Source organism: Ixodes scapularis, unplaced genomic scaffold (genome assembly GCF_016920785.2).
Source record: "Ixodes scapularis isolate PalLabHiFi unplaced genomic scaffold, ASM1692078v2 PGA_scaffold4__175_contigs__length_147842914, whole genome shotgun sequence".
Lineage (NCBI taxonomy): Eukaryota > Metazoa > Arthropoda > Arachnida > Ixodida > Ixodidae > Ixodes > Ixodes scapularis.
Window position 1 is genome coordinate 118,094,788 of NW_024609879.1, and position 144,179 is coordinate 118,238,966.

Here is a 144,179-nt window from a genome sequence, read left to right on the forward strand (position 1 = left end):
GCAGCAAGTTGGGAGCCTGTGACACCAAGACATCAACACTGTGAACGCTGCTCTTACGGAACTTGACGCGGTCACCATGCGCAGCTCACTTTTAAGAGCACTAATGGCCATGCAGGCAAAGCTCAAACACCACCATACCCTCGTCACCCCAAAAAAATATTTTGCCAAAAACAGTGACGTGGCCGGTGACCAAAAAGCACTCGCCTTGAACAAAGCTTCGCAAGGTGAAGTTTTCGCACATTTCAAATATCAACATGCCTGTTCTCCTAACGCGCATCAATATCTACGTCACGTGTGGTATTCTGCTGCCCTGAGAGCTTCGCATTTGTAGAGTAACAAATTATTTTTAACCCACTGGCCAGCGTCCGCAAGCAGGCACATGAGAAATCCTGGAGAATCTGTACCCGTCACCTGCGCCATTCTGGAACTACCGCCCCGCCATTTATAGGGCGTTGGAGTTGCGAATAGCCAATCCCACTCTGTGGGCGTAGCCCGTGAAACGCTTTCCGCGCGTCGCCCCCTCTTCAAGGTCACGTGACACGCACACGGCCTTGGATTGGCTCCGATGGCTCGTAGCACCTGCTGCGCTTGGACATAAGGTGAAACGGATTCTAGCAACTTATTTCATTGTTGTTGCAGCACCGCTATGGGTAGGCCACACATAGTTAGGACTCCCGAGGAGCAACATACATGCGAGGAGCGGCAAAGGGAAAAGAAACGGCAATACGACCATTGGCTTCGTTCTGTGACCAGCGGGGGCATTTGGTATACTGCAGTGGGCAACCGTTGCAGGTGATACCACAGCTGCGCTGACCAACCACGTTCACAGCATTTTCCTAACCCCCCCCCCCCCCCCCCCCCCCCCGATGTATTAGGTTAAACAAACGTTTTTGAGGGGACTAAACTTAAACTTGAACTTGACACCACGGCTCTTGGAGTCCTGATTGCGCTACGTGATTCGTACTGACAGCTAAGTGTGTAGAGTGAACAACACTACAATTTTAGAGGCTCCTCTTATCAGAAAAACTGGGGACAGATGCAGACCATGGGATTTATCTCATCTCAAGGTCGCACAAAGAGAGCAAGTGGCGCGACAAATAAAGTAATTATAGAGGCGTTTTTTGTTATCAGGAGAGCGGGTCAGGCGAGCAGCATGCATTGCATGCAACACATCTGCCACTGCAGTTACCAGATTCCGATACTATAAGTATTTGGGATTCGTCAACGATTATTTGTTGATTATTTTCTTTTTTATTCTCAAGAACGACCAACTTAAAAGAACACATAACCACAAAACACACGGTGGTGTAGAATAGCGTACTGACAATTAAAAACAATATGTTATTCTTTTCCTCCGAAATAATTCTTCAATGTCTTCCGAACAAATTTATACCATCGATTTGTCAGTGACCCTTAAATATTGTACCAGCCACACTAGGCGCAAGGGTAGTTGACATACAAAGATAAAGTGATATTTTGTCGAGCTTGGCGACACTGATCGATATTGCGGCAACGCGTTAGTAGTAACGGCCTTACCGTTTTTTTCCTTCGGCAAGGTAGCAACATTCTCGGGACAGTTTTTTTAAAACGGTAATGTGTGAAGTAGTTACGCTACTTACGTTGCAAAATTTTTCGAAGGACGTTGGCGCCGGAAATACTAAGACCTCGCCCTTTGGTTTAGTGCCGCAAAACGCTGTCCTTAGAAAAATATAAAATAACGCAAAGGTATCGCAAATGTAAAATAACGCAAAAGTGTAAAATAACGCCAAAGTGTGTATCTTATCGTTAATGGTCACTTTAACCCTGATGAATTAACCTGAGACTGAGGTAGAGAAGAAACATCAAAACGCAGAAAAGACAGAACATAGACAGGACGACGTCTAAAGCTTAGCTAACTCGTTACTTTAGTTTACCTTCTTATATGGTCTCAATCTCAAGGTCCTCGCCGCCAACACAAAAAGTCCGACGTCTATACAGTTCAAGCGCAACAGTCCAGATTACACAATGAAAGAAAGCGGACAATCTTACATGTCAAACTTGGACAATAGGATATATCTCTCAAACGTGAACAATAGGATCACCACCAACATGATGAACGAAGTGTATACAGTTCAAACGCCACAGTCTGAATCACACAGTGTAAGAATGTGGACAACCTCACAGGTCGACGCAAAAAGGCAATATTCATCCCTCTTCCAACATAAACAATGGGATATGTCTCAAACTTGAACAGTAGGATCACCAACAACACACTGGACGAAGTCTATACGGTTCAAGCGCCACAGTCTGAATCACACAATGTAAGAACGTAGACAACCTTACAGTTCTTAGCGATAACGCAACATCTATCCTTCATCAAACTTGAACAATAGGATATCTCTCAAACGTGAACAATAGTATCACAACCAACGACAAAGTCTATACAGTTAGAGCGCTACAATCCACATCACACAATGCACAAACGTGGACAACCTTACCGGTCCACGCGATAAGGGAACATCCATCCTCCTTCAAATTTGAACAATAGGATATCTCTCAAACTTGAACAACCGGACCACCACCAACACAAAGGACGAAGTCTATGCAGTTCAAGCACCACACTCTAAATCACACAATGTAATAATGTGGACAACCTTACAGGTCGGCTCGCTAAGGCAACATCCATTCTTCTTCAAACTTAAGCAATAGGATATCACTCAAACATGAACAATAGGATCACCACCAACACAAAGGACGAAGTCTATACAGTTCAAGCGCAACAGTCTACATCACTCAATGTACGAGCGTAAACAACCTACAGGTTCACGCGATAGGGCAAATTCCTTCCTCCTTCGAGTTTGAACAATAGGATGTCTTTCAAACTTAAAAAACAGGGTCACCACCAACCCAAAGGACGAAGTCTATACATTTCAACCGTCACAGTCTAAATCACACAATGTAAAAATATGGACAACCTTACAAGTCGACACGATAAGGTAACATCCATCCTCCTTCTAATATGAGCAATAGGATCTCTTTCCCCTCCTACTCTAAACACAGTCATCACTTCGGATTCAAAAGATCTGCCTACTACCCGCAAAAAACACCCGAATGGCCTTTGGGCCAACACACGTCAGAAACCAAAAAAACAGAAACCAAAAATGCTTTACAGTAGATTTTGACAATCAAAATCGCAGGTTCCCATTTCACATTTAAAAACATAAAAAGAAGTTTACATTATATTTTCAAAAATATTTTTGAATTGCTTCCGAACTGTATAAGTCTGATTTATACAACTGTCCCGGCTTTTTATTCGCACGGCCTTCCTTAGTGATCTCTTTACATCGTTCCTGTCTATGTGTACGGTTTCAGTCTCCGACAATTGTACCGTGCAGTTGGTAGACCCATAGGTATGTTTCCCGATTTTCGGGATTTGTTCATTGTTATACCTCTGTCTTTTACGTTCGTTTAACCTTTCATTGAGGCGGCGTGTACCACACGTACTTAAACCCACACTCCAATGGCATTTCATGCACAACACCATTCTCGCAACATACCGATTTTTCTCGTCCGGACTTCTTGCACTCACTCACACCTGTTTGAAATGACATCAATTTGCATATCCTAAAATCTGAACTAACGACCGTGTCCACCCCGAACTGCCTCGCACATGCCTTCAAGTTGTGAAAAATCTCATGAAAATATGGGAATACAGTAAAGCGGTACCTAGATTTCTGTTCCATTTCTCTCTTGCCTTTGATAAGCGATTCTAATTACCGCTGGATAAAAGTCATTATATCCTACACTAATCCTTTTCTACTTTTTTCTACCGATTCAGTGATATGATGGACACGCCACCTTTATAACGTTTTCCTGTGCAATGACTTTACAATCGCAGCCTTAACGGTCTTCGAATGACAGCTCATTTGTAGGAAAACCGGCTTCGAATTTCCCATATAAGGAGGGGGACTAAATAAATGAGTTAGCTGAGGTTGGGACATCGTCCTGTCTATTCTCTCTCTTCTACGTTTAAGGTTTTTTTTTTTTTTCTCTAATACTGCCTCAGGTTATTCAACATGCTTGATATTCACCGGCTCGCCTGCCCATATTTTCTCCAACTGTAACTTGTTATTTTTATTTTGATGTAACATAAGTCTCTAACGCGTTCATTTTATTTACAAATACGTGTAACGTAAATCGCTACATTTTGTGTAGCACCTACAACTCTGGCATATAACTGGCCCTTAATATCCCATTTATTCTGCTATATCAAAAGATATTCCAGAATTAATCGCATTCAAACTTCAATTCATAGATACTCTAGCTTAAGGAAAAAACAGCTTGGTTTATATTTTGTATTGTTTCATAAATAAACGATTTTAGCTGAATATGAATGAAGAAACATAATTTTTCTTGTCCAATAGCCCTCACGTTCTCTTCTTTAGTTTTCCTTAATTTTCCTCTGATGTCGACACCCTCCCCAACTTTCGATCGTTCCCCCGTTCTTCCACGTTTGTAACTGTTTTGACCCTCTTCCCGACCTTCGTCTCCCCATCTTGTTGTCGCTTGCTGCTTCGCCCTTCTCGTTTTGTTATGTTTTCTTCTTTTTTTATCTCTTGACGTCATGCTGCGACCGCCTTAGCATCCTTTTTCTTTACTTCCCTTAATTCCCCCATAGTTAGTCTGACAAAGGGCGTGGGCTCGAAACGTCGCTTGTTTCCTTTCCCGTTCTTTTTGCACGTCTTATCTCCCACACTTTTAGTTTTGTGCCCACCTTCACCGTGCCGGTGGCACGCTACTCTCGGACATTAAGAATAGACCGATCTCACGAGGAGTTGCGCGACGCCACCGCTGCCGCGGTGCATTCTGGTACCTGTAGTTCTCCCCAGTTTTCCGGCCGCGTCGGCCAGCGTTGTACGCCCGGCGTTTGGAAATTTTCGGGTGAGCACGAGACTTTTAGCCAGGTGTTGACTCATGGTTTTCAATCGGTGGCTTCACATGTTGTATGCCACCGAGCTGTAATAGCAGCACCAGGCAAAAAGGCCTCGGATATTATGTCTCCCCCAAGAAAGACGCATGGCAAAAAAAGGTCGACAGAGCCGGACAGAGCGGCAGGGAAAATAGCGTTTTGCGGTTCGTTCCGCGATTTGCTTCATAATTTATATCCAATTATGCACGTCAGCTAAAATATGTAAGATTACTGGGCACGAGACATAGAGCGTGCCGAAGTGTTCCGTAAGCTGGAATCTCTCTGACCATTTGCTCCATAGCGGCCTATTCGTTGGTCTATCTCAAAGAGGACCTCCGCACTGCTTCGCAGAGGCAGTTATTCATACACTTCTTACTCGGTGCATTTTGGTGGTTATAAGTGCCATTGCGACAACATGTTTCAAGCTCAACTGTGCTTCAAAAGATCAGGACAATCACTAAAAACGAGCAGCAATTCCCGATATGCACCACTTGATATAAAACAACTCTTTTTCGGAAGCAGCATTCATTTTTTTTCATACCAACGCGAAAAGATTACATAATGCAATTTAGAAGTGCAACACGTACTTACCGCCAAAAATGTAACAAACGAACCTCATCCATTTTGTGGTGGTCTTTTAGGCTGGTGTTACTGATCCATTCTGCACTAGCACCAGTCGTGACCGCAGAACAAAAGCTTCCCCCGTCGGACGACTGTTAGCGTTCGGATCTTGCGCAAACAAAATAAAACTGAAGAGAAACTGTGCACGAAAAATCATCTCCACCCCAAGCTTTCAGGTATCTGACATGGTTGCTTCGTTTTGATAGATGCCAATTATTACGGCGCGTCAGGCATGGCCTTTCTGTAGATCAGTTCTTTGTGTGCAGGATTCTCCCGCTGTTCATCTGTACTCTGTCGCACAGACTGTCAACCAGAATGAAACAACTTTTAGAAAGCTATCGCTGACCGAGAAAGTCTATTTAGCTCCTCTTACTTGATAGCTGATTAAACGCTATGCACAAGACTGAGCACAACCAAGCTCAGTTTTTCATCACATTTAATGCAGTTCCGTGGTGCAAGACCGAGCCGATGGTCCCTCGAATTTTCTTGTTCTTTGCTATTGCACTAGATGTTCACTTGTTTGCAAGGTAATTGAGGCGTCTGAGGAGTCGGAATGTTCGAGTAGTGGCGTCGTTGTTTTTTTTTTTTTTTTTTTTTTTTCCGCGGCCGCAGTGGGATTACTCTGTGAACGGCAGGGGGCTCACGCGTTCACGAAGACGAAGAAGCAGACGACGATGAAGCAGACGACAAAGCGATTCTAAAGCGATAAGACGACCGAAACTGCTTTTCTGCACTTGCTGAGGAAAGTGAGGCGTCGCAAACAACACAATCTTAGGAAGTAAAAACATGGAAGAGAATCAAGGTGATACCGGGGCGTGCAAAATGGTAATCTATGATGATGTACGTACGCGCAGCCGTATGTAGCCGGGAAGCCGGGAAGGAATGACTACAAGTAGCATGGCGGCGGCGCGACTTCCGGAATGCGCGCGCCTGCGCAGTTCGTTTGGTGACATCGGTCTATTAGGCTTTTTATAATCGGAAAAAAGAATTCAGGTTTTATACTTGAGGAGGTGTTGAATCACAAATGCCGTCCTTTTTCGGTAACAGTTCTTGCATGTAACAGTTCCTGTGAACCGCACGCAAGCACTTTGCCTAAGGAAGGAAATTAAGGTCGGGAGTGCTCGTTCTCGGAACACAACAGGAATTGTTCCCGTACTGCGTGCGCACGCAACATTGGGCAGTTTGCCTTGCGAGTCTCGCGGGCATGGCGGCCATTTGCGGGAAGTTATCGACAGAGCTTTAGTCCAGCGAGAACACCGATGTTAGCGGTGACCGCAGCACGCAGCATAGACGAGGCGTTTTTTGCGTTGGCTTCGTAATCACCCATAATTTGGTCCTCATGCGTAGGTTCAGCTCGTTAGCTTTTTCCCGGGGCTCAACGCAGACGAGGCAGATGGCCGTACAGCTGCAGGAAAGCTAAGATAACAAATTCGTTGTCCGCGCAGTGCGTCATAGTTCCGTTTTGCTCATCCCGCATTTTGTCACCGACGACCAAACTACTTTTCAAGAAACCGTCGAAAATATCGCGCTGTACTGGACACCAGTAGGTAAGAGTGTTCTTCCTACGATTAAGATAGAAGATGAACAATCGCACGTGATGATTGACTAAGTCATCATCGATGTATTTCGCTGCGCCTTCGCACTTTGTATTCGTGCTCCTGAGGGTGTACGGAGTAGACCCTATATAGACCTCAAAAAGGAGCGGCTGACTTGGCAGCTCTCGTTTGGCTAGGTTACAACCGAAATATTGGCTGTAATTTTTTTCAGTCATTTCTGGAGCTTGATAGATCTGGAAGCCCGTGAAATTAAAGTAGCCGCAACATGCCAGGGGGGTACTTGGCAACGTTCACAGAACGGACAACTAAAATCGGACTGAGGTTTTTTTGCGACGAACGCCGTACATTGGCATACCGCTTGAGCATGGGTCATGGACGCTCTTCTAAGGCTCATTGCTGCCGTGAGTATTTTTCTGCTTATTAAAATATTGCACGCTATTGTTGTGTAGTGTTTTTTTAGCTATCTTTTTCTTTTTTTATTTGTTCTTTCATCTTTTTTCCCCTTTTTTTCTTGCTCTCGCTGCTGAACTCACGAGCAGGGGCACGCCGGACGACGGACGGACATACGGACATGGCTAGCCCCTAAGGAGGCTCCTTAGGGGCTAGCCATGTCCGTATGTCCGTCCGTCGTCCGGCGTGCTCCTGCTCGTGAGTTCAGCAGCGACATACGGACATACGGACATGGCTAGCCCCTAAGGGGGCTCCTTAGGGGCTAGCCATGTCCGTATGTCCGTCCGTCGTCCGGCGTGCTCCTGCTCGTGAGTTCAGCAGCGACATACGGACATACGGACATGGCTAGCCCCTAAGGGGGCTCCTTAGGGGCTAGCCATGTCCGTATGTCCGTCCGTCGTCCGGCGTGCTCCTGCTCGTGAGTTCAGCAGCGACATACGGACATACGGACATGGCTAGCCCCTAAGGGGGCTCCTTAGGGGCTAGCCATGTCCGTATGTCCGTCCGTCGTCCGGCGTGCTCCTGCTCGTGAGTTCAGCAGCGACATACGGACATACGGACATGGCTAGCCCCTAAGGGGTCTCCTTAGGGGCTAGCCATGTCCGTATGTCCGTCCGTCGTCCGGCGTGCTCCTGCTCGTGAGTTCAGCAGCGACATACGGACATACGGACATGGCTAGCCCCTAAGGGGGCTCCTTAGGGGCTAGCCATGTCCGTATGTCCGTCCGTCATCCGGCGTGCTCCTGCTCGTGAGTTCAGCAGCGAGATACGGACATACGGACATGGCTAGCCCCTAAGGGGGCTCCTTAGGGGCTAGCCATGTCCGTATGTCCGTCCGTCGTCCGGCGTGCTCCTGCTCGTGAGTTCAGCAGCGACATACGGACATACGGACATGGCTAGCCCCTAAGGGGGCTCCTTAGGGGCTAGCCATGTCCGTATGTCCGTCCGTCGTCCGGCGTGCTCCTGCTCGTGAGTTCAGCAGCGACATACCGACATACGGACATGGCTAGCCCCTAAGGGGGCTCCTTAGGGGCTAGCCATGTCCGTCCGTCGTCCGGCGTGCTCCTGCTCGTGAGTTCAGCAGCGAGATACGGACATACGGACATGGCTAGCCCCTAAGGCCGTCCGTCGTCCGGCGTGCTCCTGCTCGTGAGTTCAGCAGCGACATACGGACATACGTGCATGGCTAGCCCCTAAGGGATCTCCTTAGGGGCTAGCCATGTCCGTATGTCCGTCCGTCGTCCGGCGTGCTCCTGCTCGTGAGCTCAGCAGCGAGAGCAAGAAAAAAAATGAAAAAAAGATGAAAGAACAAATAAAAAAAGAAAAAGAAGAAAAAAAAAGTAGGGGGCTCTGAGATGCCATCCCATCTGTCTTCTTAAAAAAAGAAAAAGAAGAAAACCACACATTCTTTTACTGACATGAATCAAAATTTCACCATCAGCACTACCTATGATCAAAATCAGTATCAAGAAAAAGAAAAAAAAAAGAGTAGGGGGTTCTGAGTTGCCATCCCGTCTGTCTTCTTACAAAAATAAAAAGAAGAATATGACACATTCTTCTACTGACATGAATGAAAACGGCACCATCAGCACTACCTATGACCAAAATCAGTATCAGGAAAAAGAAGAAAAAAAATAGTAGGGGGTTCTGAGTTGCCGTCCCATTTGTCTTCTTAAAAAAAAAAGAAAAAGAAGAAAACCACACATTCTCCTACTGACATTAATGAAAACGGCACCATCAGCACTACCTATGACCAGAATCAGTATCATCAGCACCACCCGAGCTTCGCCCCAATCAACATGATTCACCCCGTGGAGATCCGGTAATTTTTACTTGCAGTTTTGACATAGTTCGTTTTGTGAATCATGTGGCCTAAAAAATAAATGTATAACTACGTTCTCCACTCACCGTTGAAGAATATACTTCCCCAAAAGATTTAGACTCTATTACCAGTACTCAAAGCGGCTTTCTGCTTTTTTTTATTTTTTTTTTTATTTGGGGGGGGGGGGGGGGGGGGTAAGATTGTTCTTCATTGATACATTTGCAATTCTGCCAGTCTGCTTTTATTTGAATGCTAGTCCTGATATCGGTTTAAATTTTCCTGCTTCCAACTCTGTGACACATCCACACCAAATTTGAACTAATATTTTAATATACGGAAAGTAAGTTCTAGTGTATTCGCCCGATGCTTGAACGCAATTTCACCATATGTGCTTTCCTCAATCATTCATTTTTCTTTTGAGAATTTCACGAAAAAAACAATTGCCCAAGCGATATGATGATGTAATCAGACAGTGCACCCGTGAGCGATATAAAGGTGAACAGCCCTCTTCTTGTTTTTGACGCTCCTGCAAGTTTTGGAACAAGCTCTGTTCCAGAAGATGGCTAGAATGCAAAGTTTAGACCGCAAGCCACGTACCATTTGAGATGTTGAGAGTTAATATAGTGTTAGGGAGCCGTAAAACAGGCTAGAAACCAGGTAAGGTGTTCACCTTCACATTGCCGCCGGGTGTACCCGCTGGCTAGGCAAGCAGATATCAGTGTATCGACGTAAATGCCGTGTACTGCATGCCTCACAAGGAAGTGCAGCGTGAAGACCCAGCGACGAAGTTAAGGATTGTTTTAATGTGAGAAGAGCGTGCTGGTGCCGGTAAACATTGCATAAAAGAACACATCTGTAGAACGAAGACGACAGAGCCACATGGAAGGTTTTGCTTGATGCATCTTCCCTTGTCATTTGGTGCACGTCTTTGAATGAGTGCTTGTAAACAACACTTAGTTTGAACTCTGATCTTCTACAGGTCCTCATGCAATTCAGATGCTACCCGATCGCAATGACTGGCGAGATTGAGATATTCATTTCACAAATTGGTATACGTCAAGACCGTGATTTGTTTTAAGATTAATTTCATTGGCAGGAGAACCAAGCTTCAACTTTGAACAAGAGGGAAATTAAAGGGTGGAGAGTGTCACAGGCTTCGGTACCAACTATTGAGGAATATAAGAATACGGAGGCAAAGAACATGAAAATACGGAGTCCAGCTCGCTTGCACCATTGCATTGAATTGCATTATAAGCATAATCCTAGACGAGTGGGTCTCTGTGACCTTTTCTTAATATCCATATGTTGACTGCCCGTCCCATGCTTTCTTACCTCTTTTTCGTCTTTGCGTTACAACAGCTATGTCAACGCGGGCGAGCAATGCCAAATAGATTCGTTTTGAAGGGTAAAAGAGAATGGCTCGTGTCTGAAATGATTTGGTTAGCTTTATTACTATTTTTTAAATCACACGATTTACCTCTAAATTTTCGAGTTTATCCAGCAGCCAATAGAACCCGTAAGATATGAAAGCTTTGTGTTCCTTCGTATTGTTTCAGTGCCACAAATTGTGAAGCATTCAGAGGTGCAGCGCTTCTATCAAGATGAAGTCATCTTTATCACAGGTGCGACTGGTTTCCTTGGAAAGGTGCGTACTTATACTCTTGTAAATCACACATATACTTGAAACAAAATAAAAGATATCTGCTCAAGCGCAATATCGGAATAGTCTGGAAGGTGTACTTGTAAGAACAATTTTTATGTGGTGTTTCTGCCTAGTGCAGACTAGTTTGTTTCCAGTCATAAAATGTTTGCTTATGAATTGAAGACTCTTCGGCGACTGCTTAAAACTAGGTTATTTACTCATGTCGTTTTGGAGACTCAATATTCGAATGAATGTATGGTTGAATGAAACGTTATTTACACCTTACCAATTAAAATATTATATCTTACTTCCAAAACAATCAATATTCTGGAAGAATTTTATATGTTGTTAGAAACCAAAGTATAAGCTACAAGACACATTTTGGAGTGAGTTCGGTGTCAAAACATGCTTAAGGGGTTACTCGAGGCGTGTGGGAAATACGTTTGATGCAATCGTGGGAATATTGATTATTACAGTCGGGAGTCTTGTTAATAGAAACATTTTTCTCAGAGATCTTTAGTGGTAAAAGTTTTTAAGATGCCTGCCAAGGTTTTGTGGTAAAATGTCTTTCTGTACCTTCTAATATTCTGCTTTACTTAGGTAATGTATGGAGAAATATAAGTATTAATATAGACAGTCCATTGTGTATATGAAAGTCTAATGGATAGAAAATCTTAAAGAATGAAATAAGTGTAAAAAACAGGGGATCCCTTTAATTCCTTATTCTCCAATTATAACGAAACGGTCGTTAATATATTGGAAATGAATATAAACGCAGTGATAATATGTCGTTACTGTTCATTCCTTGTGTCTGGCTAGCCGCCAAGAACACCTTTACCCCGTAAAAAAATATATATAAACTTTATGCTGGCGAGATTTACGCAGTTTCTTTCAGATTAACTTGCATTCACTGTAGCATGTAAAGTATCAAAACAAGCTCTATTCTGCATGGTAATTTTCTCTGAATGGTTCCTTCCAGGTTCTTGTTGAAAAACTGCTGCGTTCATGCCCAGGAATCGAGCGGATTTACCTGTTGATCCGCCCAAAAAGGGATTTGAGTCCACGAAGAAGGTTCGAACTTTTCTTAAGACCAGCGGTAAGAAATCTGACTAATTTATTTCCACCATCCTTTTCAAGCAAGAAGGAGCAAAATACGGCACTGCAAATAGTGTGAATCTTATATTCATTTTAATTTCATAAATATCTTTAATATCTAAAAGCTCGTAGGGTCCCATAGATTTCCACATTACGTTCGCAGCAGTTTGTCTTTCAAGACATATCGGCGTTGTATATAGGTCGCAGATTTTCCGCTGTTTATAAAACAAAATTTCGGATGTTTTACGGTGATCATTTTTTTCAAAATTTTGTGCATTTCACTGATCTGTCTTCTACGGACGCCAAAAATGGTAATTAAAGGTGAAAAGTTTTTTTATGAAAAACTATTAGTTCTAGTCTAAAAGAACAGAGCTTCGACAAGAATAGTCCTAACTGAACCTAATATTTTAAACATCTGGGTGTATTTTTTTCGGTTTTACCCAATTTATATGTTTGACACCAACAAGTGTATGTTTGTGTTCATTTTTGTTAATACCTAAAAGTGGCCGGCCTATATATATGTGAATATGGGAGGTAAATTTCATAGAATGGTGTAAACTACGGAGTTAGTGGGTTATTGAATATCAATAAATAGACATTTTATTTGCTGCAAAGTTGCGAGACATGTAAAATTTGCTCGTATACCATATGTTGACATACCCTCAAATATGGTACATTTAAAATTCTATGCATTCCTCTTGTGCACATTACCGTGAGAAACAAAAATGCTCTCTGTGGATTTCACCTCGTTGCATTTTAGGCCCTCTCAAATGGTATACAGGTTGTCATCCTTCTATACGGCATTTGCAGACTTTCAATAAACTGCACAGCCACTTGATAATATGCACCCATTGCTCACAAGTAGACAAGCAGAGGAAAGAGACAATATACGGTGTTGAGATTGAGGGAATACTGCAGACATCGGCGAAAAAAAAACAACACAAACTTTGAAATGAGGCAAAATCAATATTGTTTTTATATACAAATAAAAACCAAAATAATACGTAGAATTAAGAAAATAAAAGTTATCAATGGCGGTACCTAGATGTAACACGTATTGTTTGGATCGCTGAGAGCAAGACCTTCCCGAGTATATAATGTCGCTAGCATTGATGCGCAGAGGACCTATTGAATGTTTTAATGTAGCAAATTGGGCAGGAACGTAAACGTTATACATAATGTAAACAGCTCAAAGGACGAATGCAAAGTGAAGCTGTATTCCCAAGTAAAATTTTACTAGTCACAAAAATAGAAAGAAAACAATGTAACCAAAAACGATTACATCAACAAACACCTGGTCATCCACCATACACCACATTAATAATGTTGTGTTTTGTAGATAATTAGGTGCTTGTTGATATTTTTTTTTTGGCTATGTTCTCTTCTTTTTATACCGTTCACTTATAAAATGCTTAGTTAAGAATACAGCGTCGTCCTGTCTTTTTTTCTTTCTTCACTTAGTGTTTGTCGTTTAAGCGGTTTGCGCCCTGTACAATAAAATGTTCTTAAAAAAAAAGTTGTGACGTAACACGAATCAATACTTTATGCGTTGCTCCCTCGTCCAGTGCTTCCAGCGGTTGCGCCAAGAATGCCCATCTAGCTTAAACAAGCTAGTGGTCGTCGATGGCGACATCAGAGAAGAGAAACTGGGCTTGAAATCCGGTGACTACGAGCGCTTGGCTTCAGACGTGTCCATGGTATTTCACTCTGCGGCAACTGTCCGGTTCAACGAACCCTTAAGGTTCGTACCTTGGTCAGTGCCTCCCATTACAGTCAACGACAACTCAAACGCGCAGGGTGTGACGAGGCCCCAGAATCTCGTCATTGCTCATCAGCCAATCAGATTGCTCAGTCAGCAGATAAGAATGCCAATGAGCCAATCACGGAGCAAGAAGCGTGAACAGAATAAGCCACACCCTTCGTTTCTTAGACTGGCAGTGACTAGGAAAAACGCTTTTGGAGGTCAGCAACCTGAGTTCCCAATTACAGCGTCTGACACACTCTGCACACATTTCTCGCTTACCCTCGTCTTCGGCCACGTATTGTTTCATATCTCGTAAGGGCGTAAATAAATCGCAATCGCGCGTAGCCATTCCCTTGACTTTATCGCCCCAGAAACTTGTCCATGCATAGATCTTTCTGCTCCATAAAAAAAAAATCAGCACAGACGTACTAAATCATGGACCAGTCATTGCACACTCCCTAGAGCTGCCAGCAATAAAGCGCTGGTGCGAAACGCAGAACCGCGGCAATAAACTCGCCCTGAGGCGTTTTTATGCAAATTGCATTTAAGTGTATTGCCTTAAAGGTCTAGACACTTTAATTCCCTCCCTTCCCTCCCTTTCTGATTTACCCAAACTAACTGTATTTGCTGGCTAGTTGCATTCACCTTTCTGGCATGCGATTTAGCATCTCTAAATTCACTATAGCGATTATAAAATAAACCAATGAGGGCGATGTCAAAACCAACATGCAAATATTCCTGCTCTTTTCAGTACCGCGACGCCACTGATAGACAAGCTTGCGGGTGAAACACGCATCCTATAAAACACAATATGGAGCGCATTTGGTTCGTGCTGCTTCGCGACTGCTAGGTCGAGCTTCCGAAGTCTTTATTTGACACCGTCAAATGTCGTCTATTTGGTCGGGAACAAATTCTACCTCCTGGTATGGGAACCCTTGCCTGCCGCCCACGTCACATTTTATTGTTGTCACTAGACTTCCATTTAAAAAACCGGGGACTAAAATTAAACGTTATTTAATTTCGCAAGAAATAATATTTCGCTTAATATTTGGGTTGCTAGTTACGTTGTGTTTGTTCGGTGTGTTCAGACAATTTTAAAAAAACTCGGGGACCATAAAAAAACTATTCTTCAGAAACCTCGCGCACAAAAATTGACGCCAATTACAGCCTAAACGTCCTCAATTTCATTCGGACTGAGGTGTACACCAATGATGGTGTGCCTTGCACGTGTTCGCACTAGAGGCTTTGCCGAGCAACTTGAAATTTCCAAGGTTCATATGCTTAACATATGATGAAATGAGTCGTTTTTATGCAGAACATGGAACTATAGTAAACTAAAGTTTCCGGCGTGTGCATACTTGTTTGTTCTCAGCAATGCCTATTTTTTATATTTATCCTTACTGCCTTGAAATGGATCAAGTGCGAATTAAATGACGAGAGCCCTTTAAAAGCCCAATCGGTCTTTTGTTTTTGCATTTTATTTACTACCAATCTCATTCCCGAAACGTGATGCACCTACCTGTCCCCGTTGACTTCATGGCACCTTTTCTGCGTTTTTATTAGATGAGTCACGCAAGACAAAATGTTCAACGAGACGGATTATCAAACCGAGATGTAACGTCTAACGAACCTGAGTTTACAAAAAAAAAGGATGTTCAAATCGAGACGGAATGTCCGACGAGCCTAAATGACCAACGCTAGGGATGATCAAATCGAGACGGAATTTCCAACGTGCCTGAATATCCGACATGACTGAATGTCCACTATTGGATCTCTAACCCGTGAAATATACAGATTCCTTGTACACTCAACTCATAATCCCGCCAACGCACCGACATACCGAATTCGCCAAGGCAGCAGAGACTGCTGTATCGTCCGTCTCAAAGGCTGCCAACGACGATAGATTGTGGCAGTAATCGTTCCAAAATCAAAGGGGAAAACCTTGAGGCTGCTCGCGTCCAGCGGTTCCAACTACGCAAAAACTGTCGGTTTCAAGGTCATTGTATTTTAGAGGAGTAAGATGTAGCCCCTAGCAGAGTATTTGATAAAAGCTTAGGTTGCTCCTAATAAAAAAATGAGCGAATCTATTTTAATTAGTCTTAAACAGAAACAGATGTGTCCTAAAACTATACATTTATTTATTACTTACTGTGATCTCACGGCCAGCGGAGGCCGCTTTCTCACCGTTTTTAATTATTGGGAATATAAAATTCATGGTAGCAATTGAACAATTTTAGAAAAACACAGTCACACTCCAAGCTTATGGCCAGCATTTATTAGCGTCCAGGAGTTTTACACCGAGAAGCGTTCAGCTACTGTGTGATGGACTCAGTTTTGTGCATGCGCGAGCCCCGATAGAAAATTGAAGGGGTTCTCTTGGCAGACATTCTAACAAGCACGCGAGGTCATAAACCTTTTTGGTTCATCATGCCTTGTTGAGAATGTTCGTGTTGAAAAACAAATTGGGTTGTGTCTATGTTTATACAGTCTAGAAGTTGGTCTGCCTCAACGGGTGACGAGACTCCCAGCTGTAGATGAGAAATTTAACCACTGCAGTAGAACCGCTAGCTTGGGGTCTTTAACGTGCACCACACAGTATAGTGATACATGACCGCACGCCGGTACGATGCTCATCCAGATCGAAACGGGCAGGGGATTGGGATTGAGCCCAGGATCCCCTTTTTCTGCAGCGCGAGCTTTCGCTCCACGTGCTCCGAGCTGGTGTACGCTAACCTACTCGGCCACCCATCCCCCTCTCCGTGTTGATTATCCAGCTAAGTCTGTTGGTTTCAGAAACGCTGTGAAAATTAACATGGAAGGCACCAAAAATGTGCTGGATCTTTGCCATAATATCAAGAAGATTAAGGTAAGTGCAGTTTAAATCGTGTTTAGGTACATAGTATTGGCGTGAATAATGTGCATCTGTGTGTGGAGCTGGCCTGATCATGTTGAGCTATGAAGCAAGGCAATGCAATTGAAGGAGTCATAAAACGATTTTTCAAATTGCGCTGAGTACTACTAAGAACACTCCCTAGTTAACGTTTTAACTAAATAAACTTGGCTTAGCTTTTTTTTTTCTTTGTTTTGTTTTTAGGTAGTGTTTGTTATAAGCGAAAAATCGCTAAATATGAGAATCGCTTATTCCCTCGATTTGGAGCCAGAACAAGTGGTCGCGTGGCCTAGTGCGTATCCTACGCCGCCAATGTTCATCGTACTCACGCGCTGGGGTTGGCAAAGTAGAAAACGCGCGCGCTGATTTCCAGGTATTCTTAGAGTTTGGCTATTCTCATCACCGCAGTGGTTGGACACAAGCCACTCCCCGGGTGTCCACCGAGGCATTGATTGATTGTTACGAGCCGAAGTCGAGTGCTCACGCAGTTCTTATGTCCAATTCATGAGCCCCAGAGGCGGGTGATCTCATAATTACGTCATCAAGCTTTGCGAAGGCAAGAATGAAAGAAATAGTTCCCCTTTATTTTAGCAATTTATCCACGACCAAGACGCTTCTGAATCAGTGGCGATTTGTGCGACTACACTTGGGCCTGATTAGGACCAGTATGCCTCTGCGAACTCATGAACATTCCAGCCCGATGTCGTTTCATGTGCCCTTTGAGATATTTATCTGCGTATGTTTTGTGCCATATTTTCGAGTATTCTGTCAATACTTTTAGTTTAGTGATTGCATCATTAATATTATAAGAAAAATCACTGACACACACAACAAATGTGCTCAAAATGAAAAGTGTTTTATTTCAGCAGAGTTTTTAAACATTGGTATGTACGATTTGCATTTACGCCCCATATGATGTGCGTAGATAACGATTCTACATTCTCGGCGTAAAACTTGACAAACAAATGTTGAATGAAGTTATACCCTTGTCACGAATCTCAGGTGATGGGGCAATAATACACCGAAAAAACGAAAGGTTGAGTGTTGTGACCTTACGGCAAGACATAATGCAATACGTCAATGTTGGCGCAAGAGCAACATCAAACACTAGCGATAAACGCGCTACTAGTGCGTCCTTTATGCAGGCATTGCGATCAATATATGATTTTAGACTTAAGAAATGACAGACTTTTACAAATCTCTGTAATGCAAAACTAGAGCGCAGCTCTTCATGAGGATGAGGGGAGGGTATGCCCCCTTCTCCTCCGATCTTCCTCCTCCTGCCCTCCTCCTCCCCTTTCCTCCTCCTTCTCTTTTCCTCCTCCTCTCGTTTTGCCGCTGAATTGGGGGCGTGACACTAAGTCGTGACGGCCTTTTGCCCGCTCAACTTCCTGGGGAGATTGGATTGGTGTTGAGGTCACGTGACATCAATTTCCCCGCTAAAATCAGCGGGGCAAACTAGCCCGCTAAAGTTAGCCGGAAAATTTCTCTGCTAATTTTAGCGGAAAAGTTTCTCCCGAAAATTCAGCAGAAACATTTCCCCGCTAAATTTAGCGGGGAAACGTCCCATATTGCAACGCGCGCGGTTACGCTAACTGCGACGCCGACGCCGCTCAACCCGAAAACGGGCGCCTTAGAGCAGCGCTTTAGAAATAGAACTTGCGCGATTGAACTGGGAAGTTCCAGCAGAGCACAATTACGCTTTCAATGGCCACTGGTGCACGGAGCATTGTCCCTCTTCGAAGCTCATTTTTCCTCTACGCTCAAAAAAAGAGCGGTGGGAGCTACGCGCTCGCCGGACCAATCAACGGCTTCACTTTCATAGCCTGACCCCTCTCTCTGCGTGTGGTTCTGGGTGGGAGCCCGATCACGTGACAGAAAAAAGACGTACGGCTGGTCGAAAGAGCATATAGCTTCCACCGCTCTGTCAACTTAGCGGCGAATAGAGCTCGAATTCCGAGGACACCTAAGCACTTATGAGTTGTGAATGCGAACGCATCCGTGGTTCGCTGGTGGCTGCTGCGCCACTGGGTGAGGCAGCGGCAGGAGTGCGAAATTCGGCGCGGCGCCGAGAGTGCGAAGCTCGGCGAGGCGCGTACTGGAATCACGTCTCCTCTCATCATCGTCGTCCTAGTTGCGTGTACCGGTTGGCGACGTTAGACCTCAGAGCGTAACGCTAGGCCTAACATTAGGTATAACGTCAGGCCAGGGCATACCCGCGTCCCCCCCCCCCCCCCCCCCCCTACGCCGCCAGCAGCTCGGCTCGCTCCTTAGCAACGGTGACGGCGTTGCTATTGAGTCACATGACGCGTCGCAGCCGATTGGAGTATAGGTCCCGTTTCGCTCAGGGGAATTTAGGTGCCGTTTATCGCCGCTACAGACAACGATAACGCCGGCTTCACTCTCAGATAACGCCAGTTCGCTCCATGGGACCAGTTATAGCTGTCGCATTAAAAGGACTAGTCGTCCTAATACAAAACAACCAAAAATTATAACGCATCGTCGCTGTACTTGACGAACTGTGCAATCCACGCGATTGTTTAGCTTGTATTTCTGTCGAACATTGCACTGTGAAAGCTTCAATGGCGGTTATCTGGATAGAAGCCTCATGTCTGCATTAAAAATAAACTAAAGTGGTTATATATTTGAGGAGAAAACACTTAACTAGCCTCCATTTAGCTTCCAGGATAACGAATATCATAGTTGCATTTCAAATTGATGCGCCAAGAAGCCACAACAGCGCTTTCGATGTAGCGCTGATGCCCATCCTTCCTGCGCGTTTTGTAAGAGGATCGAATCGTTTTATATTATTCAGAGACCTCAACATCTCGAGCCTTTCGGAAGCTTTGTCCAAGCACTCAAGGGCGATTCACACACTTGCATGAAGTCAGACCGAGCGCGACAGCAGCAACAAGTGATGTAACTCCTTTTACGGATTGCTATGAAAACGGTGGCGTCGGCTGCGAACAAACCGGTTTTTTACCCCGCTTTTTTTTGTAGCCGAAGCAGCTCTTGCTATAGCAACCCGTAAAAAGGATTAAAGTCGCAAGCCGTAGCAGTGGCTCTCAGTCGATCCCACGCAAGTGTGTGAAGCAACGTTCAGAAACGCTGAATGCGTTCCCTCACAAGTGGCACGCGCAAGGCGTTTGAAACATTCGGGTATTACGTCGCACCCAGCGGTTTACCCGGATGTATCATATATTATCATCGAAAGTCTTAAGTGTATTACTACAACTTTTGCAAATTACCGACTCTATATTTTTCTAGGCTGTTGTGCATGTTTCGACAGCATCCGTCCACTGCGATCTGGACGCACTGGAGGAGCGAGTTTACCCATCCACGGTAAAGCCGGATGACATCATTTCGCTCACAAAGTAAAGCTATTTGTCTTGTATACAGCAATAATAAACCCTTTCAAAAGTGCGCGTCATCTATACTCCGCCTCATCGTGACTTGGCAAACTGGCGAAGGCTGCGGTCCCAGGAAGCCAATCAGGGAGTCGAAGGGAGACACGTGACTGCATCTCTCCATTTCCGTGCAGTGCTGTGAAAGCCACGGGCGGGAGAGAGAGAAAGTCTGCCCTTATGTAGACATAAACTATAACGTGTGGGACACGAAGAAGAGTGTATGGGCCAGAGGGGAGTTCCTCTTTTCTCTCTCCTCTTACATCTTGGGTTACTCTGTCTCCCATATGTGACAGCCCTTGGTAAAGGCTGTCACGTACGCTTATTTCCGATTGCCTGGACGCCCAACGCAGCGCGAAAAACAAAGAGGGAGAGGGGGACAACCTAGCAACGATAGACACCCTAGCCACGTCGCTCAAGCCGGATTTGCTGCTCGCCAACGCGCGGGAACTTGGATGTCGGATTCGGGCGCCGCGTATATCATTTGGGAGCTCTATAACCCAACCCCCCGCCTGCGTTTAAGGCGCTTCGCGCCGACAGTGTGCGGCTGATAATGACATAACTATTAACCCACTTGGCCCCCCCGTACACGGCGCTTCGCGGCGTCCAGCCAGCAACCCAAGACCCGCTGTCCCCTATGCACCTCCGGAAAGGGACTCTCATACCTTTAGTTGAACGATATCACGTCGACAACGTTCGTTTTCTTTTTTTTTTTTTCGTTTCAGTGTTAATGGTAAAAAGGAATTGTCGTAAATAACGTACAATACCTCAAGAAAACAAAATGTCTAAGTTAAAAAAAAAAAAAAGTAAGCCCACACTGGGTATCAAACCGGGGTCCGCTGCGTATAAAGCAGATGTGTTACCACTAAGCTACGTTACCGCTTCGGAAACTCGTTTTAACTGCTGCCAATGTTGAGGGTGGCAGCGTCTATCTCTACGAGCCAGCCAATCCGGCATGAGCACCGTTGCCAGGGGTGTCTACAGGGTGTCCTCCTCTCACTCTTGTTTCGCTAGCCCCGTTAGGGGTCAGGCAATCGGATTCACGCGTCACGTGCGTGCTTCGGATCCTTCGCTTAGATTGGCTCAAAGGAGTGGTGGCGGCATGGCGTCTGCTTTTTGCCATGTCACGGTGAAACGAAGTATAGCAGGTGTTGGGCCAGTAATCCCAGTCCGCCATTGTTTGGGCACATACTCAGACCTGTTATCCTATCAGAGGGCTTCGTCGGCGTTCGGCGAAGACTCGTATCCAATCACCGGCTTTGTGCCCAAGCAATGGCGACCCCCAGTGTTGTTTGAGGGTGTTTTGAGAACGGCCTGTTTCTAGACAAATGCTCGTAAATTGTGGTTCCAAATTTGTATCCACCTCGTGTCACAGGATTACGTTATTATTCGTAGTGTCTTCCCTGTATACGAAAGTTGTCACCCGGACCGCAGCATATATATCTTATGGGAGGTTCCATAATAAGGCTAGCCCAGCTCCAACTTTAGAAGTTGATTTAGGCTGGTGTTTTTGCACTTTATGGCTTATATAGATTATATACAAAATATAACTTTTGTTTTAACCGTATTATTTTATTTGTGTTACAAAATTATCTACGCAGCCCTACTTTTTATGTTGATTTGTGGGTGTATGAATTTGGTACATATACGAAATGACCAGGAAGAAAGTTTTCACTGTATCTAAGAATATCTTAAACAACACATGAGTAACACTGAGGGACACTTAGAGTACTAATCATCGTCTACTCACCCTGATAAAAAAAAAGTCTGGCAAGAACCAAGTATATTTATTAAAACATATAAAATAGCGCAACAGAAACAAAGACAAGAAGTAAACAGGACAGGCGCTAGCGCCTGTCCTGTTTACTTCTTGTCTTTGTCTCACCCTGATAAAAAAAAAGTCTGGCAAGAACCAAGTATATTTATTAAAACATATAAAATAGCGCAACAGAAACAAAGACCAGAAGTAAACAGGACAGGCGCTAGCGCCTGTCCTGTTTACTTCTTGTCCTTGTTTCTGTTGCGTGTCTGTTTCTGTTTACGTAATAATCAGTACAAGTTTAAATATACTCAGGCTTCGTGACGCCGTCAGATCACGTGAGAGGCCATGATTCGTCATTTGTAAGTAAGCCCCGCGCACCGACAGTCGTCTACAATCGCGGGTTTTCTTGAGTCATACTTGATGAAGCTGCTTGAGGTCCCGCCCGCCTTCCCCTCGTGTTTACCGAGCAAACATGTGGAGATGAGGGTCGTATAGTCGTTTTGTTTTTTGTTGTTTCCTGTCATTCTCAGTCACGTGGGTTCCGTATCTGGTATGCGGCACGAAAAAAATAATAAAAAGTTTTAACCTGGAATTTGCGAAAAAATATAGGTGAGGCAAAAAAAGAATGTATGACGATCACGCATATTTCGTAAACACCTTCCAGCGGCGTGGAGGGATCACAACGATGTTTTACCGCACACCAGAAGTGACGCCATTCAAGATGGCTGAACCCTTAAAGAAAAGGTGGATACGGTTGGGGGCTCGGTTTCACATCGCCACTCGCTAAATGTCTCTGTTTCTGCTTAAATATGATTAATTACGACGAAGTATGCTTCTACATGCTTTGCATGATCATGCTTGGCCTGAAATGGGCAATGTGCGTTTGATGATACGTAGCCCTGCGTGCAACTGCTCTTCGTTAAAATCGAGCGTCACCCTTTCCACATAAAATTGAGCCCATGGACACATCCTGCGTTAAAAAGATTCGATATCGTGTTCGTGTTAACAGCGACACGCAGTGTAAACCAAGTGCACAGACTTCCTTAGTATACACCGGAGCGTTCTGAAGCTAAGGCTAAAAGGACTGACCCGTAACTTGCTGTTCGAAAAAGTAGACCTTTGTCTCGTTTAACCTAAAGTTAAGGTTGTCAATTGTTGTTGTGGAGTGTGCCTTCGTAACCTCAGTTTTGTGGACAAAGTTATAAAACTTAGTGCTTAACAAAATGTTAACGTCAATTGCTTTTATCTTTTCGCATGCTGATGCAATACGAGCAGAACACTGAGCGAGGTGGATCTCGTTAAAGCGACACCAGAGCTGCTCGGAGCCAAACCCAACACCTACACCTTTACCAAGACTCTGGCTGAGTCTATCGTTGCAGAACAAGGACGGGGCCTTCCACTGGTCATCGTCCGGCCTTCGGGTGTGTCCGCGTCCTGGAAAGAGCCATTTCCGGTGCGTCGCAACGAGATCGTTGTTGTGCTGTTATTGAACACTTGGAATCGCGTCTTTTTTTTTTACGGCTAAGTCTCTAATTTTCGACACGTACGTCTGTTTGTTTTTAAATTGTATTTTACGAAAATTCAACGCAGCAATTCCGTCAAAAGTTTAATGCCAGCTTTTTCAATTTTTGATATTAACATTGAAGACATACCGGTTGGAGATAACAACCTTTATATATTTCCCAGCGATAACATAGTTTAACTGTAGAAAATATTTGAAGCCTCATTTCGAACTATTCCTTTCTTTAATGTTTAATGTATTTGAGAACAATTAAGTTATTTTTCAAGATAAACACGAAGTCGATTTGGCAACTCATCAGTGAAGATTACATCGCCTTTCGTAATTCTTCCCAGATCCTGGTATAAGGTAAAGTCGGACGTCAGCTTGGTTGAATAATCAACTATAATACGCCAAGTGTTTTTTTTTTCTTTCTTTGAATATTATATTAATATCGCCTAGGAAAAAAAAACAAAAAAAACTACGGCGATGAAGGGGTGAACACCGGAGCACAATGCTTTAAAGGAATATTTTTATGCGTATTTCTAGATATTTTATATTTCTAATTGCTTGGATGGGTCGTTCTACATTAATGCTGCAAAATGTCAGTAACAGTATTTAAACTTTATGCAGGCGACCGGTTAGAATTTTTACCAGAGGCTATTTACAATACGTTCCTCAGCTGATTCTTTTTTTATGAACCTGAAAGTAGAGTTTGCCAGGTGACGGGGACAACTACAGCAGTGCCACTTCAATGCCTAACACAAAACTAATAAAATACACCTGAATTCCAGTGCACTCTCAATAAGCTCTTGCTAACAGAAAAAAGTCTCTCCAATGCCTGAAGACTGAAGGGCAATCGGACCTCAACTGTACAGTAATTCCCGCCTTAGTTAACAATTACCTGCAGGCGGTAATCAAGCTTTTACTGACCGATGTCGGCACCACTGATTGGAGAGACAAAACTCTTTGTACGCTCAATATAAATTGCAATCTGTGACTTCTTGTGCACTCGAAAAAAGGAGGTAAAAGTTCAAGATGGTGCCCTTCCGCACCACGCAATTCCGTCGTCGAAGCCTATTGGACTCATTGGGGTTCTCTCCTCCTAAAAAAGGCTCCCTGTTTTATTTTTGGAGAAGCAACGATGGAGCGCATGTGTTTCTTCAAGTCGTCATGCCACAATTGCTGATCAAAATTGTACTTCGGTTTCAATTCGGAGGCACCACGAGAGTCCTACCAGCTGACAGTTTGGGGTTCACAAAACTCTAGAACAAGTGCGAGACGGATTCTACTAGTTTGGAGCCATCCGTGACATGCGCGAGTTGCTCAAAAGTTAACTGCTGAATGCGCCAAGAACCTCCCTCTATTTATCTGCAAAAGGTAATAAACTACAACATTCGTGTCCCATTTGAGCGAGTCGCTGTTGACGTAATAGAGTTGCAACCAGAAACAACAGGGGTTAATAGGTGTCTGAAAACGTTTGCGCACTACTTCCCAAATAAACCAGAAGCTCTCCTAGTTCGGACATACGATGCAGAGACCGTCACTCGAAGTTTACTTGGCAACATTGTATTGAGGAACGGAGTGCCCCTAGAAAAACATAAAAAGAGACGCACCTTGAAGTCGCAAACTTTTTAGGATCTGTGCGCATCGCCACCCGAAAGAAAGACAAGTACAACACTGCTACATTCAAAGCCGAACAGAATGAGATTAATTCAACCTATTTCTCAAGCAATACCTCGACTTGTCACCGAGCATCACGACACCCGAGACTAACGTTGTGCCTCTCTTTATAATTTCAACTTTTCGGCTGTCGACTCAAATAAAAGAAGTACACACTATCAGTGTTGCTAACGGACAGGGGTCTACGGCTGCCCACGGCCTGTATATTCGGTACTCCAGTGGTACTGTTGCTGAAGGACAGATATTGAAAATGTTCACTTCGATTGCGCAAAAATTAGAATGGTATCATGACTGTGCACGAAGGAGTTTGAATCTCATCAGCAATAACGCAAGGAATGCCTCCGGTCACCAATTGAAACCAGGAGATTTCGTGTGGCTGCATAGTGCACGTTAGACCAAAGGTCGCAAGGTTATAATCCAGAACTACTATAGATGGCACCTAGGAAATCATAAAGAAGCTGAATGACGTCAGCAACCGGATTCGTCATGCCCACCACCGTAAACCTCAGATAGTTAATTTTGAACGGTGCAAGCCGTACCACCATAAGTCAGTATTTAAGCACTCCTCGGGACGAGGTATTCTTGACGGGGAAGTTTTGCAGCATTCTGAAAAAGGACGGCCCGCACTGTACAAGAAAGAGGACCAGAAAGAGTATGTAAAAAAAATGACCTTGTTACGGGCTTAAGCTGAGCACGTTGGTTCATTGCGTGTGAATAAGGCCAGCTGAACATGAAAAACAGACGGAGAAAAAAATTTAACATTCGCACCGCTGGACTAGCAACTTTTAATATTGCCTCTTTTTATTTTTCTGCTAATCCTTGGTTCTGGTTTTCTTTTTTTTTTCTTTTTTACGTTCAATTAGATTTTTTTTATTCTTTACACTTAATGTAGGTTTCCTTTTAATTTGTATTTATTTCGGGATTTCTTTTCCTTTCACGCATTGTCATTTCTGCTGTCGGAATGGTCTCATTTCTTCTCTTCTGTCTTCTATAAGCAATCTTCCACTTCTTTTCTTCTATCTATGCCTGAGACCGGAATCATGCACTAGCAGAAAATGAAGAAGAGGCATTATTAAAAGTTGCTAGTTCAGCGGTGCGAATGTTATAATATATTTTTTGTGTGTTTTTCACGTTCAGCTGTACCCTTCTAGTACTCTGAGCACTCCCTTCGTTCCTTTTAACCTCCTTGAACCGCATGACCTCTCTCTCTTAATCGCAACGCAAGACTGCCGAGGAAGGATGCTTTCACGTAGTATCAAAATAAGATTATCCTGGATGACGTGCGGATTTTTTGGGGGGCTTATGTGAGCCGTCTGAAGGACATTCCCAGCGGGTTTAAAAAATGTTTCAATCCGAAACCTGGCGCCAAGTCCGCTTACTCACTAATTTCCTGCGAGTAAAATGTCTCAGCCACAACTTCTTTCTAGATCAACTGAAAATGACAAGAATCGCAATCGAATGCATGTGGACGCAACATTTCCTCCCAGCATGGAAACACCACCTAACAAGAAGAGTCACAGCAAGTACCAAAAGGTCTTCGCTTGGGGTCATTGGTGTCGTCAATCTTACAGAAAAAGTCAAGAGGGTACTGGAGCAGGGTCCGAAGCTTGCAGTACCACCAAAGCTTAAGGCCGTTGACAAGGTTGCACTAGTAAGAAACATCGCGGCCAAAGCTACAGGAGAAAAAACATTGTAGATCATAAATGAAGGAATTTCTTTCCTTTGCAAGCCTAAGGAATCCCCTACATCAGAAAATGAGTTTTGGCTTTACAGTGAAAGAATTGCGGAGCAAAGTTCTAAAACGATGCGTATCCCACAAGGAGTGAGAGTTCGTCCTCCTTGATACAGGAATGTACGGAGAAAAAGCCGATCATGTCATCGCTGAGAATTTCATTTCAGCGGATAAAAGAACTACATCAACAAAAAAGAGCCATTTTGAAGATACTAGAAAACAACCAGCTAGGCAGTCTCGTCACAAAAGTCAAAGTCCTCGAAGTGACCAATTCTTGGTCTTTTTCTCAGCCAAGACACATAAAGAGGGAACTCCGTTCCGGAAAATTCTATCAGAAAGAAATACTTGGCAAACACAAGTGTCAACTTTTCTGGCCAAACAACTGTCCCAAATGAGGGTAAAAGACCCCATCAAGATTCCAAACTCAGGAAGTGTGACCTCCTTTCTTCAGGAAAAGGGGCCTAACATTGCCTCTGGATTATTCCCTGACGTTAAAGAAATGTACTATTCCACCCCCCATGCATGCCTCCTAAACATACTTCGAGAAACAATTCAATAGCAAGGTCTCACATCATTCCAAAGTACGGCTGGATTGTCCCTTGACAGCTTTTTGGAATTGCTACGTGTTTACCTGACGGCGACGGTGGCATCTCATGAAGATCAGCAGTTTGTGCAGAAAAAAGGGTGCATGAATCGGGTCTCAAGTGGCTCCTTACCTCAGCGATGTGTTCCTCGCAACATGCACACTTACTATCCAACAAAGCAATAAATATCCCCGGATTGAAGTCATCTGCCGGTGCAATGATGATTTCTTAATACTTTCTAACACGAAGGTAGAAGGACAAGACAATGGTTGCCTCGAGTATGTCATAAAATGCTTCGAACAGAGCTGCTGAAGCTTGGGTTCACTCTTGAACTACCCGTAAACAAATCTATCAGATTCCTTCATCTTGCCTTAGACTTTAACGATGGCCACGTCTGCTGGAGATACCAAGCTCGGTCCCGCAAAGGGTTTCTTCCATTCGAACCTGGACACTCAAAGAAGGTGAAACGTGGGGTCACCACCACAGCACCAACATCTGCTTTAAAGAAGTCATCTGAACACCAGATCCAGAGTAGCTTTGACACTCAAATATCTAGGCTACTTGATGCTAGGTATCCGGAAACAGTACTGGTATCGATATGTGAAAAGATCTCCCAGAATTTCGTGCGCTTACAGGAAGGCATCGAGGGAGCGACAGAGAAAAAGACTGGAAATCTCATATTGGTAGCGCCATATCTTCATGGCATAACTCACCGGCTAAAAAAGATCGCAGGCCGGCAAAGAGTCCAAGTGATATTGCCACGCTCGTCAGCGAGTGACCGCGCGCGTGGCCGAGCGGTTACCGTGCTTGACTGTCGTGCAGAAAGTCTGAGTTCGATTCCAGTCAGTGGAATGCTCTTTTATTTGTTCTTTCATTGCGTTCTCGTGAGTTCGAGAACATTCTCGTCAGATCGAGTTCTGAATGTTCCAGTCGCCGAACAATCTAGGCCGATTGTTCCAGAACCCAACGCGCGTACATAAAGTACTCTGCGTGCTGATCTGCAGTCAGTTTTTCGCCCAGCGTTCGACTCTGCTGCTACGCCGACTTCGACGCCCACGACGCTCCGTTATTATCTTTTGTACCCTTTTATTTTTGGCACAAGTTCACCACATTAAAGGTTTATTTCTTTCTGTTTATTTATTGTTTATTGGTCACCACCCGTGACATTTTGGTGGAGGTGCGGGGTACCGCATGCCCGTGCAGCGTTCCCCTCCCAGGACCCGCTGTGCAAGCCCGACTTCAAGCTCGCTGAGAAGACCACTCAGCGCGGAACCTGAAACTCGGACCAGCCGCCGCACCAAGGGAGAGGATCCGGAGTACGGTTTGCTCCTGGACAAACCCAAGCCGAAGAAGAAGACGATGGACAACCAGTCGCAGGCCCCCGCCGCTCCTGCCGTCGTCTACCTACCCGTCGCTTCTCGGACACCGGCTCCCTTCCACGGCGAAAGCCACGAAGACATCGACGACTGGGTCCAACAGTACGAAAGAGTGGCCCGTCATAACGGGTGGACACCGGAACAGTGTCTGCAAAACGCTTACTTCGCCTTGGAAGCCACCGCCCGGAACTGGTTCGAGAACCACGAAGCTTCGATCACTTCTTGGGAGCAACTCAAGGCTGAGTTGCGAGGAACGTTCACGAACCAACAACGAAGAGAACGCGCGGAAGAGCTTCTTCAAGCGAGGATTCAAGGCCCTAACGAGAGCGTCGTTAGCTTCGTGGAAGATGTCCTGCGACTGAGCAACCGCGCCGATCCCGAAGCATCCGAAGCAAAGAAGCTCAGAGTCTTGATGCGTGGCGTCAAGGAAAACATTTTCGGTGGTCTTGTGCGGAGCCCGCCTACCACCGTCGAAGGCTTCATGACGGAGGCCACCAACATCGAACGTGCCCTTCACGCACGAGCCACCCACTATCACCGAGTTCCGGGCGTCGGTTCCTTTTCGCCTTCCGGCTGCAACACCACGGACATCCGCGAGATGATCCGAGTCGTCGTCCGGGAAGAGATCAAGAAACTTCTACCTGCCGACGCAAGCCCAGCTTCGCCCTCAATCGCCGAGATTGTCAGGGAAGAAGTCCAGCAAGCGCTGCAGCCTGAGGTTCTCGTCAGCACCGCTCCGGAACCACCGACGTTGAGTGACGCCGCAGTGGCCCGACGGCCACCGCCTCCTCGTCGCACCTATGTCACGCCGTCCCGACGTCAGTCTCCTGCGCCGCAGCACGACCGACGCCACGACGACCAGGTCCAGTACGCCTGCCCGGAGCCTCGCGCACCCCGCAAGACCGACGTGTGGCGAACGCCCGACCGACGCCCTCTGTGCTTTCACTGCGGGGAAGCAGACCACACCTACCGCCGATGCCCATACCGACGACTCGGGCTGCGCGGGTTCCACCCGAACGACCCGCGCCCTCGTTATGGTGAACGACCTCGGGAGATCGACGAGTACCTGCGGCGACCTCAGCACCCCGAGCCCGCGTCCCGCCGAGAATTCCGGTCGCCGTCGCCACGACGTCCAGCTTCGCCGATGCACCGACCCCGACGTGAAAGCCTGTCACCCCTCGGTCCTCGCCGGGAAAACTAGGCGCGGCAACCCCTGGAGGTGGAGTTGCCGAAGGCGACCGACGCCAAGATCCTCCACAAACGTCGGAGGGCCCCTACTCGAACGCTACCAGAGACCAAAACGACGCCGCTGCAGTGGTGTCCAATAACCTAAACGTCGTCATCGACGGCCACGACGCATCTGCACTCGTGGACACCGGAGCAGACTACTCAGTCTTGAGTGGGAGGCTCTCCCGCCGCCTTCGAAAAGTCACGACGCCGTGGGATGGACCTCAAATACGAACTGCCGGGAGGCACCTTATCACACCCATCGGGAGATGCACTGCTCGCGTCGAGATCCGCGGTGAAACGTGCCCTGTGAAGTTCATCGTTCTACAAGAATGTTCCAGAGACGTTATTCTTGGCATGGACTTTCTGTGTGAATACGGCGCCGTCATCGACCTCGGTGAGAACAGATTGACGCTGCGCAAGCCCGCTCCGTCTTCAGAGAAACCTCAAACAGCGTCAGCCGCCGTCCGAGTCGCTGCCGACCACGTGAACCTGCCGCCGCGATCAAGTGTTGTCGTACCCGTAGTGGCCGAAGTAGCTACCTGCGGCGAAGTTGTTCTTGAAGGCAACCTTCAATTACTCCTAGAAAGAGGAATAGGCGTCGCAAGAGGAGTGGCTGAACTTCAGGATGGGCGCACCGTGGTCTTCGTGACAAACTTTCGACAAGAAGCGCAACACCTCACGAAAGGTGCCGCTGTAGGCCCCGTCGAGGAAATTCGGAACTCCGCCGAAATCGCCGCGATTGCTGAAGAATCATTCCCACCTCAGCAACGCATTACGGCGCCACCACAGCTCGACATTGACCGCAAGCTTCCAGGCCCGAAACGACGGCAGCTAAGTGACCTTCTCGCCGAATACAGTGACTGCTTCGCGACGTCGTCGAGGGTGCGCCAAACAACCATTGCGAAACACCGCATCGTTACCGAGGACGACGCGCGCCCTGTGCATCGATCGCCGTACAGAGTCTCCGTTAAAGAAAGTTAGGTGATCCAGGAGCAAGTGCAAAAGATGCTGAATGACGACATAATCCAACCCTCAAGCAGTCCGTGGGCCTCTCCAGTTGTACTGGTTAAGAAGGACGGAACGCTTAGGTTCTGCGAGGACTACCGGCAGCTGAGCGCAGTGACGAAGAAAGACGTCTATCCACTCCCCCGCATCGACGACACGTTAGACCGGCTGCGCCACTCCCGATACTTTTCATCCATGGACCTGAAGAGCGGCTACTGGCAGATCGAAGTCGACGAACGGGACCGAGAGAAAACAGCTTTTGTCACACCAGATGGGCTGTACGAGTTCAAGGTGATGCCCTTCGGACTGTGCACGGCTCCAGCAACTTTCCAGCGTGTCATGGACACCGTACTGGCAGGACTGAAGTGGCAGAGCTGTCTCGTCTACCTCGATGACGTCGTAGTGTTTTCCAGCGACTTCGACGAGCACTTGCGACGACTCCGAGCAGTTCTCCAAGCCATACGGACCGCCGGACTCACCCTGAAGCCGTCAAAGTGTCGGTTTGCCTATGACGAACTGAAGTTTCTAGGTCACGTGGTTAGTCGTTCGCCCCGACCCAGAGAAGACTCGCGCCGTCGCAGCATTTCCAGTACCGGCAGACAAGAAGGCCGTGCGAAGGTTTCTTGGACTATGTGCCTACTATCGGCGCTTCATCCGGGAGTTTGCAAGGATTTCCGCACCACTCACAAACCTCACAAAGGACGCCGAGAAGTTCGAATGGGCCGAGAAGCAGCAGCAGGCATTCGACGAGCTGAAGCGACGACTGCAGACTCCTCCTGTTCTAGGACATTTCGATCAAGATGCGGAAACCGAAATTCACACGGACGCAAGTAACGCTGGACTTGGCGCGGTACTGGTTCAAGTGCAAGACGGCACCGAGCGAGTTATCGCCTACGCAAGTCGGACACTGTCCAAGGCGGAGAAAAATTACTCCACGACTGAGAAAGAATGCCTTGCTGTCGTCTGGGCAATCACGAAGTTTCGTCCGTATTTGTACGGGAGCCCGTTCCGTGTAGTCACGGACCATCACTCGCTCTGCTGGCTTGCGAACCTCAAGGACCCGTCAGGACGAATCGCTCGATGGAGTCTACGACTACAAGAGTTCAACATGACTGTGGTCTACAAGTCAGGCCGCAAGCACAGCGACGCCGACTGCCTGTCCAGGGCCCCCATCGAAACACCTTCCGCCAGCAGCGACGACGAAGACGACGAGTGCTTCCTAGGTGCAGTGAACACCGACGACATGTCACGACGTCAAACAGACGATCCTGAGTTGCGCGCGCTAATCGAGCACCTCGAAGGACGAGGGGGTACTGTCCCCCGTGTCTTCTCGAGAGCCCTGCCGACTTTCGTCCTCCGACAAGGTGTACTTTACAAGGAGAACTTTGGAGACAACAGCACACCATGGCTGCTGGTAATCCCCACCGACCTTAGAGCGGAGATTTTCCAAGCCTGTCACGACGACCCGACGTCCGGACACCTTGGTTACAGCCGTACGCAGGCCCGAATTCGTGAAAGGTATTACTGGCCCAAACTGCCGCAGACCGTTCACTTCTACACACGGTCCTGCCACGAGTGCCAGCGACGTAAGAAACCGCCGACGAAGCCGGCAGGTCTCCTGCATCCGATTGATCCCCCGACCGTACCGTTCCAGCAGATCGGGATGGATCTACTTGGTCCTTTTCCCCCATCGACGCAAGGAAACAGATGGATTATTGTCACCACAGATTATCTCACACGGTATGCCGAAACGAAAGCCCTTCGTGTAGGGACTGCTGTGTAAGTCGCCAAGTTCTTTATCGAATCCATCGTCCTCCGGCACGGCGCTCCCGAAGTTTTAATCTCTGACCGTGGATCATCGTTCATGGCCCAGCTGACGCAAGAAATCCTTCGTGTCAGCCACACCAGCCATCGGCGCACAACGGCGTACCACCCGCAGACCAACGGGCTGACGGAGAGACTCAACAAGACCATCGCCGACATGATCTCCATGTACGTCGACGTGGAGCACAAGACATGGGACGAGGTGTTGCCGTACGTCACATTTGCCTACAACACGGCCGTGCAAGAGACCACCGGGGTGACAATCTTCCAACTGGTTCATGGTCGTAAAGTAACGACAATGCTGAACGCGATGTTACCCCACAAACCGGCTCTCGACGGAAGCGACGACGCCTTGGTGGTTGCCCAACGGGCAGAAGAAGTCCGCCAGCTCGCCAGACACCGTATTCGAGCCCAACAACGTGTCGACACTGGCCGCTACAACCTTCGTCGTCGGGACGTCCACTTCCAGCCCGGAGACAGGGTGTGGGTATGGACACCGATCCGCCGCCGTGGTCTCAGTGAGAAACTCCTAAAGCGTTACTTCGGACCCTACAAAGTACTTCGTCGACTCGGGGATCTGAACTACGAGGTGATGCCCGACGGAACACGGACTTCATCACGCCGCGCTCCACGACCGGAAGTCGTCCACGTCGTGCGCCTCAAGCCGTACTACGCGCGATAAGACTGCGAACTGTGATCTTGTGCACCGCTTGATAGGATTGTGTTTTGCGAGCCTTCGTATGTTCCCATTTTTTGTTTGTTTCGCTCTGTTTTGTTGCCTTTTACGTGGCATCGAGACGATGCCTTTTTAAAGGGGGGAGTAATGCCACGCTCGTCAGCGAGTGACCGCGCGCGTGGCCGAGTGGTTACCGTGCTTGACTGTCGTGCAGAAAGTCTGAGTGCGATTCCAGTCAGTGGAATGCTCTTTTATTTGTTCTTTCATTGCGTTCTCGTGAGTTCGAGAACATTCTCGTCAGATCGAGTTCTGAATGTTCCAGTCGCCGAACAATCTAGGCCGATTGTTCCAGAACCCAACGCGCGTACATAAGGGACTCTGCGTGCTGATCTGCAGTCAGTTTTTCGCCCAGCGTTCGACTCTGCTGCTACGCCGACTTCGACGCCCGCGACGCTCCGTTATTATCTTTTGTACCCTTTTATTTTTGGCCCAAGTTCGCCACATTAAACGTTTATTTATTTCTGTTTATTTATTGTTTATTGGTCACCACCCGTGACAATATGCTCCGCGCTGAACAAGGGGTATTCAGTGTGAGGCAGGGTAAATGAAAACCAACGTAGGAACCAAGAGGCATGTAACGGCATGTAACAGACAGGGCACTGTATTAACGATAAAACCAGGGAACATGCCATATCTCTACAAAACTTGAGAGCAGCAGGACACGTTGCAGCCCATTGTCGCGCTTGCCAATGCGAGGCAACATTGTGCAACGTAAAGATCGTGAAGCGACATAGAAATTAACTCGCCCGTAAACTGCAGGAAGTTCTAGCGATCGAAAAAAAAAGGCGAGGACTGTGTTAGCACCCCTTCCTTTGCACCGCACAACTCGAAGAAGATTTTCATGCAGAGTGACATGAGTTCCAGGCAAACGTAGAAGAAAAGAAGAGGAAGAATCGCTTAAAGATGACAGAAAATGAGGAATCAATGCGTTAAAGAAAAAGAAATCCCAAATTAAGTGTAAAGAAAAAGAAAACCTAAATTAACCGTAAAGAATTAAAAAATCTAATTTAGTGTAAAGAAAAAAAAACGGAATCAAGGATTAACAGAAAATGAGGACGAGGCATTATTAAAAGTTGCTAGTCCAGCGCTGCGAATGGTATAATGTTTTCTATGTGTGTTTTTTTTTTATGTTCAGCTGGCCCCATTCACAAAGAAAAATGACGTTATTAAAGCTTGAGAGCGGAATATATCATTTCAGAAGAAAACATATTCTGTTATTCCTGGTTTGTAATCAGGAAGGGTACATAGTTACAAACTTTAAATGGTCATAAACATTCATTATTATATAGAACATGTTGTTTCATCATATTTATTCGGCAAGCTGACTTAGTTTAAGTGGACTAGAACGGGACAGTTTAACGTATAATTAGTCCAAGCTTGCCAGTGGGAATCAAGATTAAAATATCAAAAACAACTTTTCAACATTTTTTTCTGTGCAGCCTGACTCACCTATACCCGTATATAAACTAAAATAGGGGTTGTCTTCTGTAAAATTATATCATATTTGTATGTGAAAGGAATAATAAATATTGGGTAGAACTTGACGCTTAAACATACTTCCTCCTACACTTGACACAGCTAAAGGGATAAATTAATCTAAACCGGGCAATTTACGTTTTAATTAGTCAATGATTGTTACTGGGACTGCAATCAAACTTGGGTAGGACTTAACGTATCATTGCTCTATGGCCTCACCCATCTTAAACTGTATATACATTCGAGCGGAGCAATTTACATTATAATTCATCCATGCATGCTAATGCACCTGACAATAAAATTGGGTAACACTCGAGGCTTTAAGATATATGCTCTGTAGTCTGTCTCAGTTTGAATGGTATAGGAACCTAAACGGGACAGTTTAGTTTTTATTAATGCTTTTGACGGGGAATGACTGTAAAACTCTATAGAACTTGACGTTTTGCATTATTTTCTATTCAGTCTGTATTAACTTGAATGGTATAAGAACTCAAACGGAACAGATTAGATTTTAATAATCTATGTTTTAACTGGGAATGGTTGTAACTATTAGCAGTTTACATTTTAAAATATTTTCCATGCAAACTGTCCCAGCTCAAACGCTATATAGCAACTCAAACGGGACAGTTTAGATTTTAATATTCAAGCCAGTGAAAACCCTTACCTGTATAAGAAATATTTCAGCCCAATAAACGCATAAAATCAAATATCATATAAAGAGCATATTCTCACCAATAAAAAACATAAGCTTGATTTATAAAACTTGAAATGAACGTTTAATGCCGCAAACTTGTGCGGCGAGACGTAAAGCAAAAAGACCGTGCACAGTCGGCCACAAAAGTTTACGGACCATGCGAGCCGTGGCCGAGCCGCATCACTGCGCCACCTTGCGGCCTGGCGCCGGATGTCGAGACCCTTAATCATACCTCGGCAAACCTCACTCATTAGGGCCCTCGCTCACCCTCACTCACCCTCATCTTCACAGGTGAGGTGAGGGTGAGTGAGTTTGTCAACCAGGAAAATTTATGAGTGTGAGGGTGAGTGAGGGCCGTGAGGGCTGTGAGGGCTGTGAGGACCGTGAGGGCCGTGAGGGCGGTGAGTGCGTGAGGGGCGTGAGCGCGGTGAGTGGCGTGAGGGCTATGAGTACGTGAGGGGTATGAGGGCCGTGAAGGGCGGTGAGTGCGTGAGGGGTGTGAGGGCCATGAGTGCGTGAGGGGCGTGAGGGCGGTGAGTGCGTAAGGCCCCCTCAGACGGAGCATCTTTCTCAGCCATTTTGGTGTTGCTGGCGGGTTGTTCCCTAGCTTTCCCTAGATCGACACGAATCGCTGAGATCGGGTCCGGCTCGAAACAAGAGAGCAACTCGGAGCAATTCGAGGACGTTTGAAGCGGCTGCATCCAATCAGGGACGCGATATTTTCGCGTGATAACTCGTGCCGATGATGACGACAACAAAAGACTTGGTTCTGGTTCGAAATTGATCGTTATTGGAAATAAATTGTTTCAGAAAGATGCTTTAGTATTCTCAACGAGATTTAAATGCATAAAAACACATTTATAACGCGTTATCGTGTGTCTAAATAGTGCAAGAACAACAAAGTTTCATGATGATGACGGCAACTTGCAGCAATTCGTTGCTGCGTGTGAACGCGGGCGGCCAGTGTTGCTGGTGTTGCAACGTCAAGTTTCTGGGTGAAATTGCCTCGTCCGGAGCGGTCCTGGGTGACTTGAGGGCCCTGAGTGCGTGAGGGGCGTGAGGGGCAGCGGCGTAGATCTTCCATTATCCCGGGAAAGGGGGGGGGGGGGGGGGGGGAGGGCCAGGCTGAGAGGTTCTCTGGGGTGCTGCGCGTTACCTTCACGCCAGAACTGGAAATTACAGCTAACGAAAGCACGCTGGGATTCAATTTCCCTTGTGTTTTGTCAATGAAGGCAACGTGGGCGTTATTTTGTTCACATGCCACTACTAGAAGCTTGTTACATGGCACGTAAACAGCGTCTCGGTAAGGATCATGGCCCGCCCCGATGCCCCCCCCCCCCCCCCGTAGTCTACGCCTATGGTGAGGGGTATGAGTGCGTGAGGGCCGTGAGGGCGGTGAGTGCGGGAGAGGCGTGAGGGCTATGAGTACGTGAGGGCCGTGAGGCCGGTGAGGGGCGTGAGGGCCATGAGTGAGTGAGTGGCGTGAGGGCGGTAAGTGGCGTGAGGGCCATGAATGCGTGAGGGGCGTGAGAGGTATAAGTGCGTGAGGGCCGTGATGGCGGTGAGGGGCGTGAGGGCTATGAGTACGTGAGGGCCGTGAGGCCGGTGAGGGGCGTGAGGGCCATGAGTGAGTGAGTGGCGTGAGGGCGGTAAGTGGCGTGAGGGCCATGAATGCGTGAGGGGCGTGAGAGGTATAAGTGCGTGAGGGCCGTGATGGTGGTGAGGGGCGTGGGGGTCATGAGTGAGTGAAGGCATGAGAGCAGTGAGTGGCCCGAGGGGCATGAGTGCGCGAGGGGCGTGAGGGGTATGAGTGTGTGAGGGCCGTGAGGGCGGTGAGTGCGTGAGAGGCGTGAGGGCTATGAGTACATAAGGGCCGTGAGGCCGGTGAGGGGCGTGAGGGCCATGAGTGAGTGAGTGGCGTGAGGGCGGTAAGTGGCGTGAGGGCCATGAACGCGTAAGGGGCGTGAGAGGTATAAGTGCGTGAGGGCCGTGATGGCGGTGAGGGGCGTGAGGGCCATGAGTGAGTGAGGGCGTGAGGGCGGTGAGTGGCCTGAGGGGCATGAGTGCGCGAGGGGCGTGAGGGGTATGAGCGTGCGAGGGCCGTGAGGGCCATGAGTGAGTGAGGGGCGTGAGGGCGGTGAGTGGCGTGAGGGGTATGAGTGCGTGAGGGCCGTAAGGGCGGTGAGGGGCGTCAGGGCCATGAGTGAGTGAGGGGCGTGACTGCGGTGAGTGGCGTGAGGAGTATGAGTGCGTGAGGGCGGTGAGTGGCGTGAGGGCCATGAGTGCATGAGGGGCGTGAGGGGTGTGAGTGCGTGAGGGCCGTGAAGGCGGTCAGAGCCATGAGTGCGTGATAACCGTGCGGGCGGTGAGTGCGTGAGGGGCGTGAGGGCCATGAGTGCGTGAGGGGCGTGAGGGCCGTGAGGTTCAGTGAGGGTGAGTGAAGGGCAGAAGGTGAGTGTGACTGTGAGGATAAGGGTGAGTGAGGGGCTGAAGGTGAGTGTACTTGTGAGGGTGAGGGTGACTAAGGGGATTAAGTTAGTGTGGCTGTGAGGGTGAGGGTGAGTAAGGGCGACCTAAAATGCCGGCCTCTGCACGTAATAAGCGGATGCGCGTCCTTTGGAAGCGGCGCCCGGGGTCGTATTCGTGAAAATAAAGGCCTGACCACACTAGCGACAACGGCGCCGCCGGTCGGCACCACTGTGGCATCGCCGTCTGGCGTTGCAACACGAGGAGGCCACATTGGCTTCATTAGAATGCAATTGAATGCAAAGTTGCAAACGAGCTGGACAAAAATGACGATAAAAAAGCTCGAGGTACACCTAAGCATTTCTTATGAGTTGTAGATGCGAAAGCATGCAAGCCGCTCGTCCGCTCCCTTTGACGTCTTCTCGTCCGCTCCCATTCTCGTCTGCTGTGTACTAGCGCGCGCGCGCGCGCTTCGGGACCTCGGAGGCCATTGCGCAGCGGATCATGGGAGCCCTTTTGACACGTGCCAGCCAATCAAACCGAAGGCGAATCGCTCCTACAGGGATCGCAGAAACTAGGAGCCGTTTTCGCGCTTCAAACTGATGACGTCAGCTCGCTCCATGAGACAGTTAATGCGTTCGCATTAATAATTTCTGGAGAAGGGGAACAAGAGGGACATAAAACAAACACAAATCTCTAAACACACCCTGGGTGACTGATGTGCGACCGAAAAAATCCGTCTAAACCGGGTTCGAACCTGGTACCTCTCCATTTTCAGTGGAGCGCTCTATCAACTGAGCTGGTTAGATATGAGTAGAGGAAACAGGTTTTATCAGCTGTAACCAAAACGCCAACAAGGGCGAAGGGCTTGCATTTTAATGTTATGATTATAAGGCAATTAAATGCAAAGGTACAAGCGAGCTGGACAGGAATGACGAAAATAATCCCTGGAGAAGGGGAACAAGGGGGACAAAGGACAAACAGAAATCTCCAGACACAGCCAGGTGACTGGTGTGCGACCGAAAAAGAATTGTCTGGTCTGGGTTCGAACCCGGGACCTCTCCATTTCCAGTGGAGCGCTCTACCAACTCCACTGGAGTGCTCTGTCAACTCCACTGGAAATGGAAAGGTCCCCGGTTCGAACCCAGACCAGGCTGATTATTTCGCTCGCGCTCCAGTCACTTAGCTGTGCTTGGAGATTTGTGTTTTTCCTTCGTCCCCCTTATTCCTCTTTTTCAGGGATTATTTTCGCTACATTGGGCCTCCGTTTTGGGGGCGGATTAGTCACCTGACAGCACTGGCTTTCGCGGTCGTGCGTGCGCCTGCCGCCGGATTTCCTGCTCTTTCGTCGTCCGCTCTTCGTTAGATTCTTTCGTTTCGGCTCTCATCTTTCGCATATATCAGCTTCGAAACCGCACTCGCTACTTGCTGCCTAAATGGTAGGTGTCCATGATGACCTGCAGGCCTCCAGCATGAATGTGATACACCCAGCCTGCTCGTTAATCTTGCGACGTCGCCGCACTCTCAAGAGAAGAAGGTGCAGGTTTTGGGTGTGGCCGAGTGGATGCTACCAAAACACCGAGGGTCAGGTCAGTGCTTTGCCGCCCCGGCTGCGCGCTAGAGATGAAGGCTACTTTCGAGGGTGTCACCATATCAACACGACATCCGTCACTACACAGGTGTTTTCGCAGTGGTTGCTCTTATCGCCCTTTTTAGGTATTCTGGTTGCGTCTTGTCATATAAAAAGGGAAACAGTTGCACAGCTTCGAGGAACCGTTCTGTTGGGAAAGGCATTGGAGGAAATAGGGATAGCAGGCGAAACAAAACAGCGCTTCGCTCCTTTGCAACGTAATAGACGCGCGGAGAAGCGTCTTGCGTGTTGCCATGGCAGCGCAACGTCACTATCTACACAACCTCCTATTGGCTTATTTCGCCTGCGGCAAGGAGTGACGAGCTCTCAACCGGGCACGGACAGGTTGCCTTGGCGGCGCCGAGCAGCGCTCAGCTGAGGGCGAAAACTGGTTTTGGTCGGCAGCCCGCGGTGGCCAGCGGCGCGTGGCAAGCCTCCGCGACGCTAATGTGGTCGGGCCTTAAAGCATCCAGGAAATTAAAAAAAAAAAACATTTTAAAAGTTTGGTTGGGACACGCGCATCAAAAAAATTCATCTTACGCGAAAAAAAAAGGTCACCAATATTGATGGTACGAGAGGCGATTCGGACGGCAGTCACATTCTTTCCACTTGTTTTTACTGTCGCTATTTAGGGCGCGTGGAGGAGAGGTGGATCGGCTTCTCCTTCACGCCCTAGATGGTCATTCCGGAATGACCCGTGACGTCATGGACTTCGCGCGCAGAATTTCAAATAAATCTCTCGCCGTCAAAATCCCTCCCAAACTGGTGAATTAATTTTTTTTTCGGCGGTTTTTTGAAGTGTGGTTTAAACCGAAAACTTTTTTTGGGTCCACCAACCGATTTCGGCAAGAATACCGGTCCAGAGAAAAGGAAACATCACATGTCATTTCGACGCCTTCCAATTTTCGGCGGACTTTTGCGGGAAGAGAGTGGAGAGGGTGAAAGGCTTTTTGAGCGCTCGGGGAGAAGGTAGGGGGGGGGGGGGGGGGGGGATTCCGTCAAGCTTGGGCTTGTGGATGTGTGCAAACCAAACTCGGCTCTCAAAGTGCACACCTCACCTTTCTTCTTTTTTTTTTTTTTTGCCGAAATTAGTTGTTAATTTCTGCTGCCGATTTCGGTGTGCACAGGCCTTTGGAAAGTGTCGGCCGGAAGCAAGCAAGCATGTCTACGAGTACCAAAGAACGTTTGCGGGCGCACTACGGGTCTCGACCACTGGCGCCGCACCGCAAGTAGCGCGGTAAAGCGCGATCCAAACCAACGCGTTTTTGTGTGCGCGTACATCCTGCGCTTCCCGGAAATTGCGTATATCGTGACGTGTTTGCTGTTTCCGGTGCACTTTCTGAGTCACAAGCGTACGCGTTGATTAGGACGGTGCGCTTTCGAGCGAGCGGAGAGCATCTGCTCCAGACGGCGAACAAACGCGGAGCCCGAACTGGTGCCTTTCACCGATTGGCCGGGAGAGGATATGGGAGAGGAGCGCCCTACTACGTCACAGCGCATACAAAAGTTGAAATCATTCAACTTTCTTATGCGCGCCCGGAAGGTGCAAGGAATCAGCGCGACGTCACGAAATACGCAATTTCCGGGAAGCGAACAACCTACGCGCGCACAAAAACGCGTTGCTTTGGATCGGGCTTAAGGCCGACGACCAGTTCGCACTTTCCACTTTTCCCTCGCTTCCTCCTCTCCCCCTTTTACCTTGTCCGCCGTTGCCCGTTTCCTCCATCCCCATGGTGAGGAGGATCTTCTGCCTTGCAGAATCTCGAACCTGGTCGTCGGCCTTTAAAGGCATGACCACATTGGCGTCGCGGAGGCTTGCCACGCGACGCTGGCCGCCGCGGGCTGCCGACCAAAACCAGTTTTCGCCTTCAGCGGCGCGACGGACGGCGCCGCCAAGCCAACCGGTTCTTGCGCGGTCCAGAGCTCGTCACTCCTTGCCGCAGGAGAAATGAGCCAATAGGAGGTGGTGTAGATAGTGACGTTGCGCTGCCATGGCAACACGCAAGACGCTTCTCCGCGCGTCTTTCAAGTTTCGAAGAAGCGTAGCGTTGTTTCGTTTCGTCTGCTATCCCTATTTCCCCCAATGCCTTTCCCAACGGAGTGGCTCCTCGAAACTGTACGGCTGTTTCCTTTTCTATATGATAAGACGCAGCCAGATTACTTAGATAAGAACAACCGCTGGGAGATTATAGGAGAGGAATTCGGAATTATATGTGAGTTTCTCCCTGGCACTTATTGCGTGTCGTCCAGGGATCTCCCTACGCACACACGCCTTGTTTTTCTGAAGGCGCCCGCTTAATTCGCAACGACTCCTCTATTCTCAATGCGCCCCTTACCCCCCCCCCCCCCCCCTCCTCTAAAAATGTAGGTACCCCCCTAATTTCAATTCCTGGAAAAACCACTGATCTCGTTTATTTTTGGACGGATATCGTGTTGATTTGGTGTCACTCTCGCGTGCCGACGGGGCAGCAAAGCACTGACCTGTCCCTCGGTGTTTCGGTAGCACCAACTCGTCCGGACCCAAAACCTGCGCCTCCTTCCATTCAGAGCACGGTGACGTCGAATGATCAACGAGCAGTCTAGGATGATCACATTCACGCTGATCACCAGGTCATCATGGACACCTACCATGTAGGCAGCGAGTGCGGATTCGATGCTGACATATTCGAAAGATGAGAACAGAAACGGAAGAATCTAACGAAAAGCAGACAACGAAAGAACAAACAATCTGACGGGAGGAGCGCGCGCGCGATCGCGAGAACAAGTGTTGTTACGTGACGCCCGCAAAACTTAGGACAATAGGGAGTTTTCGTAGATCGTTTTCGCCGTCCCGCAAGGCCCTCCGCAATCCGCTACGATAGCGGGAACTCCACAGTCAAGGCTATCGGCGCGCAGGCGCAGTAGCGACTTCTTCGTTGCGGAACGCTTAGCGGAGGGTGTAGCGCGGTCTACGAAAACTCCCTAATGGGCGCGTTAAGTTAACACGCTCGAGCGCGCTCCAGCGGTCAGAGTGCACTCGAGCCAACGTTATTAGATTAGCTCAGTTACGGAACTGCTCATAGGCGCCGCATGCACGAACAGAACCCCCCCCCCCCCCCCCCCTCACTCACCACGACGCGCCGCCAGACGGCTGCTTTGGTAACTGAATCAGGATACGTACGTTTCAATGGTACCAGAAGCGTAAAAACCAACGGGAAAAACCTCTTTTTGTAGTAACTTTTATTGGAGTTTAGTACAAAATGAGGGGCGCGTGATGTTTTCTAAAATCTTTAGTTTGCAAGGTTTTGCGGTACAATTACTATTGTTTTCATACAACCATGCCTCAGAGGCGACTTCACGTAGCGCGTCCCGACCTAGGCTCATCTTAACTTCGAGGCAAGTTCGCGGCGCGTCCGCTGGGGAGACGGAGATGGCAACCCTGTGACCATTTCCGCTGTATCTGTTTCGGCTCCGAAAGGCCGATTAAAGCCAAAATAGATGTTACGTGCAGTTTCTTGTGTGACCAGTACAGGATAAATGGCGGCGTTGTGATCGACATTTGGCGGAAAATGTAGTTAGCGCTTCGAACGACGCTAGGCGGACTGAAGTGAGTGAGGGGGGGTACCCCCCTCTGCGGGAGTTCCACAACTGAGGTAATCTAATAATGTTGACTCGAGCTAAACTAAACGACATCGCCTCACTTCCGGTGCACGATGGCGGAGCGCGCTCCGCGAGCTCCGTCGTCGGCGATGGTGCGCGAGAGCTCGAACAGGTCGGTTCCCGGTGAGATGACGGCGTTTCCGCTCTCGCGGCCAGTCACACGGTTACTCGCGGTGGTTTGTGGCGGTGGTTTCACACGAGAAGGAAGAGACATCAAAACCCAAGTGTTTTGGGCTCCGGACCGGGCTGCCGGGCCATTCTAGACCAATGGCGTCGGGTGTGCGCAATCCCTGGCGAGGGAGTTCGTTTCCGAACGCTCCGAGGGTGTCACCGCGCTCGCCTCGCCAACCCTCGCCGACCGCGACCGCACCAACCGAACCCCGCGGCCGAAAGGCTCAACGGCACCGTGGTAGGCCGGTCGTGGGTAGGAGCTGCTCGTTCTGCGCTATCATGCGGTGCTCGGAGCGCTCTCGGCGTCGTTCGTGCTTGCGCCGAGGCCTTTAGGGACTCCCTCGGACGCGCCAGTCGCGCCTGCTTGGATGCGTGGATACTTCGACGGCGATCGCTTGGCAGCTCGTGCAATCGTTCCGTCATCGTGGAAAAAAAAAATAAAAATATGGTTCTGGTGTAGAAAGGCATGCATACATTCTTCAAATGCTTGTCGAAGTTCTTCATATACCTTACCGCAACGAGCCAATGAACTGTAGAAGGGTGTGTACTTGGGCTAGTTGGTTATTCATGAATAGGAGGTAAAAGCGCTAAAAAACGACGGACAAGTTGAAGAATGACGAACACCACAGAGCGCCAATGAATTCGGCCATTCAGCCGTCATTCTTTAAGGCTTTTGGGAATTCAGAAGGCATTCGGCGTACATTTAATCGCCGCACCAACAGCGTGCAGCACAAATACAAGCTCTTGCTGTTGCCGCCGTCTACGCCCACTTATTTCATCGAAGTCGTCGTCGAACAAACACTTTTTTGACGTTTCGACGAGACGGGAGTCGTGTTTAACCGTACGCCGGAAAGCCGGAACTGGAAACGTTAAAAAAATTGGCGTCAGATGGCGCAGATGTCCAGAGCACCGATCTCTATTGTAGTAGGCTGGATCGCGGATCAGGAGCCGGTCGGTGTCGCCACCGACGGCCATTGCTTGACAACAGGCAATACACGCAAGTCTATGAGAGAAACGCAGAAAAGTAAGCATATTGCAACGAGGTAGAGGGGCTTAGAGTGATAAACCGGAAGTTCGGAAGTGGCACCCCCCCGGTTGCCGCCATATTTTACGCAAATGTGACCACTCGTCACGTGACCTCCCAAGAGCCGTGACGTCAAGGGTAAGATGGCAGCGCCCAGAGCTGGCGGATGCGAGTTTGTTCGGTGCGCGGTAGCCGTGATGTGCAGCTGTTTTCCAACGACTTCGGGCTTCTTCGTGCTCGCTGACGCAGGTATAATGTGAAAATATGAAGGAATGAGACTTTATACCGTTTTTGCGCAAGATCGCTCTGGATCATCTGGATATTAACGCTTGTGAGACAGCATCAGCTCTGCATCGCCGTGCCGGTGCTCGGATTCCGGGATGTGTCCGAGGACCGATAGAACTTTGAGTGCTTTTAACATGAAATTTTCGCATTCTCATAGCTTTGTTTGAACGTTGAAATATCTGAGAATCTACGCGAAATGTATACGTCGCGTTAGGGCCTAAGGGAAGTTGTTTCAGCCTTCCGTAACCGAACAACCATAGCAACTTTTAGCGAGGAAGCTCCTGCGATTCTTTTGTTCTAATCCACGATTCTACATTCGATCGCTTTTCTTCCTTTTTTTTTTTGTGTGTGTGTGTGAGTGCGAAGTGCACCCTTATTTTCAGCTACGAGGATGGCGTTTTATTGAGTATTTGGAAGAATAAATCGTTGCAGGCACCTGCTTCAAAGCTATTCGACTTGGTGCATGCATAGATTAACTGCGCATTTTTTTCTGTTTTGTAGGATTTATTGCAGCTATACTCTTTTCCATCAAGAGTGCATTGTATTAGTCGGTCAATTATTTAATTGTTCTAATTACCTGGATAAGATGATTCATATTTGTGTTCATTCCTTGCCTGGAGAGCAGTCTTGTTGAAAAATGTTGACTACCATTCCTTTCGGTCTCTTCAATAGACTCTTTTTAAAAGTGTGGGCTGTCTATACTTCGCATCACCGTAACTTGGAAAAGGCCAACCGCCACAGCCCCCTCGAGCCAATCAGAGAGACGGAGCGAAGGTGTGTGACAAATCTGTGCAGACGAGCACTCTGGTGATATGTTGTCATGTGCCTCTCTCCAATGTGTGTATTGACTCACCGAGACCGTAGCCTTTGCCGTCTGCCAAATTCTGATGAAACAAATTACAGTAGCTACTACTGTAATTACCCCAAGCTTTCAGACTTTGGGCATTTGTTCGACAAGAATGTTATGTCCGCCATCCCTGTGAATTCGGCTCAGCACGTACTGGACTCGAATGCTGCATTAGCATTCGACGTGAACTGGGGCCCATTCGTGTGCTTTACGCCGAGAAAAATGGTGACAGTTGTGTTGCTTGATAAGGTTCTGCAAAGGGTCTATTGTGTCATACATATAGGAAGTGTCATGCTATATCACAATGCATCAACACATACTATTAAACTATATGCTCAGATGTGTGTTTGTTTTTCCAATTAACAAGTTACAGCAGTGTGCTTTAATGCTATTATCATATGTGTAGTTTTAATTATCCTCTCTGCAATGCCTACGAAGGCCCCTGGAGGGAATAAGTTAATAAATAACATTTTCACATCACTGGAGTTGGTTTTCGGATGTGCCACATGTTCAGGAGAAGTGGAATGAGTGCAGCCCAATGCAACAAGTCTGCCAGTCTGGTATGTCCCATTAATTATTATTGAAGGGTCAGAGATGCGAGTGCTCTCAAAAGGACCTGCGCGTGCGGTGAACACAATTCTTGGTGTATAAACTCTCGAGGTGTAAAGGCAAGCGGAAATATGTTTATCTGGTTAGTGTGTCAAATATGTTTATTTCCACTTGATTACATAATTATTGATTCTTAGGAAATGGTTCCATAACGAGTTCTTTCTGCGACAGTCTCGTGTCAGGCGTTCAGTCGTAGTACCTGTGGACCTTGTTGTCGGATGACGCTCCTGGCACGTCGGTGTTCATTTTGGGCGAGTGGCAACTTTGACCGACTGATGCTGTCTTGTAATCATACGTCATGTGCGGCCACTGACGTCTGATTCACTGAAGCTGCAGGGCTGGCTTCTAATCCGAAAATTTTCTTGGTAGTTTTCGGCATCAATGCAGCAAGCTCGGGCATGTATTGCTTACGTGGCTGTGCCTTTTGCTGTACCGTTGACTTGATAGCTGGCAACAATTTTTGTTTGCTATCCAAGTCTGGTGATGCTTGCAGTTCACTTTTGAGAGCAACCAACCATTCTATTCCCTCAAGTCACTCAGGGGCATTCTCCCTCAATGTTGGAAATTGTGTGCTTCGTGGAGTGGACACAGAAAATTGATGTCAGCAAATTTTAGGTATTGTCCCTGGACGACAACCGACACCAAATCCACTGTCACTGCATCGCCGCTCACCTGCTTTGTCGTGCTTACCTCTTGTTGAGGTGATGGACATGAGGAGCTTCGGGGTAATCAGGGATTCAGAATCTTCGATTCAGCACCTTCGGCATCAGGGACAAAGGTGGCCGAAGGTAATCCTTAATCTCCCGTGGTCGCTCCTCGAGACGTAATCGAGGGTCGTTTGGCACGAACCCTCGCAGACCAGTTCATTGGTACGGGCTGCTTTGGTAGACATGGTCGGCTTCATGCAGTGGTAGCAAAGTGATTTTCGGTCGCACATTCACATCACCTACGTTTTCCTCGGTGTACTCTGTTGAGCACAGACCCACACACGATGTTGGGAATGCTTCGGGAATGCGGTCGTCGTGCCATTGTGGCGTAAGTTGCCCTTGGTTTGTCAGATGCCGCTTCGCTCGCAGAAGTCTCGGTTGAAATACCTGTCAAACTTGTTCCGAAACAATCTCGGCAAACAAAATAAAAGCCGGGCAACTGATGGCAGGAAGTAGCTTCCTGATCTCCTCCCAGACAACGTCGTGGATGATGTCGTGGATGCCTGGGAGGCTGGCGTCGAAGTAGTAGCTGGACAACTCGAGTGTCGAGACGCCGGGAAGTTGTTCATAGTGGCAGGCTCGGGCATGCAGTGCACATTCCATGTTGGAAGCCTCGGTGATATGAACACTTCGACTGTTGTTGGGGGTTGCGGACAAGACTGCCGAAGGTGTTGTCCCTCACGTGAGGGGCATGGGATTCTTAGGTTCTTGTCTTCTGTAGCATCAAGGTCGGCGTGGGCGTGGGCGCTCGATCAAGCGCAAAACATCCTCCATGAGTGCGGTGGCGCTCTCGTTGGGGCAGTGTCCTGGACAGAATCAAGAATGCGGCTCTCTCTCGTTGATGGTGGCTGACGAATGCGCGCTTCAGCTCGATCTTGCAAACTTCCCATGACGTTAAGGAGGATCCATGGTTCTCAGACCAGTGCCGGCAGTTTCTTCCACGAGAAGTATAGGTTCTGCAGGAGCTGGTTGTCTGTCCACCCAATGTGGCGGGCGACACTGACATATTGTTCAATCCAGTCCTTGACGTCTTCATACAGCTTGCGTGAAAAAGCGTCAAAGTGTGATTTGCGACGGGCATGCAAACAATGGTGGGAGGGGACACGGTTTGCTGCTACAGGTTTGTCATTGTTGGCTTAGTCAGCTTCGGATTTTCTGACAGGAGACTGAATTCCGGTGGTTTTTCCTGGTAGCAGCAACTGGCTCGGATTTCAGGTGCTTCGTGGTGTATTTCCGAGGTTACTCCTTGTGGTATTCGGTCGTCTTGCGGTTGTTCTGCCAGGCTCGGGTCAGGACTTTGCTTACGGCTCGACAGGGGTATAAGACGCAGGATAGTCCGCCAGCCGTGTTCCATTATCGAGTAACTCGGCTGAAGAGCCGCCGGGTTCACACAGAGTGAAGGGCTATGGGTGCCCAGCACCTCCACCAGAACATACGATTACAGCTGAGCATGACCTGCAGTGTCCCAGAATAGTGAATATTGATAAAAGATAGGACTGGAACAACGATCCGTGACAGTATAACAAAACTCGCAGAAGAGAATCTATCCTGACCACTGAAGAAGCTGCATTGCTTTAGTGGCATTCTGTCCGAATAAATCCTCTCCTTTGGGGTTTGGCGACTGCCGTGGACAAACTGAACTGAAATGGATGTGGGACCACTTTTCTGGTAATGAGCCACTGCAGACTGTTGCCACAAAGCGGCGTGAGCTGGGTACGTAACACGCTCGATGAAACGTCCGGACAGCTTGCAATTCGCGTAACGAGTGTGGATGAAACGTTTGTGTCGACGAAACGTGCGACAGACCAGCGGGATCAATACCAACTGCAACACCTGTGCTCCGTGAAAGTGCACGTCTACGCCGGAACAATTTCGGAAGCAGCACAGCATCACCTAAAGCATGGAACAGGAACTACCACCTTGAAGGCAGCTCTTCGGTGCGCCGCACACCTGTGCTCTGTGAAAGTGCACTTCTACGCCGGAACAATTTGTAAGCAGCACAGCACCATTCAGCACGGCACGGGAACTACTAGCTTCAAGGCAGCCTTCCGGTGCGCCGCGCAACCGAAGTGAGCCCTCGGTTATTTGATCGAAGCTGCACCACGATTGCACACCGCCAAGCACGACTCACGCAATTTCCGTCGCTAAACTGTGTATCCAAATATATTGCACACGTTTCACTGCAAACCTCGAAGATTCCGATGGTCAACGAGAGCACAGAAACGTTGCCTTAAATTTTATCCTAGCGGTATCCGAATCAATCCGAGGTCCGAGCAACGTAGGTCAGATTGTCTCTTCCGTGGCAATATCCCGGTCGGTCATCGGCGAAATGCACACCGTTCCTCCGTATTTTCACGTTGTACCTACGTTAAACGCCACGCTGAACTCTGGACTCGCTTTCGACCGGCTTCATATGAAGGCTTCCGCGTCTGAAATCAACTCGCCGAGACGAACGACAACCAACAAAGCATCCGACAAGCTCCGGCCCAGCCACCATACCAGCTGGGGCCAGCCGCTGCCTGGGCGCTGCCATCTTTCCTGTGACGTCACGTATGTGGTTTGGTCATGTGACGTGTGGTCAAATTTGCGTACAATGGCAGCCGCCTTATGGGGGTCACTTTCGAGTGCAGACCGGAACCCCGGTTTATCGCTCTAAGCCCCTCTACCTCGTTGGCATATTGAAGCATGTACGCTGTGCTCGGAGGCGAGTATTTTATGGTGCGCTGCGGTCCTTATCTCGGTGTTTGGAGATCGAATCGGTATTTGTCAAACGACCGGTTGCCGAATAAAAAAATCAAACGTACGGGAGCACCTACGGCTGAGCTGGCAAGCTTGCTCTCGTAGTGGAGTAAAAAAAATAACTTGCCGTCAATATGACCGTCCATAGGGAAGCCCAGAAGTTGATGAATGACAAAGACGTTCCATCTCGAGAGCGGCTTTCCGGGAGTGAGCGAATTCCGCGTAGCAAAGCTTTCGAGATTGTCGTCTGCTAAACCCAACTCAACAAAACCGCCACCAACTCCGCGGTTACTCTAGGTAACTCTCGCCTCATTGAGCTTGTGGGAATCCGTCTGGCCGCGCCACCCTGGAGTCCCGTCTTTCCCGCATCTCCCTGCCGCTTCGCCCGTTCTTCCCGCGCCCTGCCAAGGCCGAGCCGCCCGCCCCCTGCTCACCGGGATCCCTGGATGGGGGCGCGTCACCCTGCGGCGCGTAATCCCCACTCGGGGATCGTGCGCGGCTCGTGGCAGGTGCGTGGGTGTTCACGTAGACGGGTCGTGGGGGGGGGGCACCTGATTGGTGGGGGCGAGGATGCAAAAAGGGAAGCGGGACAAGGGGGGTCTTCTAGGGAGGAAGTGGCCGAGTGGGCTAACGCGTCTCAGCTCGGCGCGTGGAGCGAAAGCTTGCGCTGGGAACCTCCTGGGTTCGATCCCCGCCGCCCCCGCCCGTTTCGATCTATATGAGTTTCGTACCGGTACGCGTTCGTGTGATCACTACTGCGTGATGCACGTTAAAAATCCCAGGTTAGCGGTTGTACCGCACTGGCTAAATTTCTCATCTACAGCTAAGAGACCGATTACCCGTTGAGGCCCATCTCCATCAAGGCTGTATAAACATAAAGAGCAAGCCAATTTTTAGGGGGCCCTCTTCAAAACCTGCGGACCGGACAGTGACGACGACGAGGATGACGACGAGGAGGACGAGGACAGGACGCCGACCACCGACGCGTGAGTTTCAGTAAAGTGTTCTCAAAACGCACACTGCGTGAGTGACTTCTTGGGGAGCGAGCGAGGCACGTCCCGATCGGGCGTCAATTAGGTAGCGACCCACAAGCTGCACTACAGCGGAGTCACTCTCGACCACAAAATATTTATTTATAAGAACGGCGAGGGCTCTCAGTTTTAATGTTTGTATGCAAGCTATCTGATAGTTATCGAAAAGCATATAAAAAGTTTCAGTGCCGACAACAGCTTAGAAACAGGGGAAAATGTCACTTTTTCTCGTTCTTCCCATAGAGTCCCATGCATTGGCTGGTGTCAATCAATGGCCGCCGGTGGCGGCACTCGGCCCCAGCTGCCGAGGCCGCGGTCCGCAATCCAGCCTACTACAATAGAGATCAGTGGTCCAGAGTCTGGACCGCACTAACTTAACGCACCCAATGCGACCTCCTCGTGCTGGGACGCCGGACGGCGATGCCGCCCAGCGGCGCCGACCGGCGGCGCCGTTCACGCTCTAGTGTGTTCAGGCCTTAAAGGGGTACGGAAATGAAATTTTAGCGCCGATCTTTCTGCATAAATATGGGCTAGGGACAGGCACCACCTCGGAAATATCAATATCGCGCTGTAAAACACTGGGGAACTAATTTTAAACTTAATTAAAGGATTTCAAATTCACATCTGGTGGATGGTGGGAAAGTTCTCGTGACATCACGTGTGGCATAGGAGCAGCGCCGTTCTGCGGCAATACGGCGTGCCGGCAGGATTAGCCTAGGCCTGAACGCATTTGCAAAGCCTTGGTGGAGAGAGCCAAAGCGTAGTTGGCCACAGTGAGCTCGTTCTCGTTGCGACTCTTTGCACGACACGACCCGAGCATGCTTCTGGCACGGCCGGTAATAGTTACTGCGAGTCGCGAGTCGACGCTATAAAAACGATGTTTGAACTACCAGAGTGTCAGCAAGAGCCACGCAAATACCTGTTCACACTCGGAGCGGACACGCGCGTTCGATCGAAATGCTGGATTCGCTCTGTTCGACCGCGTTTCGGTACGCGCTTCTGGAGCGATCTTTCACGATTGCAACTCGATACTGACATGACACTCGGCAAAGAAAGGTTGGACTGACATCGCGTAGCGTTGTGTCAGAATAAAAATGGCACACAAAGTGTACATATCGTGTTGCGAAAGTAATCCGTATGGCGTTATTTGAGCTCTATATCACACAAAACAAGGAGATAGAATCAATGAGAGTCCCTTTTCACCGACAGCGTTCGTCATCGCTGCCTCGGAAAACAAGGAGATCGAGATGACAAGGGGAAAAGATTGACCTCTGAAATTTAGTTCGGGGATCAAACTATTCATCCGGGAAGGGTCCACAAGGGTCGCGCGGGCATATTCCATTCAACAGGCCAGCCGGTCATGGGCAGACACGGTCTTGGCCAAGAACCGCCGGAGCAACGGTGCGCCGAGTCGGTGTTGCTGATAGGCCTACTATATTTTGCCGAGCTCGCTTGGTCGGTAGATTCGTGGCCGCTGTAGATCTTCTCGGGTGTTTGTGGATCCTGCGTTCTTGATCGTCGTGGTCTGTTTCAAGTACTCCTTCCTTTTTTCTTGCTGGTTGAAGTCGGGACGCACGAGAGGAGCACGTAGAAAAATAATTGTTCGTTGGTCGTGGCTACCAAGTAACTGAGCGACGCTGTCGGCCATGTTGATTTGATCGTAAAAAGTGCGTAGGACAGCTTCGAAGCTGTCGTAGGATTCTGTCGTAACCTGCGCAAAAGTTACGACAATTTCGTTTCGAGAATACGGGTTTTCTCTCAAATTTGTCGTACGCACTTTTTTCGTCCTGAGTTCGCTTTGAGAATCCGGCCTCAGAGCTGCTTCTGAGCTGGTTTTGTCAGTGGTGCCGTGGTTGCCGTCTTGCCGTGATGCTGCGTGCGTGCAGCCCTTGCACATCTCAAACGGCCACGTTGTCACAGCTCGTAAATCGTCGACGCGCCACCAAGTGGCTACGCTCGTAACCACAACATTCACGCCGTAGCCTTTCCCGTCTGGCACAAGTGACGTCACGAATGCGGCCAATATCCCAAGACGCATCGCGCTCTCTGATGGCTGATTTTTGAGCACGCGCCCAATCAGGCCCGTCAGGGTGAAAAATATAGCCATCCGTTCAAAATACAAACGCACGATTATTATTTACGGATATCATTGATCATATTGAACCTATTTCTGACAATAATAGGTGTACTTCAAGTTTCGCTTCAGTATCCCTTTAAAGGGGCCCTGCAATCATTGTTAAGCGTCTAGCTTTTTTGCGGTTTACATATATTTTAGGGTTCGGGAAAGTCAGAGGGCACGGAGAGAATAACAAAATATCAGTGCGTCATATTTAACTGGAAAACGTGGAAACCTTCTCCACCTACGGGGGCGACCAGCGGTGCCGAAAGCGCGCGATACGTGAAGTCTTTGGTCCTGGCCTTACTAATATTCAGAGCCGCTAAAAGCTTCTTTTGAGTCGAAGCACAAAATATAAGTGGCGCAAACCGTTTCCATTGTTTATTAAATAGTTTTTCTTCAGTATTTTAGATAAAAAAATAAACAAGTCAAGTTTATAAAGTGCGTAAACAAGAAATGACCCTTTGACGTACCCGCCACCAAGCGGTGGAAAAGGCGGCGCATACTAGAAAGGGGGATCAGGCACCGACGAGCGGCGGGCGTAAATAGGTCCTGGATCTACGCGACGGCGCTGCGGTCGTATACGGGCTCGAGGATACGAATGTTCCCGAGCATTCCGAAAGCCTTTGGCGAGCAGGTTTGGATTGTGGTCTGGCCGTTTGGGCGGTACTGCAGCGCGAGAGGCTTCCGTTCTGAACTGATCTTTACTTCTGCTTGCTGTCGTTTGTGGCCAGTGTAGTGTCATGCCGAATTAGTGTTTAATCGCGCAGTAAATGCAATGCGAGCCGCCCTGGCTGCCCCCTTCATACAGCCTATCCCTGCACATGCTTTAGTGTCGCCCTCTCGACCGTCGACACGGACTGCAGTAGCCGTGAGCGCTCGCTGAGCTCACTACTGCTCCTCTAGGTCACGGTCACTCAAGCGACCAAGGACGCCATTAAGGAGGTTATTGCGCTTGTTTTTGTCATTTTAATTCGCCTATAACTTTTAAAATAAATCAAAATTTGAGAAAAGTTTTATTATTACTACGTTCACTGTACTCAAGTTTGGTGCAAATTAAAAACCAGCAAAAAATCCCTTGCAGGGCCCTTTAATGCAGCTCGGCCACGCTTAGAGTGGTGCGTAAACTTATGTGGCTGACTGCACATACTTCGAAGGCGACGGAAGGACGACTGCCTCAAGCAGCCATACGAAGCTCCTTTTGAAAGCGCGTGGGTATCTAGAAGTTTCCGAGCTCGAACAAACAAGAAGATTCTTGAGTCACCTGAAACATTCCAGTCATACCAACAAAAGAAAGATAAAAAGGACTAGCGCTAGCGGCGATCAAACCCCACCCAGCGGCGTGGGAGTCGAGCAAGCTGCTTACTCAGTTATTTGCAGCGGCAATTTAAGAACCTTTTAAGAACATACAAGATTATATAAGAAACTTCTTATCACTTTCTCACAACTTATATACTGTTTTATGGTTATCATATGTTCTTATGTGACCTTATCTGATCATATGCGTTTTTCGGACCAAGATATTTTTTATACGTATAAGGCTTTTCACTAGCGCCATGCCTTTAACTCTGAATGGCTTTAAAATTGGATAGAAATTCACTCTTCAGTATATTTTACCTGCAATTTGTCTCGGCTAAAATGGTTTACATATATTAAATTTGGAAGAAGAGGGCGAGCGACGCCCCCCCCCCCCCCTTGTTCTCCTCTCCCAGATTTAAGATATCGTCTATGCACCCTGTGTTGACTCAAATATAGGAACTCAAAAGGTGCAGTTCATATTTTAATAAGCCATGCTTTTAACTGATAATGACTATAAAATTATGATAGAACTTGATGTTTTAGGATTTTGACTCCGTAGTATAGCTCACTTTATGTTGCATATAAATGTCTACTAGGAAGTGTACATTATAATAAGCTATGCTTGTCAGTGAAAATGACGATTTAAATTAATCACATTGTTATTTTTCATCTGGACTTCATGCTCACTGAAAATTTGCGTGTGGCTGCGCTTGTCCAGCGCAGATATCCCATTGTGAAAATATTTTTGTCTGACTCTCATTTACACGCTTGTAATTCCTGTCTTTAGAATACGAATGTTGTATTTATACTATTCTACACAATTTGTTTTTCTACAAGAACCACCTTGTTAGTGTTTATTTCATTGCATGCATAATTGAGTGAACCCTATTTTTGTATTCATTTTATTTTGTATGCTTTGTATTAACGAATAGATGTGATTTCATATCGTGTTGTGGCGATAGCATATTGTTAAATACCATACCATTATAGAAGAGTGTTTTTATAATATTTTAAAATATTCACAAATAACTTCTTTTACGTAGCTATTAAACTAAAAAGGCTGCGTATTTTTAGTGTTTTCCTTTTGTTTTCTTCATCCGGCCCAATTGCTGCGTTTGAATAAAATTAAATTTCTTGCGAATTGCCGGCTCACATCATGCGAGCTTTACAGGCCTTGTCGGACTCAATCATTTAACTTAAAAATATACAAGAATACAAACTATATTGCATGTCACCTGAAGTTTCAACATACCTATTGCGCAAACCTGACCCCAGCTCAAGTGGCGTATGATGTCAAGCGAGAGAAAGTTTTCGTTATATTTTGTTTATGCTTGTCACTAAGACTGGCCATGAATATAACATTCGACGTTTTTTTTCTAAAATTGCAGGGCTGGGTGGAAGGACTAGATGGACCAAACGGCATTCTTGCCTCAGTGAGTATAATTTCGCGGCTCAACCTGAGCACGTTCGCATACAACACGTCTACTATTCTATTGTACCTTTATTAATGTTCTCGGTTAAATAACTCGCAAGTGATCCGTGTAGTGCCTCTGAGAACTGAAGAGGTCACAGTGACCTTCCTCGGGCATTGCGACTCTAAATTCTATCTCCCTCGCGACTGGCATACAAGAATAAGCGTTGAATTATATTTAATTAAATAGAGCCATGTGTCTCTGACGTCTACTTCCCGGTTTTTTTCCCCGACGTTTTGTTCTCACAAAATAAAAAGAAGCTTACCCCGTTGCTAGAGTTTAATTTGGGATACGCGGGCGCCTTGAAACCAACGTTACTAAAACTCTCAGTTGGGAAACACGAACTTGAAAATGACCGCTCGTATCCACCGAGGCCAAACTAAATACGATAGCAGCCCCACCGTTTAGCGACTAGTCAAAACATGAAAGTTGCTTTATATTGCTACTGCGAAACGGCAATGCGAGATGGCGCCACCGGCCCTCGCGTGACTCGACCTGAACCGATACATGAAGAAGTGCAGTTCCCAGAGTGGCCGCTGCGGGAGAAATGACGGCGTTGCGATCGCCAGTAGTTCGGTTCTCGAGTACGGATCGAAGCCGCGTTTTCAAAGCCGGCTCGATGGCGATTTCCAAGCTGAGTTGTTCTAGTAGCGTTGCTTGAAACACATGTGGCGATTTCTTTTGCCCATCTATAGTCGCTCAAAATCTACCCTCTTCGAAAGTCCATCAAGCAACATTGGCAGCCGCATTTTGAGGGGCACGAAGCGTATGATTGGTTCCGAGTGCACGCCGAACACTGACGCAACCTTCGTGTCCGATACATGACCAGAGTACGGTCCCAACAATGGCGGACCCTGATAATTTGTGCAGAAACCACTGGACGGATTGAACTTTTAAAAATCTTCTAATCAGGAAGTGATAGGTATATAGGTCGTAGCGAAGCGAAAATGAACTAAGAGGAAGAAAATATTACGGTTACTAAACAATTTTTTTACTCGTTTTGCGTGTATTCGAACTCGTGGAAACAATATCTTCTGAAGTTCAGCCTTCCTTCAAAGATTGAACGATGATCGCACGACTTTATGTGTTTAGGCAACATCAGCTGTGCTGCTTATTTGACGATATGACGATGGCGATCGATTGACATTGCGCCGATCATGCGTCATACGGTGATCTGATATTGAAAAGACGTTGAATTGTCTGATCGTCGATAGGTTGTTCATTAATAAATTCTTTTAAAATCGTGATGGGGCTTCCCGTTAAATTTAGTGGGCAAACTGAATGAATGCATAAGCTGTGTGACGTAAATTTTTCCGCCAGGCTCAGCGGGGGACATAAATTTGCTTACGCTCCCGCCGTCAAAAATCAAGGCAACGGCAACCTAGCCAGCTGACGCTGAAATAATTTAAAACTTTCAATACACAAAAAATTTCCAAAGTGGATTGCCCCCCACAGCAAGAAGACTTCGCCTCCTTCGCGTCGTGTACGCTCGCTGTATGCACCCTTTTTCTATCAAACACAGGCGCTGTCAGGTATTGTGACAACCATTATTGCGGACAAAACTGCAGCCATGGACATCGTTCCAGTGGACGTCGTGGCCAATGTGCTCATTGTGGCAGCTTGCCAAGCATCACATGACGAGAGGTAAGACCGCTTTGAAGTTGCCCGGACCCAAATACCATAGGCATTGATTCTGCTTGCCATATATTGCCATTGGTATTTAAGAAAAATGCCATGACTCGTATAATGGAAGATTCGGCGGTCTGTGCGACAATGGCGCTTCATAGCTATTATTGAACACTGGTTTGTTTCCGTGCACCATTTCATGATAGTCAATCTGCGAAGGTTGACCGCGTCCCGCAGGCTACGTAGCTTTCAACATTCTGCGTCAGGTCTCAATTTTTGTCAGATAACTGCATCTTTAGCGCACTGCGAAGTTAATTGATGTGAAAACAGAACACAGTTTCTGCTGTGCAATTCTAAAAAAAAAACGTGTTTTTTTTTAAGTGCAATGTTTAGCGCGTTAAGGTTTTCAGTGAGGGCATTAACCACGCAAATAGCCCAACTTTCCTCCTTCCTTCCTCGTTTTCGTCTCGTCTCCTTCATTATTTCCGCACTCCCCCTCCTCCGTGCCGGTGACACGAGCACTTCCCCAAAAAGAGAAGCGGAAAGCGTTTTAAACCGAAAGGCAGGTTGCGGCTTGGTAGTCCTGTGCAGCTGCTACCTTACGTACAGTTGGACCGCTTTTGAACCGGATAGATCGAAGGTAGTTCGAGTTTCGTTTATTGCTCGGGGCGAAAGTCCCCCCCCCCCCCCCCCCTCCCCCCGCAGAAAACGTCCAAGTGCAAACCGGAAGGGTAGAGAAACCTTATCTTGCGTGATGAAGCGCCCTACAAATATATGTCCTGTGTGCAAAGCCCTTCCCAGTGCTCATTGGAAGATGTGCAGAGCGACGGTTGGGCGGCGCTCGTACTTCATACAAAACACAGCCTGCCAACACGAGTAACCGCAATGTCCGCGGTTCGAACGCCGCGTGCCACGTTTTCTCCTTGAACTCATCGCCAGGCGGCATTCAACGCACGAACCTCGCGGCGACTCGTGTTTGAATCTGTACGCAGACGGCCTTTTGTACGATGTGTAGGCAGTGTGACACCGGCTTGAGACTGACTTGAGGCAGTCGGAGGAGTGCTGACGCGACTTCGACGCTGCACCGCCTCTGCTCAACGCCGGTAATAATAAACGACGGATTTTAAAATCGCGGTACTCGGGAGGAACCAAGTCCCCAACAATACGAAAACTCTCATTCAAAGGCACAAACGAACAATGTACCTTCCGGGATATTAAATGCATTTAACAGCTCGCCGCACACGAAAAGAAGGAAAAAGTATTTGGGAGGGAACTTGCGGACACTAGCCACTTACACTCTCGGTCCTTAGCAAACAAACCTCGGCGCCTCGGACCCCTCGCCAGTGAGTCCTTTGACTTCTCTGCTTGATGCGCGTCTACTAGTTGTTAAACAAAAACAACGTTCCGCTCGAGTTTTTTCGTCTGCCCTCTCTGAAAGGCGTAGTCGAGCTCGCTCGTAAAGACCTGCACTTCCGAAAGTCGCAGGAAAGGTAAGACAGACGCAGACGACGTTACGAGCAGACGATGTTGCAAAGGAGCAGACGACGCTCAGATAGGGGGTCGCGATCAGCCAATCAGGGCTCGGCGTTCTGACGTCACCGCTACTTCCTTTCTCATGCGCAGAAGACGAAAATGAGCCCACTTGCGAGGCGTATAAGACAGAAGCAGACGACGTTGCGAGCAGACGACGTTGCAAAGGAGCAGACGACGCTCAGATAGGGGGTCGCGATCAGCCAATCAGGGCTCGGAGTTCTGACGTCACCGCTACCCGCTGCGCAAGAAGCAGACGTATTTGCCCTCCGCATATGTTGCACCAGAAACGTAGTTTGGCTCCAGAAAAAACAAACAAAAAACGTCTCACACTATTTACCGTTATTTTTTTTTTTTAGAGCACAGCTTTTAGGTGCACGTTTTCAGGTTGAGCGGCGTCGCCGTCGCCTTCGGCGTAACCGCGCGTTGCGTTATGGGACGTTTCCCATAATGACATCACACGTGACGTCACGTATGACGTAATGAGGGTTACGCTCATGAGGACTACGAGCGTTACCCTCACGAGGGTCACGAGTGTAACGTCACGACGTTACTCTCATGACGTCACACGTAACATCACGTGTGACGTCATTATAAAGCACACGTGACGTATGACGTCACGTGTAACGTCACATACGTCACATGTGTCTAATATTGCCAATATTTGCGATAAATTTAGCAGGAAAATTTTTCAGCTAAATTTGTTGGAAAATATTTATGCTAAATCTACCCTTGTGACGTCATGTGTGACGTTACGAGGGTAAATTTTTCCCGCCAAATTTCGGGGGAAAAGATTCAAGTCGTTTAGAATTCTCTATAACGCCGATTTAGAGCATAGCTCTCGAGGAGGAGGAGGGGAGGCTACGAAGGGGAGAGTATGCCGCTTTTCCTTCCCCTCTAAATTTAGCGGGGACATTTTTCCCCTAGATTTAGCGGGAAAAATGGCCCCGCAAAATTTAGAGGGGAAGGAAAAGCGGTATACCCTCCCCTCTTCCTCCTCGAGAACTGCGCTCTAATTTGGCGTTACAGGGATTTGTAAACGGCTTTCATTTTTTTTCCCGTATTTAGATGGTTCTCTAGCCGTGCAGTCGAGTAGTCTTGCATGACAACCAAGAATCACACGTAGCATGTTAGAAAGATACATAAAAGAACTAAGTGAATAAAATTGGGTGATTACACTACTCAAAGTACCGTGCGCACCCATACAAACTACGTATGTCCTATAAGATACGAGAGACCCACACTAAGAAAAATCTGAAAATTGAGTGGTTTTACGTGCGAACCTTTAAGTTTTCACTGGTTCCAGACAATCTCCTGTATCTTATATGCCTACCATTGCTATACATATAAAATAAACAAAATATTCTCAGGGTTGCACGCCACAGCAATTTATTTAAGATGTCGAAAATTATAAAGTTGTTCAAGCGAAATGTAAGAAAACGCAATTCGTATATTTTCTGACAGGAACAAAAGTATGGTAAACAACGTTCATGGCCAAACTCCAAATTTCAATTCAATTCAATGTTTTATTCAGACAACATACATCAGATAGTTGTCTAGGGGGCCGTCGCAAAAGGCAACTAAATGCCTGACGAGGCGTAGACGGAGAGAGTAACTAAATATCAGTGCGTCATATTTTAACCGGACGACGCGGAAACCTCCTCCACCGACGAGGGCGACCCGCGTTGCCGAAAGCGCGCGATATGTGACGTCTTTGGTCCTGAACTTACTACTGGTCAGAACCGCTAAAATCTTTTTTTTTAGTCAAGATACAAAATATAAGTGTCGCGAACCGTTTCAATTATGTATGAAAGTAGTTTTTGTTCATTATTTTAGATCAGAAAAGAAAGAAATGCAGTTTATAAAGTACGGAAACAAGAAATGACCCATCGACATACCCGCCACCAAGCGGCGGGAAAAGCGGCGCATACTAGAAGGGGCTAGTGGGATGAGGCGCGGACGAACACCGAGCGTAGAAAGGTCCCGGATGTACGCGGCGGTGCTGCGGTCGTACACCGGCTCGAGGATCCGACCGGTTCCGAAGGCTTTCGGCGCGGGCTTGGCTGGCGATTTTGTCATTTGGCGGTATGGCAGCGCGAAGTGGCTCCCGTTCTGAACTGATCTTTACCCCGTGTTTGCTGTCATTTCTGGCCAATGAAGTGTTATGCCGAATTAGTCTTTAAGCGCGAAACACATGTACGCACGACGAAACCTTCCGATCCGACGTGCGGACTGCCGGAATGACCTTGGGGGGCGAGGGTTTTCGTAGCATCGGAGAGCGTTGAAAACCCTCGCCTCCGACCGTCGTATTGCGTGGTCGGACGTCCGATCGGACGGTTACGTCGTACATGTGTTTCGCGCTTTAATTGTGCAGCAAATGCAATGCCGAGCCGCCCTGGCCTCCCACTTCATAGAGCCTATCCAACACGTGCTTTAGTGGCGCCCTCTCGCTCCGTCGACACGGAGTGCGGCAGCCGTGAGCGCTCGATGAGCTCACTATCCCTCCTCTAGTTCACGGCCACTCAAGCCAGGACCTACGACGTCATGAAGGTTATTTTTTGCTTGTTTTTGTAATTCTAATTTGCCTATAACTTTTAACATAAAGGGAAATTTGAGAAAAGAAAAGTTTTATTAAGTTACTACGTTCAGTGCGCTCCGGATCGGTGCAAATTAAAAACCAGTCAAAAAGTTGTTGCAGGGCCCCTTTAAAATATACATTCTGCTCTTTGCCACTGAGTATGTGGTTCCACCAAGCTAAGTCCCACAGCGCAGGCTGTTTGTTTTGCTAGGTCTAAGCATAACTTTAGCCTCGTGAGTCACCGTGCTTCTGTCGTAAATTGTAGTGATTGGCTTTATCGAGTGCTTTGCAGGAAATTAGACGCATTACATATCTTAAAGGGTATGGGCATCATGCATTCGCCAGGCGACAGCCCACCCCTTTTTGCGTAACAGCGCCGTGTCAGGCATGCGTAAAAGATTAAAACAGCGCAAAAAAACAGGGACTGAATGACGGAGGACTCATTCAGAGCGCTGTTTTATGTCGTAACAACTTGCCCAAGCTTCAACTTTAGTGCCGTCTCCACCACTTTTCTGCACTCTTTCTGTCGTTACAAACTTAGCACTCCGTACACTCTAAACCCAGTAGCGGATGTATCCGCTATTTATCCACCACTTTTTTGCAAATTCGTGGTGGATATATTTGTGACGAATATATCTGGGTCCGCTTGAAAATGTTTTATCTGGGTTACCTTGGAGAACTTTTATCTGGGTCACCTTGGAGAACTTTTATCTGGGTCACCTCGAAAATGTTTTACCTGGGTCACCTTGAAAATCTTTTATATGGGTCACCCCAGATATGTTTTTACCTGGGTCACCTCGAAGACTTTTTATTTGGGTCACATTAGATACTTTTTTTATCTGGGTTGATTACAGAATAATTCACCGCTACGAACCTTATTCGATACAAATTAAACCCTTCTTTTAGGGTTACTAACGTCATTCACAAAGCGTTGAACATATGTTTCCAATATAGTGATGCAGTCGGCAGCAAGGATAGTATGCATTTAAGTGTTGAGGACGGCGCTAGTGACGCTAAAAATAAATGGAGCTGAATTATGTCTACAGCTAGAACTTTTCTTGCGCCTATAGCGCGGGGTTACCTAAAGCTTCAAGAATACGTGACAAGCAAGAAATAAATAGTACGGTTTTTCACATACGATGCTATATTTTTGCATCTAACATCATGAGAGAACATGCCTCGAATTAGGTCATTTAACAGGCGGCTGTTGGCAGTGAGCGCATTGGATCGTTCTATATCACCTCAGACACAATATGTTGCTCTATGTAAACTCCGGGACACTGTGAGCACGGCTACATCAGCAATTTTTCGTACCAGGGCTGTTTTTTTTTTTTCGACTTTCGACAAACTGAGTGAAGAAGAAAGGAGCGATTAAAAATGTTTGTATATGCAGATTGCAGATACATGCTCTAGCCACTTTACCACATAATCATGGCATATATTTAGGCAGCCATTATGAAATTGCACAAGCTTTCGTATGCTTTACCACTAAAAGGGGAGGGTATACGAAAGGGAAGAAGCATACAAAAGCTCGTGCCACGTCATAATGACTTCTCTGTGGTTAATATTTGTAGGAATACCTCGAGTATGTATCTACATTCTGTGCGTAAAAAAATATTTTTAAGCACTATTGTCTTGTTTACTCAGTTCTTAGGGAGGGCTGACAACCCTGGCGGAAGCCTCCTTTGGGAAGGGCATCGAAAAGTTTGCACCCCGTCAGAATAACAGCCTTAAACATTACGGTGATTATGTAAAAATGTAGTCAGAGTACATAGCTACTATTAGCGTATATTAAAATATTTTAATCACTATTGCTTTTTTTACACATTTGTTCGGAAGTAAAAAAAAACAACAACAAAGAACTAATACTTTATAGGGAAGTTTCTGGGTATAAAATATGAATGCTTAGGTTAGTGCGCCCCAAAGACCATTTTCCACCAAACTACTAGTTTTGAAAACAGCCCTTAGGCTTTAAAAGGGACAAAAAAAAAAAAAAACAAAAAAAACACAGCGATCGCGTGTTTGCGGAGTGTACTTAATCAGCTTTCTCCAGGCACTACATTAGGATGTCTACCAATATGACACTTTCAAATTCTACGACTTTTTCAGGTTTCCCCTATTCTATCGTAATTCCCTGCTGGGTTCCAAGGGGGAGGACGTATCTAGACCCTTAAGCACTGTTTACATGTGAAAAACACTGGTATATCTGGCGGCCAACAAAGCGTTGGCCAATCACTATATCATACTACCTTGTCAGTCTATTCTTTGATATTTCACCCAAAATAAATCTTTTAGCGCGAGCACAAGGAGAGCACGAGCACAAGGATAGAAGCTATAGTGCGAGCGTTTCAAGAGTATGCGATTGGAGTTCCAGAGATTTGCGTCGGCACGCCGGCCGAGTTGCATGCCATTATGGCACGCCAGCCGAGTTGCATGCCATTATGCCACACCACACGCGCGTGATTTTCGGTCGCTCAGGGAAAGAAATACTCAATTTCCCGGACTGCGAGGTGTATATTCCCCGACTTTTCAAACTCGCCAAAATCGCTGACAATTACAGGTTTTCTGTTTGCAAGGTTGGTAGACAGCCTGTATACAAGGTAGATCATAGGGATCTTCAGTGTTTGTGTAACTGTTGATAGCAGGCACGTAGGCAGGGGGGAGGCGCATGGGGCCCGCCCCCTCCCCCCCCCCCCCCCCCCGAAATCATTCATTTTGCTGGAACCTCCTCCCCTCCCTCGCCCTCATACAGCATTTCGTCATAAACGGCCTCCCCCTCCCCTCCCCCCCCCCCCCCCCCCCCCCCGAACCAAAATCCTGGCTACGTGCCTGGTTGATAGCCTGTTTGCATTAGAGAGGTACTGAAAAGTAAGGCATTAAACTAAACCAGCCAAAAGAACGTAACAAAAGATACGTGAAGCAAAGGTTAAACAATGTGAAACATATTTATTTGATCGTAAAATATTGGCACAGTGAATCCTGGTGAGCTGCCAGAAATTTTATATGCATATAAGGAAACGTGATTAGTTTCAAAAACTGTATAGTAACGTCTATCCAGCTTCTTCACTCTTTCAGGCTGTCGAAGATTTTAAGAGGGCCTTTAGAGGTACCCTTCTCCAACTTTGGCGAAAGTTGGCGTCGCCCGCCACCACTATTTGGATTAGTGCCAGGAGCTGAGAAAACGCCACTGGGTAGGTTATGTTTCTTGCATAATAAACTCCCAGGCAGAGCACCAGTGCTCGCTCCATCGATGTTGTCTTGAAGACGATATTTTGGTCGCTTGAACACCAGATGACTTTTCGGTCAGTGCCAAAAAATAGTTTCGGCCCAGGTTCCACGACGTTGTCCTCTGGACATTCTAGCTGCGATATTGAATAAACATTCCCACTCACTTATACCGCATGCAAAATGATCTTGTCAAGGATGAGTCGATTCATAATTTACAATAATATTTTTTAAGCTAAATAGCAAACAATGTGGTTTACCAAACTGATGAGCTCAAAACGGGTGTTCTAAGGCCTCTTATGCTTGTCGATGCTGACAAACGAGCTGGATTCATTTCCTTGGTCTCGTCGCGAAACACCGAACACCCCTTTAAGCCAGAATGGCACAATAAAGACGTCTCCCTCTCTCTCTCTCTCTCTGTCACCCAGTCGACGGGTTCACGCAGTTATGAAGACGACGAACTCAATTTTCCAGGCCGTGCGGACCTCCGGAAACGCTTTAGAACGGGCCCCTATCGTTTCATCAAAACTCGTCTCATGCGACTGCATTTCGTGGACAACTTTTCATAGACACTTTTTATGTACACACGTTTCGTCGACACTGCATGGTTTCGTGGAAGCTTGTTACGTGAACACATATCCTCCTGCGACAAAACGTCACAGGAGGATATGTGTTCACGAAATGCGACCGTAATACACATTGCAACGAACTGTCGGGAGGAGTGTCGACGAAACGAACGTGGAAAGCCTTACGATAAAACAATCTATCGAAGAAACGTCGCACGTCAACTGCTTGGCGATGACTGATTTCTCACCGCTTCAAAACAGGTCCAGCTAGTTCACTTCATTTCCACAAGCGCGAACGGATTCCAGAACACTAATTACTTATATCCGCCAGACCTTCGCTAGGCGAGAAGACAGTTCATTTCTACAAACATACTTGCAAAAACAGAGCTAAAGAAATGAACTGTGAAAACTTACCCAATTCACGGTGCGAAACCGGGCGGTCCCAGCAATCGATGCAAGCACCGAGTGGAATGTCCGTGGCAAGCTGAACTAACTCTATCGTTCTAACGTAGCGGTCGCACCGACACTCAGCACAGTTACCGCGCAAAGCGCCGCGGAGGTCACGACTTGTTGCCTCCATTATAGCTCCTTTTGTCTGAATATCGCTGCTCTCTCTTGGTGCATCTCCCGCGCTTTTGAAAATTCATGACTTCCCATTGGCTGAAGTTCTCCCGGGACCGGCGTCGGTTTGTAGCGTGGTTTTGTTTTTTCTGTCGGCTTGAAGCTCTCTCTTTACAGCACACTCTTCGTCCCCCTCCTTCTCCCTCCCCTTCTCCCGACGGTGCAGTCATAGATTCAAAAACAAAAACGAAACAAAAAGCAAAAAGAAAAAACAATTGGCCGCAAATTTCACTTTGTTTCTTCGTTTTCGTGCACGAGTCAGGGTTCGCCATGGGCTTTGCTGTGCGCTCTGAGATTCATCCGCTACCGATCTATTTTAACCAAAACGCAAAATGCAAAAAAAAACAACAAGGTCCCTTAACCTTGAAAAATCCTTTCCGCAACAGCGTGGGGAAAAAATATTCGCTACGAAAGAATTGTATCTTTTTTGATGGATTCATTCGCTACGTACCTCTTTTTGTATGTTAGGTTGCTCGACATTTTGTTGGTATTTTACTCTTTTTGTGTCTGTAGCGAATACAGGACTGTGGAAGCCGGCTTTTTACCGCTGTTGTAGCGAATATATTCGCTACGAGCGCTTTTATTCGCTATATATTCGCAACAGAGATTTAGAGTGTAGCACCACAAGTATCATGAAAGTACTAAGCTACACCGTCTATTGTCTTACACCAGTTAGGAACACACCCTGACATTTATGTGCGCCATTGAGGCGGCTGCTCAATTGTACCGGAGGCTTGGGTGCTGGAGACACATAAAAGCGCTTCAATTGTTGTTGTTGTTTTTTTCAACCACTCAGAAGAACGACTCAGGAGCAGCTGAGACAGCATCCGCGGGTGTACAACTGTACAAGTGGCAGCATCAACAAGATTTTGTTCGGCGAAGTTGCGCGCCTCACGACCGAGCTGGCGCGCAAGCACCCTCCCGAAGCCTCCTTTGGTCGTCCAGGGCTTGAAATGACGACAAACCGATTCCACAAAGACGTCGCAGTTTTTGTACGCAACTACATTCCGGCTTTCTTCTTTGACCTCCTCGGGCAAGGAGCCGGCCGGAAAAAAAGGTAGGCATTTTATTTGTTCATCTTTGTCTCGCTTCAGCTGAGTATCTTCGTTGCTTTAGCTGTGGAATTTGTGGAACCAACGCCACTTACAGCATATATGTGCACAAACGCTTCATACCCACCTTAGACGGTCCGAAAAATTCGGTTTCTCAACGTATCACGCTGCGATTAAGTTCACAGATGCCGCTAGGTGGTGGAAGCTAATGAAAAAATAAACGAAAAACTTGTCTACGTAAAACAATATTGACTGCAGGTTTGGTCATTTTTCAAAACGCGTTTAAATGTGGCAGTAGCCGAGGGCGGGATGACAATTGGCATTTCAGTGCCTAGGGAGGGTGGTGCTCTTAATTCAGGTGATGCCTAGGGCATGGTTTTGTATGCAAACATTACGTCACACCATCGTCTCTTTGTGACGCTGCGCGCTCTTCCCCTCAGCGCCACCCGGATACAAAGCCTCTGCGCTACCTTTTTTTTTTAAGTCGCCAAAAGAGGGGAGGTGCGCTTTCCTGCACTTTCCACTCAATATTGCACGCGTTCGTTGTACACCACCTGTATGTGCTCCTCTTTTTCTTGTCCTTTTCACCTCTCTAGTATCTACTCTCCGCGCTTTCTTACACTACCTGTTTATGCTCCTCCCGTTCCCACGTGCTGGGTTCTTAGGTCAGTCAGCAGCGCACTCAGCTTTCACGCCGGTGCTCGAAGTTTGAACCCTAGCACCGGTAGTTGTTCTTTAGTTTTCTTTTAAGCTTGTACAGCGGTTATGTCCTGTCGTACTCATTCTTGGTTACCCAGATGCGTAAGTTGGTTGGCCTAATATAGCTACCACTTTATTTCCGCTTAAAAAAAAAAAAAAACTGTTTCGGGCAAACCACGACAGTGTTCGCAGACGATAAAATAACTGTGCTCGCCAGAGCGCGCCGGCAGTGAACTGACTAGACGATCTTCCGAAATGTTTTGCTACGCAGGCGCGCGTCTCCCTAATGCTCAATTCTGAAAGTATGACGATTTATTCATTTAAAAATGAAATAAACTGAAGAGGAAAGCATCAATTTTAATACTTCTTGACTACCAATATGGTGTACAGAGATAGGTCGAGGCGCGGCATACTCTCGTGAATTACGCCGCGCCACCTCTTGGCATCACATACAACTAGGCGAGCACGGTCGTTTCATCGTCTGCGAATGCTGTCGTAGATTTCCCGCAATAAGTTCTTCTTCCTTTTTTTTAACCACGTAAGTTAATCCGTCAATAATTGCACTCCAAGTTACCACCGCCTAGCGGCACCTTTACAGTAAATCGCAGCGCGATACGCTGAGAAACCAATCTTTGCCGTCCGTCTCAAGTGGGTTCGAAGCGCGTTAGTGTACACGCTGTGTAATAACAGACGAGATAAGAACGCCAGAGTGTCTCTTTCCGATGCTCGGCTTCCAGCCAATACCGCCTAAAACCCAATGCCTGTTCCTCCGCCTCCCCCCCCCCCCCCCCCCCCCCCCGCCCCCTCTGTCTTCCAAATGTCAGTACTAGTGGATGTACGCAGCGCCGCAGCATCGCCTGCAACGCGTTTCGGATGCAGCGTCTCAGAACGAGCACGATGCTACCACGCGACGACGGAAAGACCGTCTGCCGCTTTCCGCGGCGACCCTGGTCCCACTTCAGCATGTTTGCCGCTTCGGGCTGTGTGAGGATTCATTAAAGATGGCGCTATGCGCAGGCCTCTAGGTTTTATTGTTATTCGGAGAGCAAATCGTCTGCTTCTTGCGCGGGGGTTCCGGTGACGTCAGAACGACGCTGAGTTCTGATTGGCCCTGACTGGAAGGATAGTAAGGTTAGACCTCAATGCTAGATGCCTAAAGATCTGCCCACTTTTTTTTTTTTTCGACCAGTTAATAAGAGCTCGGCGTCCTGAAGTCTTTGCAACCCCTGTGCATGAAGCGGACGAACTTGCATTCCGCATAGCCCGAAGCTCGTTTCCTTCCACCATGCTTGGCCTGCGCACGCATCTTGAAGGCTCGCGAGACGCCGCACCATTATCGAAGGCTGGGAACTCGCTCTGGGGGCGGAACAACTGAAGAACCGCTCTCGAAATCTCATGCTGAGAGTCGCTATAAAAGACGAGGAGTGCGCATCACGTCTTTGTTTGTTGCATCCCCGACTCCACCCCAAGTGACAAAACATGCGACGGATGCGTGCGTCCGGTTCCGCCGCGTGCTAGCGACGAGCTCGTTGAGAGACGCCGCAAATACGCGTTGACGGCAATGTTGACACGAGCTACATTCACTGACAGAATGAGAAACGTCAAGGCGTCTCTTGCGAAAGGCCAACCTCCAGCACGCGCTCCGTGCCTTCTGCCGTTCTTTGGCTTCCCCGGCCTACTCAAGGTGCACGAGAGGAAGAAGCTTTGTCAAATGCACGAAGCTGGCGCCGGAGACGGGAGAACTGTAGCTCCTCCCTGCCTTTCTCACCTTGTCTATGACTTGAGGCGGCATTGCGTGGATTCGCCAGTAATGACGTCTAATGGGGAAAGGCGCAGGTATTCTCTTATAGGTTGCTTTGATGGAAGGTTCTCTTTCTGGGATCTGCTGCGTCTTATAGGTTTCTTGCATTGTTGCGCACGCGGAAAGGTGTTTCACTTATTCACCCTCTCGAAGAAGTGATATGGTCACTGCCGTCCCAAAGGTTGATCCCGTGTGCAATGGTGCCAACGTCTTCATAGGTTCTCATAGGTTCCAAAAATGTATCGCAAATTGCCCCGCGAGTGTGTTGCTACGTGCTACGTTGTTGGTTTAGCGCTAGTGGTTCTGAACCACTAGCGCTGAAGCAAGTGTTTAGTGGAGCTAGTGTAGTTTGTGGTGAGTTAGTGTTAGTTAAAACTAGAGTTAGAGTTAGTTTGAATGAGAGTTAGTAAAGTTGGTGGTGCTAACTCCACTAACTCGTGGTTACGCTTCACTTAATCTGAAAACCTAGACTAAAAACGTTTCACGTTAAAAAACAACGAAGTGACGGTGTAGCGGATAAACATTGAGACCAATTTGCTTGAAGCAGTTTCATTCGTTCTTTAGTTTGGAAGTCAGGCTTGAAAACCCCTTCACGGCCTCCACTTTCACAGCAGAGTGCCATCTCGGTGGTTCAAGTTAACCATCTGTTTTTTGCTGGGGCGTGTTATATGCTCTTCGTTAATTCAAAACGCCACAGCTCACCTCGCCGGCTCTTTCCAAAACCCCCCATCAGCGTTGCGAACATCCGACAACGATTTCGATGTCACTGAGAAGGAAATTTCATAATATATTAAATAGTTTATAGTCACTAGAAAAGAGTACGCTCAAGTCACCGTCTTCTTCCTACTCTTTCCGAGCTCCGTAAGGTGTTGACAATGTGGTGCTGAGAAATGACATTAATAAATTTGCTTACTGCCCGCCTTAGGGCGTGAACATAGTTTCTGTGTATACAATGAATTTAGTCGCAGCAGCTGTTATAGCCAGCAGCGCAACGTGACAAATCATAATGTCGCGGATGAAATATGGTAGTCGAATGTGGACCTGAAAAGCATTTTAATGATTGGAACTTGTACCTAGAAACGTATTCAAGGGAAATGTACCACACATTTTGCGCCGGTGACGAAAAGTCAACTGCCCCGAAGCAGGGCACGAGCGCTGCTTCGGGGCAGTTGGCAGCTGCTTCGGGGCAAACAAGCTGTTGAAGGTTTAACATTTTGGACAAAACCCCGAGACTGGGGGGGAAAATGGACAACACAACACAAAGTCTCAAACACAGCTCAACTGTGTTTGTGAGGTGAGCTGTGTTTGACAAAGTCTCAAACACAAACTGAGCTGTGTTTGAGACTTTGTGTTGTGTTGTCCAGTCCCCCCCCCCCCCCCCCCCCCCCCCCCAGTCTCGGGGTTTTGTGCAAAAAGTTTTTCTTCGTTTTTTTTTTTTTTTTTTAACCAGGTATGTTCATCTGCCGATGTCTACACTCTAAGCTACCACCAACTAGCCGCACCTCTACAGTAAATCGCATCGTCCTCTTGTGGTTTTTCTTTGTGACGGCATGACCAATATTTGCCTCGCGGTGCTTGGCAGGATTTAACTTCGTCGTGAAGCGGCAACTGGGCAGGCATTTATCAGAACAGAGGAAGCGAGGGTTTGGCCAATCGCAAATGCCAATCATAGCGAAACTTTTTCTGTTGTTGTTTTTGGTCACTCACGGCGCCAATGGTGTTTTAGAGTGTCTTCACACGGGATGCCCCGAGCGAGAAAAAAGCTTTTGGCTGGTTTTGTGGCCGACGAAATTCGTGCGGTATGCGTGTTTTCATGCGGTTTATTTCACCACAATGATTCCGTGTTTTGCGACTATTTGAACCTTAATCTTCGCACCCCCCTTAAACCATATGTCTGCAATTATTTCGAGATATGTTGGTTAAAGATTCTGAAAGCTGAACCTGTTTAAAGTTATTCTGCTTATGAGAACCAAGGCTGCCCTTGTATCGGCAAATAGATACATTAACAAAAAAAAAAGAAGCTCTACCATATTGTAGAAGACCATTCGCACCCATACGACTTATTATTTCTAATACCATAAGAAGGAACCATACGTCCTGTTACGTGCATTTTTCTCAATGTTTTGTTCCCCGCCTTTAACATTCTTTTCACAATTTCTGATATTATCATCACGCACATGTGGCGCACAAGTTCGGCAATATTCTGCAGATCTTATGTCCATAATGCGTGTGTAAGATAATTCAGATAGTGTTCAACCTCTTAAACCTGTGATGTCAAGTGATAAATATATCTAGTTTGTAGATATTTGTTCGTCAGCTATTATGCAAAAGGCGTCGCATGAGTGCATATTTTTTCTGTTATTTTGGTAGGATGAATACAACTTAAAAGTGATTTCTGACAGCTTCCTTATAACCTGCGGATTATAATCTCTACATGCAGAAGGGTGGAAGTTGTGGAGAAATACAAGAAGTTCGCTGATTTAACCACCTACTTCGGTCTTCGCTCCTGGAAATATTCCTCCGACAATCTTCTTCAGCTACATGAGAACTGCACCCCGCAAGACAAAGAAGTTGGTAACCTCTCCATCATTGTACTATGGCGCCTGAAACGCGTCTTCAACTGGTGTGTTTTACCGCTTCCTCAAATGTGTTCCCTAGAGTTCCGCCTGGTGACGTCATAAAATGAATCATGCTATTTCCTGCCATGATCCTGGCGGTTCCACAGTAAGGAAGGCCAACGCGCCAATGTCTGTTATGCTGCAGCTTGTTCTACAGTCAGGTAGTTCACAGAGAGTTCACGCATCCAGAGGTTGGATGCTCCGACGACAGGGACCCTCGCGTACGCTTACCTTTTTAGCGAGCATTTCTATGTCCTACCACAAGGTTCGCGACATCCTACGGCTAAAAAATTCGGCTTCTGTGACGTCATTCCCTGAAACTTTGAGGTAATTTTTGATGCATGGGTTGTATAGGACGTAGAATGCACGACTCGAACACATGTTGCAGGCACCGTAATCAGACCTACACTTTTGTTTTCCATCGTGTTCAATGTCACGTTTCGGAGATGCGGTGCTTAGATATATTGCGCCGCTGTTTTATTAGTTCGCATAAATCGGTAATGTTTCTTGACGCATTCTAAATTTAAACGTGTAAGAAATTAAGGCGCAAAGTTTCTTTTTTTTTTTTATTATTTACTGGGTTCCTCATTACCGAAATTATGTTAAGTGTCATTTACGAAAACTCTCCAAAAACTCCACCGCAGTGCTTAGAAAATGAGGCGTAGGTATTTCGGGGTGTCGTTATTCAAAATGTTAAACAGTTTAGAACTTCCCGGTAGCTACGAAACACATTCATTTTTATGAATTCTCGATTGGGATCTCCGGATACTCCACTCGAGAACTTCGTAGTGCTTTGAAGAAGCAGATTTATGAGATCTTAGAAAGTTTGTAGGTTTCTCCACAACACGTTCCTGGACGTGTGATGCACTTTCAACTCTACATGTTGATTTTTTTTTTTTTTAGAAGAGCAATTTAGAATACAGTGTGCGTGAAATACTCATTAGAGGTTTCTGTTTCGGGGCATTCATGAACCTGTAAGGGCGGTCTCACAATTGCCAAATCCGAGACGCTAAAAATTCATTGAATATAAATAGCAATATTTAAACGCGGAATAGGCAAAATATATCTATACTTACCATCTTTTGTTTTCAAAGAGTGCTGAAGAGGCTAAAAGGGCCCTGTTGGTTTCACTTGTGTACGTTTCATGTTGCCGTCCATATTAAGACAGATCGAGAGATAAATATGGAGGTTACTTTTCTGATATTTTCCTTTTCACAGATATTTTATATCGACATTCGCCCCCTCGATTGGGAAAGCTACTGGGAGGATTACATGAACGGAATACGACGCCACGTGTTGAACCAGGAACCAGCAACGATTCCTGACAGGCGAAAGCCAACCGAACGGTAAACGTTGTATACCATAAACTGCACCGATATGATCTTGTAGAAATTATTTCATTTTGTTTGCCCCTACGGTCCCAGATAAAATTCCTGAACGCGCAACTCAGCTCCCGAACGGAACTTAGGTGCGGTTAAGTGCTGGAAATCCAGTGCTTGAAAAAAAAAACTCTGGTTTCTCAGTTTATTCATCTCAAGAATCAAAGCAATTACGAGAAACAAGCTCTCTACCTGCCTAAAAGCAAACATTTGTTTGGACAATAAATTATTTGGGATACCATAGATCTATGATCTACGGGCTACAGATGTAAAAAAACAAATCAGTTTGTGCGCACGCTTTTTTATGTGGGCACTGTTTTCCACGTATTTCTGTTTATGCGCTAACTAAATCGGGCATAGAAGGCTGAAGTGTGCTTGGGTCTTTATTGCTCTTAATTTTGCATCCATACGAAGACAACTTCAGAGAAATGGGTGCTATACGGCCTTATGTGGGAGCAAAAAACATAGACACAGTCGGCTAGTTGCTAGTTAGTGGCTGACGAAGTTGCGATGCGGTCGTAGCGGAGACTTTCCTGCACAGCACTTGTTTTTTGTTCGTCACGTGATCGAATTCGGCGAATAGCGGCGAGTCGGAACGTGGAACAGACGCGCAACTATGACTCCCCTACGTGAAGCCTATCAAGGAATTCTTATTCAGAGCTATTGGCCTATATCATACCATTACTTTTGCCATCAACGAATGTTTCCGATTGGCCAGAAAAGATTATTTACATCGGTTATCACACTCGTCGATAATGCGGGAGGACGCGGTTTTCTCCGGCGATCCCTAGATTAGATAAGACGTTTGCAAGCCGTCGCACTTCGGGATCTAGTCTGGCCGCCGTGGATGGAAAACGCTTCGTTTGGGCGCCCGTCTGGAAGCCGTGGGTACGCCTCAGCTATGCTCTACTATCAGATGATCTACCCACACGAGAAGCCAGATGGCAGCGCCTAGATGCCATACTTGCAAACGCCGCGACAACTTTTCTTGGCAATGCAGTGGAAGGTACAGGCCTGCGTTCCCTCTCCCATTTTGAGTGCGCGCGGGCTCTTCTCCTCTCCCCGGAAGTGGGCAGAGGAGGAGAGCCAGCGCACAGCTTTGCTGCGCTCAAAATGAGAGAGGGAACGCGTGCCTGTACCTTCCACTGCATTGCCAAGAAAAGTTGTCGCGGAGTATAGTAAGCGCTCCATGCCCTTGGTCGCGCTTTGGCTGCTGCTCGAGGTGCGCGAGACGCCGTAAGCGCTCTCGAATGCATGAAGCTAACGCTGAAGGTGGGGGAACCGTAAGCTCTTCCCTGCCGTTTTCCCATTGTCTGTGACGATAGCATGGTCACGTGGGAAACGTGAAACGGGTTGCTCGAGGAATGTCCTGTCCGCTCTATTGGCCGCCGCTACACGCAAGAGGGTTTTCTCCCTTTGTAAATCTTAGAAAGCCCCTGCATAGAAGAAAGAACAATATGAGGAGAGGCTTATCAACATTGTTATTATTATGAAACGCAAATGTGCACTTGCATTTTAATCTATCGATTAAACCGTCATATCCAGAATTGGGTTTTATCAGGAACACAGCGGATGCTGTCCAAGCCTTACAGGCACGTGACACTGTTGTAGCGTCGGCTCGTCCTCCTTCTGTATCGTTTATTTTGTTTTTCTCGTTGGTGTCTTGGAAGCGGAGTTTTAGGGCTGCCGTCGGCTGGGATCCGATAGAGCCAATCAAACGAAGCGAAAAGGTGTGTCGTCATGAAGCTCGTCGTCTTTTCGCGTTTGTTACCAGCGACCAAAGAAACCTCGCGCCACGAATGGGCCTTCATCCTGCGCTTTTTGTGTGTGTCTGACAGGTTGATCCGTTCATTAGACACCCGCAGAAACATTGAGGGTCGTGACGATGCACTTTTGGCGCTGCTTGATCGGTTTTATTAAAGTCTAGTTTTACTGAACCTGCACCGTCACTGCGTGACGGTGCAGGTTTTGGGAAGCGCCGCACAGGACTGAACTCAATGGCGCCATTTTTTTCGAGCAGATTGAGCTTCCTCATTTGTACTGGTTGTCGTTACTTCTAAAAATAAGTATTGAGGGACTTTAGGTATTATAGGTTCGTAGCTCCGGCTGCGGCCTTACTGAAAGTGAAACAGAGTGTAGAAGGGTAAATCAGAAAAACGTTTAGAGGGTAACTCAGGTGAAACTTCGAACCAAAATAAATTACGGATACTGATTCAGGGAGATCGAATTCGAGCACTGCCAAAATATCACACTACTGGAAGATAGCGATCCACTCTGAAACCTATATTACAAATGCTACCACCTGCTTCCCAGCGGGCATGCAGTGGATTGGCTGTTTGTCAGGCAACCTTCTGCCCCGCGACGTCATTTTCGTACTTTACGTGCTAAAGGAAGATACTTCTTTGTAGTGCCACTTTTTTTGCCGTGTTTTTGTACTTCGGTTTTAGCCTTCTCAACTTACACTTCATGCTTGTTATGTTACCTTTTAGTGACCGTATGCTTGTAAGTAAACTCCGGAGCGATCACGCGCGAAGATTATGAGAAGTTTAGTAGATTGTACGCTGCGGAAAGCGGGCCCAGCGAGCTCGTGGTTCATCCATGCTCCAAAGTGATGGCAAGACTCTCGCTAACAACGCGAAGCTCTAAGCTCTAGCGTGCGGTCTACTAAAAGTCCTTATTGACTCCCCGCTCGCTCAAGCGCCTCGAGATGACGAAGACAGCATTCACTGACGGCCATAGTTAGTCCGTCTGCAACGTGCATTGCACACCACCGAGGTTGTAGCTCTCAGAATATAAGTTCGTTCTGAGCACATTCTTGATTCCCTGATTAGTTCCGTCCACTCATCCACTCACTCACACACCTGCGTTGAGCCTGAGTTTATCGTGGCTAACTCGCTTTTCGGCCGGCAACATTAGGAATGTGTATTAATATTTGCTGGGGATGTTTGGTATCTAAGAAGAAAAGTAGTAAAACAGCCCTTACCTGACTGATAGGAACTGATCCTTAGACTAGGCCGGTTGCACTGTTTTGCAGTACCGCGGTACGAGCTCTGCGTCACATGATTGTCATGCAGCTGGTCACACAGGGCTGTTTACAAAACTACACGAGGCATCGAAAAAAAAAGGTGGCACCTGGTAATTAAGGTACACTTCCTTCACTAAAAACAGTCGCAACCCTAAAATCAAGGAAATGTACCTCAGGTACCCTTACAGATATTTAATGCTGTATAAGGCGATCAATTTCAATAGTACTAATGCAAACCGGACTGTTCTTTTCTTTTCAGCCAGTGATTTTCGCAGGGATGCTGATATGCCTCAGCGCCTCTGCAGATCTCCGAAAATGGTCATTGGCTTCTGCAGTCGCTCACTTCAAGCAGCAAACGTGATGTTCGCACCTACCTGCACTGGTTACTCAGTCACCAACAAGGTGAAAACGGCAGGGATGAACTTTAGTTGACCCTACCCCAGCGCAAGATTCCTACCTTCGACAGCACTTCGGAACCTCCTGAACCTTGAGCGCGTGGGCCAAACCAAAACACGGTCGAAGGCATGGAGAACGTGGTGTACACTAAGCGTTCGGAAGAGACACCCTGCCGTTTTCATTCTGCCAGTGACTATACTAATATATGTTCTTTCACATTAAACCCCAAGCTACTTATGCTTAGACTTCATGTCCCGGGAAACCGCGCTCCGAACGCTGTTGTTCCTCGAACGGATTCCGTTTGTGAACAAGGAGCGCCATCATAACATGTTGCATCATCAAAATTGTAAAAAACGAAAACAAAAATGTTTTCTAAGGCACCTTTATACAAATTAAGTCTTCGTTTCTAATTAATACGCCAAAAATAAATATTCTTTGTGAGTGTATGAAGCGCACATGGCGAAATAAATATCACGTAGAAAAGAATGGCAGTGATCTTTATTTCCAAAGTCGTATACAAAAACTCAACTCTGCTACGTCACGGCGCGGTGGTGGCTCTTCGAGCGCACATCCGGTGTGGAACTGTGGGCGGAGGTCACCATGCGAGACGGCGGCGGTGGTGGCGCGTGGAGCGCACACTCAGTATGGAACTATCGGCGGAAGTCACCATGCGAGACGTTGTTTTCAATGAAGCCAGATATAAACCTGCCTTCTCGTCAAAACGCCGCGACTGGGGCTGTACCAAAGAGTCGAGAAAGGTTTGAAGATCAGTTTTCCCGTGCTCGGTTCGTCCGAGAACGTGGATATGTGCCGTGAAAATGGAAAACCAGACGCCGTCCGACCACGATTGCTTAAGCGGGAAGCACTTTGGGTTAAATTCACGGATACTTGTGATTATCAGATTTATTTGTTTTGTTTCAAAATAAACGCGCATAAACCGCTAAGTTGTACGAACAACCTGCGGACTACGTTCAGTGCTGCTTCAAGTTCAATTGGCCGCCAGATCGTTCGAAATATCTTTCGAACTATCTTCTGTTCTTTCAAACCTTTCTGCTTGTCTTCTGCTCTTTGAGACGACACCGGTCCGTAGACCAAACGTTGACCCAGTAATTTCGACAAGAAGTAAGTGCAGGCCTCAAAAGACTTTAAGGTTTGAAGGTTGGTTCGGGTAACCAGGCTCGTAAACAGTAGATACAAGGACATGTCAATCATTGCTACCAGTGACCATTATCGACTTCTTCCTGAATCCCTTGGTTTCGGTTCTGCTTGCGGTTTTCAGTATCGACGTCGACCATCTCAGCTACGGTTCACGCTTTCGCAGCCCAAGCGACGTCGCGACTGAAAGTATCGAGGGAATCTCATCATGCAAATCAGGCATTAGCGTCCATTAGGTAGCGTCCAAACGGAGTAAATCATTACATGTCACATTATTGACGGGAAGTTTTGAGGTGTAACGAGCTTCGGTAATTTCGCTGAGGCAGCTCAAGTACTGTTATCTTTACGACATGTTTATAAATCTATACGATTTACCTATGATTGCATTGAAGACCCGTACACGCATTCGTTGTCTTTTTTTCTGATTGGGCCCGAGTCCCTTTATCAGCATCGCGGAAGCGAGAGAAAAGAAGGTTAGATCGGGCGCTTCCTGCCCTCACCCTCGTCACAGCGCACTCTTAGCTGAGATAAGTTGGTCGCCGTAGATGATAACAAGGAATAAGGACCTCGCTGTCTAATAGTGCCAAGGAAGGCTGACTCACGTGGGTTGCCCAATCTTATTTTTTACTTATTTATACTTGCCACGATCATTGGAGAGTTTTCTGTTGACATCCGCGGACGCATTTTTTTTTTTTCATATCATAGCGCATAACAGTTTCGCTCTAAAAACTCACAAACTTAAAAGTATACAGTCTATTTCAATACCCAAACTTCGGTTCGCGTACGTGACAGATTAAAAGAAAGAACAGTGCATGAAACAAATCAGTCGCTCCTTTTTCCATCGAAAGTCCTATTTTTGCACACCAGCCTACATCCCGTTTGTTCTTGGCATCACTCCAACTTTTTGAGTTCTTTTTTAACATAAGTGTCGGCTCGAAGCCGGAGTCCCGAAGCCCTGGCTTGATTTTCGGATCAGACTTGATGCCGGGCCCAAACGCAGACGATGAGCCCTGCCTCGATATGGAGTCTCGTTCAGTCGTTCTGGGGTTGTCATTACCTGCCTTTTCCAGGTTCCATGCTCGTACTTGAGCTGTGGGTTCGTCGCTTCTTGGGTTGGGAGTTCTGAAGTTTTTTTCCCTCTCAGTCTCGAGGACAGCTTCCTCTCTTGAAAGTGGCGCTCCTCGCGCATCTATTGGCGCTCATTGCAGGAGGCGTCTCCGCCAGATCGCACAACGCTAATCCCGCGTTGCCCCTTCCTCTTGGGTCTCGGTCGCTTACTCATGACGGCATCCGAGACCTGAGATCAGCCATGCCGTGAAGACGACAATGTCTTCGGGTACCCCTGCGCCGGGTCCGCCCTGACCCGCCCGGGATTCTCCGTGTAACTGTGAGGTCCCTTGTCCTCGCAGTCGCTTCCGGTTGTGGGCTTCATGGAATGGACATCTGCCTTTCCGTCTTCCAGCCTAGTTGGCAGCTCCTGCTTGCGTGTCGACGCCTTGAGTGACTCGGAGTTGGAGTACAAAAACCGCTTCAGATAGGACCGGTCTCTTTTATCAAAAGAGATGTCGATCCCCCCCCCCCCCCCCCCCCCCCCCCTTCTTCCTGATGTGCTGTTTGGCCTCCGGTGACGGTACACTTGGCTTCATCCTGAAGCCGCATGGACGCCCACCGCGGCGTTCAGGGTCCTTTCTTGACTCCGGTTCCGCGGATTTCTTTGTGCTGATCTCCATGAGCTGGCAAGATTTCCGCAACGTTGACTCCTTAGTCTCGCCGTGATCCTCAGGAATGCAGACACCCGGCTCCTCAAGCGCTTCCTGGTCGTATTTCTAGTCTTCGGGTCCAGGCTTTACCGACTCGAGGTCGAGCAGCCCGGACCCACACTTTAGGTTCTCGTAGTCTTCGGGCGTCAGGAGCATGTTACCGCCCGCCTGGACCACCAGGCGAGCGGTGACGGCACATAAAACTGGCACCTCCCGAGGGATGTACTCAATATAGCGCGTGGGAAGAGCCATAGCCACTATCGGTGGGAAATGAAATGAGAACAGAGCAGCGCGTGGCTCGCGGTACAGGCGGCGTAGCCTGTACCGCTCCTCTGTTCGCCTTTTATTTTTCCCTTATAGTATGTCCTGTCCCCATACGTATATATATACGCATGGGGACAGCACTCACGCTGTCCCCAAAGGCCCCGATCAGCGTCACCCTTACAGACGACCCTTCTATCTCGAGTACAACCCCCTCACGCACTACGCTAATCTCCGCTCTAGAATCAAGCATTTACGTTCTTCAAACCGCAAGTTACTTGTATACTGCACAATTTAGCGCGTCCACCCTCTTGATTGAAGGAAAGCCCAGTTGCGTCCAGGGACGCCTTTTGTTTTCGTGGTTGCAGATTTGTGGAGACATTTCTCACCACTACGTTATTCTCCGAGTCTCGGTCCCGCTCTTCTTTACAAGGACGGTCACGAGACAAATGACCTATAACCTTGCATATTAAACATGTTACCCTGGATTGGTTCGGCTTTGAGCGCAATCCTACCTTATCATGCTCTTTTCCGGCAGGGCTGGACCATCTTTTCCTTTCAGGCTCGCGATTTTTGAGTATGCGGGGTTGTGGCAATGTTTGCATCATACTCCCACCTCAAAACCGTCAGCCAGCGCAGCCACCTCTACTGGTTTATGCCATTTTCCAGTCTTATTCAGCGTTACATAGGTCTGCATGTCGGCGGGCAATGAATCTCTAATGCGTTCAGATACCATTAATGCTAGTAAGTCGTCAAGCGAGTCGATCGAGCGACTTCGAGCATTAAAGTCAAAATAGCTCTCGACCCGTGTTGCAAACTGAGTCCAGGATTCTTTTTCTATTCTTGTGACTTTCAGAAAAAGCCTCCTGTGCTCAACCGGCGACAGTTTGAGTTCTAAGAGAATCCGCTCCTTAGGCGCACCTAATCGCTTGCTTCGCGGACAGGCACCCTATTCACCAGCGCGCCCTCATGCGCTCCGTGAAATAAGGACGCATGAGCGAGCCCCTCAGGAGCTCAGCCGCCTCATAGGTCACAAAACGATTTTGTACATCGTTGAACCAGCTTGGTACGAGCAGTTCGGACGACGGAATTTGTGTCAAAGCAACCTTCATGAGCCTGAAAACGCTAAGCACCTCCTTCCTCAGGTTGAGTTCTGCGCCGTATAGCGGATGCGTTCCTGTACATCACTGGATGTTTGTTTGTCACGTGATCGAACTCTGCGAATAGCGGCGCGGCGGCGTACAGAGAACAGACACACAACTCTGACTCTCCTACGAGGAGGCTATCTCTAGGAACTATACAAGGATCATGTGACGGGCTAGTTGGTTATACATTACGAATTTAAAGGTAGCGCTAAAGACGAGGACAAGTAGAAGACACAGACACGTCAGCGCCTGTCCGTGTCTGTGTCTTCTACTTGTCCTCGTCTTTAACGCTACTTTTAAATTCGTACTTAGGAACTATAGGCGTGGCTAGAGTAACTGTATATGCTATGCTTACGTAGCAGAGTACCGCACTGGTGGCATTCTGGAGCCAAGCACTGCGGAAAGCCACGGTCGGTTTTGCAGGGGACACGAAGGCACAGGCATGTGGCAACGAGCCTCGCATGCGTTGTCATCGTCGTCCCATCGTTTCCTGTTTTCCTCTCGACTGCAAAACGCGCGCCCGCGGGTCGCGCGTCGTCGTGGTGTGCTGTCCACGGCTCCACGGTGGTGGTGGTGTCGTGTCGTGGTGAAATAAAGTCGTCAAGTCGCTGTTGCCGGAACATAACATCGTGAGCCTGCTGTCTGCCCAACTTTTGGAGGACCTTCCCCCACGAGTGATTCTTGCGTACTTGGGAGTTGGCGATCTCCTTCACTTACGGAAGAGTCAGACGTGGCGGTTTCTCACACCGTATCTCGCCGTCGGAATCCTGTACAAGCTCTTGCCGCTGTCCGCACGATTTGTGCACATTGCAGGGCTCTCAAACACGCGGCCCCCGGGCCACATGCGGCCCACGACTTGCTGGGACGCGGCCCGCAGGCAACTGGCTAAGAATCTCGGTTTTCATGTCTCAAGCGCTAGAAATGGCATGCGCCATAGTGATCTCATCTCGCCTATTTATTTTCACTCGTACAGTAGCCCCGCTTTTTTTAACGTATTCACATAGTTTTATACACATCTCTGTTCATTTGCCCCTCGTTTATTTTGTAATCTGTTTTGCTTTCCAGCTTTTTGTAATGTACAACAACTCCGCTGCTAGGCTGCAAGCGCGAGCTCTTAAGGAAGCATTTCGACTGCAGAAACTCTGAATCAGCAGGAACTGCCAAAAGATAAAGCCACGAGTTCCGGCTTCTTCCCTTCAAAAATATCACAATTAAATACAAAATATTTGTTCAGTGCGTTGTTTAATAAAAATCATCAGAAAATGAAGAAATATCAAATTAACTAATGATTTTATTAGCGGCTTGAGGAGCTTGGTTTATTGCTGAGTAAATTGAGGGACGGGAACGACGGTGTATCTGCTCTCTTGCTTCATTAAAAGAGCCAGTACGTTAGCTGTGCGGTGTAATTTTAATTCCGGTTATCAGATCAGGTCAAGGGCCAAAGTAGTCAAGTCATAGGAACAAATCGAATTTAAAGATCTCACAGACAAGACTATAAGTTTACAAATAGCATAAAGCAAGAGGTGACTGTTCTTTAAAATAATTTAACTCCCCTCCCCCTTTTACGTTGGCCCTCAACCTTTTTGGTGTGAGTTATCTGGCCCCCACACTCATATCTGTTTTAGACCACTGCACTACGGCCTGTCATTTTCACGGGTCTTTTTCTACGCGCATGCAAAATTCATTAAAGTAACTCAGCGGCTGACGAAAGCGCCGTCCCCTCGCTATCGAATGAGAGCTCGCCGACTTGCCAAGATGGCCGGATGTGCCGCTCGCGTATGCTCCGCGAGAACTGCAGACGCGAGCAACGCGAGCGTCGGTCGTGTCGTCTGCTTGACATACCTTGGAAACGGGTGTTCTAGAACATCGCACGCATTATAAAAAACGCGATTGTACTCCACCCAGTTGCAAAACATCATGTTCAATGATTACGGAAGCTGTACATCGGTTCGTTAGATTTTAGTCTAGGATCTATATTTTGGGAACTCAAACCGGAAAATGTGTTCCTCCTGAAACTTGGCGCTCTGCAAGGCCGCTTTCCCCCACGAAGTTCGGATCCAGTTCTTCCCACGTGAAACCTCCGCCAAGACGGGGGGGGGGGGGGGGGGGGGGGGGGGGGGGGGGTGGCGAAAGAAACAAGAACGCGATACTCTCGCTCTGGAAGCAGAGCCTATGCAGTTACTCTAGGCGTGGTCTAGGCGTGGCCTCTGGTCAGCGCCACCAGGTCCAATATCGCTCACTGCGACAGCTCTAAGAACTTTCATTTCCCCCCGAAAAAAAGGGCAACTCGGTAGGCCGTTCCGGAGGAGCGGGAACCAGTATCAGTAGGCCGTAGTTCTACCCAGCAACCGTTTTCTTTAACTAGTTATATTTGCGCGTGCGCGCTTGCTAGCTATGCGCACGAGCGCAGACTCTGGGGCAGGGCGCTGCTGACTGTGTCGCGCGGCGCCACGTTTCCCGCCCAGTACATCGTGATCGACACCCAGCTGATCGTGGGCGGGGACAAGCGTGCCTTCGCCCTCTCCCCCGAGGACTACATCGCCGGAGCGCTCACGCTGTACCTGTACGTCATCAACGTGTTTCTCTTCATACCCCAATTCCTGTCCGTGTTGAGGGAAGAATGAGTAAAGAAAAGTGCAAAGCGACCACACGATTGATTGAAAATATACGTTTGATCCTTGATTGCTCAACAAAGCGATAGCTGCTGGCTGCCATAGAGTTCATACTTACTAACTCTAGAGGAAAAGGTCCGCCCTAGAGCCACAAAATGAGCTGCGCTTAGAGTATCGGCACTCCGTTCCCCGACATAGTTGTGGGCGCCGCCATTTTGGCTCGTATGCAGAGGAGACACAACTGCCGATCGTCCTGATTCATAAGGGAGGCTTCCTCAGCATTAGAGTTGGTGTTAGGAAGGTCATCTAAGATTGCTTTGCTCTGTCGCGAACTGTTTAAACATTTGCAGAGGACGGAGAAACGTTTCCTGTGATTTCAGATAAAGCTTCAGATAACTGGCAACCATGATTTTAAGACACAATATGGCGAAGTGTCGTTACTCTGAAGCGTAGCTTATTTAGTGGCACTAGTCCGCCCTTTTCACATGCAATCTGCTGCCGCAAACGGCGGAGCATGCAGGCAGACCTTAGGGGTCCCACATATGGTTACCAACTGCCTTCGATTTTACGAATATAATTATATCCTCAGAGCAGTTTCATGAACCTCAACAATCCACGAACTTACCGGTGGAAAGATTTTCGCGTTCCTTTCGAAGCTTTCTTTTTGCATAGCGCGCAGATGTACGGCCTCCCGTCAACGCTAAACTAAACCTGAGATAACCGGTTTCGCGAGTGGGCGCGCTGCAGGAATACGAAACCGCGCAAACCACCAGACTTCCAATATTTCGACAGAAGGGAAGTTAACGCAGCGTAATGTGCATATTGCTCTTTCTAAACGTTAGAATAGCTCAGAGTATAGTTTACAACGTTAAATTATCACTGTTTATATTGCTGAGAGTTTTCAGACTTCGCGATTACCATTGCGACTGTCGTCCTTCAGCTGGCAACAGTGGTTTCTTTTCCTCGTGTTCTGTCGCTCTCTTTCGCGATCTCTCACTCGGGACCCCGGATGTCGCCGCACGGAATTTGACACTTCTCCTCACCCACTCACCACCCTGGCTGGCTGTGTGCCTTTGCCGCGGACTATATGTCCGAACAGCCAACGCCACCTATGGAATAATCGGAGCTTATGAACTACCTCCACTTCTTCCATCGAACGCCATCATAGTTCGGTAACGTCGACTCAGCAATATCCATTTTTTCAGAAGTGCGCGCTATCGGGTACCTGTTACGCCCTTTATCTAAATCCACCATTTTTTATTTATTTATTTTTTGGCGTATTTTGAGCTTGTATCGAAAACGACTACTGCGTCAGCGTTCGGTGAAGACGGGTATCCAATCCCACTTAATGTCCAATGGATGGAGGGATGAATATTGGCTGTACCCTCTGTATCGGGTGGTAGCTACCGTCACCTAGCACCACCTAGCCATCGAAGAAATGGCGATCGCCAATCTGGCTCGATGGACTTTTGAAAAGAGTCCATTAGACCCCGATGCCAAGCGTCTTTGAGCGCATTCAATGGTCATGAGGTAGACAGCCGAACGCTGAGCCAGCACTCTGTGTCCCATCTGTCGTCTGTGCTCGCGATCTCACTGTGGTGATGTCGAAATAGTAGTGCATGGTTGTTGATGATTCTGTAGTCACCGAGAGCTTAAGAAACTTGGGGCGTGGCTAATTATGCAGACTCTTCGCGATTTGTTCTTGGGCATTCTCGACGGTTTTCGCCGCAATCCTATCTGCCACGAAGCGACAATAAGATGCCCGGAGCCCCATATAGAGAAAGCATGAGGTTTTTCACCATTTTTGACAACTTGCCACTTAACAACGTTGCACAATTTTTTTTTTTATTTAAAAACGTTGACGCGTTAGTTAGTATTTCAAGGAAACAAATATTTGATAATAAATATTTTTCTTTTTAAGTGGATTTTTTTTTTTAGTTGACTAATTTGGTAGTTTTTCATTTAGAGAAAATTTACAAGATCCTCTTAAATGCAGGCAGGTAAGTAATTCGTTCAGTTTCTTCTAATTTTATTGCGGAAACGAATAATATCGAAATTATTCTCCTAAGTAGGTCCGTTCCGTAACTACGAGAAATTAAAAGAACCAAGAAGTGTGTGCTTGTTTTCCTTATTTTTCTTGTTTCTGCTTCCCCCGAGATGCCACTCGCTGTCCATGAAAAGGATGAAAATGATGAAATGTAGTTCGGCAGCTCGACTTTGTTCGCCGTGTGCGCATGTCTCGTTTCAGTAGGCGCTCCGGACGCGTCCGTGATATCTTACCTCGCTTTCCCGGAGAATGCCCCTCCTTCCCCGGGAGGCACACCCGCCGCGGGATAGGGGGTGTTCGGACAACTTGTGGAACGAAATCCCGTCCCCGGAGGCGAAGGACGATGTTCAACGACTCCGACGCCCACAAGAGACCACCTCAACGAGGAATGACCAATCCCGAAATAGGAAACTTCCGGCTCGGTCTGTCGGATCCTCACTCATGGGGAATCACAAGCACGGCCGTGGAGGGAGGATTGACCGTACCCCCGTGTGTCCCAACGACAAAGCCTACGAAGCATTTTTCGGGAAGGACCTCTGTAGCGGGAGGACGCACGTTGTTTGCTGCTTGCTGCTCCTCAACAAACGAGCACACGAAAAAATTCTGTCGAAATGTTTCTTCAACAGTACCGATATATACGCACCCTATACTCGACGACAAGCTTTCTTGGCAATGCAGTGGAAAGTACAGGCACGCGGTCCCCATGCCATTTTGAGCGCTGGATAAGGCTGTGCGCGGGCTCTCCTCAACTTCCACTGCATTGCCAAGAAAAGTTGTCGCCGTGTATAGGGATAACTTATAACTAGAATGTATCATATTTACGTATGAATGCAGTGGACGCGTAAATGTATAAAGCTACCTCAAAGTACAACGTGACGATAATAAAACTGAAAAAAAAATTAAAGACGTGACGATAAGAAAAAGTAAATAAAAAATTAAAGAAGTTTACTGATCTCTGTATTGCGAAATTAAAGAGCAGCTCTTGAGGACGAGGAGGGGAGGATAAGGCCCTCGTCCAACTCCTTACCCTCCTCTCCTCCTTTTGCATGCCCCCTTATCCTCCTCCTCCGGACCTTTTCCTCCTCCCGCAGTGTCCCCGCTAAATTTAGCTGCAAAACTGATGCCACGTGACCTCAGAACTAATTCAATTTCCCCGCTAAATTTAGCGGCGAAAATGACGTCACATTACTTCGTTTCATGTCACTCATCAACAAATTCAGTTTTTCCGCCAGATTTAGCGGGAAAAATTGACATCACGTGACCTCGACCCATTTTAGGTTTTCTCGCGCTATATTTAGCTGGGCGGTTACGCCGACGGCGACGTCGCTATACTCGGAATCGGGCGCCTACAAGCTGCACTCTAAAAAGTCACCTCGGTTCGATTTTTGGCAAACGTATAGACAAAATATTCCTCAGACTTTTACGCCTTTTTACCGTTCTTGCTGAAGGGTCGATCTCAAACACGCGTCCCGCGGGCCGCATATGGCCCTCAACCCGCTGGGACGCGACCTGCAGGCAATCGATTACGAGCTCCCGTTCCCATGTCTCGAGCGCACCAAATGGCATGCGCCGTAAAGGTCTCGTGTCGACGATTTATTTCCGCTCAAAGCGTAGCGCTACTCTTCTAACGCATTCACATAGTTGACACGGTTCTCTTTTTATTTGCCTTGTGTGTCGTTTTAGATATTTGCGTCCCAGCCTTTTGTCATGACCTTTGCTTTGCTTTGAAACGTATTTATTTAACGACTGCCTTGACCGAAATGACAATAGCCCGATCCCACTTAGCATGACGCCGTCATAACTTTAGCTCTTAGGAGGCAGACGGCGGTGCACGAAAGGGCTTTTGCTGTCTCGTGCTCACGCGCAGAGCCTCAACGAGGCTGTCGTTCGTGAAAAATAATAAAGTTCCCTCGAAGCACTGCGGCAGCGGTGGCGTAGTCAAACTGGCTGGTGAGAATCGCAAGTATGGCGCCCGACCGACCAGCGGAATACTTCACGCCAACAGCTGAGCAGCATCTTTTTACAGCGAAACTCTTTATGGCTAAGGTCCCATGGATTTTTCATGTGCGCCAACAAAACACAGAAATAAAGCTCCTTCATTATTTAAAGGTAGCGCAAGGTGCGTCGATGCACGAGCCACGTGCAGCCTGCCGCCCTTGGGAAGATAATGGCAGCACAGCGCAGCACTGAGCCAGATTTTAGACGCCATGTTTGCCCAGATCTGGCACGCGACACGTGTCTCGAGCATTTCCACAACAATGAATGGCACCACTTTTCCCAATATTGAGGGGATTTACACTGAAGTAAAGCCCCTTCTAGAGCCACTATATAAGCTTATTTAGTGGCACTAGCCCCTTCCTGTTTAAAAAGTAGCGCAAGGTGCGCCGATGAACGAGGCACGTGCACCGTGCGTCACTGTGGAAGATAATGGCGGCACAACGCAGCACTGAGCTATAGATTTCAGACGCCATATTCTTCCTAGTGCCACTAAATAAGCTACGCTTCAGAGTAACGACACTTGGTCATATTGTGGCTTAAAATCATGGTTGTCAGTTTTCTGAAGCTACAGGAAAGGTTTTTCTGTCCTCCACAAATGTTTAAACAGTTCGCGACAGAGCAGAGCAATATTACGTGAGCTTCCTAACACCGAATCTAATGCTGAGGAAGTCGCACTTTTGAGTAATGACGATCGGCAGTTGCGTCTGCTCTGCACCATCAGCGAAATGGCGGCGCCCACAACAATGTCGGGAAAAGGAATGCCGATACTCTAAGAACATTACCACAACAATGAACGGCGCCACTTTTCCCGTGATAGAGGGGCTTTACACTGCAATAAAGCCCCTCTACCTTGGGAAAAGTGGCGCCATTCATTGTTGTAGAAATGCTCGAGGCACGTGCCGCGCGCCGATTCTGGGAAATGCATGGCGTCTGAAACCCAGCTCAGTGCTTCGCTGTGCCGCCATGATCTTCCCAAGGGCTGCACGTTGCACGTGCCTCGTGCATCGACGCACTTTGCGCTACTTTTGAAACATGAAGGGGCTTTACACTGTAATTAGCGGCGAGATGTTTTGGTGGCGCCCTCCTATGGTTCCCCCTTGGAAACAACAAGTTCGATGGTGTTTGTAAATAGCATGGTGGAAGCTTGAAATCATTGCGCTCTCAAAGGAACACTGCCAACACCGTCAAAATTAAAGTTCTTTCAGTCCTCTTATTTCCGTCGATAATAAATCTTTTTCTGACGTCATAGTCAGCGTTCGGCCAATCGTGGAAGGTAGAGTGCCTTCATACACAGGCGCGCTTTTGCTTGAGTGGTGACATCTGAGCCATTTTTCCGCCCAATCGTTTTTTTATGCATTTTGAAGTGCGCGCAATCTGGTGTCACTCAGCTCGAGCGCGTAGCTTTGGCTAATGCATAGACGCCATTTTACCGCCCAAGTCACGCACCGAGTGCGCCAGAGCGTCACGCGCTGGCACATTCGGGGCAACAATGGATGTCTTCACCCTGAGACAGACAGACATGTAGGCACCCTAGTGGAAGGCCGACCACAGCGACGCTTTCGGTCGCTCACGTCGCCAATAGAGTTCCTGTATAGGCTCCCTACGGGAGCCAGAGTTGCGCGTTCATGCATGGCATGTGGATACAGCTCCTCACGTGACTGAATTCGGCGGCGAATAGCAGCCCCGCGCGTTCGAGGCGCGCGGCGCGCTCAAAAGCCGGGGAACGTACGCCGGGCCACGTGCAACGTCTACTTTGCTGCACGACACTTGATACGGCTCCTCACGTGATCGGGTCTCGGCGAATAGCGGCGAGGGCGCCACGCGGCACGTGGAATCAAACGCGCAACTCTGGCTCCCGTAGGGAGCCTATATAGAGTGCCTTCATACACACGCGCGCCTTTGCTTGAGTGGTGACATCTCAGCCATTTTTCCGCTCAATAGTTTTTCATGCCTTTTGAAGTGCGCGCAATCCGGTGTCGCTCAGCTCGAGCGCGTAGCTTTGGCTAATGCATAGACGCCATTTTACCGCCCAAGTCACGCACCGAGTGCGCGAGAGCGTCACGCGCTGGCACATTCAGTGCAACAATGGATGTCTTCACCCTGAGACAGACAGACATGCAGGCACCCTAAGCCTATAATGAGTGTAGCGACACTCACGGCCGGCTCATGTCCTACACACGATGACGACGAGGTGAAGATGCCTCTGCAGCGCGCGAGATTAAAAGATCAGTTCGAATCCAAACGCTATCCGAGCTGGTTCGTTTCGTCCCAGCTCCCAACAGATTTGGATTAAAAGATCACGTCCGGGTCACCAAATCTGTTGGGAGCTGGGACGAAACGAACCAGCTCGGACAGCGTTTGGATTCGAACTGATCTTTTAATCTCGCGCGCTGCAGAGGCATCTCCACCTCGTCGTCATCGTGTGTAGGACATGAGCCGGCCGTGAGTGTCGCTACAGGAGTATTCACTGGGCGCCATATTTGTGGGTGCTGTTTGGAGCGCATGCTCAGAACGAGCCCACATTAATAGGCTGCTAAGACCGGCAATCTTGAGGGTGCGGAATGGACGTCACAAAAGAACTGTGGAAGCTCACCACCAGCACGCGCTCAGCAGTCGCGCACACAGCTATGGCCACCAGTGAACACTTCCTATACAGGAACTCTACACTGTAACAGAGCCGTTTATCGAGAGAGTTTGGCCATACATTGGTTTGAATAGGCGAGCATCTCGGGGCCAACCACAGGCCGCGAAGCAGCCCCTAGCGGTGGTCGTGCGCTCTAAATTTGTGACACGACTAATTTAAGCCGTTTTAGCGTCGCTAGAGTTAAAAGGCGTGACTTTCAGTGACTGAAAACTTTGTGCGTGCGAGGTTTTCGTCACGCCAATATTCAAGTGTAGAATAAACGAACGTGCGCTCCAAACCAGGGCCAACTTGCTAGAAACAGCGTCTCAGACCGTGGTCTCAGCTGAGACGGTGAAAGAAAGCACTGCCAAAGCCAGCGCACGAGCCGAGCGGGACTCCGCGTCTCCAGACGCTCGCGCGCCCCACCCTTGGCACTGTTTTCTTTCCGCCAGTCACAGGACGCTGTTCTAACAAGCCAACATCAGCAGTGCAGAGAAAGGCATGGGCACGAGCGCGTGGCTTTGGAAAGTGGCTCCTATGCACCAGTTCTCGTACAAACAAAAGCGTTTTGCTGAGCTAGGTTAACGCGCCTGTACCTTTGTCTTCACTGCCGACATTTGTGATTTGTGACGCCTCTATTTCACGCTTCGAATGTCGTTTGCAATATTGTGACGTTGCGGTCTCCTGATTGGTCGACGCTGTGTCACAAATTTAGTTTACGCTCTAAGCGCGGGGGGAATATTCGGCGCTGGCGGCGGCCTTTGCTCCGCCTATTGGCCAAACTCTCCCAATACACGGCTCTGCACTGTAAGGGCTCGCACCGCCCTCTCTTTGTCGTCGTTCGAACGCTTGCGTGCCTAATTTCCTTTCCTTCCGCCGGGTGGCGGTCACGTCGCGCGTGCCTAGCTTCCTCCGGTTCCTCGAGGTGGCGATAGTTCTCGGCATCTGTGTGCACACTGCGTACCTTTCGTCACGATGAACACCGATCAAGACAATAAATGTTTTCGTACCTTTGATACGGGGAAAGCCTGCGCGTGGGGCGCGTGGAACACAGTCCCTGCATTCTTCTCTATGTTTGGGTAATTTAGCAATAGGCCTCTTCTTCCCGCGCCGGCTTTCGACAGTCTCCGAGATCGTGAAGCGCGCGCGCGCGTGTTTCGAATCTCGGCGGCCACGCTTTCGAGCAACGCCTTGCTACGCCTATCGGTAGGTGGCGCGACAAGTACGCCTTTCGGGCGAATCGATAGTGTGCGTCGGAGTCCGTCATTGAGAATCATCTTAAATTTTATCTGGAACAAAGCTATGGCTTTTAATTTTTTGTCAGCCAGAATGTAAGACTAAAATGCAATACGAGTATATTCCATAGACTCGCCTCGTATTATAAAAATCCAACAAGGAATTGTTTATTGGATTAATCGTGTTCCGGAATCGGGTTATCGGAGTTCTTGTAATCCAAAAAAGTCCAATAAACCAAATAAGTCCAATAAATTCCTCGTTGGAACAAAAGATGCCAACACAATATATACAAATTAACTGTTCTCCCCTTCAACATGTACCCCCTCCCCTTTGTATACACAGTTGCATACAGATTTTTCATCGCTGGAAACCAGACATGTGCAAGTTGCTTAAAAAAAGTAATTAAGTTAAGTTCTGAGTATTGGCCTCAAAAGTAATTTGAGTAGAGTAGAAATTACTCAAATAGAAAGTAATTGAGTAAATTACTGACTACCGTAAAAAGTAGCAAAATATTTTTGAAGTTACTTTTATATTTTTTATATGAAAAAGAAAGTAGATAAATGTTTTGATCCATTGGCGAAATTCTGCGAGACAAATATAAAGCGGCTTGTGTTTTCACATAAATGCTTTAGTAGCTGCTTTTGCTCGTGTGATTAATTGTTTTGTATATTTTTGTTTTCCGGTCAATGAATAACTGTGGATGTATCATTTCTACTTTAAGGTCTATCACTGCCTAAGCTTCATTTTGGAGGCAGTGTTTGCTTTGTTTACAGTGTTACGTAAAGTACATCTAAAAGGTACTTGAAGCAAAGCACAAAGTCAATTAGAGGTTATGTACTGCCAGTATAGTAGTACACCGGATGCAATGTACGTGAAGTAAAGTACTATAAATGCAACACACTTTTAAAGTAAAAAAAAAAATACTTTTTAGCACAATCTTTCATCATGTCCTTCATTCCCTTTTTTTCTTTTTTCTTTTTACTTTAACTTAACGGGTAGGCATTGCTCCAGGGGTAATCGGAGAAGCATCAGCTTTTGTTTCGGAAATGGCGGCAAATGTTGGATAAAGTCAAGTCGCCACAGAGTACTTGTTTTACTCTCGCTGACGAACTATTTCATATAATGCACTTATAAGGCACTTCTTTGAATCGGTCTTATAGATTACTCCATTCAGGGAAAAAACCAGATGACGTCTCGAAAGCTCATAGCGCGCTTTCACATGACGATATGCCATTTTTTTTTCCAAATTCGGAGAACGTGCTTTGAAGTCGGGAATTTTATTATGTTCAGAAATTACGAGGAAAATACTTTACTAAAGTGCAAGTACGTGCTCAGAGAATGTACTTCAAGTGAAGTACAAGATTTCTAACCCTACTTGAAATAGTACTTTAAATGTTAGGTTCTTAAAACACTTCCCTAATCAACTTTTCTTTTTCTTTTTTTTTCTTTTTTTTTTTTGTAAAAACGTTGGGGGATTACTAGGCTTCTTGAACGATCTTCGACTTTTGGAACACCTGCAAAGGCAACGCAGAGAGGTCACCTTTGCGTTGCTCGTTACCAGGCGATCCTTCAAGTACAGCACAAACTACGGGAGCACGAGATGGGCTTCAGAGCGGGTGCTGCATTTCGTTGATTCCTTTGAGTGAGGCTGAAGTGTGTACACCTCCTGTAGAGGGCGAGAGTTTCTACGTTGGGGAGAAGCAGGGACAAGCCTTTCTTTGAATACGTCAAGTCTCCTTGATCTTCGGGACACAAAGAAACGCCAATCTTCCGCGATCGTCCCTCAGTCACTCGGCCTCACTTGCGACGTGTCTGTCCGCTCCCCACGCCTCGTAGCAGGGTGGTGAAGTTTGGGGCTCGTAAAATTTCTTGAAGGTTTCGGAACCTACAAACTACCCCCCTCCCCTTCCCCCACTCCCCCACCCCTGACTACGCCGCATGCTTCTCCTTTTTTACAAATATCAGCTGATCTTCCTACATCTTATCTATTGTTTGTGCAGGAAGGTCTGTTAAGCAAAATACCTACCACTAAACTTCAAAAGCAATTTGTAATTTGACTAGAAGTTACTCGGAAAAATTAATTAAGGATAACTACTAATTACCGAAATAAATATGTAATTGAAAGTGACTAAACTACTCAGAAAGGTAGTTGAACTACAGTAACTTGAGTAGAGTAGTTGAAATACGTACAAGTCTGCTGGAAACAGTGATACAGGTCATCACGTGTAAAACCCTTCAGCAGCGCCGCTATTTTCTCATTTTCCTGCTCCAGAGTCTTTGCCATTTTTATTCTTGGTGACCTGGTCTGTGTGCTCCAAGTAAATACAAAAGCAAAGTACCCAAGTCGCACAAGAAAAAAAAAAAGAGTTCCAACACGCTGTTGCCCTCCCACGTAAACCTCGCGAGACCAACCAGTTCTACCTAGGAGACAAAATCTGCCCTTTTCTCTTGCCCCCTCTCCCGTCCCCCTAACGTCATCACAACTAGATCCTAAAGTCTCTTGATACTTGTTTTACAAGTAACGACAAACAATACGAATTACAAAGCACATTCCGCTTGAACAAAATGGCGGCTTTAGTTCGAACCTGTGCTGTGCGCCGAAGTTCGCTTCCTAAAACCTGCCCTGTCCCGCAGTCGGAGCTTCAAAGAATGTCACTACGCGCAGGAAGCTCTTATCTAGGGAATATAGTGGATCCGCATACGCATGCAGCGCCACCTAGCTTACGTCAGCGTCGTCGCCAGAGCGTCTTGCAGCGTCCCGCAACGAGCGTGACGCTAGCACGAGGCGACGCCGATTTGCGTTTCGCGGTGTCTATCGTTGAGCCTGTTGGCCGCTTGGGGGCGGGTCGGGAATCCTTTATCGATGACGTCATGCCCAGGATCGGTCGGTCCAGCAAGTTGGGCGCGCGCGCTCCAAAGATGTCTCTTGAATTTGCGGCGGTCGTTCGCGAACGTGGAGATGTTTACACGGGGTTCGCATTTTGAACGACGCCACAAGCACGCGATCTTTCTCACGAAGCGTGCGTCCCTCCGGCACGTGCCGACACAAGCTGAAAGGCGTGACGGCGGCTCCCAAGAAAAGCTCCAAGATCTGAACAGCCCCCCCCCCCCCCCCCCCCCCTCGACTCGCGTGTGGACAAAGGGACGCCTAACGACGAGCTACTTGTGAGCTGCCTCAAGTGAACCCGAGGCAGCAAAAACGCAGCGTGAGACTTGCAGCCTCGCGGGGACTTGTGTCGACTTCCTGCTGGATCGTGGCAATGGGTCGGCTTGCTCCCAAACCGGGCGCGTGTTTCAACTCCCTCCTTCTCTAACTCGCTCTGTTTGTAATGCTACTTCTCACTCTGTTTTTATATCTTTTAACTTTCTTTTATGTCCAATCTCGTCTTTCCCTCTCGCCCTGCCTCTCCCCATCATCCTCTCTCTTCGCCACTTTCCCTGTCTCTTTGAAATGTGATTTTCACTCTTTTTTTTTTTAACTCTCTTTAATGCCATGATGCCATGTCTTCAATCACACCCTCTAATGTTCAAAGCCTCTCTCCCTCAGTCTCTCTTTTCCTGTCTTGCTTCCTCTCTCCCTTTCCCACGAATAGTGTTTCTCGCTTGGTTTATATTTCAAGTGTCTTCAATGTTGTAACTTTCAGTCTCTCCCTCTCTGAAATGGTAAGAACGCTGCATTCCCTCTATCTCATTCCCTCTCTCGCTCTCTCACCCTCCTCGCCTTTTAGAATTAGGCGGCCAAAAGCAGCCATGTCGAGAAAGTTGGCAAAAGAAAAAAAGAAAAGACAGACCATACATCCCCCCCCCCGTGAACCTTTCACGCAATTCATAGTCCTCGTGGTTCACGTGGGAAGAGCGGGCGGGGATGCTCGGTATGAAACCGTAGGTCAAGCCAGAGCCACACGAGCTGCGATCTTGAGAACGTGTTTTCTAAAGACGACCAAAATAGGAACAGAGTTTCTTTTTCTTCTTTTTTTATTTAGTCTATTGGAAATTTTCAGAAGGAGCGCAATAGAGTGCGTGCGAAGGAAGTCAATACCCGTGATGGACCGCGGAAAGGTCCGGCACGAGTGCGCAAGAGAAACGCAAATGCGCGAGGATGAGGCTGTCAGACCCTTTCGCAAGGAGTTTAAAGTGATGATTGGCCTCGTGGCTAGTGTGCACGGAGACCAGTGTGTAGCTACATAGAGTTATTATATTGCACGCTAGATGTTCAAGTGGCGCTATGTGTGCTGACGCAAATTGAAGCAGACAGCAACCAGTCGAAAATTGACTTCCGGTAATGCATTTCTATGAAAAAAAGTGAGTGCACTTTTTACCCATAGAAAAAAAGCGCTTGATCTTAAAAGCAAATATCTGGAGTAATTCGTACGTTCTAGGTAGCATGGAACATTTCTCAGTCAGGCCGACCAAATAATTGGTCAGTTACTGCGTTTTCCTTTCAAATTCGTTGCGTTAAAACGGTGCTAAAACGGCTTCGTACGTGTATTTATGTGCAATGTCGGACACTGTTAGCGCGAACACGACGTCGCCGCTTTTCAACATGAGGGATGTATGTGCCAAAAGAACGAAGGACATCTGGAAATTCAGGTAGAGGGCAAGCCCTACTCAGTAACACTGGATCCGTAACTACAAGTGCATTTACGACCAAATAAATTAAAGGCCACGTAATTTATTCCCATTTTAAATAAGTAAGTACCACTTTATTCTTTCTGCTCGAAGATGCTTGTTCTACGTTCCAAACACCCGCACGCTCGATATCTTTGAGAACAAGTTTCTACATGCATGCTTAACTTTTAAGGTGCCCGGCAGAGAACACAATACGAAGAGACACCTTTCACAGCCCATGTACTTTATTGTTTACGTTTTGAATGTTTTTATCCTCTCGTGCACGACCCCAGACAACACTTGGACATCCCCAGGATGTCCTCAGGACAACCTTTTGAGGACATTATGATGTCCTGAGGATGTCCTCAAATGATCCTGGAAACATCCTAAAAACGTCCTATTGTCCGGCCTCAGGACATCCTCAGGACGTCCTCAGGAGGGTAGCCAAGGATTTTTCTAGTACATTTTTAGGACAATGCACTGCAGGTGCAGCTGTTCACTGAGGTGTTAGGGTGCTTCCATTTTTATTGTTTCTAGGTTTTCTCAAACGGGATTTTGAACCTGAAAATGCCTGCAAGAGCTGCCTGCAAACAAAAAATGCAATGTTGTACACTATTTTAAAGTGAAATTCACACGCTAATTCTAGAATACTAGTCAGTGAGAGACTAAGAACATAGGGCAAGGAAAAGGAGGAAGAAAGTTGGCGGAATGCTGAAGAGGAGAAAAGAAAACTTCTCCCCTCCAGCATCCTGCGGGCTTTCTCCTCTGTGTATTTCCTTGCGCTATGTTCTTAGCCTGTAATTATGAGCGTGATCGTGCCATTCATTATTGCAAACTGTTTAAGAAATACTTTATTGGAGAGCAAATGATATACATGACTTTTTCAATGTCTGCACCAGACGTGCAGCCTGGATTCACATCTTGGCCAGCACTAGTCCGAATAGTCAGCGGGATCTACAAAGAAAAAAAATCAATTCCATAAGCATTATAATAAAAACAGGTAATGTGAGAAACTTACCATCGTTGTGAAATACTCCGGCCTTTGACGGCAGCTTTTTCAGTTTCTCTCCAGCGTGGCGCAGCCATACTTTGATGATGGTCTCCACGTCAGCTTTGTTTGCGCACTCAACATTTGATTTCACTGCTCCTAAAACATTGATTTGTGATGACAGTCACAGCAGAAAGCTAAGATGGTCTACAAAAAAATCAGAATTAATGTTCGTGCAAGGAAGATACCCTTGCTACCGAGTCTACTTTCGCACAGTTGAAAAGCTCGAAGTATTCCTTTATGCGCCGGCATCTTTCCCGCCGAAATTGCCGTTCATTGCTTTCCGCCATTTCGAAGAAGTACTGCCTTTAAAAACACACTAACCTTTGTCATTGCCTTGCATTGCTGCCATCACCAATTTGGATGGAACAGCGCGGATATACAGACTCGCAGCGCTGACTAACAACTCAGTGATATATTTCTTCTTCCTCAAATCGTCATCATCTTCTCCTTCGCCGTTAATGAGAACATTTAAAAATGTTAAACACAAGAAACCAAATAGCCAATAAACATTAATAAGTAAATAATGAATAAATAAATGAGAGCTAAAAATAAATAAAACTAAGAAAATTAAAAAAAGCAAACTAAAGTAAAAAATATTTTAGAAAATAAATTACAATTAAAAAAATTAAACTTAAAAATTATTTCTTTTAATTTTTAAAGATTTATTTCTTTTAGTTGTCATTTTATTTATTTATTAATGTTTATTGGCTATTCGGTTTCTAGTGTTTAAAATTTTCAAATGTTCTCATTAACGGCGAAGGAGGAGAAGATGTCGATATGAGGAAGAAGAAATATATCACTGAGTTGTTAATCAGAGCCACTGATCTCAATGACAATTGCTGGATCGCGCTTGCCGCTCACCCAAGAGAAGCCACACGACGCAACCCCGCTGGGATACGATTTCCCGTTTTGCTAGCCTTTTGCTGCGGTTTTCCAGCGTGCTGCCGACACGTTTTCTACTCGTTCGTCGTCATTCGCCGAGGAAGTTTTTTGAGACTCTGTGTATTGTTGAGACTTGCCGTTGTGAACACGTGGAAAATTTTACGAAAGTGCAGTGTCGCAGGAAAAAGGCACAACGCGTCGAAAGGAAGGGCTGGCGGCGTGCTCAAAGCTTCCTTCGCACGCCGAAGTGCCGTGTCTCTGTGCCTTCGCGCGCTTGGATACCGACCAAGAACCGACGCCGTGTGAATATGTTTAGCGAGTGCAATGTGCGTAAAGCCGTATCAAAAGGTACAACCCGTCGAAAACGTGTTGCCGGTGTCGCGGCGTGATCAAAGCTTCCTTAGCACGCCGAGTGATGCATCGTTGTGCCTTCGCACGCTTGGATACCGGTCAAGAATTGACGCCGCGCCAAAGTTCTGAACGTGTGTCGTGCGTAGATGCCTTTAGATCATTTATATATATCGGCCACGGAGTTCTGGATCGTCCAGCTGTTCCGGTGAGTTGCTATCAATGGTTGGTTGGTTGGTTGTATTGTTTGCCAGACGTGACATTTGCCTCACTCACGGTGGGCACGTTTCACGGGCCTGGGTTATTGTAGGTTGATGAGGGTGAATGCGGGGAAAGGGAATTGAAAATATGGTGATGAAGGGGTCCGGGGATGACGAGGGAAGCGTTAGCAAAATAATGACTAAACACGTTTCGCGGCCAAAAAAAAAAATGATTAGGGCCGTTAAGACGAAATGTGACTGATGTTCAAACAATGCTGTACACGACAGAACCCCATAGCGCGCTCCAGCAAGCACAAAATAAATAATGAGAGTACTTATATCGACCTAACTATACTTCGTATCACCCCAGGTGCGAGCGAAGGCAAAGCTGGAAGCGCGAGCACGAAAGCTCCGCGCGCTCAGGCTCTGCTCAAGCACGCGAGCTGGGGAAAAGCGCTAAGGGCTCATTCACACTGGAAGCGGATCCGCGTTCGCAAAGCGGTTGCGAACGCGGTTGTATAAGGATTCAGTACAATTGCACGCGCACACGATGACATCAAATGCGCGTGCAATTGCACTGGATCTTTATACAACCGCTTTCGCAACCGCTTCGCGAACGCGGATCCGCTTCCAGTGTGAATGGGGGGTAAAAGCGCTGGTCCCGCGCTCTCAGCCCCGCCCCCGCCCGCAGATAAGGCGAAACGAAGTATAGGCTACCGTTCTAAAGTTTCTTAAACGTCACAGTCACAGTCTTGAGAGTAGTTCGCACGCACCCAAAAAACAGAACACAAATTTTCTCAGCCGTATGCACGTGGAGGTTGGTCCCTTCGGAAATAATGTAGCTTCGAGCGTGAAAGGAATGTCCAGCCCTCTCAGGCCGTTCAAGAATTCAATTCGTTCGGATGCGTAGTGTTCGCACTTAAAAAATATGTGTTCAATTGTCTCTTGTTGGTCACAGTGTTGGCAATTAGGGCTTGCCGCTTTTCCAATCCGGTACAAGTTAACGTTTGTATAAGCGGAATCTGATCTAAGACGGTGAAGAAGGGAAGCAAACTTGCGTGTCAAGCCCCGCGTACATGCCGGGGGAGGCGGGTCACGCGCTGCAATTCTTGAAACCGGATGTCTATGCTGTATCCAGGTGTGGATTGCTATTTTTGAGTCAGTCTGGTTCGGAAGCTGTAAAGTAGCAGTAGGTAGGAGCAGAGCGTTGGAAGCCAGTTGGTCCGCCTTTTCATTGCCAAGAAGGCCAACATGTGAAGGTATCCATTGCACTCGAATGTCACAGCCTCGGAAAACAAGTAGACGTCCCAGGTTAAATATATCACGAGTTGTTGTTGTTGTTGTTGTTGTTGTTGGTTTTATTTGCATCAAATACAGAGTACATGATACTGGAGGCTTGGGGAAAAAGCGGTCACAAGACCAGCTTGACAAAGCCACAGGCCCCCACATTGGCATTTGCAGCACTAAAAAGAAAATGATCAACGTACTATACAGACTACAGCATTAACAGAAAAAGCAAGATAAACAGAATAAAGAGAAGCAACAATGTTCACACTCAAATTACGTAACAACCACGCAATCGTAGGATATCTTAAAAAGAATTATCAAAAGAAAAAAAAAAAAAAAAAGATTACTTACATGCACAACTAGTTTCACGTTTAATAATATTACGCGGCATTTTTTACATAAGGAAAGTCGACTGGGGGCTGAAATAACGACGCAATGCTTTAAACGTAATATCTGAAAGCTCGACATTTTTGGCAGCTAATCTATTTAGTAACCTTGGCAGTTTGTTTTTCAACGTATCTTGCCCGTAGATTGTTCTGTAAGTGCTAACATTCCAAGGCTCACCATGGCGTGTTGTGTAGGCGGTAGTATTGGTTTGTAAGTTAGCTAGTCCTTTTAAAAACGATGTTTTAGTTTTTACCTCTTGTTTAAAAGTTTTAGAGAGCCGATAATCGTACATTTTATGAATCGGCAATACATTATATTTTACGAACAACTCATGCGTGTGAAAGTAAGATGGAATATTTTCAACAACTCTTAGGAACCGTTTTTGTAAGACATGTATTTTATGTAGATTTGCTTGAGTTGTGGATGCCCAGACTAAGTGGCAGTAGTTAAGCCTAGATGAAAACAAACTATTATAAATTAAAATCATAATATTTCGTGGCAGAATGTGCCGATTACGATAAACAAGTCCGACTATTTGGGACAGCTTAGCAACTATGGAATCAGTATGTGTATCCCACGACAAAGTTTCTTGAAAAACAACCCCTAGTGCTTTAAAACTAGAAACAACAGCAATGGGTGTCGAATTTAGCATTATTGGTCGATTTAATATGACACTTTTATTTTTACTACGAAATAATACGGCTTTAGTTTTGTTTATATTTATCTTTAAGCTATTTTGGCACGTCCATTCGTCTAGTTTTTGTAACGTCGAATTTCCTTTATCGACTATCTCATTATATACATTTCCGGTTATAAATATGCTGGTATCATCAGCGTAAATAATTATATTAACATCTGACCCAACAGAGACGATGTCATTTACATACATATTAAAAAGAAAATTACCGAGAATACTCCCCTGTGGTACACCGCAAGAAACAGGAAGTGGATCGGAGAAATGATCGTCTATACGGACTGTTTGTAAACGATGAAGTAGATAAGAGGTGATTAAGGATGCAGCCTTCCCTCTGAAACCATAACGTTGAAGTTTTTGAACAAGGAATGTAGGATTTACATGATCAGATGCTTTAGTTAAATCTACAAAGATACCAAGAACCAATTTTCCTTCCTCAAGTGCGGTCAAGATTAGTTCTTTCTGCGCGAGCAGTGCGGACTCTGTACCGAGTCCTTTACGGAAACCAAATTGAGATTCATTTAAGGAAACGGTCCCACTGAATGTGGCAGTTTAGGTACTTTTTGGCAGGCCATTACTTGTCACCTTTTAAATACTGTTTTGTGGGATTGATGTAATTCGAAAGGCAATGCAATCCTCTTTCATTTGATATTATGTATGTGTTGGTTTTCACTGTTCATGCGCATTTGTAGCGTTGCGAATATGATGGCGCGGACCCTCACTTGCTCCGCTAGTTCATGTTTTATGAACGATCCATTAAAGATAGCTCGGTTCTAATATAGCAGTTTTGTTAAGATGATGTCGGAGCAGAATCTAACGATCCACTTTTTTATATTTGCACTACTTTGTTTTTTTCATCCCTTCAAATATTGCCCTAAAATTGACATTTTTCAGCACAAATATGTTTTTAATGACAAGCGCTAGGGCAATGAAATTAGCTACAGATGTAGTGCTTATAATTGGCAATATGCAGAAAAAAATGTAATGTTGTGTAAAATTTTTTTGTTTAGATGTTTTGTATCAAACGTAGCACTTTTTTGTGCTTCGAGTCATGGTAGTTCAAATGCCACTGAAGAAATAATTAAACTATGATAAAATCTTTTATAAAATTTAGAGCTACAATGGTTGCCCAAGAGGTGGACGATGGCTTTTTTTTTCATTTTCAAAGTCATAACGCTCCAGGAGCCCTTCAAACTTACCTGTTTTTGACGCATATCTGTTTTGGACATCAAACAGATTTATTGGCATTTAATAACATTTATTGTTTGGAATAGATATACATTGCGATGTATTAAAGTTTCACAATGATCTTGCTTTGGTTTCTTAATAGGTGTAGAGCTTAGCTAATTTTAAAAATAATTAAAAACTGTTTGGGTGTTTTGTTGCGCTACCTGGCGGATGGCAGACAAACTGCTGATTTCAAGTGTTCAAAAAATTTCCGAGGGCGGCGTTGGCGTCTGTATCATCATCAATCTCCGTGTCTCTTTACCTTCACATTAAAAAAAATATATTGGAAGATTTACTATCGATAAATGAATGGTTTAAATATACTGGGTCAGGCTAATAAATCTGAGACAAATAATTACACAAGCGTAGCGTGATATAATGCGGTCATTATTCGATATGATTGAAATCAATAAACAATAAAGACGAAGAGGAAAATAATACACCCGAGTTCACTTTATGCCTAGAGTCACTACATGAGCTTTAAAGTATCGGCACTCAGTTCCCCAAAATTGGTTTGGGCGCCGCCATTTTGGTCTTGCTCAGAGCAAACGCAACTGCCGATCATCATGATCCAAAAGTACGACTTCCTCAGCATTAGATGCGGTGCTAGGGAGCTGATGCAATATTGAAATGCTCTGTCGCGGGTTGTCTAAACATTTGTGAGGGACGGAAAAGCGTTTCCTGTGATTTTAGATAAAGCTCCATATAACTGGCAACCATGATTTTAAGCCACAATTTTAAGCCAAGTGTCGTTACTCGGAACCGCAGCTAATTTACTGGCACAAGCGGGAACAATGAAGAAGAGGCAGGTGTCAAAAGGTAGTGGCTTGCGGAATCCACGGGGCTTACGTCATGGCCCCTCCAGGTATTACAAGCCTTTTGAACAAGAGCATGAATAGTGTCATTAAATTAGCTACGCTTCAGAGTAGCGACACTTGGCCTTATTGTGGCTTAAAATCATGGTTGCCAGTTATTTGAAGCTTTATCTGAAATCACAAGAAACGCTTTTCCGTCCTCCACTTTAAACAGTTTTCTACAAAGCAAAGCAACATTACATGAGCTTCCTAACACCGAATCTAATGCTGAGGATGTCGCACTTTTGAATCATGACGATCTGCAGTTGCGCCTGCTCTGCCCAAGCAACAAAATGGCGGCGTTCACAACACTGTCGGGGAAGAGAGTGCCGATACTCTAAGCGCAGCTCATTTATTGGCTCTAGTTCCCGCGAAACTCCTTTTCCCTGACTCAAACTGAAAGTAAATATGAATAATACACCATTATTATAGCTGATTTAGTTATAACAAAATACACATAATGAGAGGAGGAAGCGGGCGGGTAGGAGAAACGCGGGTTTTATGTGCGACCGTTCTAACCGTCTCAAAAGAAAGAACGCACGAGCTTGCGCTGGTTAAAAAAGAAAAAAAGGCACCAAAAGAAAAGATGCGGCACGCTGTGTTCTTTGTTATTATGCGTCTAATTGCAAATTGTTGTGTGTATGTTTATACAGCCGGAAGTTAGTCTGCCTTAGTGGGCGTCTGGTGGCTCAGCTGTAGATGAACGATTTAGCCAGTGCGGTACAGCCGGAAACCTGGGGTCTTCAACGTGCACCACGGAGTAGTGATACACGACCGCACGCCGGTACGATGCTCTTCCAGATCGAAACGGGCAGGGGCGGGGTGGGTTCTACAGCGCGAGCTTTCGCTCCAAGTGCTCCGAGCTGGAGTGCGCTAGACCATGCACTCGGCCACCGACTTCCCCCCCCCCCCCCCCTTCTTGTGCGTCTAATTTATATACAGGTATAAGTATTCGAAGATCGACGATGGACGTCGATCGTCTCGAGGTAATGTAACGTAATAACAATGTATAAATAATAAACTTGTTGAAGGACTGAACAACTAAATTTTTCAATTCTTGGATTGTAATATGGCGGTAGCCTATTGTACTTACTGTTGATGAAGAGCAATATGAGGTGACGAGGTAATTATTAATTGATGAGGCTGCATAAGGACGACGACATTAGTGGGTGTCGAACCACAACGTACAGTGCCAGACTTGTTTCAAGTATCGTGTACCCAAAGACTTGCTTCACCCGCAACAGTATGAGGTACAATCAATCAGGGTGCTGCTTTACAACTGTACGTTGAACAGGAAAACTGCACTGTGCGGAAGTGTGGCTTATTCGTTAATATGAGGGACGGATTGCTAGCAGCATTCCCTGATTGACTACTTGGAACAAATGGCCTCGTTGACGTAAAGTGTCCCCGTTCTAAAAGATTCTTGAAGCATACTTAAACCGCAAAGGAGTATGAGGCGAAAAATTAGAAAAAAGAGCCGGGTAGGAAAGGTCCAAATCACCACCATAGCTTCTACTATCAAATACAAGGGCAGTTAAACAATGCACAAAGAGAGTTTTGTGATTTAGTTATATTTACACTGAAGGGCATTGGTATCCAACGTATTCAGAGAGATGATACCTCCTGGTCAACCAACATAGAGCCTTTTCTCCTCAAGTTTTACATGGAAGGCCCCACTTCCACTGAAATTCCTCACGTAGACGAGTTGTCCGACAGATTAAACTGCCATTACTCTCTATCTGGGAATCTCTCGATCTTTGTTCGTAGGCTACAGTATTATGAGATCGAGGGGTGTGGCTCTTCGTCCGCCGAATACTGCTTCGGCGGGTTTTTTTTCGTGTAAGATGAGACCGTCGCGTGCTGCCGGAACAAGAACCTGGCGATTCTTCACTGAACTGCTTCTTCCGTAAGCTTCAAAACGGCTTTTTTTCGTTTTGCACATCACCTGCTCTGCTTGCCCGTTAGTTGCAGGGTGGTATGGTGCACTAATGTGATGCCTCATGCCGGATTTTTTTCTTTAAAAACTTGTTTATTTTATTTGAAGCAAAATTTTGCGCGTTATTAGAGAAAAGTATTTTCGGTAGGGCAAAAGTAGGTAAAAGAGACCTTAGAACGTCAATGACGTATTTGGACGTCGTGGCAGGCATCGTGTAAACTTCCAGCCACTTAGAGTACGCATCGCCCATGACTCCGTAGATGCCGATACGTTTCGCCACCCACCGACTGAATAGTGGATCGTTTTCAGTTACTGTTCATGATGGCGTTGGATTCAAGGAAGACTTCGAGTCTTTCCACAAAGTTAGCCCAGGTGCCAGGACTTTTGTCGAAAGCGGTAAGTGTTCGAAACGTCGAAAACGTCGGTAGCCACGTGTTGTGCTTGACACTGGACACTTACCATTCGCTGAAAAGAAACTTGCTTGTTCGTCTGCCTTGAGTCGTCCGATATCAGGTCATCACCGCAACACCATCTCCCGACAAAACTGGCCTTCATTGTTCGCATGTCCATAGTTAGCAATCACGTCAACTAATAAATTACCGAACGCTCATAACTTGCCGTCGCTAAACGTCGTTCATTCATAGCGTCTTCATTGCAAATAAACGTCTTCCTATTTCTTCTGATGTTTTTCGTGTACTTACAACATTATGTGTGTCGGTACTTCCGAAAATATTGCAACGGCGTTTGTTTTCCGGGAACTATAATGTAACAACCTTTACAACATCTTCCGGACCCCGTGAAACACAATATTTCGTGAAGTAATTTTAGTCGTCATTAAAATGATGAGGTAAGTACCGTAAATCGCGAAGCAGTTTACTTGACGTCCGCTTCCACTGGTTGAGTCTACAGAGCGTGCATTCCTGCAGAGGAAATGTTCATTGATAGAATATTGACACGTCAATCAACATTTGATTCCTCCTTGGTAAGATTTATTGCGAAAGCCCGTTACAACAGCCGAACCGTATGTCCCTATATCAGACAACAATTTATACCCAGCCTGACATTCTCGCATACATCCGTTTGCTGGGCCACGCTACTTGAGCTAGCTGAGCACAGCTGGCAGCGGCGCGAGCAAGGCCACGAGGGGAACGTGATGGTGCTCGAGCCATCCCACTGTGAACCAATGTTTCGGCCACCGCACGGGTGCGTGTCGCCATCTATTGGTTGAACTAACGCCTTGTTCAAGATGGCTGCCGTGGGACCGCAGCCTTAAAAGGTTATGCTTCTGCTCAAAGTCAATAAAACGGTTTAAAATTATTCTTTCTAACGCTTTTGAAAAAATTGGAAGTATCGACACGGGACGGTAGTTTCCCATGTCATTTTTATCGCCTTTCTTATACAACACATTTATATGGGCAACTCGCATTCTCCGAGTCATGTTGGCATTAACGCCTCTGCCACTTCGAATGCTTCGCACTGCACACTGGGAGTCCGTTGCGAGCACCCAGTTTTCTGGTGGCCTTTTCAAGATATTAAGAAGAGCTGCGTGAATCTATCAATAAAAGGGGGAGATCTGTACGTATTCTTATGTGCTATATTAACCATGGCTATGTCCCAAATCTACTCTAAATCATACCAACTCGCCCAACTTACTACACTTCTACTCTAATAGATTTCGTGGGAGCACGAATAGGGCAACGTTGTGGAGCCAGGGGGGTTTTCGAAAGCAAAAGTACAAGACGGCGAGAATGAAAATCTTTGAAGCGCGGCCGATATGGTCGTGTGCAATCTGTTGACCAATTACAATTAGGCGAGCCGCGCTCAAACGTCAAGTGCAATTAAGTAGGTTGATAATAAGCCAGCACTGATGAGTGATGAGGAGCTGTTGTGCACGGTATTGTGTAAATCGTCTAAGGACGAAAAAAAGACGTACCTTCCCCCCATCTTCCATCGCTAGTGGACGCTGGATTAAGCTCGTTCCTAAACCGCGAGGGGAAAAGACGCTGATCCAGAGGCACGAACATCTTCACGCACATTGCACTCGCTAAACACATACACACGGCGTCGGTTCTTGGTCGGTATTCAAGCGTGCGAAGGCACAGAGACACGGCACTTCGGCGTGCCAAGGAAGCTTTGAACACGCCGCCAGCCCTTCCTTTCGACGCGTTGTGCCTTTTTCCAGCGACACTGCACTTTCGTAAAATTTTCCACGTGTTCACAACGGCAAGTCTCAACAATACACAGAGTCTTCAAAAAACTTCTTCAACGAATGACGACGAACGAGTAGAAAACGTGCCTACAGCACGCTGGAAAACCGCAGCAAAGGCTAGCAAAAACGGCAAATCGTATCACAAGCGAGTGGTCCGGTGGCTTCACTTGCGCTGCAGCGAACAAGCGGGGAAGCGCGATCCAGCAATGGTCATAGAGATCAGTGATCAGCGCTGCGAGTCTGTTTCCTTCTTGTGTGTCTATGAGCGTGACTGTATCCGCGCTGTTCCATCCAAGCATGAATTACCAACTAGCCCAAGCATCCACTATAGCTATAGACGCTTTACACACGCGCCAAATTACAGCCGCCATTGCTGACCTTCTCTTGTCTTACCGAGATGCCGAGCAACTGAAACAGTAGTTGACGATCCTCTACAAAGGCCGATGCTTTAGAAAAGGACACCGTTGAATCTAATGTGGCAATAACCTGGCCTGCTATGGTAATGATGAAGTGAAAGAAAAGATATAAGAGGAAACAAAAACTGAAGGTCAGTTATGGCGGCGTCCATGCACAGCTGCTGCAAAGCGTCTATTGGCGACGTGCTCGACCAAAGCGTCGCCGTGATCGGCCATCCACGATTGGCCATGACGTCAGGAAAGGATTTCTCAACGACAGAAATAAGAGTAACATAAAACTTCAATGTTGGCGGTGTTGGTTTCAGAGCGCAAGGATTCGAAGTTTCCACCATGGTTATTACAAATACCATCGAAGCTGTTTTTCGCAAGGTAATGACGTCAAGTCAAGTCAAAATGTGTTTTTATTTGTAAGCGATATGTTGGATAATTACACTTATTCAGACGGGTGTCCCAAAGTTTTGAAACAAAACTGCTGAAGGGACCGCTTCCTTAACTGTCGAAGGGACCCCTTAAAAAACCGTTAAAGGGACCCAATAGAAAACTGTTGAAGGGACACCTTGAGCAGTTTCACGAGAGGGAACCATAGGAGGGCGCCACGAAAACATCTCGCCGCTAATAGATGATGGCAAACAGCTGCATCTGGCCGCCTTCATGCTCCTATAGTGTGAGGAATCACGTGAAATTGCAAGCCTACCAAAGCCACCTTCACGCGCATGCTGCAGGTGTTTGGATGCATGGGGCACCAGCCGGGACGCCATGCTTTCAAACGCGTATCGAGGGCTCTCTTTCTGGCTCGCCACTCTAACTTCGGTCGGTGGGACAACTTGCTGTGGCTTAAATCTAAGCCAGTGTTCTTAAATGTATCAATTGACATGCTCCGAGAAAGAGAGTCGTTCGAAAACGGTTCTTCACTGTTGCCTAAAGAGCGAACAGAAACGGGCGCGTATAAAGTCCCCTGATAGCATTCCTACTTCTCGTTTCTTACGCGTACAGCTAACCATTGTTCGGTTGACACTCAAGACACGTGCCACGAGCGGGTGCTCCCCCGCCGTTCGCTTCCAGTGACTACTAAATGTATAGCGCCTGGAACACGACTCCGACTGGTGTGTTTAACGTCCTATGCTGACTGTACATCAAAAGTGGTCCCGAAGTGGCTACAAATGACGTCACGAAAGCCGGAGTATCACGCTGTCGGATGTCGCGATCCTGGCGGTTGGCACTATAGAAGTAGCGGCAAAAAGCTTGCCGCGACGGCATCGACACAGATGTCGCTGTCGTCGCGGCGTCCCAACTTTTGGTTGCCGAAGCTTCCGTGAACTGTCCAGGCTGAAGAGTGACTTGTCCAGGCTGAAGAGTGAACATGATTGTAAACCTGAGACTGGGGCAGAAAGAGAACAGAACAGAAGGCAGTAAAAGAGGAGGCAACGTCTCGACGTTGCCTCCTCTTTTACTACCTTCTGTTTTGTTCTCTTCCTGCCCCAGTCTCAGGTTTACAATCATGTTCAACTTACACCAGCTCGCCTGCACTCTGACTATTTTTTCTGAAGAGTGACTTGCAGCAAAACAGGCGTCTGCCACATCCACCACCGGTGCTTTCAAACTGCCGGTGTCATGCTGTCGCGACCGGCGACAGCGTGACACTTCCATGACGTCATCAGGCGGAAATCGAAGGACCACTTGTTTGGACGTGTTAAGCACACTCGAGGAGACGCGTTCCAGGCACCATACTCCGCGGTCTATTGCAGCGCTCCGCCATTTTATTCCAAGGGCTAGAGCATCTGTCAATGCCCGACGTGGATGCCTCCTGTGGCCCTTGGAAGAAAATGGCGGCGCCAAAGCTACAAGCGCGAGCTAGCCCGCGCTGCTGGCTTTGAGACGCGCATTTTTAACGCGAGGGCTCATTCTGCGGAAGAAACCTTCAAACCGATGCCCTCGAGCTGTCGTTCTTGTGGCATTGCCTGCTGTCTGAGCTTAAATAAAGCGAATGGTGGACGGGTGCACCCTCTCGTGGCCGGTGCCGTGCCCGTTCGCAGAACAATAGATGGCGTTACTTCTAAGGAACGCGAAGCGTGGATATAATCAAGGGTCTTTAGCATAGAGCGAAAAGGTGTGCTCTCTTCCTGCCTTCACATGGGGGATAGTTTCTCCGTCCCATCGCAGTTCGGTGGGGTCGCTAGGACATCACTCCTCCTAGAGTTCCTGCTCCCTACGGGAGTCAGAGTTGCGCGTCTGTTTTCCACGTGCCACCGCGCCGCTATTCGCCAGATCCGATCACGTGATGAGCCGGATCTAGTGCCGTGCAGGAAAGTAGACGTTGCGCGCGCCCCACCGAACGTTCCCCTGCTTTTGAGCGCGCCGCGCGCCTCGAACGCGCGGCGCTGCTATTCGCCGAATTCAGTCACGTGAGAAGCTGGATCAACACGCCATGGAGGACAGATGGCGCTACGGGGATGAACGCGCCAGAGTCTGGAACGCGCTAAAGCCCCTTGATAAAAGCGTTTTTTACAAGTACCGCCAACCATTGTTGTGGAAGCGCGCGAGACACGTGCCATGAGCGGGTGCTCCGCCGCCATTCGCTTCCAAGGCCCGCTCATTTCAGTGCTGCGCCGCCATTTGCTTCCAAGGGCCGCTCGAGACATGGGCCTCGTGCACTCGCGCATTTGACGCTACTTGCAAGACAAACGCAAACACATCGAGGGGCTTTAGAACGCGCAACTCTGGCTCCCGTAGGGAGCCTATACAGGAACTCAAACTCCTCCTAAAGCCCCTCTATCCTGAAAAAAGTGGCGCCATTCATTGTTGTGGAAATGCTCGAGACACGTGCCGCGCGCCACTTCTGGGAAATTCATGGCGTCTGAAATCTAGTTCAGTGCAGCGCTGTGCCACCATGATGTTTTCAAGGGCTGCACGTTGCACGTCCCTCATGCATCGACGAACCTTGCGCTACTTTTGAAACATGAAGGGGCTATGACTCCTTCTAGAGGTCCTGTGCAGTCTTCCTAACCGCTCATTCACGTTGGAAGCGGATCCGCGTTCGCAAAGTACAATTGCACGCGCACTCGATGACATCAAGTGCGCGTGCAATTGTACTGGATCTTTATTAGCGCCGAGATGTTTTGGTGGCGCCCTCTTATGATTTCCCTCCGTGACGTCACGACGGGGATTTGCCTCGCCGTGACGTCACCCGTTGTTATTCTGGCTACTTACTTACCTTCCGGTGCGACGACAAGTTCGATGGTGTGTAAAAAGCACAGTAGAAGCTAGGAGCCATCGCAATCCGAAACTAACACCGTCAAAGTTGACAATCTGACAGCGCTCATATGCCCATGGTTTGGCCAATCGTGGAAAGCTGACCACAGCGACGCTTTTGGCCGCGCACATCGCTAAAGCCTAGTTCACATGCAGCGATTTTGGCCCTAAAGCGGCGCGATTTCTGCCGTCGCGGCGCTCGTGCCGCAGAATTGCTGGTGCTGGCCAGAGCGCCGCGACGGCAGAAATCGCGCCGCTTTAGGGCCAAAATCGCTGCATGTGAAACCCGCTTAATACAACCGCGTTCGCAACCGCTTTGCGAACGCGGATCCGTTTCCAGTGTGAATGAACGATAAAGGATCTAGAGTTGCGCGTTCAAGCCCGTAGCGCCGGATTTCCTGCACGGCATTCGGAATCTGCTCCTCACGTGACTGAATTCGGCGAATAGCGGCACTGTGCGCACGAGGGCGCCACCGTGGCGGTAAATAAATAGACGACGAAGACAATGCCTGACTGGGCAAGTCAGTGCGGTCTATGTCCTCGATTTGGAAGGTTGTCCCTGACCTTGACTCCGGCAGCGTGCCTGGCGTGGATAATCACAGCAACGTGTGCGCGTGTATCATGTGAATTTACTTTTCACGAATATTGCCTGGTATTTGGGGTTATTTTGCAAGTGGTATGTTGTAACACCAACTCGAAATCGGCTCTCCACGCGGCGTGCTCAAAAGAAGTTCCTTATTTTACATTCAGTTCGTATGAAAACTCCTGATTGTGTTAAAAAAAATGAAGGAAGTAAATTTTTTTTGTTGTAGCAGAAACTAAGAGGCTGAGACACAATGTACTACATTAAAAAAAATTTGCTTATCCTATCTTTCGCAGAACACGCGGAGCCAATTACTGCCATGTACAAATATAACTCGGCGAATACATCCAAGTAAAACATATGCTTAGATTTTTTTTTTCATTCATAAAACTTCGACGAGCGTGTTGACCTACGTATTAAGTAAAAAATGCGCTCATTGTGCTCAGCTTTCCCATTCTTAATTTAAAAATAATCGACGATATTTGGCACTGAGCATATATGACATGCACAGAAAACTTCACACTGAGTCCCAGATTTTATCTCGTAATCTAAAGATACGCTATATCTCTTGTCCGCCACGTTCTTTCTTTGAATCGCAGTAATTACATCTCCAACAGCTCTGGGGAAGGGCAAACAAACGTAAAAAATAAAATTTATAAAAAATAATTGATGACCTTTGTTGTCCCTATGACTGGAGTGCAGTCTCCATGAAGCGCGCACCTGCTCCCGGAAACCATAAGCTAATTGAGGGTCCTCCTCAAGTCAGTACTTGCTCCTTGGCCTAAGAGAATGTTCAATCTCATGATTTCCTACCAACGACCTCCCTGGGGTTAGACCCTGTCCAAGACCGTCAACCCCCGTACCTGCCTTTTTCTTCTCTTTTCTTCCATGGGGTTCGTTCACGTAGGGGTCAGCCGAAAGCTACCACGAACCTGATGCCAACGGACCTATAGAACAGTCGAGGAGTTCAGAGATCCGAAAACACGAGAGAAAAAAAAAAAACTAAACCGGGAGGCTTAATTCCTGTAGGCGGGGAAACCTTTCTGCTCCCTCGAACACCCCACTGTCAAGAAGATCTTGACAACTGACGCGTCCCCAGGAACCAAAGCTGGAATCCCGAAGCCCCGAAGATTTGCCGGCGATAGCGAGTCCGCCCATTGAGACGGTTCAAAGGTTCCTCGTCCGTCCCACTGGGATTTCTCTCTAAGAGAGTATGAGCTTTCCCGCGATCGATCTTCATGGTCTTTGGATGAGGCAAGGACGATCGCTCCGATGGGGAAAAATCGAGATTCGCGATGGCCATAGAGGTGCTTCCACGGTGTGTAGTAATGGTCCGTGTTCCTTACACGGGAGAAGCAGAGTGGGCGAACTGTGACCGGTCTGACTTTGCAACGCCTCTCGGTATCACTGAACTGAGATGCCTCCCGACATTTGAAGCCACCACGTTTTTTTGTTTTTTTTTAGGTGTCTAAAAGAGTGTGCGTATTGAGTGTAGGCCATTAAACGACTTGTTCTGATCTTTTGGACAGAACTGTAGGATTAATTATACTTCTGTTTCACCTCAGTCGTGTCCATAGCGTCACTATACTTGTTTTTACCTCAAGAACCGACGTAAGAAAAGTTCGGTTACTTGCAGAGCATTATTACTTTTCCCCTTTATGTAAAGAATTAAGATATATGTTGGTGCAATATTATTAGATATCTATGTTATTTCATCAAGACGTACACACTTCAAACTCCAAAAACATCGCTTCTTCCTCCGACAAGCAAATCTTGCAAGAGCTATACTTCGTGCTTCTGTTCCCGCTTTGTTTTGTTTGTTTTTGGGCACAAGTTCGCCCCATTAAACGTTTAATTTATTCAGTTATTACCGCCTCATCCATTGTCATTCGTGACATTTTGGTGGACGTGCGGGGTAATAACTGAATAAACTAAACGTTTGATGGGGCGAGCTTGTGCCCAAAACAAACAAAACAAAGCGGGAACAGAAGAAAACAGCCGAGCGTCGCGGCCGTCGATGTCGGCGAAAGCGCAGGATCGAGCGCTGGGGTGAGACTGACTCCGCTCGCCTTGCGGAGTCCTTTATGTACCCTCGTGGGTTTCTGGATCATTCGGCGTAGAACTTTCAGTGCATAGAATATTCGGAACTACATCAGACGAGAATGTTCTCAAACTTACGAGAAGGCCACATTGAAATAATAAATAAAAGGACAGTCGGCTGACTGGGAATCGCACCTACACCTACCGTGCGAAAGTGAAGCGCGGTAACCACTCGGCCACGCACGCGCTTGCCCGTCGACGCGCTTGGCAATATTAAAGTTATCGGAATTGTCCTTACTCTGAAGAAGTTTCTAGAGTGACTCTTGTCTCTGACAGGGTGAAAACGGCAGAAAGGAGTTTCAGTTGCGCAGCTTCCAGCGCGAGCTCCCTACTTTCGATACCGCTTCGACGTCTCGTGAGCCCCGAGCTTTCAAGCGCAGATGAAGTACGGAGCCAAGCATGGCGCGCGTGCTGCAGGCCAGGCGTTCCAATGGCTAAGGACTTTAGTTCACGGAAAAATGGCGTCTCCTGTGAACTAAAGTTACGGCAGCGTCTGCATTAGCCGAACGTTTGGTGAGATCTGTCTAATTCAATCCTAATCCCAAGCTTCAACGCCATCGTTTTCCTGGCAACGTACATATAAGGCCTTGAAGTTCGTCTGCTTTTTGCAACCCCCCCCCCCCCCCCCCCCCATCTTGTGCGTTTCTTTACCCTCCACATGTCGGCGTGCTCTTGACAAGCCTCGTCATCTTTACACGCGTTAATTGACATGTCGTTCCTTGCGCTGCCACGCGCCGAAGACGGGTTTTCAGACACATGCTCGCTGTATATGCGTCATGAGTCTAAAAGCCCGTTCACACACTTGCGTTTAACTACAGCCGACTGAGACAAAATCGGTTTTAAGCCTCTTGCCGCTGCTTACGAACGGAGGCGCAGCAATCAAGCCGGTTGTAAGCAGCAATCAAGCCGGTCCAGTTTGAATCAGTGGTAGTCAAACGTAAGTGTGTGAACGCGCCTTAATAGACCGTTTTCAAAAGTTGGTCTGGCCACCCTGTCGAAAGCCAAACCCGACGCTCTCATGGCTGCACACCAGAGCTTTTCCACAGTCCGCACCACAAAAAGCGAACGTTTTCAAAACCGTGAGGTAGAAAACGAGAAATGTATTCTACCAAGTTGGTTCTTTTATGTCAGTTTCGATTCACGAAGTTCGGGGTGCCTGATTTAGGCATGCTCGTTCTCAATCGCCGCCATTAGAGCGGCAACATTAGAGATTTTTAAACCGCTTCTAGGTGGCCATAACTTTTGACAAAGGTCTATTACACACCTTCCAACAAAAACGTGCGTTCCTGAGCAGGGGGCTCTTTAACTTGAATATTGCACGGTGATATGTGCTTGAGTAGGTTTTCAAATGTTTTTCAACTCCGTCCTGTTGCTGTAATTATCAGTTCGCTAGCAGCGAATCGTGCGGCTTGTATATGGCACCACCCGCATTATTTTGAAGACAAGTCCTCGATAAAGCGTACTCAAGGTTCGAGCTTAGAATACGTGCAAATAAAAGAGAGAGAAAAATACGACCACCCGTCAAGTACCCATAACTTTATTATCGCCAACGCGATTTATGAATAATAAAAAAGGCACGAGGTATATCGATGCATCTATAATGGCTCGGAAACAGTGGAGAAAGTACACTCTACCATTAGACTGCCGACCAAAACACACATCGCCGCTCAAAACGGCAGCTCAGTATCGGACAACCTTGGCATAATTAATTCATTAGTCGAGATAGGGTATAATTATCAATCAGACACGCTGTCGAGGACACACTTTCTGTTCCATTTAATTAGCGCCTGGCGCCGCTTGAAAGGCGGAAAGACGACAGTGCGCCGAAGAACTCGATTAAAGCAAGACACCTTGGCGCCGGGCAGCTGTATAGATGAGATTCCATAAAGCGTATTCAGAACGGGGAACGTTGCTCGATGCGGAGGCTTTCACCGTCGCTTCTTCGGCGAACGGTCAGTTCGAAAACCCTGCTCCTTCTGTGGTGCTTGAAACTTGGAGGGGGGAAGGGGGATTAATATCTAAGCAATTAAAAAATATGGGAGACCAAGTGCGTTAGAGTACCGTACCTTTGAGCACGTCGGGACAAAGCTCGCGTTTCAGAATACATAACCTGCTTGCTAGAAGCAGCGTCTTATCTGAGACTGTGTGAAAGAAAGCACTGCAGAAGCCAGCGCACGAAGCAGTGGCACGAGAAGCCGAGTTCCAAGTGCTCGTGCGCCCCAGGTTTGGCAGGCTTTCTTTCACACAGTCTAACTCTAAGCTGATACCCTGGTCAGACTGGTCAGGCGGGCTAATTTAGCGCACTTCAACGGAGTGCACTTCGCCCTTCGTGTTATTTGTGTAGTGTGTCGCACGGCTTCTTCATAAATAATACACTGGCTTGAAGTGAGTTTTCTTCTTGTTCTTTGTCTTGCTTATCTGGGCTTTTCATGATCGATTCTAATCATTCAATTGACGTAAATATTGTCAATTAACGTAAGATAGCCTCGTAACCTTTCTTTTTTAAATATGCTAAATATTGAGGATATATTTATCCCTTTACTTTAACATTTTAGGTGTCTAATAGCACTTTGGCCATCGTTATTGTCATCATTCCTGAGTGACACTAATTTATGCCGTGTGGCACCTAAATACTTGAAGGACATTCGGTGAGCTGCAGTGTACCTGGTTGAAGTACTTTCAATCAGCCCGTCTGACAGGCGTATCAGACGCTGACTCTAGAAAACCTGTCTTTGGGTCCTGGGTTCAATCTCCGCCCCTCCCCGTTCCGATCTGGATGAGCATCGTACCGGCGTGTGGTCGTGTGCCAGCAGTAGTATTGCACTAGCTAAATTTCGACTCTACAGCGTAAAGAAAGACAAGGACGAGCAACGTGACACTTTCAACGAAATCAACCAAAGATTGTCGTAATTGGATGAGGTCCTAAAATTAACGCAATCTCACCATACGTCAAAGACAGACCGCACTTACGCTGTCTAAAGAAAAACATCAAATGTCCTCCTTTATTCTTATTTGAGAGGGGGGAGGAGTGCGAGTTCGATTGGTGTGGCATCCTAAACAAACGCAGTTGCATTTACTTTTCCGCCTTATGTCTGATGCGTGAATTACTGGAATCCAAGGTGTGTTCCAGAGCGCGACGTGGCTCAAAAGAAATTTGGCTCGAAAACGTAGTCTGAGCATGGCCGAAGAGCACGTCGACGTTCTAGGGCCACCATACTATGATATCGCGTGCGTTCGTCTATCACGGATCGGTAGCTAAATCTACCGGGAAACTTCAAAAACTACGAATCACAAAATAAAAAGCGTCAACTTAATAAACCATCCCTTTTCGTCCTTTAGACTGCATGTGACTGTAGAAAGCCGGTGTTCATGACCCATGCGGTGCCCTGAGTCTGAGGCCCTATTAGACGGCTCTACTTGGTTTTAATTTCAAACAAACTTCACAATTAAATGAGAGCTGCATCAGGGAACACGACTGAAAAAAAAAATAATAAACGAATTAGACATTCGTGTTTAGAAGAAAGTTCCTTTATACTTCTTTTTACAAGTAAGGCGACAATCAATACAAACGACAAGCACAGTCTTCTGGAACAAAATGGCGTCATTCAGTTCAGTCTTCTCCCGCTTCTGCGTTGCGCCAACATTCGCTTTCTAAAGTCTGCACCGTCACGCAGTCGGCTCTTCAAAGTATGTCGCTATTTGTACGAAGCTCTTATCTAGAAACTGTAGTTCAGACAGCGTAAAGCTGGTCTGCCCTTGAGGTATGGCGACGCTGTGTTACGCTATAGCTGAGAAATGTAGCCGGTGTATGGGGCTACTGCCTGGCGGGGGTCTTTAACGCAGCAGTGGGGGGATTTAGAAGATCATCCGATAACTCCGACAACTATACCCGATATTCCGCCGACGCGTTTGCGCGTGCATCCTACCGTTATCGGGCAGCGTTATCGGAGATATCGGAACAACCTATATACTAAAACTAGCATGCACGACTCCACGCCGGCACGATGCTCGTCCATTTGGAAACGGGTGGCGGTAGAGATTAAAGCCGGAGTCCCCGGGTCCTGCGGAGCCAGCCTTCCCCTTCGCGTGCTCCCAGCTGTGGCGCAGTGACCCACCCGACCATCGAACCCCTAGTAAATAAGACCGACTACCTTAAATACATAATTTACACCCTTTTGCGAGAGTGCGTGCCACCTAGTAACTGCAGCGACGATTGTCCTAACCCGACATTGTTTGGGCACGTATAGAGCCACTAAATAAGCTATTTTTCAGAGTAGCGACACCTCAGCCGTCTTGGTGCTTAAAGTCATGGTTTTCAGTTATCTGAAGCTTTATCTGAAATCGCAGAGAACGGTTTTTTCTCCACCGTAAATGTTTAAAAAAGTTCGCGACACAGCAAAATCATATTACCCGATCCTCCTACCACCTTGTCCAAAGCTGAGAGTAGCATATTTTAATTGTGACGATCGAAAGTTGCGTCTGCCCTGCTCTAATCATCAAGATGGCGGTAACCACTAGCAGCTCGGGGAGCGGAATGCCGACACCCTAAGCGTAGCTCATTTAGTTGCTCTAGGCACGAACTTTGAGCACGTATCGAACACGACTGATGTGTCAGCCTTCCACCAGGACTCGGATCCGATGTCACGCTTACTCCCCAAGCAATGGCGACCTCCAATGCTGTTCGTTGGTGTTTTGAAAATGGTCTGCTGTTTGTTGTATCCAGCTGCCGCGTCGGCGGCGGCAGACCTGACGTCAAATGGGTCGTCGTATCGTTGTTTTTTCGTACTTCCGAGCGCGTGCCGGCGCCCATATTGCACCGCATTGTGTCGACACAATACGGCGGGCACCGGGACAGTGACACGGGCCGGTTGACGGATCGACGCCGCATGACAGTTCCCGAAGAAAGAAGACGTTCCTGACTCTCTCCTACGCTAAAAAATAAACGCCCCATGAAAGCTCCCTTGCCAAACACGTGATGTCATCCTCATCACTCGGTGAGTTTGCTGTATATTGTGCAAGTCTCTTATTCTGAGCACTGGACAAGTAAATAAATATACACCTGTGACGTTAGCCTGCCGTCGGTTTCAGGAAGTGGCATAGAGCGTGTAGACGTGTTTGTGTACTCAACTTTGTTTATACACAGGGTTCTCTTCATGACGTCATGGCGAGGCGGTGACGCTGACCGTAAACGGACAATATGTTCTGCGCAAGGCTGGTTCCGTTCAAAATTCAGGCGCTTTTACTCAAAGCTTCGGATACACTGCAACATCTATAATACCCAAAACCGCGCAAGGGGTTTTCTTCTTATAGATCCCTGTAGCATTAGAGAAGTGATGTGTTGGTGATCAGCCCAACGGTGTCTCTTGCACACGCTATTGTGCAACGCTTTCGGGTTCTGCCAAGAAGGGATGGCAATTATACTACACTAGGGGATGGACCCGAAACACCAATTATTGTCATTATTTGCATGGGCCGTGCAACGATATTGGGTTCATGCCTTTCTCTTTTCACTTTTCACTAGCTTAATTGCACTGACTGGAACTAAGTATTACCGTAAGCAACATCCCTTGCCAACGGGAGCTTATAGATAGAATCAGAATATAGTATATGAAGAAACGTGAGAAAACACCAAGCTTATTTCTCACTCTAATTTCTAAAAAAAAAAAAAAAAATGATTTTTTTTTACTTTTTTTTTTTTTAAGGACATGGTAACTGTGTAGCAGTGTTGACGCAATCACGGGGATTAGCCTAAAGCGATGATAGTCAAATGCAGCTTACGGGTTGAATGAACACCAGCAGTGTGTGAGCCCTCGATTTGGGCTTGTGACAACCAATGCCTTGGCGAGAATTTGTTGGATGGCTCGTGTCCAGTCGCTGCAGTGACGAGAATTGACGAATTCTAACAAAAGGGACTTTTAGCAAACCGTTGCCCTGTTCCGCGAGCCGCACTACCCAGGCCTTTGAAGCATGCTTTTAAGCGCACACCCGAGTGATACCTTGTCCGCTGAGCGCGCGCTTAAGAGCATTCTTCAAAGGCTCCGCGAGTGCGGAACGCGGAACACGGTAACGGTCTGCTAAAAGTCCCTATTGTTTGTAACTCAACACGGCCCCTGTGCCCCGCCAACCGCTTCACGGGGCTATGATGAATATTATTATAGTATTAACAACAGCAATAATAATAATAATAATATATGTATTGCAAATTAACAAAGCGAATGTGAAGTCAGGCCAGCCTAAGCCACATTGGGCTTGACTGGCAGCGTTTTAAAATCAGTGGTACCAGCCGTAGTCAAAGGTAAAGATGTAAAATAACATCCGCAGAAACAAATTAGAATAAGAAATAGCAAACTAGTGAGCACTTCACAAACTAACATTTCTCAGGGCTTGCTTGAGCCTGTATTTTGTTTCTTCGTAAATTAAGAATGCTAGAAGGTAGTTTGTTCAGAAATGTTAATACATAATAAATACGAGCTCTTTTTTTTTTCAAATCTTGTTGTACATTGACGTATTCGGTAGCGCTCTTTGGGTCTAAGGATACGAGCAGGTACATATAGAACTTTAAATTAACTATCCCAACAATACATAGGAACAACAGTTTCCTAAATTACGAGTTAAAATCAGTCAATTGCAATGCTTTAAATGTTTCAATGTACTTTCCAAGGCACAAATCATAGGAAACGGTCTTCAACAAAGAACGCAGAATCGAATTAATTCCAATTTGACAAGGGAGAGCACGAAGGGAATACATGGTATTGCCGTAACGAAGCACACTGCACACTAGAACAAGTACAGCAATTTTTCGAACGGATAGTGGCATAAAATATCTAGTGTTGTTTAACAAACAAGCCACTGCACACATCTTTTTCACATACATGAGCAAGATGAGAGTTTCAGGTTAGGTCACTGTCAAAGAATACGCCAATATATTTGATAAATTCATGCTGTATTGGCTCACGTGCACGTGATAAATATCCGGATGTATGTAACCGTAAAAAAGAGGTCATGTTTACTTTCTTTTCAAACGGTTTTAGAAACATATAAGTTGATTTTGGATGTATTAACTTTAAATAAGTTAGCCTCAAACCAGCTCGTAGTTTTAATTGCCGCAGTTTGAGAAGACGAAAAGGAATCTGAATAATTGGACGCTCTAGATAAAGTATCGGTATCGTCAGCATATTGAAACAGTAAAACTGGTAAAGCAATGGAGAGGTCATATAAAGATTATATAATGGTGGACCTAAAACCGAGCCCTGGGGAGTTTTCATTGAAGAGAATCCGCTTTGATACCCACCATACGAAACACACTCACGCCTATCCTGTAGGAAGTTTTCCAGCAGCAGTAGAAAAGAACCTTGAGCCTAAATTTGAAAGCTTTGTTGACAAACTATGATGGCTAACACTATGAAATGCCTTGCAAAAAAAACTAAAAACAGCCCTAATCACTTCAAATTTTCTCCGCGAGTCATTAACTGAAATTCTGTTCATACCTGGAGATTTGTTGGGCTCAAGGCAAAAAAGGATTGACCTAAGCTCTTCTTCAGAGAGAAGTGGAATCTTAGAGCCGAGTCTAAGACACTATTGTTTAAAGTACATGAATCTGGGTGTTGTCTTGCAATACCTGAAACTCGAGAGAAAAAAAATGTTAAAATCATGAGCAATAATCTGTCCGTCAGTAGAGGATTGCAAAAGAAGGTATCTATCGTTATTTTTAGTGCACTTCCTCGTACCATTGAGATAGTTGATGAGTGACCAAGTAATTTGTTTATATCAGAACGAGCGTCCTTAAATTTATTTCAGAAGTGCATGCGTTTTGCCTTACAAATCATGAAATTAACCTTATATCTATATTGCTTAAATTTCAACCATAGCATAGTGTTACCGGGGAAGTGTTTCAACTGTGCCCACAAAGATTTTCTTTGGTGGCTGCCAATATTTCTGAAGACAGCCATTTCTGGTCTGTGTTACGTTGTTTAATTTTTACAGTGCGTGTAGCCGCCTTTTCAAGAAAAAAAGATTAAACTGAGCTACAAACTGTGCATAACTGTCAGCCGAAGAAGTAGTTAGAAGAAAAGTTCCACTCATGTTGATTTGCAAGTTTATCGAAGTGCCTCGGCTGGACTATTGACAACTCCCCCTCAGCGCCAACGTAAGTCAATGGCTTAGATATCTGTGTGGATGAACAAGAAACCAAATAACGATCAGCAAGTTTAGTTTCAGTAATTGCAGACTGGATTACTACGTTATGATGTCATACGCTTAAATGATCGGGGTCAGATAACACCCGCTGGCCAAATATAAATTACTCCTGTGTCGCCTTCTCAACTCTTTCATTTAATCACCACTTAGACAAAACATCAATATAGGATTCGACTATGGTCACTGTGGGACGAAGTGCGTTAATATTAATATCAGCATTAACGCATACAATATCTGCAGATGAAAGAGAGGAAAAGGTTATACCAAATTTGGCCAGAATTTGAGATTGAGAAAAAGGTCAGGGATAACAAAGGAGTGTTTAAGTGCAGCGAAACTAGTTCCGCCTGTTTGAAGGAAAATGTTGAATCAGTCACCGACCAAATGTATTTTATAAACACTGCCACACACCCTCCTCTTCACATTGGACGAGTATAAGAAAACACTTGATAGCTTGGTATTTTACACTTAGTTAAACAGTCTGAAGAGTCATTAATCGCGTTCAGCACGTAAGCATCAAAACAAGAGCGAAGAGGGGAGACTAATGCGAGAAAATGGTCCTAGTTTTTCTGAATGCTTCGGATATTAACATCGGTAATACGAAAAGTATTACCTTTGAAACTTGTCAAAAAGCTGTATACTTCTGAAAATGAAACACAAGTACGAAAGTCGTCACAGTCCATAATCAGACGATCCTCTCTGGATTCAATATCCTTTTAGTTTATCAGTTCAAGATCAAGTTCACAACTGATGCGCACTGGGGTTGTTTCATCATGCCGCTTGGCAAAGATGTTACCCTATAATCGGCATATCATTGGAATACAATCGGCACCACATCATGGGACCACTTGTTCTCGCTGCGAGTTTAGGACGTGAACGCTGTTCGTTCTTCTCTTACTTTTTATGCGACTTTTATTGCGTGTTTAATAGGTTATGAGCGTCAAGGAATGCTTAAAAAACCGTTGTACCGTCCCTTTAAATCACTTAGATCAGCGAAAAGAGTGAGCAGTATCATGCTCCAGTGGCAAAATGGCGAAGAAGGTGGACGCCGTCTTGCTACGTGGTTCTTGCTGCGCGGCCACTGAGTCAATTATACGGCTCGTCCTTCAAATCGCCTGCTCTGGTTGAAAGACGATCTAATCATCGATACTCCCGGGGCATAATGGATCAGCATAGCCAGACACTTTCGCACTCTGTTTTCGGAGTAAAAGAGATCGTGGTATACGTGCCGAGTGTCAAGCATGACCCATAATCTCAGCCCTAAAAATATATAAATATATATATATATATATGTGTGTGTGTGCGTCGTTTTTTGGCATAGCGCTCCGAGAGCCAACCAGAGCGATCAATGGCATACGATTGACGAATGGCGAGGCCGGACGTTTCGCAACGCAGACATAAAGTTCGCGTTTTGTAACTGACCCTGGTTCTTGACGTGATCGCGAATTGCGCCGACTGCCACGTGGCAGACTTTGCTTCAAGGTCAAATCGTTTCTTTGTAATGTTTCTTTTTTTGTGTGTATGCAGGGGGCTGTGGAAGGTGTCACTAACCAAGTTTTATTCGTATAGGCCGCAGATATTGACTCTCCAAGTCCTCCATTCTCCGTCTCACCTGAAGTACTAGCGAAGGGAAAATTCTACACCTTTCCAGAAATGCGTACGAGGGCCAGTTCATTTTGCTTTGTTTGCATGTTATGCACCTGACCGTGATTTAGCACGTGTGGACTGTGATTTTTGTAAACATTGGAAACGTGCATACCCAGCGTCAACTTTTTGTTGCTATACACTGTCGAGGCTATCGTAACCTCCACAGTGCTGCAGCACGGCGCGCTGCTGAGCACGTGGCTTCCTGCTGCGTCTCATTCGTATGCTCTCGCGCACTTGGACAGAGTTGGAGCACTGCGGAAGCTACGCCAGCTTTGACAACGTAGCAAGTAATAGTCGACGCCCGATGTCGATGCTTTAGAACCGCTTTTACTGCGCGAGCGCGCGTGCTTGGCAGCCATGACCAAAGCACAAGGATCGCACATGATGCTTCGGCCAATTCTGTCCTAGCAACGTTGGCCTTGGTTACGCTCGCACTGAGGAGTAAACGAAGTATCCAGAAAATGGGGCACGGGGTTCTTTATTGGAGTGAAGAGAGTGAGCCTGGATAATTTTGTATCACTCCAAAGAAATATATATGCTATATCATCATCGTTGATCCCTTACTAAGTACAAAAAACACGCAACTACACAAAAAGTAAATAAATGAGTGCCTCAATAGGACACGTATGTCGCAAAATAAACTTTCTTCCAGCAAAACAATTCAGCTCACTATATACACCACAAAACTTATTTCGAGTGTCGCGACGAGCTACAATTTATGCGCGACATTCGCAACGTTCGCGACGTGCAACTATCATTTCGTGATATACGCGTGGAACCCAAGGCAGTTAAAAATTATTTTCCGCGAGTTCGACGTCTTTGGAAGCTATTCCAAAACATGCTTCTCTTCCTGGTCAACTTCTATTTCCAGAAATACTTTGATTTCCAGTTAACAAAACAAAGTTTCCTTTTTTTTTTGCGTTCGCAATCGTGGATGTCTAGGTCAAATAAAAAAATTAAAAAAATCTTAAATTTAAGCACAAATGTTTTAAAATCCGCCACATTAGAGGATAAATTATAAACGGTCTAAAGCAGCCTGAAGCACGCATTCTTGTAAAGGGTTCATTTATTGCAAATTCGGGGCTGATCAGAACAGGTGCTGTTTAAAACTCACCACACCATTGGTTTCTGCTTACAATAAACAGCAGGCGAAGGAAGCCTTTTGGTTGAACGAAAGCTCCGCTCGTATGCACCCTTTACGGCGCTTATATTATTCAGACATAAATAAATGCAGTGTCATCGAGCTGTAAACGAAATAGGGGAGTCGGAGTCTGACATTTTGCAGAATAGAGCTACGCATTTGCGCAGCTGGCTATAGACCTCTGCAGAAATCGCCTCCTGCGCGCTGCCATCTTTGTCTGCCGGGCTGTGGAACGCCTTCCAAGCATGCGCGGTTGATCTGTTTTGCGGTATATTGGACGCTGCGCATGCGTCCACAGCTCAGTGACTCAGCATTTTTTGCCCGCTCGCTTCGTTCGAGACTGCCGCTGGAAAGGTTTATAGGCACTGACAGCTCGATAAACGTAAAGGCACGGGGTCCTAGGAAAGTAGCGCCAAAGCATCGCCGTACATGGTCGCCATTTTGGCCCATGGAATAAGCAGTTTGTTCTCCGCCTCCCTATTCTTGGAGAGCCGATTTGAATTCCCGCCGATTGGTTGCTTTACAGAAATATTTCTCGAGTACCGAGAGTTTGTGATCCACAGACACATCACCACAACCGCCAAGTACCGCCTCCACAAGCAGCATCGGGGCTTGGAGGCCTAAAACAAATGTCCTCGTCTCGAAATTCTTAAGAACATATAGATCCGTGTAGAATGGAACGAATGATAGGTTGATTGCATAAACACATTGCCAAAAACGCTTATGTTGGCGCGGAACGCTTTTAGTACGATGACGTTACACGGCGATATTGGTGCGACTGGTTTGGAATAACCCTCTCGAAGCTTCCGAGACTCGAAGGAACCGAAATGGTGATCCATTTCGATCCGATCAGTCGATCACCTTGTGAGATTTTGGTTGTCCGTATAAGTTACTAAGTGTTTGTGTCCGGTTATCGGGCAGGGAAGACAATGACGCTGGTTTTCCAGGGTCCGTTTGCTTTAAAGAAACGCCGTGAGTTGTGCATTTTTGTTCGCGCCCCTTTCTTTGGGATTCGGTTGTGGGTCTTCTTATTTGCTTATGCCCGGCGATACTTATAGGTGCCCAGAAGTCGTCACACACCACGTTTTTAAAGATGTTAGTAACCTGCGTCATTGACAGCTGCAGAAAAACAAAAATGGGTGTGGTTTATTATGCTCAGACTTCTGGCTTCGTGATTGGTCCTTTGGCGTTGTGATCGGCTAATGGAGCAATCTCATTCGCTGCAGGAAGATAATGGGATGATCGGTATTCTTCACTCTCCGCGTTTCCTTCCCTGCCAAAAACAGCATAAACCAAGATGGCGGCGCACAGAAAGCGATTAATTGAATAGTCGCTGTAGTCACTGGAAAATGTTATCAGGGTGACGAAATTAAATATATATATATATATATATGATGAAGTATATATGCCGCTTATTTGGATTTGATGAAATTCCGTTGACGTGTTGCGAAACGTCGCGGATCTCAGTTCCGTGCTGAGTAGAAAGACATTTTTCTGGTGTCATTCCTTGGTTGGGTTTCTCGCGTGACGCAGATTAGTTGAAGCCATACCGCTTTCCCTTTTCTTATTTATTTGCCTACATTTGACTTTGCAGACACCGGCAGTGAAGCTGGCACGTAGTAAGTAGAGAGAGAGCCTGAACTCCAAAGAGTGTCCAACTACTCGACCAATAAGGTCACGTGGTGTGCGGGCCGCGTAACGTGACGAACGCGTCCATCGTCTGCAAACGTCACTGCCTTTACGCCTGCGTTCCTCCTCGCCACACGACAACGCGAGGCACGCGCACTTGCGACCAATCTCCGCGGGAACGGGGCGTCCGCCTTTAAACTGCAAATGCTCCCCACGGTTCGAGATGAACCCTCTCTACCATCAAGGCTCTCTCGTAGTAAGTAGCTCGTACTCCTGATACGATGTGCCGGTGCGGCCATAGTAGAGCCGGTAAAGCACTAAAACCGCGTCCTCGGTGCCGGTGTTGCCTCATCCACACGAACGCAAAACAAACGACGAAGTGTGGGAAGCTAACGCAAAAAAAAAAACTTGCTAAACTAAAAATAAAAAAAAGTCAAATCGATGCTGAGTTACGCCATGTGTTAGAGCGGCCGTGGTGGGGCTTTCCTTGTCCGCAATCTGAGAATAAAATTCGGTTCTTTGTGCAGATGCTTTGTCATGGAACACGTTCCGTGTTTGGAGAAATTTAAAAACAAAAAGGATGCAGCTAAACCAGCAGCAACGCACGCACACGCGCGCACACGTACGCGCACGTAGTCTGAAGAAACGGATATGGCGACAACCGTTGATTTCATGCTGTGCAACTGTAGATAAAAAATTCTTGTACCTAAAAAAAAAAAAAAAATCTATAAGAAATTTGGCGTGCGCGACCGACGCAAGAACAAAACAAAACTTGACTAAAAAAAGGAGAGGCGAGTCTGCGCGCGGGGAAAGTGTACAAGCGACAAAAAATCAGCGGCTCTATTCAAACTTGCACGTGGAGCGGACGGCGTTCCTCATTGGCTGAGGCGCACGGTCACGTGACGCGGCTCCCGGGTATAAAGGGAGCCCGGCCGCGCCGCGTGAACGCAGTCAGCGCTCAAACCGCGTTGGCAGCGCTTGTAAGCTTTTTTACTTCGTCTGCTTTTCGTGGGACTTTCGCCGGTTGGATCTTCACCCGTTTATTACGGGTTTACATAATCGTACGGTTCACCGTCGTCGGTATTTGGCCTCGGTGCGCGAGAGAAAACAAAAAAAGACACAAGACTTCAATCGCTTTTCGAGTGATCGGTGCTTGAACTCTTCGTCGTCATCATGACCCGTAAGAGCAATGGACTTTCACCCATCCGCGTTATGGTCATGGGAAGCAGGAGCGTCGGCAAATCTGGTGAGTTGCATCTTCGTTTTCCGCATGGTATTCTAAATCTCTATATATATTTTGAAGATAATGTCCAACTCACTCTTTATATGTGTGATTGTGTAATTTACATGACTGGCAGCTTCGATAGCTCGCGGTTGTCCCGCTTATTTATTAATTGACGCTAAGTTCTTTTGCGGAATTCAAGTTTTCCACTGTTTCGATCATCCACTTACGAAAGCAGGCAGGGATCTTTAGATTCTTGGACTACTCCGATGGCACAATATGAAAAGCAATTAAAACTAGTTAATTGCGCTGACAAACGTAACAAGCATTACACTGCGCCTGAGTTCGTCAAAATATATTGCGCTCGAAGTAAGGTCCTAATGCCTCAAGTGCCCGAAACCACATAAAGATTTCATTGCTCTAAAAACGTGATGATAGACATATATCAATACATATTAGAATATAATTAATTGCACAGCATGTTCAATTTCATCTTTTTTTCTTTAAGTTAGTTTTTTGTTCTGCACACAGGTGTATACTGTAGGAGCAAAAACTATTCTTCGGCGTGATTAAAATGAAAGCATGCAAAAGTCTCACAAAATGTTTTTTCCTTGGGAACCATGGATGGATGGATGGATGGATGAATACGGCTGAGCCCTTTGGATCGGGCAGTAGCTTACGCCACCTAGCCATTTTGTTTTACCATTTAAGCTTAGAATATTTAAATGTGAAATCTATATTCACTCCGCAGTGCAAAGAAAGTGAGGCTATGAAACCCCCTTGCCATCAGTGGATAAGAAAATACCTAGTTTTCTCTCGATTTCTGCCACCATTCACTTAATCTTTGCTTGGTAATTTCTACAGTCTTGAAATCCACTCTCCCTTCGCTGTCTCTAAAACCCAATGACTTTATTAAATCTTTGTTGTCTTCGGTAGGCATAGGGTGAAGCCCTTTACAGTAGAGTATCAAGTGTTCAGCCGTCTCGTCCTCCTCTCCACAAGCAGTGGAGAGGAGGAAAGCGTAGAAAGCGCCACCTGGCGCCTGTTGGAGCACTCTTGGGTCAAGGGTCCTATAGTAGAATACGGACGGGACGCGTGGTTCTCCAGCAGGCCGACAGGCGGCACGCGACGTACCAGACGCGCTGCAGACGCGCGAAGGAAAGTCTTTAGAAACGCGTCGAAGCAAAGCAGCGGGGCCGTTGTTGCAACCACCACCTGTCCCGACGGACTTTTTTTTTTCTCTTTACTGTTAGGTTGTGCGGCCTCTGGTTTTTAAAACTTGCGAGCGGAACTCTGGAACGTTGGGGGCGTAGTAAGGCCCCAAGGGGCAGAGGGGAGCGCCTTGACAGCAGCCTTTCAAAGCCGATCTTCTATTTTCTTGTTAAAAAAAATATATATATAATGTGAGAGAAGACGTGAAAAAGTTTGGGGTAGTTCGAGCCGGGAATCTCTGGTTCTGTTTTGCTCTTTCCCCCGCTTGTTTTCAAGAATGGAGAAGCCAGCTGTCTTTCGGGGAGGAGAAGGAGGGGGGGGTGGGGGGGGAAGGGGGGGGGGGGGGCGCTTGAAAACCGGACGTCTGGACGTCTCGTACCTGAAGACTGGCCGAAGTCTGTGTATCAAACTTCGTTTTTGGTGTGCTCGTTTTGGTTTTAGCAATGAAAGACTCGTGCCGTTCGCACCATTACTGGCAGATCAAATAAAACGTTACGGTTCAATATTTTTTATTATTGCCGAACTTGTCTTACTTTTTACCTTAAGTAAACCACAACCCCCTCCTCCCCCCCCCCCCCCCCCAAAAAAAAAAAATTAATGGAAAAAAAAAACAGATTCGCCACGAGGCTTGGAGTGTTCGCGTATTCATTCTACTTTACAAATAAGTCTAATAACAAAGATGCTGACCCGATCAGCCGACTTCTTTAAAATGATGACAGCGCTTTCTCAGTTAGATATTGCCACGCTCGTCCGCGAGCGACCGCGTGCGTGACCGTGGTACATCAGGAGACCTTTTAATCAAAGCTCACTTAATATCGAGCGAATACCCTCGTCACTCCCTTTTTCTCCTAAGTTTTACCTTGCATACAGTGGTTCGCTGATTTATTTTGATTGTTTTATCGTTTATTTGAGCGCCGTCGTCAAATAGGGCTTTGAAATGCTTGCCGGTTGAAAATGCGGGAAAAGTAGACCAGGTCCTTTTCTGCACCACTCACAACGCAGCCTTGAAATGAGCGCAAGTGACCATGCCGAGTTTCTCCTCTTTCCATGAGTCGACAGCCAGCGGCCCCTGGGGGCCGCTCCTAAATTACAAACCCGGCAAGACGCCACCCCTACTTTTCGCGGGCAGACGTGTAATCATACACATCTATTTGTTCGGTACCCCTGGCGACTTTTGCAAAGACCAACACCTGCACTCGTCCATGCGCTTTGGCTCGACGGGTCAGCTCACTTCCGTTTGATGACAGAGCGCGGCCAGGTGAACCTTCAATAGAAAATCCAAATCGCATGCGCGGAAATGTTTTAAAAAATCTTTCGTTTTGTACGTAAGAAAGAGGAATGTCTGTAACTCTTTCTGAAGCTTCGTCTCTGCGCGACCACTATTCGCATACCTCTAATACCCTTTAGGAAAACCGATATCACCAGGCGTTTCGTCGATGACTTCGAGGCTCACTCCTGAGGTTGCGAGCAAGAACTTTGTAATTGTATCAGCCATGGCCATCCGTTACCTTTTGTCGAAACAGACGACCGCCGGCTGAGTCATTCCTTGCTGCACGTGCGAAGGAGAAGTACCCCAGTATGTTAAAAGCAAGTCCGAGTTTGTGTGAGTACTGCGCGCGCGTAGAAACCAGATTACTGTGAGGTCTGCGCAAGCGCACTGGCGACGGCAGCGCTACCGACGTCCGGGAGTTGAGTTGGCGTGTAGAGGCCATCGACCAGCCTCGCCCGTCGGCACTTCAAAGTTCGAGACCGCAACAAAGGCCGAAAAGAGGATCATAAAGGCCGGGTTTCCTCCGTGGCTTCCGGCGATTGTTTCGCTGAAAACGCTTTCAGAGACGGGCGCCCCCTCTTGTCTCCCCCTTTCAAGTGCACGCGGGAATGGTCGTAAACTAAGAAGTTCGTGATGTTCGCAGGGCCTGTCTGGTCCCGGTCTCGCCTGTTTGTTTCAAAAAAGGGCTTCGCTTTGGTTTGTAATTGCTGTTTTTTTTCGACCTCGTAAAGTAAGGCTTGTGCACGGTTGCTCTGGACTTGAGTTCAAAGGTAAAAGTCCGCGCTCTTCTCGCTTTGAATTTCGAAGGCCACTCGGTGGAGTGGTGAGTGTTGCGGCGCTGAAAACAAAAATATTTTATCGATGCCGAACTTTAGTTCGGCATCAATGAAGATGTACTCACTTATTCTAATTACTCATTTAAAAATGGCGTTTGTGGCACAACACGACTGAAAGAGATTTCCGTTTACACGAGACATTTGTTTTGGACACGATTCCCGATTTGAGTAAATTTTGTCCATGTATACGCGAAGACTTCATCTCCTGCCATTAAAACCAGTTTAAATGAGGGCTCTAATAATATTAATCAATCATATTTGCCCTTTGCTTGCTACCTCAGAAGAACTATAACATTTGGAATGTTAATTATAAAATGACAAAAACTGCTTTCCTGTTCGTTATTACACTTGTTTCTTTTATTGTGTATACAAATATATATATAAAAGCGACACGACGATTGTCAGCCACATATTTTTTCCTGACGGTAAACGGTACCGTAAATATCCTCCCCATATCCTCCGGCGTATGCACTGTTAAGTTCGTAGCTCGGCAAAGATCAAATGCCGTTCTCCCAAGCACGGAGGATAAAACAAATCGTCATGCGATCCATGCGGAAACCTCTATGCTCTCATCGTGCATAAAGCGTCAAGTGGCACGCGGATTAAATAAATGACTCCGCGCGACTAATGCCACACAATTATCGTACAGACTAAATAGCGTCCTCCATTCATCCGAAAGTTGAAGCACCGCGTTCACGTAATTGGACGACATTACACAATGTGTTCGTAGCTAGGAAAAAAAAAAATGAAAGAAAGAAAGAGAGGCAGATGAAACTAACGGGGTAGAAATAAAACACGATATCGAGGTTGTACGCTATTTGCTTTGCAAGTTTCCTCTTAATTCCGTAATTATACTTAATTTATCCCTGAGCTGACAGTGCAGTGGAAGCTAGGTGCTCGTTGGGCCAGTGATACGTCCATTTTTCGCCACGCGTCCACCTTCCCTATCCATATCCCCGCGCAGAGAGCGGGATCCAACGATGGAAGGTTGATCCGTGTGGCGAGGGCGTAGCTCCCACCGCACTGTCAGCTTAGAGTCGAACGCGCTATAGCGAAACTCGGTATAGAACGAATATGACACGCCGCTGCGTGGTTTTCCTCTGGGTAACGCCGATAATAAAGCAATAAGTGTGTACGGGAAGTCGAGCTGCAGAGGTGAGGCCACCAACGAAGCAATGGAAGCTCGAGCAGAAGTGTAGTGCTCATCGCGCACTGATCTAAACGAGTTCGAAAGGATATGATGGGCAGAGCCGATAGCGATCAGTATAGGTATACCCACGCGGCATGTCGGCGGCTGCTTTCCCAGAAGCATCCCTGCACGGTTGTACCCAAAGGGGTAACACTCACGCAGGAACGTTGTGGTGTCTAAATGTAGCGTAGTTATTTTAGCATGTCCTCGTTTTTTTCTTTTTTTCTTTTGTTTTTTGTCTTGAAATTGCCTTGAGGTTCGAAAGAGATGTAGGGGGTAGATAGCTTGAGGACTGATGGCCCGCCGGGTAGGAAGAGTGACATTTTGGTACCCGTAAGACCGCCGATTCGATTGGCTCAGTGACGGCAATTATTTGAACTGGAAAAGTGCGGGACGACTCATTAAAGCCTTTCGGTCCACCCAGTATGGCAAACGTTTACGTGTAGGATTTGAGGGAGTGCTTGCTGCGCAGCGACCTTCATCACGTTGCCTGCTTAAAACGAAGAATCATTATGGCGACCCCAACTGATACGCTTAGAGTCCTGTATACCGCCTGTTAATTGGCGTATCCCCCAAAATGGCAGCTAAATGCGTCATGGGTGCCGCGTTGGGTAACGCTAGTGTACCCTGATTTTGAATCATTTCCAACTGCTGGACTGAGGTCATGTGATTTATGAGCCGCGTGTCCCACTCAAGGTCCCAGGTGTAGTGTCAGCAGAAAACTGTACAAACGCGAGGATGTTGTGCAGAAAACAAATCCTCATGTGAGAGAAATTTCTTTTCATCGAACCACGGTTGTAATAACTACAAAGTTAATTAGACGTATGTGCTGTCATAACATTTTGTTCCTACACTGACTATATTCGGTGATCGCTTAACCCATTATCATAGAGTGGTCACTGCAGATGAATGCAAATAGGCAACTAATGCGAAAGCGTGCCTCGGACTTGCTGCTCTTGCGTATTTTCAGTGTGGTTCTTCAACGGATGCATTGAAATGATGAATGAGGAGTGCGTATGTGCTACCCGGTTACTTGTGTCAGAACAAATTGCATTATCCGTTTCTTTTCCGCATACTTACACGAGCTGCTTGTTCCTAACGAGGTACAGACAGGACACGCACACAATTACCGAGTGGGCGCTGAACCATTAATCTGGGTTATCATTTCTCAGCCAATAATTCCTTAGAACGGGTTTTTATTGTTGCCGTGTTAATGTGCCACGCAAACGAAGCGGTAGGAATCGCAACTCCGGGAGCCAAAAAGATCATCCCCGTGTAACTAGCTTTTTCGTAATCAACTGTACTTAGCGCTGAATGAAGACCATGTGACCAAGGACGGACGACATGTCGACCGAGTTTCATTTGTCCATAGTAGCAGATCGTGACTAAAGTCACTGAATACCGGGAAAGCAACGCCACTGCCTTCCCTACCTCCTTGCCAAACACAAACAAACACTAACATACAGACGTCTAGAACCTCGCAATGCGAATGGCCAATCGGTCTCCGTTGCTATGGCAATGGCCATATTTTCCCCTGGTAATCTTCGAAGCTTCGAGAGAGTCGTTCTAATCCTGTCGTACCAAGATCACCATGGAGCATCATCGTATACTGAAAGTGTTCATCGCCAATATATGCGTTCTTGTCACTGTCTGGGCAGTAAATTTATCAGTCATGCCCATCTTCACGGATCTCTTACGAGTGTATTGTTCTTCTTGCGTATTTCAAGACACGAAACTTATTTTTCAATGCATCCTAGCACAGAAATCACACGTGGTGGTGGTAAGAAGATGTACGCAGACAGGGACGAGAGTGAAAACGAGACAACACAATACGCTAATTTCACGTGTTTAATCCTTAGAAAAGCAAGGGAATAAATACTGAGTACCATCGCGCCATTCAACCAATCCCATGGCACGCCAATATTCTCAAGAACTGTCTCTCCTTGTCGCCCAGAGCCAGTGACAAACGCGCCAGGTGCGCATCCACTATTGGCCCTCTCCCCCTCCCCCCCCCCCCTATCTTATTCACAACGCTTGCACACACAGACTTGTCGCCCAAATCGATCGACGCCGCGCTGATACATCGATCCCCGCAGTTTTTTATTAGGTTTGCCTCTATGACTTCTCTTACCGTCTTTACTCTATGTTTTCTAATAACATTTCAGAGTGACGGTTATTTGTCAATGGACTGCCATGACTGAGGGTGTAAACCTGAATTTAAGTTGTGCACTGCTATCAGGACACACAGGAATAAGACAGTAAGAGAAACCATATAGGCAGACCTGATAAAAAAATCTACGGGGATCGATGTGTCAGCGTGGCGTCGATCAATTTGGTCGACAAGGAGACACAGGTCTTGAGGGCATTGGAGCGTCATGGGATTGGTTGAATGGCGCGATGATTTAGAGTATTTATCCCTTTGCTTTTCTGAGGATTAAGCAGTTGAAGTTAGCGTATTGTGTTGTCTCGATCTTACTCTTGTCCCTGTCTTGAAGCGCTATCGTGCTCCCAAATACTCATAGTGAAGGCTCCGCAAACATAGATGTTGCCGAGGGCGGGCGGGCCGAAATTCCGCTTCAGGAACACCTTTAGCATCCGGGAATGCCTCCCCGTCTAGTTAGGCTTAGGACCAGAAAAAGGCCACGAATCTGAATGTCGCCCTTCTTGGCCGTCTGCCCACTATCTTTGGAGCTCATTTTCGGGTTTAGGAAGGTGTTCGCGCAATCGCATTTTACTGCGCTCGGGGCGTTCTTTTTTTTTTTTTTTCGTCGCTGCCTGCGGTGTCACTGTGATAATAGGACGTTCGGTGTTCAGCCCCCAGCTGTTGTTGTTATTCATTTTCTCTCTCCCAGTGGAAGAAAACGGGTTGTTTCGAATTGTACTCCTCTTAGATGACGCTTTTGATGTCAGTGGGACAGCGTGTTTTCGCTGGAGGTTTGACGCTACTTACCGAGTTTAGGATGCAGAACAAAACAACAAGGAAGCGACGAGTTTGTTTGTTTTTTCGTTGGATCCGAGCTAGATGTCTCGGACGGGGAGGACGATGCCCCGTAAAGCCGTCAGCAGAGCCACAGCGGCCTTCATCTTGGAAACTCACTAGGGGGAGGGAAGTTGACTTGAGCGAAAGAGGAAGACAGAAATCAGGTGAAGGCTTTCTTTTGGGTCTGACAGCACCGGGGTACCGGCAGGATTTGAAAGCGCGCTTGGTATGCGCCGAGCATCCGAATACTTCAACGTCGAGGATTTTGCTTTTTCTTCCGTCAGATAGAAAGATGAAGATCTACATGAAGAAGCGCTGCTTAAAGTAAAAACCGCGATAGTGTGGTAATTGCAATCTCGGTAAAGATGAGCATAAGTGGGATTGGAGAGACGGGAGCAGGAGTAAAGTGGATTCATCTCAAAGACTGATCGCAGCCTTGAAAACAAAAACAGATTTAATGCAATGATAAAACACTACAGAAGTTTGTACAAAACAAAATAAAGTACCTACACGCGTAAACGTTTAGTTGTTTATGTTTAAACTGAGACGTCGACCTTCCGATACTCTAGTGTCACTAACTCCTACCGGGAAACTGAAGCACCCACTAAGTTCGGGATGGCATCCTCCAGATACGCTTCAAGAGCCCCATTCGGGCCGGCTTTGGAATTCGTCTGAGAACGAGGGTAATGGAATGTGAAACTAGACTAGCACGTGACCACGCGAGCCGGCCAGCCATGGAGGTCCAGGAAAAATTTTCGCAGCACACCTTGCGCGCACATATCGGGCATCTTTGAGTCAGGATTCCAGCGGTGCGTAAAGGAATGATTGAGAGGGATCCTGGCGGGCCAAGGGGCATCGTCATCGTGGAGGAGAATCCGTCAAAAAAACGCGCCGAGTCTGACAACGAAAGGCTGTTTCGTGTAGGGATACACTTCTCGGTTTCGAACAGTGCTCCAGGAGGACGTATGTTGCGTGGAACCGGAGTTCTTTCAATTGCAACTGAAAGGGGGGGAAATGTTAGAGCCGCTGATGCGTGGTCCTCCGACACGGAAACCGGATCTGTAAGACACTGGAGCGACGTGTGGGGTGGATGGGCGTCAAGATGTTTCTTGAGAATCGATCTACTCGTCGCGCGGCTGTAATTGCGGTACGTATGGCTTCTAGACCAGCTTGCGAGGAGAGGAAGATGGAAAGGAAGAGTGCAACGTGCGTACGAGTTCGGGGCGGACGTTTCAGAGATGGGAATAGCTCTTCCACTCTCATTTTTATTGGGGCAAATCATAGGGCGGTTTGCAGTTCGGCGTGGAGAGTGAACACAGATGGCCGATCCCCTGGACACACCTCATTAAGTCGGGTTCACTGCTTCGCTCCTCCTCAAATAACAACGATGTTTTTTTTTTTTTTTTTTGTTTTCTTTTAACATTGCATTTTTAACTGGCTTCGTGTTGAACCTTTTGAGCCTGAGATACGTGGCATCGGATTCCTCGCCACTTTCTTCTCCACCAGTTGTGAGAACAATGTAACTATTTACATACCCCTTTTTCTGGGAACACGAGATAAACACTTCTTCTCATTCCACTTAGAAAGAAAACACATAAAAGAACCCTCTTAGTAGAATCCGTGGTGTTGCAAAGACAACTAGCTTTTCACAACGCCATAGCAACACTTGCCACAGTAATACCAACAAATCCTATATAACAAAGCCGTAGTGCTTATAGAGGTGTCGCCATCAGCGAAGCCCAACGATGGTCACATATTGGACACGACGATCGAGTCAACCTTCGGCTCAACATAACTCGAAGCCTATCGCTGACGAAGCCCTCGTTCCCAATCTGTGTCAGCGTGGGCCTTCGAAGGTGACGTTAAAATGTCAGCACTACGGCCTTGTCTTCTAGGCACTGTTGGTAATACACAGTGTATGGGGACAGGGGGAGTGAATGGTACGTCGCCCTCTCACTCACTCACACCACCCCTGCACGCTGCCGTATTTGTCTATACTGGACTCTAGAACGCACCTTCTGCGCACGCGTCGTAGCTATCTTCTGCGGTATATCAGACGCCGTGCATATACGACCACAACCCAGTGACTCGGCACTTTTGTTTTTTCCTGAATTATAGGCGTTGGAAAACTGTATGCAAACCGGCGATTCGTATGAATACCGAGCACCCTAAGAATGAGGCATCTTAGCGAGGCGGCTGAGGTTCGTGTGCCATCAGTGCGGACACGAATCTCAACCAAACGCTGACAGCACTGGTGTTGAAAGTGTGCCACCCGCGTTGGCCTCTTCTAAGCGACGCCGAAACATCAGGCACCATGGCCTTACTCTCTCTAGTAGGTGCCCGCAGCGGCTTCTCGCAGATTCCTTCCGCTCTCACTCCAGACCAATTTGAAGGAGGCACTTGAGCGGCTTCTCCATCATGCTCGTACGCCTCATCTCCTGTCCCGACTGGACATCCGGTCCAGCCCTCCGCAGAAAGGCGATATCCTCGCTGCCACGCAGGCACGGACCTCGGCAATCGTCGCCGAAATTGATTTTACCTTACGGATGGTCGGGCCCACAGCCTTTCACCCGGCGGGGCCCACAGGTGTCAGGAGGCTCGCGACGGCTTCTCGATCATTTTCCTCTCGAGAGGGCGTGCTCGACTACCGCGTAGCCCTTCGTCACTGTCAGTGGTGAGTGCGGCGAGCGAGGCCTGAAATTGAGGAGCGCTCGCGGGCTACATACACCGCGATTGTGTCTGTCTCGCTATTTCTCGTAGCGGCGGGAAAGAGTTACTGAAAGTCACATGCGTTTCGCGAGTATTGAGCCGCTGGCGACATAACGCAATCGCAACTTGGGTGTCCGCAGATTTATGAGTCGTTCTTGTGTCATAATCATGTGATGTCAAGAGAAGTCCCGTGAGCGGCAGTCTTGACACCCTTCTTTTCTGCCCAACTCTTGATTTGGCTTAGATGTTTCTTATACACTGCACCTCACGACTTATTCAGATATTCCAGGGCAACGTGGCTAAATGTAAACTTATCTAAATATAGGTAAACACTGAGGCTTCGAAATTCAGCGCAGGCGACCGAATAAGATAAATACGCAATACTTTTTACTACTAATCCCAGTTAAAGCCATAATAGCAGCGTCATGATGTGTACCAAACTGACACCTTGTTGTAAAAATTTCCTTCCCTAGTGTGTTGGTCATTTCACGCGACCGTCTTTTCAAAACTCCCTCAACGTCCATTTTATGCTTTAACCTTAGGTCGCTCCTAATCGCCAAGCAAACAAAATTAATGGGAAATGTGTTCAAAGGCAATCATTTCAGGCTGACGCCTGCCTGACAGGTTACTTCGCCCAGACGCGCTACGCGCACTTGAAGACTCACTTTTAGAGGCGAAGGAGCGCCGGGTGTTGAACATCTCTCCGACTCGAAGAGCGCTCAAGATTGCCGGCGAGAAATCCTCTCCGACTCCTTTCGCAACCTTCTCCAGGCGTATTAGAAAACTACAACAAAAGTTACGGCACGTAACCTACAAATATCAGGTGTGTCCTCCAGCTGAGACGGTGCGACCCTATCCGTCAAGAATAAGGCAACGGCCTCTTTATTTTGCTTGATTTTCTCTTTCCGGGCACTTGGGATGCGTAACACATACAGCGTTGACCACTAGAAGCCCGGAGAGCGATCTGCGTGTAAAGTAAATAAATACTACAGGTTGTTCCGCTCCCAGATGATTAAGAGTGACCACGGGTGCACGACTGAAACTGACAAGCAAGGTCGAATTTTTCTACTTTTTTTCTTTTTCTTGTGGCTCGCCCGTTTCTCACGCTGTTTTCCCACCAAATATCCGGTACTGATCGCTAAACGTGTAACCCCGGGCGTGCCTGAATGTCGGCGGCGTTGTCCCGCTGTGAGTTTTTTTCTCTGAATTGGGAGCATTCGCCTTTCTCCCCGGAATCTTGTTCCCTATTCAAAGGCTACCCGTCGACTTCAGCCCAGTTGGCAAATAGATCCACCAGCATGACACAAATTCTCGCACTTCTCGTTTTCAGCTTTGGAGGCTGGTATGCACGTGACTTAGCTAATAAGAACCCTCAACCCTTGAGGGTTTCTTAACAGCCATCACTGCGGCTCTCGATCATTACGCGAAGCGACACTGAACTTGCAGTGAATGTAAAATTAGGCAAAGGAGAAGTTTGGCGGCAGTATAATTGTTGTTTTATGGTTACGGTTGCCACGCAGTCGCCTTGGCAGACAAAAGAATCTTATAAAGTCGCCTCCCACCATTCAGCGTTTTCTTTTTATCTGCCGCTTCTTCACACCCCACGCCCATGTCCCGTCAGCGATCTCTAATGATCCGTTTCCTGGAGTGTATTTTTTTACGCCCCGAAGCCGTCTGGTGACCGGATGAGCGAGGGGACGTTGAACGTCCACCAGCAAAAGGGGTACGACTGCCCGCTGACGCTCGCTTATACACTCGACCTTGCAATCCGAGTGTGCTGATGACCTGAACGATTTCCCTGCGGTACACCACTGAAACCAGTTTTACGGGGGGGGGGGGTCATGTTACTTGTGGAACGCTTGTCTGCATTCCATCTGGAGCGTGTACTTTCGGTAGACAAGTATTAAACAAAAATTGCGTTTTGATCCGGTTACGACATTGATCATCCGGACCAGTTATCCATTTATCAGACGTTAAGATCTTCCTGGCGCCTTCCTGCGCAATTAGGGGAGACACGCGGAAGGCAAGACGATATCGGTGCAATCTTTGTGTGAACATTGACGAACTCAGCTGCAGCACTCGCTTTCACCAATCGTAGCTGTCGAACGGGACAGACCGATCGAGGTTCCAGAAGGTGCTCGTTTCGTGTCTTGATGATCAAAGCAGTGGAAAACGCAGGACCACATTTAGTTTCTGTAAAGATGATATCGCGAGTTTGTAGTGGATGACAATCACAACTGTCTTTTGTTTGGTCTTTACAGCCGTGACCGTCAGGTTCCTGACCAGGCGGTTCATCAGCGAGTACAGTTCCATGAAGGACCTCCTGTACAGACACACGGTATTGGTGGACAACAGGACGTGCGAGCTTGAGATCCTCGACACCTCCCGCCATCAGGTGCGTTCATCTTGCCAATATCAATCGAAGAGACGAGCCTATCTCTAAGATTGATTAGGATTTAAAGAGCAAAATTTATATCTTGTTATGTTAAAAGTTGCTGTTTGGCCGCGTAAAATATACACGTAACTTCAGCATGTTTGGTACTACAAATATTTAATAATCATTCTACCTAAATCACGAAGCCCGTCGAAACTGCTAGGGACAACTAGGAGGACTCAGAATGTCAGTAAACGTTTCGCTGGGAGTTTTAACGAAATATTGATTTTCGTTTGGGAAAATTTTAAAACTTACTGCAGACGTCCTTGTTCTCACACGTGAGGTCCGTCGCAAAATCTACTGCATCATACTTTTTTTTAAGTAACTCATCATTTGAGCAATTCTTAATTTTATAATTCTACGACTGAACGGGGTTAAAGGAAGTACTTACTCACGTGCCGGGTGAGTTGAGAACCGAAAATAATTGGTTTTTGTCCTTTTTGTTTTTTGATCACCGCAGCAGGAGAACAAATTCCCTGAGGACAAGATCAACTGGGCGGACGCCTTCGTGGTGGTGTACAGCATCGAAGACCGTTGGAGCTTTGAAGAAGCCTCCCTGTGTCTTCAGCGGGTCCAGCACCACTGCCCTTGCCTGCCCGCCATCCTGGTCGCCAACAAGCGGGACCTATCCCACGTTCGCCAGGTGGACGTGGACGACGGCCGAGAGCTGTCCCTCAAGCTTCACTGCCAGTTCTTCGAGGTGTCCGCGGCTGACAGCTACGCCGGCGTCAGCATCGCCTTCCAGAGCATTCTGCGCGAGGTCCTGGCAACGAAGATTTTGCGGTCCCTAACACCGGTGCGACGGCGTCTCAGCGTCGTCACGGTGTCCAAGATGCTCGGAGCGGTGTTCGGCAAAAACGCCAAGCGCCATAAGAAGAGGCCGTCCTTGTCCTTGTAAAAACACTTCGTTAACTCACCATCATCTCCGGCCCTGCATCAGTGGTCGTTGCACAGAAACAAGTGAAAGTCATTATGTGACGGACGTCATGCGATTTTCACCTGGAACAATGAACATCTTGTAGTAGCTCAGTCGATGCCATAACACAAAAGTGGTTTTGTGTCATAGCGCTCGACAGTGTTTGTGTACTTTTGTTTTGCATGGTGGAAAATTGAAATTGTGTTCATGTGCAGCGCCGTCACAAGATCATCTCCGTAGGCAATGCTCATTTTATTTATATTTGAATCGCTCATATTTGCTCGAGGCAATTCTCTGAATTGTTTGAATTACTTCTAAATTTAAAATATATCTGCTAAGTCAATACATATATAGGCCAAAATGCCTATTTAACTAGTTTTTTTTTAGATATTGACGTCGGAGCCTTAAAAGACGATCTGCTCTTGGAGTAAATACTCAGCGTCGCCTCTCCTCGTCTCGAGCCCAAATGCGGCAGACATGCAGAACTGTGCCGATACGCCAGACTTTAAATTATTGCTTCTTTAATGACAATTACTATTCTAGTCACCAAGTATTGATTCTCCTGTTACCTGGCGAGCGACATTGTTTCAAGAGCCATTTGTGTTCCTTTTGCTTCATGTGAGATTAGCAATATTTCACGTGATGGCTTTTCTTTCTTTGTTACAACTCAAGCGTACCAATATCAGAGGGTCTACGAGCCAGTGTTTGACTGTGATATTGCACATAATCAAACTTCATAGTATTCTTGTATTCACACTGGCCAAAACGTTCCTGGGTAAAACTATAACGATTATAAATCTTGCTCGATCGTGGTAGCAAAGAAAATCAAACGGATGCTAACCATCTTAAACGGCACGAATTAAGTAAATTATTACTTTAGTCTTGTTTTCGTATTTTACAGGGAATTGAAGCGAAACTATAAATTTCATTTCAGTGAGAAGTATAAAGTTTGTGCCATACATAGAGATAGGAAATCAATTTGGTACGATTTCTTTTTGTATTCTGAAAAAGTATGTAGCCATTGTGAACATCATGTCATGTGCCATGTATATATCGAAGCAATCAACATATCAATCATGTTCACCTTCAGCGACCAACAACGTACTTGCTGTACTCTCATGTTGATGTCGCGTTAATGCTCAAAGTTCCTGTTCTTGTGATTTTGATAAGAAGGTGGTGTTTATGTACAATAAATGTTCGAAGCAAACGATACCCCCATCTACTCTTTCCTTTTTCTCCTCTTTATTATTCGGTGTTGACGTTTGAAATCTACTAAGCAGTAACAACCTTCCCCCCAGGATTTGCTCATAGTACAATCAAAATTAATAGAAACAGTACGAGCCATATCTCAGTTCAGTCTCTGTACTACATTACTGATGCACAGTGCTACTCAAACTTAATGCCGCTACTCGCTTACCCAAATATAGATCTACTGCGAGCTACGCAAAGCTAAATTTGTCGCTGCAACAGCTGGAATATCATGTTCGGGCTGGGCTGTGATGGAAGAATGAAAACTTCACCACGTAATTCGATCGGTAAGCCCCAAAAAAACACAGCATTTGGTAAAGTGGACCATCCGTGGCGGCGTTAAGTTCGGTTGCCATTGTATGTAGGTGGGCACTGCACAGACCGTGGCAACATGTCCATAAAAACCGTCATCTAATAAAGAAAGCAGATAAAACATGATATATATTAGCCGATAAAACTTACCAACGCTTGCAAGCTAGGCACACAATGCTAAAGGCATGAGCAGTGGGCGATATACCGTACAAGAGAGCTTATTGCGCAAGCTCAGGATCCATTCTAGAGTCCAGTAGAGAAAGATCGCAGCGCACTGAGGGTGATTATTAAAATTTTCTCTGCTGCGTGGCCCCGAAAACTACATCTGCCTAATGACGTAATCCGCAGAAGAATATCGGCACGTGAAACGTCACGAGAGGGTCAATCAGTGTAATCTCGAGGGAAAGTTGCGTCTTTGACATCACTCGCTTAAGGCTTCTTGCTTAGATCATGAGGATGCCACTCTCCTGGGTGCCCTATGCTGATGGCATGCGCTTACACGAAAGTGCTAAACATATGGCCTTTAACAGAATTTCGCCGTAGCACAGTCAATGTCAATCTGTCAAAAATGATACATGGACTCGTGTCGTTTTTCTTGCGCTCCAGAGTCAACAAAAAAAAAAAATAAGCGTTTAAGAAAAATCGCGGATTTGTGCAATGAGCACAAGAAGTCGCAGCGCGAGTGTGGCTGCAGTGTGATTTCGCTTCACATGTTTTCCCACGGATTCTTAATTATAAATCCACTCGATTTCGAGCGTGAATCCCGAGGAGTTTGTATCAGACTCATCGTCACGTTTATGCTCACGACTACTTCGTCGAAGGCAAGAGGACCGATTCTAACCCGGTACCAGTGCTCCGATCAGGTTATCTCTGCAAGGTACGCTATTCCTCCATGGTATGTGAAGGGTACGAAAACGTCTACCTGCCACCACTCAAGGTGCCACTATCAGATGCCGAAAGCTTGCCTGCATAGACTACATTAAACGTCACATATATTCCTTTGTTGTGGAAACTCGATCAAAATACTCGTCCTCGTTCTTTCGAGGACGGTGCAGTCAGCTAGATTCAACCGACCAAGTTCCAGCCAAGTTCCCCACATACCCATATCGTTGCCTACGGAGACAGCTGTGTTGCCACAACCAGCCGGTATTTCAAGCTTTGATTCGCTAGACGGCGTCGTCGGCGCCGCAATTCTTAAGATGGCGGCGCGCTTAAAGAACGCCTCTATATGTTATTAACAGCTTAAGAAACGCAGGTCTTGACGGCGAGTTCTGAGCAGCGCATTATCACTCCGTAGTTAATCCGATTATGTCATTAACCGATAACAATGGGAAAGAACAATTTAAGATCGTAAGTGGGCTATCTCGGTTATATCGAAGTTTTGCGTCTTCTACGTCTACAAGTTTATCGGCGTAAAACCTCAGTATCCAAATTACGAATCAAGAAGAAAG

At 47.0% G+C, this 144,179-nt stretch overlaps 2 protein-coding genes across 2 annotated transcripts; both read left to right on the forward strand.

Annotated features, from left to right (window-relative positions):
* Window positions 1–10,776: 10,776 nt before the first annotated feature.
* LOC8026265 (putative fatty acyl-CoA reductase CG5065) lies at window positions 10,777–83,867 on the forward strand. The gene is made up of 8 exons (XM_042293686.1): window positions 10,777–10,801; window positions 10,953–11,041; window positions 12,018–12,134; window positions 13,699–13,874; window positions 16,671–16,743; window positions 20,035–20,141; window positions 23,209–23,386; window positions 83,709–83,867. Exons 1-8 carry the CDS (start codon window positions 10,777–10,779, stop codon window positions 83,865–83,867), a joined length of 924 nt encoding a protein of 307 aa, XP_042149620.1.
* Window positions 83,868–127,573: 43,706 nt separating this feature from the next.
* On the forward strand, window positions 127,574–141,150 carry LOC8042432 (ras-related and estrogen-regulated growth inhibitor-like protein). Its single transcript, XM_040499007.2, has 3 exons — window positions 127,574–127,646; window positions 140,080–140,213; window positions 140,716–141,150. The coding sequence occupies exons 1-3, from the start codon at window positions 127,574–127,576 to the stop codon at window positions 141,148–141,150; spliced, it is 642 nt and encodes a 213-aa protein (XP_040354941.1).
* Window positions 141,151–144,179: the final 3,029 nt, after the last annotated feature.

Excerpts from the sequence above, each read along its gene's own strand:
- LOC8026265 (XM_042293686.1), top strand. The coding sequence starts at position 10,777 with ATGCCAAATAGATTCGTTTTGAAGG. Across the intron at positions 10,802-10,952 it reads AAATAGATTCGTTTTGAAGG|TGCCACAAATTGTGAAGCAT; the intron begins GTAAAAGAGAAT and ends GTATTGTTTCAG. Across the intron at positions 13,875-16,670 it reads CGGTTCAACGAACCCTTAAG|AAACGCTGTGAAAATTAACA; the intron begins GTTCGTACCTTG and ends TGTTGGTTTCAG.
- LOC8042432 (XM_040499007.2), top strand. The coding sequence starts at position 127,574 with ATGACCCGTAAGAGCAATGGACTTTCACCCATCCGCGTTATGGTCATG. Across the intron at positions 127,647-140,079 it reads CAGGAGCGTCGGCAAATCTG|CCGTGACCGTCAGGTTCCTG; the intron begins GTGAGTTGCATC and ends TGGTCTTTACAG. Across the intron at positions 140,214-140,715 it reads TCGACACCTCCCGCCATCAG|GAGAACAAATTCCCTGAGGA; the intron begins GTGCGTTCATCT and ends TCACCGCAGCAG.